The sequence below is a fragment of the Mastacembelus armatus genome, chromosome 5 (assembly GCF_900324485.2).
Source record: "Mastacembelus armatus chromosome 5, fMasArm1.2, whole genome shotgun sequence".
Taxonomy (NCBI): Eukaryota; Metazoa; Chordata; class Actinopteri; order Synbranchiformes; family Mastacembelidae; genus Mastacembelus; species Mastacembelus armatus.
Window position 1 is genome coordinate 27,270,454 of NC_046637.1, and position 140,369 is coordinate 27,410,822.

Here is a 140,369-nt window from a genome sequence, read left to right on the forward strand (position 1 = left end):
ACACACACAGACACACACAGACACACAGGGTTATGTAATGTAATTTTCGGCTTGTGATGTGTGATGGCTAATGTGTTTGTGCAAGAGTGACATACAGAAGTCCTGACACAAAAGAAATTGCCCAGAAATGAAAAAGGTCCATGAACTGTTTTGTCTGACAACATCCCATAATAATTGTGTTTAATATGACATCCAGAAGAAGGATTTTTTATAGCACGTTTCCACTGACTAACAAAACTGCATAATCCATTTTTGTTTACAAACTAAAGCCAGAAGTGAAGTGTCTGAGTCAAATGAAGTGTTATGTGTTATTTTTTGTACGTTGAATTGTCTACAAGGACTCGTGGAGTTGACTAATTATCTTGTTGAACCGAAAGCTGAAAACTAAACTTCCCATCATCCAGTTTAATATTTATAGTTGTGTGTTGTGTGTATTTCCATACTACTACACTCAGAGAGTACTGGACTCTTGTGTTCTGAACAGTGAAGCTTGTTTTTTTTTACACCTCACGCAGTTATGGAGCAGCATTAGCATTAATCGGAGCCTCTGTGCTGAGAACAGCTGCCGGTTGTGTCTAGAGGATGAGAGCATAGAGTTAAAGTTATTTCGTATGGGTTCATCACAGCAAAGACATTATTATTTCACATCATTAAAGCCACTTGATCCATTGTTAATATAAAAACATTGATTATAGCAGCTTTAAGTTTGCAGAAGCATTTCCATATTGCACTGCTTTCAAGTGTTTTTTCTGTATGATACTGAAAGTTTCACTCCAGAACAGTTATGAGTGTGTAGATCAAAGATTTCACAGTGCTTGGCTGCATATTTACATTTATATTTTTTAAGGCTGTTTTGTCTCCCTTTACACCTTTTATGGAGTCTAAACTCAGTCTCTCCTTAAAAAGATCATTCTGATGTTTTGTTATTGGCTGAACAATTTGCTAAAGTCAAAATCACTGCTGATAACACACCCCACCTGCCTCTTCTCTCTCCGCAGCTTGTCTCTGTACGGCCCCATGGCTGCGTATGTCAACCCCCATGGTTACGTCCACGAAACCCTGACTGTCTACAAAGCCAACAATCTCAACCTGATCGGCAGGCCATCCACACTGCACAGCTGGTTTCCAGGGTAACTCTGCCATATTCTCGACATTTAGCTCACACTCCCTTGTCTGAACAGTTAATAATACAACATGTAATACACGCAGTAAATTGACTGAACTTACCCCCTCACTTTCCCGTGCTTTGCTTTTTTTAGACGTCTTTGGGTTGTCAGTTTATCAAGTATTTTCTGAAGCCACTGTGCATCTGACACATTGAATCAAACAACCCTAGACATGCTTCAATACTATTTTTTTTCTATCTGTCATCTGTTTTGACTCTGGCCAGTACACTAAAGTAAATACCAGCATGAGATGCGAAGTATGGGTTGCATGCTAATATTTAAAATAGTTGCTTTCAAAGAATACTGCTCTGAAATCTCTGTTGTACTCATTAAAGTAAAGTGGCTCTGAAATGGTCTGAAGCAGCTGTAGTCATCCTGGATTCACAGGAGTCACAAAGCACTCAAGTGATGACTCAGAGTCAGAGCAAAATGAAAAAGCGTTGAAATGTCCCATAGAAACCATAATTGCCACATAATTCCCAAATCACAAATTATATCTCTGTCAAATCCAGGCAGGCTGCAGCTGCGATCTTCCGTGAAGGAGCAAGCGATAAAGCGTTCAGAAAGACTGTGGCCACGGGGACTATTGCACACAAAAGATTTTGTATTTAATTTCCTAAAAACTTCCATTTAAGTCCCGCTCTATAAGTTGAACACTTGTAATTCATGATTTTTTTTTAAGCATCACAACTAGTTAGAAAGCCAGTCGTGGTCCAAGAGACAGCTTGTCTGTGGACACTTGAAATCTCCAGCACTCATACACTCACAATGGATTTTTTATTGAAACAGGGGAGATAGTTTGTGCCAGGTATTTTGGAAATAAACATGATTTTGCATATTGATTTCAAGAGCAAATACCATGTTTATACATGTCTTTAAAAAATGTCTGAAGTGGACCGTGTCGTCTTTCTTTGCTCTCAGGTACGCCTGGACAATTGCTCAGTGCCGAACCTGCGGGTCTCACATGGGTTGGAAGTTCACATCCACCATGAAGGACTTGTCTCCCCCTCGTTTTTGGGGTCTGACCCGTTCAGCTATGCTCCCCCGTATCCCCCAGGTTGAGGGGGAGGAGGGGAGGGAGGGCTCTCGTGTCTTCTGCCTGTGACCGGCAACATGCAAACCCCCCCTGACACCTGGATCATCAGCCTCTCTCTGGCTGCAGTTACTTTTAATAATCAATGCATCACAAACCGCCTGTCACTCTTAGCAGCAAATCTATCATATTAGTGAAAAGGTCATTTGGCCTTTAAATGGCACTCTAAGAGCAAATTAGATGGATGGGGACAGTGATGGTTCTTAAAGGTTCTCATAGCGTGGAGGCAGTGGAGAGGCAGGCTGTGTAATGATGAAGTGAGAAAATTAAGTAAAACAGATTGAACAGATTAGTTCCATGACATGCAGTTTCATCCTAGCATGCAGCTCCGTGATCTGCCACAGTGTCCAGCTCTTCTCTGTCAAGCAAACACACACTAACACAAAACGCTCTGCTTAACGTGTAATTTCCCTGCTCCATAAGCTGGAGAGTCTGACTGCATGCAGGTGAGGTGGAGATACTGCAGGCTGATTTAGCCACTTCAATCTGTTGCAAAAACAACCAGTCAACGTTGAGTGAATTCACTTCACGTTCAGATCCTTTGTGGGTCTGATGTCGTTTCAGCCGCCATAGGTCGGTGGAGGACGTCGTTTCGATGAAAGTACACGCATGTATGTGTGGATCTGTCATGATAGGGAGTATTTTGAATCTTGGGATTGAATTGGATGTATTTCTGTATGCAAGAAGAATTGGAATTAATTTAACATACCTGTTCATGTGTGGAGAAATTGTACTTTTTTTTATTATCACACCAGCTTTTGTGTAATAAACAAAACTGATGTGACAATAATGTGTATGATGCTTGATATAATCAGTGTCTGTTTAGTATTCAGCTGAAGCTCATTGTCTTGTCAGACGATAGACGATGTGCTTCAGGGAACAGGCGTTATCTCGGGTTGCACAAGTGAAAATCAGAGATGTGTTGGTGCCTCATGGCAGACTGTTTTCTCTTCAGGTCAGTGCTAATTGAGAGAGTGAGAGGAGTGTTCACCCTTCTTCATTTGGTTTGTTTATGTTGTGTGGCATGTTCAGATTGTGTGCCTTTTGTCTTTTGATAAGTTGGATAAATCAGTGGACATGGAGGTGAATGGAAGATTGTAAGTGGTAGATGAAGACAAATTGATTTACTTGTTCAGGTTTTGCCGGGCTCTTTTTAGTTTTCAGGGTTTTACTTTTTGTGATTTTGGTGCGAGGTGCTGGCTCACATTTGTATAAATGGAATTGTACATAAGAGCTGGTCATAGCATTTGTTGTGTAATATAGCTGGTGTTCTACTGTTTGTAGAATCTGACCCTTATTTCTCCCACAGATTCTCTTCATGTCACTGAGGATGGCTAGAAAAAATATTGTCACCAGTGAGCAGAGTAATGGAAAGTGAAACTGTCTAAACTCTGAAGATGTTTGTCTGTCTGAAATGTTTTTGTTTTGTTGTTTTTGCCGGAGACTTGCTTATAGTCAGATTTGAGATCTGTGTGCTAAGCTAACTAGCTGTGTGCTGTTTGTTTAACATCTCCTCAGATGTTCAGCATTAAAGCAAACAATCAGAATTGGTCAAAATTGTTGAACTATTCCTTTAAAGGGCAACATCTTTTCATTTAGAAATTCTTCACAGTTATTCTTATGGCCAAAGCATCATATGGGTGTATGGTTTTAAGTTGTGTTGATATGCAATAAGAACCTGTCATTTCAGTTTGTCTGGAAGTAATTTTATCATTGAGCTGCATATTCTTTACTAGTCCCTTAAATGTTTTAAATCACATTTTAAACAGTCTGTCATTCTCAAGGTTGATATCACTGTGTGTTTTGTTACATGGAGAGGACAGTGTTTCGGGCATAAGAATAATGTAAAATCTAAACCCATCTGTTTTGGTTATGTTCTCTGTGATTCGAATGATTCTGCGTTCACCAGGCTCTCAGACTTTCATTCACCCCAAACAAAAAAATGGATGCTTCACTGGAGAAATCATCAGCCTGTTTCCGTGAGATTCAGTGTACCACAGAGGAAAATAAACATGCAGTTATCCTGTGACCGTCTTCTGATTCGCGTGTTTGTCACTAGAGATAGAGATTTCACTTCAACAAGACACTAGAGCCATTAAATTGTCACGTCCGTGTCAAGCTGGAGGCCCTGATGGGATTAATTGAGCTTCAACAAGCAGGTAAAAGGCTTCGTGTCTTCACAGAATTTGTAAATCTTCACATCTGCAGGGAAACTAACACGTGCCACCATGTTTGTGTGCTTCCATGTGTTTGTAGTGTATTAGTCTGTTGTGTAGACACAAGTGGATGGAGGATCATTTGTATGCGAGCACTGCGAGGCCCTAATGACTCTCCATGAGTGGGACAGGAGCCCGGTCGACCACCGTGCTTCACTGATGACTTGAACGTGAGGGTCCTTCAGAGAAGAATATTTATTTAAAGATGCAAACAGGGTCTTGGATGTGTCACACGTGATTTAATACAAGATCAGCTTGATGTCAGTAATCTTCATTTGATTTGTGGCTCCACCTATCTCTCTGTTGCTCTCTAGTAACATTTGCTGCTTTCTGAAACTATTTTATAACATGTTTTGCTTTTCTCTGTAGCACAGGCTCTTAAAATTGTGCTGTACCCTGAACTATTACTCAGTGGACGGTGTTTGTTCAGGACTTTTATTTGCTAAATGACAAAAACATCAGTTATCGTTGTTTGGGATTATGTTTCATGTAACCAGGGTGTGCGAAGATGCTCATCAGGGGCCACTGTCCTGCTTGTTGTACCTGGATCAGGTGTGTTCAGTCAATCAGAAGCTGGAAGATACCATTTCAGATAAGGGTGGACAGGGGGAAGACAAGGACATTTCCTGAATTGAAACCATTGCTCCAGACCTGCAGGGTCAGCTCCACACCACTTTTTTGCTGAGCAAGTTTTTCGTGAGTCTTCCTTGCATAGATTCCCTAAAATAAAGTTTAGGTTTAAGTTAACGGACTACTTTCTGTCTTCTTTACTTCACAGAGACCTTCCTGAGATGAGATAAATGTTCTTTCTGTCACTGTCCCTGGACTCTTTCTCCTCAGGTGCAAAAAGTAATTTTGACTTTTCAGATAAAACTCTACTCCAGACAAGTTGACTACAGCTACAGGATTCTGTAAGTGCTTCACTTTTCTGTGTCCAGGCTGTAGTGAAATTGAGAAAACTAGACTAACATAAATGTTTTAACTTGTAGTCGTCAGCCCGAACCAACACCGACTCAAACCAAGTATCAGACTTTGGGCAGCTCCATCTGGAGCCGCACAAGTCTTTATGTTTTTTTTAACATAGCAGTCTTCTCCAAGTCTCCAGACTTTGATGCGTTAAAATGGTGGCGTTGCCCTTTAACAGCTTATTCGTGACCTTGGAAACAGCAGGTGTCTCAGTTCAGAGTCGACCTGTTGAGATCATCAAATGTTACTCTGAGCACTTTGAGAGCTCAAGGTCGACTCGCCTCTTCTGGATCTTTCAGTCGTAATTACACATCTGGTTAATTTTTTTACCCAGGCTGGATGAGTAATGGAAACATGACAGCTGAGCAAACTCCATCTGTCCCATCTGGGTGACTGGACCTGAAGTGGAAATATTTTTGTCACTACTTTATACAGTATGTTGGCACAAGGCTTATTTATGTGATCCTTAGCTTTTGTTACTGTATTAGATGATGTGTGTGTTTAATTGATGCAGACACTGTTATCACTTAGAGTCAGTGAGGCACAGTCATTTTTGGTCTGTACTTGAATAATGCGTGGACATTTTTCAATGTCAATGACAATGATCCTGTCCGCTCTGTTCTCCACACCACACAGCAGTAGGAAGCAGCAGTAATCACACATTACACATCACTGGAGATGAGTTTGTATTATCATTGTTATTTCCTGTGGTGTGATGTAAATGGAATAAATGGATCCACTAAGACAAAATGTCGGTTGATTTAATCCAGAACAATAGTAGCTTTGCATATTAAACGGATGTTAGTCTGTTTAAATTGTTTCAGAATCAACAGATCATCATCTATTGAGCCATGATTTGGATTTTAATAGTTAGATAGTTAAATATAATTATGTTTAGAAAAACACCATAAATAAACTGAGAGAGACGATCTGAGCACATGGGTCTTGTGATGATACAGTGACACAACAGGCTGTTTATGGGCCGATCAGTGCTGCTGTCTGTCTGGTTAGGGTTCCATCCATCCATCATCTGTACCCCCTTATTTCCTAACCAGAGTCCCAGGGATCTGCTGGAGCCTATCCCAGCTCTCTCTTTGGGTGAAAGGCAGGGGTCCACCCTGGACAGGTCCCCAGTCCATCACAGGGCCACATAGAGACAAACAACCTCACACACTCACACTCACTCCTATGGGCAATTTAGAGTCACCAATCAACCTGACATACATGTTTTTGGACTGTGGGAGGAAACCAGAGTACCTGGAGAAAACCCACACAAGCACAGGGAGAACATGCAGACTCCACACAGAAAGGCCCCTGATGGGTTTCAGACCAGGAACCTTCTTCCTGTGAGGCAACAGGGCTAACCACTAACCCACCGTGCTGTCCAGTTATGACGACAGTGGATGTTTTCAAATGGCTCAATACAGAAGCTCATCATGTTCATTTCACTTTAAATTATTTTTTAAGTGAATCTTAAATTCATCGTTGTGCTTTACAAAATTATATTAAAAAAAAACAAAACTAAGCCTCAAAAATAAAAAACAAAGTAGAAAGCTCCATTTATCATTTATTAAAGTGAAAGTAGCAGAAAGTAAATAAAGCTGAGTGGAAATATTTCTGGGAATGTATCAAAGTTACAGTCTGTATGTTAGTCTATAGCCAATATAAGTATAGATATGATACTGTTACTCTTAGTGAAATTGTCACAGCTGATCTGTGGGTTTCAGTCAGGGCTCTGTGGAGGCCAGACCCTCTGCAGTCTTCTTGTCTCTGGGGTCCTTCTTCATGAGGTCTGGCTTGCTGTAGAACGAATGGGGGGGCCGATCAGACGCCTCCCCGGTGTGATGGATTTGAATGTGTCTGTATTTCTCAGCATCAGGGAAACCTCTAACCTGCACAGCTGACTGCTCAGCCTTTCAGCTCCCTTCAGTCTTCAGGTTACAGGCAAACATTTCAAACTCGGCCTCATCAGTCAGCCCAGAGCACCTGCTCCTGTTCGCACCGTCCCAGCTCTTGTGTTTTCGAGCATCGTCTTGGCTTTTTTTCATGCTCGGGCTCTGGCCCTTCAGCTCTCTTCTGTTAAGACCACATCTGGCCAGACTTCTCCGGACTGTGGACGGATGCACCAGGGTCCCGCTGGTTTCCGCCAGATGTGAGCTGATGGCGCTGCTGGACATGGTCCGGTCTCGAAGGGACGTCAGCTTGATGTGTCTTTCGTCCGCGCCGCTCAGTTTCCGGGGCCGACCGCTGCGTCTCTGGTCCTCAACCTTTCCGGTTTCCTTGTGTTTCTGCAGAAGCGCCTGGATGGCACATCTGGAAACACCTGTCTGCCGCGAGATCTCCACCTGTGACAGCCCTTGCTGGTGCAGGCTGACCACCTTGAGCCTCGTGGCTATGCTCACCTTTGCCATGGTGCGAGGTTTTTGGACGGCACCTCTACAGCATCCTCAGATTATAGACAAGCGGGACGGACTACGACCCCGACACCGGGGCGGAAGTGGTTCTTCCTCGCCTGTTTTGTCAAAGTACCGGAGGATGAAGATGAAGACAGCGCCAGAGATGAGTCTGATCTGCACTAAATGGATTATTGAAGAAAATAACTGGTTGGTTTCACCCTTACAGCACTTCTGTGAGGGAATAAGGAGTTTCCCTCTACAAACCTGGACCCGTCATAGTTTAACATTAGATTATTGTTCTACTTCAATAACTTACTGTGTCTCCATGATGAAGCCATAAGTGTTAATCTGATAATTATCTTATTTTTGTAGCTATTTTACTATTTTACAAATGACTACAAATGTTCTTTTTTTCAATTTATGTTACTCAGAGTCATAATAAGTCATGAATGTCTGTTTACTGTTGAGCACAAGGAATAAAAATACATCACCAGTGTGATGATGGTGAATCTGGTCTTGGGTGCTTCTGACCACTGGGAGCTAATAATCCATGTAAAGGTCATAAAAGTAATCATGCAAAGAATTTATAGCTGTGTTTTCCAGGTGACATCTGGAGTCCTGGAGACCCGTGAGGATCTTAGCCTCATGGCGTGAGGCTGAAAAAGCAGATGGGAGTCAGGCTGTTTGAAGAATAAAGCAAATGTTAGGATGACTTCAGGGACTTTTTTGTTTTACTCCACACAGAATAGAACAAAACTTACTAGTTAAATATTTTGCAGTTCTGCTGAGATGTGTTTTAAATTGTTCAATGCAGATTCATGATTATATGACTGCTTATTGAAATAGACCTAGAATGTCAATATTTGACCTAATAATTAGCAGGTCAAAGTGGTGCATGGAAAGATGTTTGACTACGCTGTGATTACTTGACAAACATAAACAGTCTCTCCTGCACCAAATAACAAATAACTGCTGGATTGTGTGTACATGCAGCACACACCAAAGACACCAGGGAGTCTCCAGAATGACAGCAGAAGAAAAATAATGGCCAAAGACTAATTTCATCTAAAGTCCTGGTTAGAGTCATTTCTCCTTGGTAAAAGCATTTTATCCTGTTTCTGTACTTACCTGGCTGTACTGTAGTTGAAAATAAATAGGTCACTTCCCTACATTTCTGTAAATTTACTCCCTAATAATATAATATATATTTCCATTACATACCATCAACTCTTACATCAATAGAAAGATTCTTTAGTGTGATCATTATTTAAATGAGAATTAATCTAAATGGGCTCATTGCAAACTACCTTTTGCTGACCATAACTGCACCGTGTCATTTATGGGTTTTCAAAAATATACATTTTTTATATTATTTGTTGAAACACAAGTAAAATGACAAAGTACATCGGAGAACATGACTTTATTTCACACTTTGATTATAACATAAACACTTTTCCACTAATAGCATACAGTCATTCATTGTGTAATTTTAAAACACTTTATGTTCCACAGATGTGAAGTGACCAATGGGCTTCACAGCCTTTACAGACAAATATGTTGAATTTCATGTTTTAAAAAACATTTCTTGTTGATTCATGAAAAGGTTGTTGTGTTTGCTTTCACTCTGTTGGTTTTCTCTAAAAAATATGACCCAGGATCTTCTACCTTTCTGTCTCTGAGCATTTACTTGGTATCTACTTGCATTTTCCTCACAATTCTGCTCATGCAAACAAACAAACAAACAAACAAAAAACAACAAAACTGTTGTGCCAATACATAAATATTTATACGACTAAATTCAATTCGTGAGTTTGTTTGAAAAGTCCAAATCCAACGAAAATGCCACAGGTAAGACAAAGTGCTTCCTTTACTTCCTCAGTGTGTTGGACAAATCAAAGCACCATTTGCATTTGTCATCGGTCAACGTCACCAATCAACAACATGGTGACCCATTTCTGTTTTGCTTTTGGTGACTGTTTCTATGACACATGACATTTTGTATGTCAAAGACCAAGATAGATACTGAACCCTAAAGCTTGTCTTCATATCTTCTGTTCAGAAGAAACACTCGGAGCTCGGGAGCAGCTCCTGGAGTCGCTACGTTTTCCCTTTTCCAGATTCATTATCTTCCTTTGGACTCAGACATTTTTGAAGCTCATGTACAAAGTGCTGACCATCGTGGCCTCTTCATGCATCGAGTCTTTACCGTCGAACGGTCGCCGGCACAGGAATCTCACCATCCTTTTGGGAAACTGGTCGCTGAACAGAAGATAAATGCAGGGATTGGCGCAGCTGTTCAGGCTGGCGAGCAACATCAGGATGGTGAAAGTTGCAGCTGGAACGACAAAAGAAGCGTAAAGCGTCACAGCGTTTCAAAGAACTGTAATTGGTGACGTTCATATGTTATGGTACTTGTGCGTAAATACGCATCTCATGGATTCCAACTTTATGTTAATAACGAGGCCTTATTTGAAAAAAAAAAGCAAAGCAAAGTATAAGAATAAACCCTATTAAACTGAGTAGCAACCAGTAATAATTAATGGCCTACTTTCTTTGGGCGCATCGGTGTCCCAGGCGGACCAAAGTTGGACAGTGAAGAAGGGAGCCCAGCAGACAATATAAGCCAACACGATAACCACTGTCATCTTCAGTGTCTTGACCCTGGCCTTGGACATGCCTGCCACGCCGCTGGCACGGGATGGCAGCGGGAAACCCACGCTGCCCTTCTGTTGGGTCTTCTGGTACAGGTTGATCTGGATGGCTCGGCAGATGCGCACTTGGCAAACAACAACTGTAATAACAGGTAAAACGAAAATGACCAGTGTGGTCCAGGTTACGTAGGTCTGCAGACCCCACGGCTGGATAAACGTAGCCCAGCAGTCAAACACCCCAGGTGCAACCTCGACCTGTGAGAAAATGAAAACCTGCGGCAGACTTCCCAGCAGAGAAACCCCCCAGGCGACACACACTGGGATGTTCAGTCTTGTGCGTGTCCGCTGAAACGTCACCATCGGGTTGCACACTGCTTGGTATCTGTCCACCGTCATCACCACGATCATGTAAGTCGATGAAAACATGCCGAGAACTTGTAGATATTTAACCAAGCGGCACACCAGGTCTGGTCCGATGAATCTGTCTGTGATGTCCCACATGAGCTGCGGGCACACCTGGAAGAAAGCGACCACCAGGTCCGACAGGCACAGGTGAAACACGAAGACGCGCATCCTGGACATCTGTTTGCGCTGCCTCCAGAGGACAATCAGCAGGGCAGTGTTGAGGATAGCTGCGCTAACAAAGATGGCACCGAGTAGTGCAATCTCCACTTTAGCCAAACTCTCGTCTCTCTCCACGTCCTCTGGATCCACAGAGTCACTGTCATTCAGAGAAGGCATTGGGTCGTGAAGGAAAGTGGCTGAAAAACAGGCTGTTCTGGAAAAAAGAATGAATTAGTCTCATTTTTACATCACATATTGAAAGTCAACATTTTTTTTAAAACAAAAATGATCCTGAAAATATTTGTATATTTAGCTCTACTGTATGTTTGGCAAAAACTGAAGACTTCTCATTCTGAAGTTTAAGGGCAACATTTTTCTCATATCGTTTTATTTGTGCCTACCTATAGTTTTTAGATTTCCGATGGCAAATTGAAGCGCTAGTGTTGGGGCTCAGTTTAGGTTGGGAACAATCTCTGCAGAGGAGGGTGGTCTTGCCACAGTGTTTTATGTGAGAATAAAACTGGGTGGAGCCTCCATTCATGCATGTTATGATTATCAGGCCTGGATTATTACAAAATAAAGCCTCCACCCGTGCTCATTCTTTCATTATGAGGCTTATTTCATTAGATATGATAAAGATATTTCATTATCTTTATTAATCCCAATAACATTTGTTTCATCATACCCAAAAAATAACAACTAGGAATATGCCAGAAATACACTAGAAATAAACCTTAAAGCTGCACATTATCTATAATATGCTGTTTTCATCCAACCAGCAAATTGAACTTCTCCCTGCAAGGAAATCAGCTCTGTGTTGGCCATAAAATCCCAATCAACTGGTGTCTGACAATTTACACTTTAATAAGTTCTCCTCTGTATCTTAAGGGTATCCCTTTCTGCTAATGTACCATTTATATAATTTGGCTTGGTTTATAAACTATAATTGATGCATTTTAAATGATCAAAACATCAATAATTAATCATTTATTGAAGATGTCTAAGTCATGACTAAGCACAACCTTTGGGCTACAAATTTGTGGCAAACTTTTAGTGAGCTTTATGGAGACCTCACTAATGTGCTGCTTTAATCCTGTTCCTGATTGGACCAAAAGTTCATTTATATTCATCTTTTTAACATTTGAAACTGCATTTATTTGGTTATTTTATTTATATTAACGATGACTGTTAAAAAAGTGAAAAACACGGTACCTTTTGTTAAATACGTATTAATGATAACTGTAGACTTGATGGCTCCCTATTACATTTATGTACAGATTGGCAGTTATTTATTTATTTGTTTGTTTGTTTGTTTATTAATCACTTAATTAAAGCTTTATAGCCTTTAGCTCTGATGAATTTGTATCCATGAACGTGCGTTTTCACGTCAGTCACGTATGAAACGTATCCAGGGTGACTCATGTGTCGTCACGTCTCTCTCAACCAATCACAGCACAGAAAAGCTTGATGCTCCATTTTCAACCGGAAGGGTGAATGTAAACAAAATAGTTCGAGAGGACGAATATTCGGTTTCCTCAGTAACTAGGTGTTATTATGAAGCAGCGTTAGTTAGTTAGCGTTAGCTGTGGGTTTGACCATGTAATGAAACTGAACTGAGTTTGTAGTAAGTTACACATCATTAGTGCGACGAACTCGACGGCAGCCAACATTTATGAGTGTGGTGTTAGCTGGCTGCTAGCTAACGTTAGCTAAACATCGTAGCGTTGAATAGCTTTCTAAACGGAGCAGCACCGATGCCTCAAGAGGGAGAGCAGCCTCTTCCCCTGGTTCGCTCAGTGAACAGTCGAGTACTCATCAATGCTGTGTTTTATAACCGCAGTCCCCGTGTCGTGCGACCGTTGTGGGTCGATTACCGCGGGGACCCTCATGCGTATGAAGACCTGCAGCCAGGGACGGGACGGAAAATGACGACGTTCGTTGGTAAAGTAGCTCCAGTGTCACTAAATACTTATGCAAAAGGCGTTAGAATAACTGTTCTTACTTTAAGGTTCCTTTGAGAAATTATCTTGGTTTTAAACGCAGATGCTATTCAGTGGTCTGACCACCGAAAAGTGTTATCAGAGAAGGTTTAGTTCAAGTCGTGATGTCTTGATTTGCAGTTTAGATGGGCAGTTTGTCATGTGATGTGCCGGTGGGCTGTGTAGTTTCTCATTTTAATGTTTTATGTGCATGTGCATGTGCTCCCCAGGTCACCCATGGATCTTCCGAGATGCAGAGACTGATGAGCCTCTGAGGGTCAACTGCAGAGAGCTGTTTCTTCCTAAACCAGCAGACTATGGAAATGTTACATATGCAATTATCACATTACCAGGTGTGATTAGCTATATGAATATATTTACAGTATTGTTCAGTGTGTAGCAAGTCAAGTTCAGTGTGAACAACATGTGTTGTTTGATTGAAAAGGCTCTTAAATGGTGCTGTGATCAATTTCCCATCAGATGTTTGAAATGACCAAATTACAGACATAGAATTAGTGGAAATATTAGCACCTGCCACACCAGTATTATCTGTTCATGCAAGTGATTTCATTTTATTTGGTTGGATTTTAGTCTTTTTTTATTTCAACCACACTGTCATAAGATGGAGGTGAATAGTATTTGTTGTGTCGTGTCAAAAACATCACAATACTTTTACAGAAGCACATGGTTAGACAGAAAAACCCACAATCCTGTCATGGGTGTCATCAATTTGTCAGCTTTCTATAGTTTTGCCTGCCACCAGGTGCAAGTGTTTCATTCAGGGCCTACACTGTTGATTCAGCTTTTTTAAAAATAGAAATATGAAAAATGATCTTTGTTTAACATTTTCCTAATACCTGAAAAACATTTTTCTGTCTGTACAGTTTATAGCCTCAAGGATCGTGCTCTTCAGGTTGTTCGCCGTCTTGTACGACCAGAAGACTACAGGACATTGGAAATAGCACGGAGTCTCCAAGAGGAGTTGGAAGATCAGCCCAGTGTTCTGAAAGATCTCCACCGCATGAACCAGCGAGTAGAGCAGCATTTACTGGAGAGGATCCAAGGCCAGGAGGAAGGAGACATGAAACTGGATGGACATTGATTATTTTTGGACAGCAATACTGTAATGCACATTATTAAAAATACAAGAGGCGAGTTTTATAAAATAAGACAAAACATTGAAGTTACTCTTGGAATAAGTCAGCAGTTCTTATAGAGACTTAAATTTGCTGCAAAGGAGACTTGGTTTGATCTGCAACCTGTTTGTCACATTTAATTACTGACTTTAGGAAATTATTTCCTCACCAGAAATAACTGTAAATACCTTTTTCCTGTAAGTAAGCCACATTTATATATAAGGTCTTGTTCAAAAAAGGCCACCAAAGAACTGTCGAGATTTTCAGCCTTTAATATGAGTCTTATCACATTTACAAAGTTCTGTAATTAATTAATTCCCTAAAAGGCATTTGAGCATTTAACAGACAGAAGAATATGTTGTCATGAAAACAGGGTTATAGCTGATTTTCTGTTAATATTAAAATTTGTAAAGAAAAAACCTTGGTTAAAAAGATCTTGTCACATTTAAAAGGAGTTTTATATGGTATTATAATTTTAGTATGGTATTATAATATTCCTATTGGGAATGCCAGAGATAAGGTTCTTTGAACTAATCTCCCCTCAAAAAACATCTTAGTTTTGTTATTATTCTTTATTTGTGTACTGAAGAAAGGAGAGATATGCTGTATGTCCTACAGGCTGAAAGGTAAAGGTGCTTTGAAGAGTATTTATTCTACTTATTTGCTCATCTTCCAAGTACAGCAAGTGAATGCTAACTATAGAACAATAAACATAAAAACTACAAGAAAATCTTGAAATTGTGATCTGATTTTTCATTGCATTGAAGGCCGTTCAGAAAATATTACTTGTTTTTGTGTAACATGTATCTTGAAAGTTGAGTGCAACAATCAAACCTTGACTTTCACTTTTTTACTTTTCATATCCAACAGTTTGTGTACCGACAACACACAATTATACCACTGTGTGTATCAACTTTTGTACAAGCTGAACAACTTACTTAAACATAATTAACACTTGCACAAGCCCAAATGTACAATTTCAAAGACAGACTGGATATAAATATCCATTCCAAGTGACGTTAAAATCATAACAATTATAAGCAGCTCCAGTTTACCGCAGCAGGGGTACTGTTGCTAAGCAGCAAAGTAACACAATCCATCTTTGCGTGTGTGAGACGAACCAGATCCAGTAAAATCAGGAACATGCAGGCAAGAGAGAAGAAAAGAACATTGGACTCGAGTCGTTTCAGGGGAGAGCAGTAAGTCCTCAGACATTGTCAAGAGCTTTCTTTATGCCTCACACACACGCACAGTTTTTGTTTTTAAATTCAGTGTTGTGCATGATGTTAGAAGGAAAAGGGTGCAACTATTATTATTCTCTTCTTTCATATTTTCACCAGTTTAACATTTTGGCCAAGGGATCATCCAGTGATGTTTCCACATCTCCAGACAGATCACTGGAGCAAAATGAAAACAATGGTAAGATGAGATGGAGCAAATTTGTCTTTTGTACTAATTTTAACAATAACTGAAGACAAAACATCAACCTCTCTGTATTCTTATCATGTGCTGTTATTCCCTCTTAGGTACCAGTTTGCCTTGTATCATTTCCAGCTTCCTTCTTAAAGAGCAAAGGTTTGTGAAAAGCACCCTGTTTACGAGATAATATATAACTGAGGGGACAAGGAGAGCACTTCATAAGCTACAGACAGGGCAAGTCTGTACATAGAGTAGCTAATATCAAGAAAGATACGGCTCTAAACTGTTTTTCTATGCCGTAGGGTGTGAATCACATGAAGGTGCTCTAATCCATACCATCACCACCAGCAGCAGTCTGTTACCTCCTCTGACTCAGGATGAAACTACCACTAATGATCCTCTTCACTCTATTGTGCAATCACACAGTAGGTCATACATTATCAATAGCTGTTTAAAAGATCACTGTTAAATTTACATCCCTGTTATTTCACTATTGCATGTTTTTCTTTAGGCATCCGTCATAGCACACCAAAAACCTCACCTCAGAACATGCCTCAGTACAGGAATGTGTTCAATGACCGTGCCAGGAGGGGCTTCTGCTACTGGCTAGTGGAAAAAAAGAGCACAGCATGTAAGTACTCACCCACTGCTGCAGCAAAGTGTCACCAATACAGTAAGCATCACCTTGGTCTAACATGTGTATGTGAACAGATAATATGTGCCTTCTGTATTTCAGAAAAGGAATGCACTTCTGTCACACAGTGTTTTTAAGAAGGGCTTGTATTTTAGAATTACAAATATTCCTTAAAATCTAGGTTTGTTTTTTCAGGGGCCATATGACATGTATTTTTATTTCTTCTTTTCAGGTAAGAGAAACAGTTTTGGTGCCTATAAGACCTCCCTGGGATTACCTAAAGTCTAATAAAGATTGGTTTTATTTGTTTAAATTACTTAAACCAACTTAATTATTTCTATTAATATTAATATATATATATTTTTTTTTTATTAGTGTTTGTTCACAGTTAAAAAGTCATTAAAAAAGACGACTTGCCTTGTTGTTAGTCTGAAGTGGTCAAGTTGGAATTGAAAAAAAAGTAGTTTGTGCAATAATTCTTATGTGAAATATAGCCTGTGGTATAACTAGTGCATGCAGAAGTAAAACAAGCTTTATGAACATCTCAACAGTTTCTCTTATATACAATATTTGACCCTACACTTTGAGTAAATAAAAAAGAGTCAATCAAGTGTCACTTCATTGTTACATTTGAAATATGTGCCTTGTTTGGACTGGGGGATCAGGACCACTATTTTAAGATGACGCATAATCTCTTGTAGGTTCTTGTTCTCACATTCATTTCAACTTTTAACATGGGCCCCACTTCTAACCACAATTCTTTGATATTTTCTGGTCATGTCCAATGTAAGAGCTACTAATCCAATTCTGGGTCACCATTAAGTAGTTGAAATGTGTCTCTCCATCATCCTCCATTTGGACCTGAAATGTAATCTGTGGGAGTTGGATGAGATGGAGAAATCAAAGAGGGCTACAAAAGTCCCAGTTTCAAACTAATTAGCAAAATCTCGTTGATAAAGTTGATATCGCGAGATGTCGCCTGCGTTCATCATGCGGCTCAATTAAAATGATCAACTTTCTTAATCAAAATCAAATGAAATAAGGTCAGTGAACATGGCAAATCTACATTTTCACAGTGTGTTGTATTTCAGAAGATTTCCTGGCAAGAAATCGTTTAGCCTGAGCTATAAAGTGAGAAGCGTTGAGCGGACAGTAAGTTAAATTATGTGTTAAATATAAGCTATAAATGTTACCTGGCTGACCACTGCAGTGTTAGTAGTGGAGCAGCTACACCTGGACCTGTTTTTGGTCACCTGCTGGTAACTCAGGACCAGCTCTACCAACATCCTAACAACTGAACACCTTTCTGAACATGCTAATGGCAATAAAAGCTCAATTTGAATAGCACTTTTTAAAAACATAGTTACAAACGAAAGACAGTAATAAAACTATGCAGGAAAAATGAAACCTGATCAACAAGATTAAATTAATATAAAATAGATCTAAAAATTTGAAGTTAAAACTCATTTTAAAAAGATGTCTAATGGTTAAAAGAAATGTGTATAGATTGTGAATGATAACACAAATAGGGCCGACTAATTGACAAACCACTGCATTTTTGAAGCTTTATTTTACTAGATGATCATACAGATCTGTTCATTGCTTTTCTAATTGGATAAATGTGTTTAGGGTATCAGACATGGACGCCAACAGAAGGAAATTGTCCTTCAAGTGGCTACAAACTAATCTCCAGAGGAGAGAACTGGCTTAGGCACACCGTGTCTGCATAGAGATTCTCACACTGTGACTCCCAGAGCCTCCCCAGGACCCGTGGGCCTTGGATCGCTTAGTCTGGACACTCCCAAGAGAAAAGCAGAGGTTCTCAGTCAAAATGTGCCCTCTTTGGGAAAAATGAAGCTGAGAAAGCTTTCCATGAAAAACAATGAGACTTTCAGAACTTCAAAAGTAAATCTTTACTGTAAATAAATAAACTGTTATGTAGTGTGTGTTCGTCCTTCTGCCCGAAGGTCGGTTGTCACAGCGCAGTCTGGGCACTAAAGGAATAGAGTATGATGTAAATGTTATTTCAGGCTTCACAGGCTTCAGGCTTCTTTACATGAACAGATATCCATTTGATCATATGCTTTTAATTTACAATCACATAAAAGTGGGCTCCAAAAATGGCTAAAAATACAGACCAACATTAAACGTCACAAAGAGGAAGCATTGTTGCCAGGCCTACCTGCTGTAGTTCATCCATTACATGCTTCTGACTCCTCATCAACACAGGCCCAGCCTTTGTCACAGAACAGGTGAGGAAGGAACTATCCAAACTAAAGACCAACAAAGCAAAAGGACCAGATCAGTCCTAGAGTACTTAAGGTGTGTGCTGGACAGCTTGCAGAGGTTCTTCAGCAACTCTTCAACCTCTCTCTGAGGATCAAAAAGGTGCCTAAGTTATGGGAAACTTCCTGTATCGTCCCGGAGGCCGTCCCTGTACGCTTAGTGACTTCAGACCAGTAGCGCTAACATCACATGTCATGAAAGTGTTTGAGAGACTGGTCCTGCAGCACCTGAGGTCTCAAGAGTCTGACTTTCTGGACCCCCTGCAGTTTGCATATCAGGAACACATCAGAGTGGAGGATGCCATCATCTTCTTCATGCACAGAGCATACTCCCATCTGGAGAGGCAGGGCAGCACTGTGAGAGTCATGTTCTTTGACTGTTCAACTGCTTTCAACACTATTCAGCCTCATCTGCTCAGTGTAAAGCTGAAGGAAATTGAAGTTCCTGCAGACATGGTGGAGTGGATCACAGACCACCTCACTGGGCGACCAGTTTGGTGTTCAAAAACTGTCCGGAGAGCGGTCTGTGTTCCCCCCACATTTGCCCAGGTTCCCGCAGAAACATGCACCTGTTGGTGTTTGAAGGGTCATGGGGAATCTCTAAACAGTGAAAGAGTAAAACAGCATAAGAGTGATCATACATAATAAGCATGGATGCATCAGTAATGACAACGATGAGGAGTACAGGCACCTGATAAAAAGCTTTTTGATTGGTGTCACAACAACTGCCTAAAGCTCAATATCAACAACACCAGAGAACTGGTGGTGGACCATCCTTGGAGAGGAAGTAGAGATTGTGGACTCCTACAAATACCTTGGAGTCCACATTAACAACAAACTGGGCTGGTCAAACAATACAGATGCACTCTTTGAGAAAGGACAGAGCAGACTGTTCTTTGGAGTCTGTTCCTTTGGTGTGTGCAACAAGCTGCTGAAGATGTTCTATCAGTCTGTAGTAGCGAGTGCACTGTTCTTTGCAGTTGTGTGCTGGGGAGGTGGCATCAAGGCTGGTGAGGCCAACAGACTAAAGAAGTTGATCAGGAAGGCAAAATCTGTTGTTGGACTGGAACTGGACAGTCTGGAGGCTGTGGCAGAGAGGAGGATGGTGGACAAAATCAACTCCATACTGGACGATCCTGCCCACCCACTTCATGAGGAACTGGGACCAATGGGAAGGTCATTCAGCCACAGACTAATTCCTCCTAAAGCCAAGACTGAGAGATTCAGGAAGTCTATTAGAAGACTATAATTCCATCATATAAACAATAACACACACGAACGTGGGAAACCTTCTTCTTCTTCTCTTATATTATTGGCAAGTTAGTGCATTAGCGCCACCATCAGTTACGGGTGTGTGGAGCGTATTATTTACTTAGCAAACAGAGACAGGGCAACTAGAATCGAGTTCAATTAATTAAACGTCTAGTTTATTTATATAAAGGGTATTTGTGTATAAAGTTGGGTATCATAGTGTTATGACGATTTTTCCTGTCCCGTCCCAATTACGTAATTAACTGTAATTGGAACGTAATTTTGTTTCTCATCTCGCGGGATTACCGTGGGATTCCCGTGACCCGCGGGAATCCCGAAAAATGTCAGCCTGTAACTCCTACCTGGACAGTCAGAGTGGCTTCATAGATGCACACTGCCACATAGACATGCTCTATGGGAAGCTGGGCTTCCGCGGTACGTTCGGCAGCTTCCAGAGTCTGTACGGCAGCACCTTCCCCCCCGAGTTTCAAGGCTGCATTGCTGACTTCTGCAACCCGGGGGTCATGGTGAAGGAGGCGCTGTGGGAAGGTTTGCTGGCTGAAGACAAGGTCTGGGGGGCATTTGGTTGCCACCCCCACTTTGCCAAAGACTACTCAAGCGTCCAAGAACAGAACATACTGATGGCCATGCAGCATCCAAAAGCTGTGGCATTTGGTGAGATGGGACTGGACTACTCTCACAAAAACTCCACTAAAATCTCCAGGCAGAAGGAGGTAAAGTCTCATATGATAAGTTGGACTTTGAATAAAACCTTATAGCCCAGTAGCTCTTTATCTTGCACTGGATAAGCATGTATGGTTTTGTTACAGTAAATAATAATAATAATTGCTGAAATGATGTGTTTCTCTGCTTTTGCTGTGAAGGTGTTTGAGCGTCAGCTGCGTCTGGCTGTGGCCCTTCAGAAGCCTCTAGTGATCCACTGCAGGGACGCAGATGACGACCTGCTGGCCATCATGAAGACGTGTGTCCCTAGGGAGTACAAAATCCACAGGTGTGTATGAGGGAACATTTCCTGTCCTCTATCAACATGAAAACGTGTTTTAAAGCTACTATACCTGTTTTTGGTTTAGAATCCTTAATTTAATATATTTACGTTCAGCAGTTGTTTTTGTTTATATGACCTTTCATTGCTGATTCCCACGCTGTCTTTAAACTGCCTACCTTTGTGCAGAAGGGACTGACAGGAAGTAATGCATCATGGAATTTGGTGCTTTTGTTTGCTTCACATTAAAAGACTTTACAAAACATTGGAAGGGGGACTTTATTGTGAAGCTGCCACAGGAAGTAATGTGTTTGTTTTTGTTATTGCTGACTGCTCTAGGCCATCAAATATATGTTTACAGCACACATGTTTAATCAGCTAAGACTCAAATCTCAGTGATTATAGCGTCAAAGACCTTGTTAGTAGCATATAAACTTGCTAAACATTTAGTCTATGAATTGTATTTTTTACTTCTGTTACTTTCAGGCACTGTTTCACCAACAGTTACCCAGTGATTGAGCCCTTCCTGACAGAGTTCCCCAACTTGTATGTTGGCTTCACAGCCCTGATCACCTACTCCAGTGCCACCGATGCTCGAGACGCCGTCCGCCAGATCCCCCTGAACCGCATCGTGTTAGAGACGGACGCCCCGTATTTCCTGCCAAGACAGGCACATTCAAACCACAAACACTGTTCTATTGTCTTTAATGAGTTTTCCCAGCTCTTTAAATTGTTAATAACAAGTTATTACATATTACTCACTGAACCAGGTAAATGTGAAGTGTGATTACTGCTGATAAACTCACTATGTTGAAGCAGAAGGCTTTTTTTCCCACTATTTTCTGGCATTTAAAGACCAAACAGTGAATGAATTAAATAATCATTAATTCCAGCCCTAATGGAAATTATGAAGAGCTGAAATATTTTCGGTTAGTCCAGCACTGGTTTTATACAAAATATTTAATATTTGACATTTATGTAATAAGCTTCTTTGCATATGTAGTAATGTCACAGAATAATTCTGCATTTTAAATGTTAGTTTTAAGGATAAACTCTCCTTGTGTTTGTCCTGCGATTAGACAAGTAGGGTAGAGGTTGACTACATTATAACACGAACTGCGTGTCTCACCCTCAACAGGTCAGTAAAGATATCTGTCAGTTTTCACATCCTGGACTGGGCATCCATACTCTGCAGGAGCTGAGCCTGCTGAAGGGTGAAGACATGGCCACCGTCCTCACCACCATCCGAAACAACACCACTCAGCTGTACGGCATTTGATCTCCAGAGATGGTAGATAAAGCTGGCAAGAGAGATACTGATATTGATCATATTCTGAGTATATATTACGTTGTTCATCATAGGAATGATCTCCTAAATTTGAGTTGTGGTTGTTTTCCTTATTTTTGCTGCATTACTAATTTGTTTGTTTGTCCTGTCTGGTCACTGTGTAGTGCAGTTTGGTTTGATACAGTGCAGACCTATTAAAAATAAACCTTTAATCTTGCTTCTTTATTCTTTATTCCTGGTTTGGCGAATTACTCTGTAATGCACATAAATGCTGATTGAAGAGAAATGCAGAGAGCAAAGTATGGACAGCAATACAGGGAAGCAAACACACGTGGCTCTTGCCTTAAGCTAAAAGGATTGCTTTATTGACGAGAGGTAGTGGCTGGTCCATGTCCTTGCTTTGAGACCCTGCTTTGATTTTCTTTCAGTACTTTTCATTTTGAGGTTGATTAGCTGCTTTATGGCATTTTCTACTAATTAAACTTGGGCTTGAGTTTTCTCTAAGACATTTCAAAGTTCTTGCTTTGGCATCTCGGCACCTAGAAGTTAAATTTGATATAATGCACAGTTTGTGGAGTCTGTGGATCTGCTTGATATGATATGTGGTTAGGGTATGAGGATTTGGTCAGAGTCCGAGGCTTGCATTAATACTAGATGGGCAGATGTTGTGTACTCCACCGGGTTTGATTGGAGAAATGCATTAAAGAAAAAAATCCATTTCTGTTTTTGCCAGGCTCTTTAATAAAAGCCTTGTTTCCCAGCATTTTAGATCCTTTTGAGAATGTAGGCCAGAGCACCCTGTTTCATGGGCATACGTCTGTGCTTACTAAAGGTTACAAGGTGGAACAGACGACAGGCACAAACACTGTGCTTTGCTGTGTTTGACCTAGTTCCTTACATGTGGACACAGTTCACTGTGTTCACAATTTCACTGTAATTTCACTGTGTTTGCATTTTATGTATTTTAAATGGAACTGTGTTTAGGCCTGAGCTTTCAGTTCAGTTGTAAAAGGAAGCAGGTAAACCAGAACTTGAGTTTCCACATGAAGGTGCAATTTGTATTCAGTCGCAGGCATAATGCAGAGGTAACTCACAACGTCTCAACCACACAGCCGATCTGAGTTGTCTAAACTAAATTATCTTCAGTGTTTGCTGCTCAAAAATGAAACAGACAACATGTTGATTGATATTTTATTTTTGCAGACACATGAGCAGAATAATGACGACTGGTTGTCCTGGAGGGGTTTAAATTTGTAATGAGTTTGACAGTTTTCTGAAATCTAATAGTATAGCCTAATTCTCTTAGCCACAGTCTAAGTAATGATGTTTTAAGCTAAAGACTACAATAAGCTTGGAAAACAGACTAGCATGTCTATAGGACACTGACACTTCATATTTAGTGATCACTCTGATGAAGTTCCTGTCCATGATTTTCAAAGTTGTGATGGTCTCTCTGCAACCGAGAAAAAAAGTGACATTAGAAACTGTAAGTTAGGTTGAAGCTGCAGGGAACAAAATGTTTTCTGTATAAAACAGAAATGGGGAAAACCTGCAGTGTCTGTGTTTCCCAGCAGATGTTGAATGATCTCCTGCAGCACGGCACTGTACTCTGCAAAATCCTCGTCTCTCATGGTGATGCCAATTTCAAAGGGGGCACTTATCTGCACAGGAGGGGGAGACCATAAAGTCACAGGGATGATTTCATGTATTGTAATGAGTGTGATTTTTACTCACTGTGATGTGGTTGTTCTCAGCTGGTAGACTAGGCTCCACGACTCGGCGGCCGACTCTGGAGAACTTGCCCTTGTTCTGTCATTGATGAAAAACAGAGAACAGAGAAACATCATGATTTTAATCAACTCAGATTTACATTTTAGCTTCAATTGCACTCAAAGAGCTTTTTATATACTCCTCAGGTCTTGGGTAAAGTGGAGTTGGTTGCACTAATCAAGGCCTCATTTCAAATCCCACCTGGTTATTTTAAAAATGTCCATGTTGCAATAAGAAAAAGTTCCTGCATGTGGAGAAAAAAGTTGAAGAAGTCAATCATATCCAACAAAGGATAGATTTATTTATATCCAAAAGGTGACAAACCAAGGCGAAGCGTTTAGTCACTATATTACGCTGCCATCACGGACGAGCTTCAATTTAGAAATTGAAGCTAAATGTGGGACTCACTGGGATAGCAGAACTTTAAATAAAACGCAAATATAAAATACTGGTATCAGTTTTCTTGGTGTACATTCCACTTTTATATTTTCATAAACACCTAAACCAGATGCTTTTTTAAATAAATACCAGACATATCACCTTACCTGTGGTTTTTGTGAAGGGCTGAGAAAACTGGAGCCTGCACTGGTCGACTTGCACCACAGGGTCAGAGAACACAACAGGAAAACCAGCAGACAGGTGTTTCTTTTCAAAAACATGGTGGAACAAAACTTTTTACCACAAGAAACTGTTAACCAGCCTACAATGGTAAAACTTTTGATTTGCTAATTTAAGTCTGATACCGACACAGACTCTTTAAATTCTCTTTAGTCTGAACTGGCCACCTCGGTTTATATAATGTCGACCTGCTTTCCTTTTGGTTTAAAGCTGCATTACACATGATGATAACAGGGACATGAGCTGTGATATCTTAGGAGAATTGGATTGTTCAAATGTTTGAGCTGATAACTAAGTAGGCATTTCTCTGTTGTGACTTAGTCATCTTATGTATTCAGTTGGGAGATGGAGATGATAGTATTGCAGTCACAGAGATGCTCATAAATGGGACTGATTCAGCCTATTGTACAAGTGTAGAGCAACATTACAAGATTAGACTATTAGTTAATAGATAAGAATACACATAAACATGAAGCTAGTCCCTAATAGTGTTTATTCAGACAGAGCACTGACTATATCAACAGTTATTGTATATCAGTACATTTATATTAAACACTAGATGTGCTACCATTTAAATTTCTATATTAGTTAAACCACAAAGCATTTTGAATAAACATTTCAGAGTTCTTGCTTTGCCATCCCAGCACCTAGAAGCTGGACTTGATGTAACGCACAGTTTGTGGAATCAGTGGCTCTGCTTGATATGTTATTTCCATGAGCCTGCGATGACTTTCTGACAGTCAGCTCACTGACTGGTTGGGAATGACATTCAGCTCATCAGTGAAATTGAGATTTCAAAACTTTGCAGTTTTGTAAAAAATCTTCTTACGATACTTTAATACAAAAAGTTCAAACATCTCGCATACTGTATTTGTATTTATTGTATATATGTATTTGTTAGTTGATCATCCTGTGCTATTATAAGACACAATACTAGTGTTACAATTTCCCCTGAGACATCAACAGTGTAGGTTTATAATGCAGAAGAGACAAAAGGCTGCCTGAATATTGACCTTGATCTAGTGCTGGGAACCATATTTCTGCCAGATGCAATCATTTCTGTGTTCCAGCTGACAAGGCCTACTGTACCAGAGAGCGTGTGCTGAGAGCTGCAGCCTAGAGAGTAGTAGAAGATGGAGAGACATTAACCTATGAAGAGTCTTACCCACACAAGGTCGTCCAGGAACATCCATCCATCCATCATCTATACCCCCATAGTCCTAACCACAGGGATCTGCTGGAGCCTATCCCAGCTCTCTCTGGGTGAAAGGCAGGGGTCCACCCTGGACAGGTCCCCAGTCCATCACAGGGCCACATAGAGACAAACAACCTCACACACTCACACTCACTCCTATGGGCAATTTAGAGTCACCAATCAACCTGACATACATGTTTTTGGACTGTGGGAGGAAACCAGAGTACCTGGAGAAAACCCACACAAGCACAGGGAGGACATGCAGACTCCACACAGAAAGGCCCCTGATGGGTTTCAGACCAGGAACCTTCTTGATGTGAGGCAACAGGGCTGACCACTGACTCACCGTGCTGCCCATCCAGGAACAAATACTTTCTACTATCTGCCCTGGCAGGTACATGTATTTTAATTAATCTACAAAATCTAATCTACTTTCACCGCCTTATCTTTAGAAGTATTCATTAGTACAGTTACTTCGCAGAGGTTGACTGTGACTGAAAATAAAGTCATTAGTGCAGAGCTGCGGAGGGCCTGAGGGTGGCGCTGTGGGTGCTGCAGAGCTGCGGAGGGCCTGAGGGTGGCGCTGTGGGTGCTGCAGAGCTGCGGAGGGCCTGAGGGTGGCGCTGTGGGTGCTGTAGAGCTGCAGTGCCGCCGCTAGATGGCGGTAAAAACCAGCGACAGGAACAGACGAAGAAGTCAGGCTCAGGGCAGGAAGGTGAAGGTGTCGAGAAGAGACACTGAAACATGGATAAAAAGAAGAAACCTTTCGATGTGACCGCTTCATCGGTGAGTTTTGTAGACAAGAAGCTATACGAACATTTTAGCGGCAGTCTGTGTGGCTCTGAAGATTAATTAGAAATGATAAGAGCTAACGTTAGCTGCTAACTCGCTGCTAAGCTGAACTAGTAAACACACACAATAACTAACATGTTATTCTGTTTCTTACAGTTAGTGGACCTTAAAGCTGAACTGTACAGGAAACAAGAACAGTTCAAGCAGGAGAAACTTGTCCAGGAAAGTGCTGGTGTTGGACTGAAATCAAAAGCCAAAGTCAAGGTGCGGTATCTGAGACTTTGGGCCTGGTTGTGTTTTATTACAGGCAGCAGCTCCTCACCGTGATGCCTTTATGTTCCTGTGTAGAAACCGAATCTGTGGAGCAAACAAAACGCTGGCGTTTCAGCGAGAGCTGAGAAAGATGCAGAGCAGCTGGACCAGGAGCAGACCAGCCTGGATACTGCAAGGTGAGCTAAGCTGCTTTCTCTTTGCTGTCATAACATCTCTCCTCTCTCCTCTCTGTTCCTCTCCTCTCCTCTCTCCCCGTTTCCTCTCCGCTCCTCCCCTCTCTTTTCCTCTCTTTTCCTCTCTCCTCTCCTCTCCTCTCCTCTCCTCTCCTACCTCCCCTCTCCTACCTCCCCTCTCCTCTTCTCTTTTCTCTCCTCTCCTCTCCTCTCCCCTCCTGTCCTGTCCTCCCCTCTCCTCTTCCATTCCTTTTATTTTATTGATATAGGGTCAAATCACCCGTATACCAATAAAATGAATTAAAATACATCAAACTCAAATTGAATAACATACAGCTGACCTGAACATCTGACTCCTCGCTTTTCTTTTCATAACAGACGTAAGTTGGAGGAAAAGGCCAAACTCTATGAACAAATGGTAAAAGGAGACTTTCCAGGTTGGTAGAGTGGGAATTGTATTCACATTAGAAGCATTAAATTATTTGTGCAGTATAAAAGGCATTAACTTTGTTTTAACCTGATCCCTTAATGTGTCAGATGAAGAGACTGAGGGATTGTTCCTGGTCGACTTCACGCAGAAGATCATTGACAAAAAGAGAGAAATACAGATGGAAGCAGAGAAAGATGATGAGGATGGAGACGATCTGTCAACTATACCTGCTCCTCAAAACCCAGATGAGGAATGGTAACATCTGATCATTTCTTTTAGTACAGATGTAAAATATAAAAATATATACATTACACATTTCTAATAACAGCAGAAGTAATTAAACAATTGTTAGTAAAGTGTTAACCTGCTGTGTTGGTTCACCTTAGGGTGGATTATGTGGATGCTTTGGGCCGATCTCGAAGATGCATGAAGAAGGACCTGCCAGACTTTAAGAAAATGGACCAAGACCTTAAAGGAGAAGGGTAATTACTTCAATCATACAAAGTCTTTTAAGAGGCAGAGTTTGGTTTCTTAAGACATGTGGTTGGATTTTGGTTCTGCTAAGACCTGCACTTGTTCTGTATATGATGTAATTCTTGTAGAAAAGCGTCATCTGGGAAGACTTTACTCTCAGAGGACATGCGTCGAGAGCTGCAGAGGCAGGAGTGGGAGAGGGAGGAAGAGGAGGCTATGAAGAGGCCTGTCGGACCGATCCACTACGAGGATATCAGGGGACAAGGTTACAGTCAAAGCATTCGCAACATTTTTTCTGCCCACTTTTGACCCTAAAGCGAGCGGTCTGTTTTAATTATTTTATTCTTCGTTGGTCTCAGAGGCTCGAGAGCTTGGTGTGGGCTACTTTGCGTTCTCTCAGGATGCAGAGCAGCGCATAAAGCAGAGAGAAACTCTGGACATGCTCAGAGACCAGGTATGAAAACACAAAAAGTCATTTTAACACAATAAAACACCTCATAGCTTTCCAGCTTCAGCACTTCTGCTAGTGTAGTTGTTAATTTTTATTAAGGATTCTGATTCTGCACAGCTGCTGCTTTCAGTTTTGCTCAAATCTTTTGTTTGTGTTTTACATCTGTGCTGTTCTTCAGACAACAGGTCAGCGCACCAAGAGGGAACGACTGAAGGAGAAGCGGCAGGCTATCCTCCAGGCCCGACTGGCCAAGGTGAGGCAGAGGAAGACGAAGAAGGCCAAGTTGGACGGCACTGAAGAAGAGGAGAAAGAGGAGGAGAACGAAGGTTAGAACCCGCACTATTTGTTAGTTTGGGGTAAAACCAGCATTTGGTTTGTGTAGCAAGTCACTGCTGCTTTTTAACGATCTGATGAGTGATTATGAGACATTGCTGTGAATTGTTTCTCCCAGAAGAGGAAAGGGAAGATGAATTAATCGGATCCCCACCCCCACCAGAGGACTGTCCGGCGGTCAGCACAGTGAGGCGGGTGGAAGTGGAGATCCAGGAGAGGAGGGACACTAAACCAGGAGTTCCTCATGTCAGAGAATGGGACAGAGGCAAAGGTACGCCTTATTATTTAATGGTGTTCAAATTTATCTTCCTGTGTCACGAGTGTGATGAAGTTATGTTGGAATTAGAGGAGGAAAAAACAAGTGTGTTTGCAATGGATCTGTATAGTATACATCGTTTGACCAAAAGCCTGCTTGTTGATGCTTGTGTTGGATCTGAAAGCACCATCTGAAAATGTGATCTTTATTTTGAATTTCAGAGTTCATGTTTAGTGAGTGGAAAACTCGGCGCCGTGAAGAGCGAGATTCAGAATTTGCACCTCCCTCTGCATATTTTAATGAAGAGAAGAGACAAAGACCAGGGAAGAATAAAACTCAGGATAATAAATCCAAAATGTCCTTCCAGTGGACAAAGGACCCAACAGAAATTTATGAGAGAAAAGAGGAACCACAAGCTCAGGCTAAAATTTCTCGTCCAACTCCTCCTCAGCAAAATCCTCCACCTCCCTCACAGCCTCCACCCTCAGACCCCCCTACTGTGTCAGCACCACTGTTTAATCCCCAGCATCCCCCTCCTCCATTTTATCCCCCATTTCCACCTCCACATCCTTCTCAGTTTGCAGGTCCATATCACCTGCCTCCTCACTTTCCCCCACTGTACTTTAACCAGTATCCACCCCAGTTCCCCCCCCAGTATCCACCTCAGAACCAGTCACAACCTCAGCAGCCCCCCCAGCCTGCAGACCACAGCCAGGCCCAGCAGTGCCCTCAGGGCTCTCAGAGTCTGGATGACATGCTGTCCTTCTACAGGAACTCTACCTAACCCCTAACCCCTAACCTGTAGTCGGTTTGTATTGTGAGTGTAAATACAAGTTTCTTTTCACAGAAACAACAAAACACAAAGTCTCAGCTCTTTGGAGTTTAACCTTTAATAAATATCAGGAATCTCATCTTATGTTCTGACTTTTTTTTGTCATTGTGAATTTTCAGCTCTTACATTAAAGCTTTATATACAGTATGAAGCCTCTGCTTCGTAACACGTTGGCTTGATGTCAAGAGGACAAATAAAGGAATTATCTGTTGACATTGAGTTGCAGTATAAAAATGCCCACCAGATGGTAGTGCACCCCTTCATACTGAGGATCTGTAGGTGCCTGTTTCCTTGTGCACTGAATTAATTGGATTAAAGCTGCAACTAACAATTATTTTCGTTACTGATTAGTCTTCTGATTGTTTTCTGTATTTTTCTTTTTTTGTCTAAATGGTCAGAAAATGTTCAGAGTCCAGAATTTACTGCTGATGAAACTTTTTAAATTTAGGCCTTTAGTCACGTAAAAGGCTCCCTGGTGCCTTAATGGACCCATCGTGAAATTCATCATCATCATCATCATCTGTCTCCTGATACAAACTCAGCATGAGGAGGAACTTCCAGTCCGTTCATATGGTGAGTTTCAAACAGTAATCATTTCATTTTCCAGCTCTGAAGAAGACAAGGAGCTTTGAATGCAAATGGAAGCATCTGAAATCCTTCTCATGTGCTCGTCAGTGGCACCCTGTGATATTTCCACCTTTAAGTAATGTTGGCGAGTTCATGCTATAGAGGCATAGATGTCTTCAGCTATGTGACCCTAACCTGTTTCCAGGATATTGTATTATCACGTTGAATGAGAGAATCATTTAAAAGACTGCTGTGAATCTGGAGAGGGAATTTATAACAGTAGAGGGTGATTTAATATTCTCTCCAACTCTTGGGCTGTCATCCATAACCTCACTGAACATCACGGGAGCGAGGCTGTTACGTTACAATGGGCAATATTTCTACCGTCAGACTACTTTGGCTTACAGATAAGACACAGACCCAGGCAATTGTCTGACTCTGACCTCCCGCACCACAGCACAGACCTGAAACACATCAGGGAACATGAGGGGAACTATTCAGGGGAGTTGATAGTTGCCACTGGTTTGATTAATAAGAGCTGGAACTGCAACTTGACCACAGATCAAAGACCAGATCACCCCATTACCCTTTTAATCTGATGCTTGGCTTGATTTCTGCCTCACTTGTTTCCACTGTCAGCCAGGAGAGTAGTTGGTTTGGCACTTTGTGCGTTTTGTGTGTCTCCTGTATGAAGAGGTGGTTCTCTTCCTGGTGTTGTGGATTGTTGACCCTGCTGTGACCTTAAACACAGTTTTTTTTTTTTTTTTTCCCTCTTTGTTCCTGCAGCCTCAAGTTAGACCAGTGCAAGCAGAATAGGAAACACACACAGCCCTAAGTGTGTGTGTGTGTTTGTCTACTCATTTATACACAATGTGGATTTAAGTGTGCGTGTAAAATGAGGTGTGTTTCTGTGCAGCGTTGAAGCCATTTTGCTCGAGGTGAGCTGATGTTGATACAGCAACAGGCCCTCACAGACTGATAGTGTACAGGGGGTTTAAAGACTCTTACATGCATAATGCAACAGAGGTCACGGTACTCAGAGCAGTAAAGAAACCGCCTGTTTAATGAAGTTCACACCAGAATCATTCAGCGCTAATAAGATCACACAAAGGCAAACACATTTTGTGCGTCACGCTAAACAGACTAATCTATATTGATGAACATGGTAAACATTATCCTACCTGCTAAACATCAGCATGTTGTTGTAGAAGCATTGCCCCATAGTTGTAATTGTAGACTCTTAGTCTAAAACAAATGTGTACTCACACACACACACACACACACACACACACACACACACTTAAGGCTGCTGTCATACGCAAGGACCCACTGACACACAACCAACATAGCAAGAAGACAATTTTACTGAATTAAGATGATGAGCATGGTAAACAATATACCTGCTGATCATCAGTTAGCCTTTTCATTGTGAGCATGTTAGTATCATGACTTTAAGATCATCTCAGGGCTGTGCAGAGCTGCAGCATGGCTGAACCTAGAACATGTAAAATGACTCTTCTTGGATGGATAGAGCAAACAGTAACTGGCCCTGTACTAATTGTCCAATCAGTGCTGCTAAATAAAAACTAGAACCAACCTCTGGTTGGTCTCTTGCGTAATAACCAACACAGGGCTGAGAAAAAGGTGCACATTCTCAGGTTGAGTTGACCTGCTGACTCACCACATTGATGAGTCAAATCACTTATTAGGAACAGTAAGGTGTGTCTCATTGACAGGTCTGCCTTCCCCTCGGGAGCCAGCTGCACTGAAAAATGATCTCTGCTCTTAGTTGTGTCAGTTTAATCCTGCTGTGGCTGAGGAAAATGGCAACCTGCTGTTTTCATAATAGAAAATAAATGACCTTCAGCGAGCGGAAGCTGCAGAGCTAATGCTAGTGGGACGTTTTTTGTTTGTTTTTTTTTAAGTGTAGTTTTCTCTAATGTTTTGTGAACAGCATTAGCTCATTGGACCAGTTGTCAGCTACATGCAGTTCAACTCTATACCTTAGGTGTTAGTTAAACTTTGATACCCCTATAAAGCTAATGGAGCCTTTATGATGTGGTTTATGAGTTGAGGATGGTGTTTGACACTTGTTCCTCAGTGATCCCATCTCATGTTCTCTAGACCTGAACAAGCAATCAATGTTGTCTTTATGGCACTGCAGGTCCCTGATCCAGAGAGGGTGGGAGGGGCAGGTTTGGTCCCTTAATGCGGTTACACTGGAATAAGAGGCAACTGGGACATGGCCAGGACAACAAGGTGCAATGTTTATGTTCTACTATCAAGACACAACTTGAAGTGGTAAGTCAATACACTGGAGATTTGTGTTTTTAGTGCAGAGCAAACACACTAAAAACTGTAATCTGTACAAACACTAAAGTGTAGGAAGGGCACTTCATTGTTTCGGATGGGGTTATGTACCTCATGTCACTTTGCTTGTACTGTATCATCACAGGTCTTTCTCAGATCTGCACAGTTTACTGCTGACGTAAGTCCAGCGAGGCCCAGATGTGGGACAAGCTCAGACAACACTCTGGTCTGTAGGTTTATGATGCAGAGTTTCAATGACGCAACTGGGGACTGAGCTCACAAACTGGGAACAGGAATCAAACTCATAAATTGTCAATCCCAGGACAGAAGCTGCAACAAAGTTCACTGAGCTGGATGAATCTTTGACATTGAAAGGTTTACTCAACAAAAGAGCAGTGCAATTTCTGACTGCAGCTAAAGAGACAAAAATAGTCTAAAGAGACAGGATTTTAAGCTTTTATGATCAGTTTAGGATTCTTCTTTAAATTGCCGACATTAACATAAAAATAAGTGGAGGGTATAAGGGAAATACTGCTGGCTTCATTAAAGATAATAGGTCATTAAGACGCGAACAGTAAATTCAAGCACATTGAGCCAACAAATTTAGAAAACTACCACGGGATAATGAGACATTCATAAAAAATGAGCTAATAATACAGTCTTGAAGGGAGGCTGCAGTTTTCAGGTGAAGATCACACATTCTTAAGTTTAAAAAAACATTTATGAGCCCAGATAACAAATACTATATTGCAGAAAACAGATCCAGGGTTCTTAAAATTGTGGTCTAATGTTTATGTGCACAAGATATAACTGAGGTAGTGCAAATAAACAGGCTCTAGTGTGCATATAGTCAGACTCAGTGAGGATTTGTTTGAGATAAAAGGGTTGAAGATGATTTCACAATTACATTTTAAACATAAAAAAACAAGAAACTTATTATAAATCAACACTGACAGAAAAAAAAAAAGTATCTTAGTGGTTTTCTGTGAGTAGTAAAGTAACTTTGAGTTTTTCAGTGGAGCCATAAAAACAATAGGGGGCCGTTTTGTGAGGTTCAGCAAGACCAAAAGAGAGACAAGTGGAAAATCTAACATTCATTAACGTTTATTACATTTCATTTCTGACACGTAAGCAAGTTTATCCATCTAAATTAATTTCACCTTCTGTACTGCACCACCTGAGATGTACACCTGGTTGGTTTCATTTTCGATCAACAGGATGCTGTGGGATGGGAAGTTGTTCTTCTGTGTGCTTATCTCAGCTGTGCAGCGCTGCAGGAGTTTAACTTGTTTTCTGTTGTCCAAGTCCTCATAGAAATGCCACATGATATAAACTACTTGAAAAGTAGGACACTAATCAGAAACATGGTCAAACCTGCGATCAGAGCAGGTAGCTTCCCTTTGTCTACTACTGTTATTGTTTCTACAGCCGTTATAAATATGGAGCTATAATTTGTTAGAAATTAGAAACACAAGTTGTCAAGTTGTCATAAGTTCATTCGTCATAATTTGAAGGCCAAATCAACATATAACAGAGAGAGAAGGATCCTGAAAGACCGAGACAAGAAAAAGTCTGACTTATTTGACCACATGCTCCCAAGTCAGAGCGATGTCCATGGGGCAGACAGTTAAAGAACATTACCGCCTCAGCATCCCACACTGCTCAGCTAGAGTGCTGCGTTAACGGTCCATCGGTGAAAAGTGTATCGCCACTACCAAACTGTGCTGTGCTTCAGATGGAGAGCCAGGTCCCTCTGTCAGCATCACCCCACAGTGAGCTGTAATGAGTCGGTGCGTGCGAAATGAAAGCAAATGCTGCCACAGCTATTGAGTCTCTCTTGCCACCAGGCCATAACGCTGCTCCTGCTGCGTTGTGTCAAACAGCCACATGTAAAACAGACTGGTGCCAGTGAGCTGATGGCAGTCCTGCTGCAGTGTCTCCCCAGCAGCAGATGGATCAGAGAAAGAGGGACAAAGACCCCGTGGAGTCTCTAATGACAGCGTTTGGCTGCAGTTCAGCTCACAGCACGGGGTGGCTGAATTAATGTTCTAACTGCTACCTTTGCCTTCAGTTTACTTCATATTGTTATAATTGAGAGTGCACGTCACCCACTGCAACACCTCAGGTTTGATGACGTGATGTTATTGAAAGACTCAGAAACATGTTTTCTGATACCCCTTTTTTTTTTTCATTTCACAAAAGAACTCAGCATTATTGAATATGAAAGGACAGGGCTGCCTATGTACTATAGTTACTGTCAAAATAAACCATTTCCACTACAGGTCTTGTCTGTACAGCGTAGTTAAAGCCTGATACATTTCTTATTCCTCTGCCACAGACCTCAGTTGTTGTCCAGAACTGTTAAAAAACCAGTCACACCACTGACAGGCAGCAGTTGGGGTGAGTGGATAGAGCAGAGAGAAAAGAACAGCAACAATAAACAGCAAATAGACACTGCAGGTTGGTGGGACCAGTAACTGCACATCAGCGATAAACAGCTCCAGGACCAGGGACACCTGCAGAAGGTACAGAGAGAACAGGGAGAGAGAGAGAGAGCACAAACTAGGGGAGAGAGAGAGCACAAGGTTAGTAACATTCAATGGTGGAATATACATGTGAGGTGGGAGGAGAGGGGAGGGGAAGGGGAGGGGAAGGGAAGGGGGGGGGGGGGTTAGTTTAGGGGAGCTCAGTGCACCGATGGTCCTCGGGCAGTCTAGGCCTATAGCAGCATAACTAACTAAGGGATGGTTCAGGGTTGCCTGAAGCCAGCCCTAACTATATGCTTTGTCAAAGAGGAAGGTTTTCAGTCTAGCCTTATAAGTACAGAGAGTGTCTGCCTCCTGAACCCAGGCTGAGAGCTGGTTCCACAGGAGAGGAGCTTGATAGCTAAAGGCTCTGCCTCCCATTCTGCTTTTGGAACCTCTGGGAACCACAAGTAGACCTGCACTCTGAGAGCGAAGTGGTCTATTGGGATATGAAGGGGGTATGAAGGAGCTTGATCATGAAGGGATTTGTATGTGAGAAGAAGGATTTTAAACTCTAATCTGTAGGCCCTGCTTATACGCTGTAGACGTGTGTCTGACGTTCCTTAGCAGACGATCTGTTCCACAACAAACAGGCTTGTGCTGACTCCACTGTTTAAATTGCTGCTACCTGTAAGAAGTCAGCGAGTGTGTGTGAGCTGGTGAGGGAGGCATGTTAAATGTCTTGTCGTGTGTACCGTGAGCCGGGAGGGCAGTTTGTTTCCTGAGCAGTTTGTGCCCCCACCCCCCCAGCCCCTCTCTCTTGTGCTGGATAAAGATATTAGCTGGGCACTGTTGACACTGCACGCACACTCGTAATGGCCTCATAAATTCTGCTCGTGTGAAAGGGAAAAGGGGAGTGAAAAGGAAAGAAAGGGGCCGTGGTCTCATTGGCAGTCCACTCTCACTCTGTGCCTGATCTAAACCACACAGCGTGCTCTCTACCTGCAGTTAACAGATGCAGCAAATAGCCCTGAAAGCAGCATCTGACATTTGTTTTCACACTTTGCTTCATTGTTCTGGGGCTGAAAAATAAATGAAACACCGCCTGCGTCATTGCCAACTAAGACGTTTCTCATCCGGCCTGGACAGTGTGTTAGTCCACATCACCTCTCACTGCAGAACGTTCTCCATGTTTTGGAGTTTGCCCACTTGTCTCGCCTCAGGACTGAGGAACCGTCAGGGAGACCTGGGTGTTCCCAACATCAAAATTACCCTCATTCTCTTCCCCCACAGGTCCTTCTCAAAAACACAACCCTCCAGATGCAGTTCCTCCACTTGACTTTTAGTGTGAAAGGCCTCTTCCGTTTTTTGTTCCAGCTACTGAATTTTTTATTTATTACCATCTCCACCTTCCGTGCAGGCCGTTGTGCTGTCAGGGGGATTTGTTGTCTGAGCTTTGTGGGTTTCATAAATATCACCTGCTCCTGTTGCAGCTTTTTGATAAGCTCTACAGGGCTTTCACCTCGCGCTCTCACTAGACTTGAGTCTGGCAGCACGTGTCTCTAGGTCCTCTTCGGTTCTCCACGGACTAGCATATAGCAAAACAAATGAACATAAAACACTAAAAACTTCACACACATAGTTTTCTTCTGTGTTTGTGGAACACGTTGTTTGCTAAGGAACGTCATACACACTGTGGTCTACAGCGTAAGCAGGGCCTCCAGACTCTGTTCTAAATTACAGCAATTCCAGGGAACATCCATAAGTTTGGTTTACACCTGACACATGGCTCCCTGACTACTCTATTTAGAATAACTTTATCAATTGATCAACTTTATTTGGGGGATTCTGTAGATTTGAGCGTTTTGAAACGAAATGGCAGCTGAATAAATAGTAAGAGTTTAAAATGTGCTCAGTGTTGTCAGGTCGTGTCGTTGAGGTGAATTTGATGGTGATAAGTGAATGTCAGAGATTTTTCCTAACGTAGACGCTATATATAAAAAAAAAAAAGCACATTTGTTTCGTGGCAGCAGCGATGTCCGTCTTGCTCACTCCAGTGTCACTGAGCCTGTATTGATTGTTGGATCCAGGGGCTGTTTAAGGGGCTACTTGCATCTCAATGTGTCCTTCAGTACAAGATTAATGACGTCTCTAAAAACAGACTCTATCCCTCCTGCATTTCTCTCCATTATTAATGAAACTTAAATGGGCAAAGTAAAGTAAACATCTGAACCAAATAAGACTGCAGCATGCCAACAGCACCAACATTAACATAACCACAAAGGTGTGATGCTGGTCGTAGACTGCGGATTTTGTTTGGGAACAAAAATGGCTTAAAAAAAATTCAGTGTTTACATATAGTTGTCAACATATAAAAGCATCTGTCTCATTGTCTTATAGTAACATTAGTAGAGATTTATCTCTATACTGTTTTATCTTATTATAGAGTATTTGTATTAATTATCCTAAAAAAGGGTGTTAAGAGTTCACCCTTTGTGTTAAGGACGCTCCCAAGGTTTGTTTGCATTCCCATGTTAAATTTACTGTATGTCCATCACACATCACACGGTTAAAGCCGACTTCTCCAGTGCATACAAATACACACACACACACACACACACACACACACACACACACACACACACACTAACCCCTAATAACAGAGGGTCAGTCCAGGTTAATCTAGTGTGGTTTTACAAAGCTGTATGATCAGTACTCACATAAACGCAGTAATTAGACTCACTGCTTCCCATGACAAGAGCCTGATGGACGTTTTGCTCAGTTTCAATTAAATCAGCAGTGATTAATCTGCTAAAAGTCAAAGCCAGTGAACACATCTCAGCATGAGTTTGCATTAGAATGCGCATTAAGCTCTTTTGTCCCAGTAGCACATGAAAAGCCTGAATGTGCATGTATGCATTTTAGCTTGGCCCCAGTGTAGTAAAAGAATATGAAGCACTGCAAATCAAGATAAAATCATAATACAGTCATTATTGCCTCGTATTTGGTTAAAATATGACCTCATCTCACAAATAGCTCGGTTCATGTTGTCCATTGTCTATTGTTTATTGTGCTGAGTCAAAGCTGTGAGTTTTTATTGGTTCCTGTGCAGGTAAATAGCCATAATACACAACTTTGGGTGTAGAAGAGAAACGCATTAAGACAAGAAAATACTCTCTCTACACATACTGGGCCTAATGAAGATATTTGCTTCTGTAATTCATAAATCTTATTTTACAGCTTTCCTCGGTAAAAGTCTTCCCATTGTAAACATGTCAGAACGTTCTCACAGGAGAACAAAAACAACGCTCCAGCTGTGTTTTCTTCCCCGTCAGGGTGTGAAGGGAAACTAAAATTAGACAGCTAGGGCGCAGGAGTTTGTTCCTGCATCCTATTGCTTCAAAAACACAAAAGTTTACAGTATTCAGTTTTGCACCGGCCAACAATGCTTTCCAAGGATACACAAATGTGTCTTTGTGTGTCTTTGTGAGTGGATGTGCACAGTAAAATAAGAATCCATTAAAAATATAGTACTATAGCAAAAGGTAATCAATTGGCTGTTAAATTAATGACTTATTTCTACTTGTTCTTAATTAAAAACAAAATATGTGCCGTACGTAATGGGTCATTTAGCTTTTGGCTGAGAAGTACTTGGAATATGTTTTATTGATGACAGGTGGGATCACGTGTTAAACTAAAGCTGCGAACATGTTTGAAGCCTGAGTGCGGTACACATCCCCATATTTCAAAAACACTTCACAGCTAATTTGAAATAATTTACATGATTAATTCAGGGAAAAAACTAAATGAATAAACACAGAGAATGGTAATAGAAAATGAATGGGTCCCTCTCATTCAGTAACAATCCAGGTAAAGTGATAAAGTGATTAAAAGGAGATTAAAAAAAATGAGACGAAATGAAATTGCTGTGCCTCTTGTCAACTGGAGACATATAAAGTGGCGGTTTTCCTAAACCTTATAAACTTGCAAAGTAGGACAATGAGGCCCAGGTTGAAAATAACTGGAATTATCCTTTAGGTTTGGTGGCTACGCCCTCTGTGCTCTAGTTTTGCTGAAAGACTTGAAAACAGTCGCAGGAAGGAGTATATCAAGATGGAGTTCCTTTTTTAAGCCCCAGTCTTATTGTTTCACCTCAGAGCAGGAGAGAGGAGGAGACGCACTCTTTCCTCGCCTGACGCAAACAGGAGCCGCACAGACAGGGACGGACCTCAGGGTTCAGACTGCACATGGCTTGAATTGTTTTTCTAATCTATTACCAAAAACATACGGACATTGTTCAACGCTGTTACTATACACAGACAATATATCATGGCTCTGTTGTAGTTCTGACCTGGGTTGCTTACATCCCAAACCACAAGTGAGCTCTGCACAGATAACGCACAATTTATAAATTAAAATCCTGCACATACACACAACCACGAGTCTTTGCACAGACGTGTGCTCAGAAACGCCACAATTAAAAGAGTTTCATCAGGACAGTAAACTCTATATTTTTAATGATAAGTCTAGACAGATTTTAGATTGTTGTTACTGTCAATAAATCCCTTTAACGTGACAGGGCTCCACCAAAAAATGATTTTTTTAAATCACAATTATTTAGCCAAATTCTTTCAATGGGAGAATGTTCCTTTGTTATTAATAAACATGGACACTGAGGTATTTTACTAATTAATCCCACATATAACATCCTGTGACTTTAATTCACAGTAGAGCAGCCACTGTGTATTAATCCGCGTATGAAAAATGTCCCCACTGCTTTTGTTTAGTAACATTTCCTAAGAATTAGTGGCCAGCTGTTTTAGGAAATTACTGAGGCTTTTCCCCCTCAGGTGGGTAGATTATGTAAAAAACTGTACTGCAATAAGAACAAGATCATGTTAAGTTAAGATTAAGTTATTACTTGAGTACCAATATTACATATCTACTGAAAAAAACACAGTTTGTGATGAAATCTTATATCACAGTCTTTTGGTTGAATGTGCATCAGAGCAAGTTTCCCCTTAGGGCAGAGGAATAGCATTAAAAATGAATTAATAAATAAGCAATACATAATGTAGTGCATCCAAATGTACCCAAGTAAATGAACTGATTGATTACCCCCAAAGTAAAAAAGAAACCAACTCATTTTCTCATGTTCCAGTCTCTACATTAGGATTTGGTGACAGAAACACATCACAAGCAGCAGTTTTCACTATGCACAAACATGTTTTCGTGTCGGTCAGATGATTTGTCTTCATTCCTCGTTACTGCAGAGCACAGAGCACGGCCCCCTCCCCTTTATTGACTCGATATGAAAAAACAATTATTGCACCAACGTAAAGGGGGTCAAAGGTGCAGCCACATAATGTTGTTCAAGGAGCTGAGCACTGTTAGTGTTTACATTCTCAGTGTGAACTACACATTTGTAATGCTTTTGCTTTAAGTCACTCTTTCGATCAAACGGTGAAAGTTGGATGTGCCTTTTCTTGCAGTGGTGTCATGTTTGTGTTGGACCCTCTGTACTGCAGCAACGTACTGAAGAGACCAGGATCAGGATCTCTAATGACAGTCTGTGAGGCACAAATCACATATATGGTTTATAGGCTGAAAAAAGGAACATTTGTGATACAGATGGCACCAAATCAACATAGATGTAGGTGTTGGTGCATGTCTGGTTTGAATGTTACTACTATTTTTTTATGACTTTTGATACAAAGCGCAGATATTTTTAGTGTGATAAATCTTCCCCAGCTGACCACAATTGAAGCGTAAAAATATCTTCCTGTGCTTCACTGCCAGTGAGTCAGAGTTGATGCATCGAGGGGTTAAATGTGAGCATGATGTCCATAAGCTGCTAAGGATGTGAAGTTGGGCTGTGCAGGAAACAGGGAGAGCAGTTTCCTGTTATGTAGAAAAGAGCCAGTTGTACACCAATCAGGCCGTCAGATGGGTGTGATAGCAAACAGGGCCGACTTATCAATGCAGGAGCCATCTGAGATCATAAAACCAGGACCATGATCAGTGATACTGGATAATATGACAATATAATAATATCACCCACATGGAACTGGAAACTGTAGAAGTGGTACTTAATGGCTCTATTGATAAGCAACACTAATACTAATGCTTTATAGATCAGTTATAATTTGATAATCGTTTTGGTTGGTGTTTATTTTCTATTTGCAGTAATACATATTGACAGTCCAATCATACTGTAAAGGCTTTTTATGATCTAATGATCTGGCAGCTCTAATGTCTGAACTATAAAGCATCAATACATGAGTTTATTGATAAATGAAGACCCATTTCCATAATGAGTGCCCATTATTAAAGCTTTGTTGTTGGTCTGAATGAGCAAGAAAAGCTCCTACTGACAGGCTTCATCATAAATACATGAGAATAACACGTATGTTTTTCTTTTCTTTTCAGCCATGTATCTGTGGATGTTAACATGGATGAGTGTTAGCATTTACAACACCTGACCCTGCTGCAGGAACCCTGTGGTGTGGTGCCACGGAGAGCGGAGCGAGCCTCACTCCATTTGGTTTCCAGTCGCGTCCTGCGCGCGTTAGGACGCACAGACGATCAGCTGAGCAGCGTTTCAGACCCGGAGGAAGAGGGACAGAGCTGTGTTCAGGCAGCCTCAGCCTCAGCTCGCACAGTTCAGCTGAGTTTGGCTGGTTGTCACACTGAAACACACGGTGTGTATCGCAGCTGCTCCTGTGGACGATATGTTGGAGACGGTCGCTTCGCCAAAATGAACACAGGTGAGATTCATTTACAAGCCCGTGTGTGCGCGATATTAAATATACAGCGTTTTCATATCAAACCGGGGAGGACAGAGAGTTTAGTTCAGCGTAGCAGTAAGATCAGATGTGAATCAGTGTTAACGCAGTATTTCTACAGAGTGGAGTGTGTTGCCTGTACATCATTGACTTAGAATTAAGATATTTGAAGGTTATTTTCTACGAACTGAGCTCATTTGGATGTAATAAACTTTTTGAGCTACTAGAACATTTTTGAATCCTCGCCCTTATGTTTTTTTTTCTTTACCAACATAGAGTAACTCAGGTCTTTTCTAGTCTTCGTGCTCACATCTTATGCCAAAATCTTGACTGCATTGTGACTGCTCCAAAAATCTTGAGGCAGTCATGCTCGGCTGCCTCATGTCAGGTCTCTGATCAAATGTTGTGCATCAGTTTTCCTTCTTAAATAAACGCTAATTAAACCAGCTGCTATTTTCACATCGCCCTTTGCTGCTTTTACAGTATTACCTTAAAAGTAGTGAAGGGAGCCGGAGAGGGCTTTCTCTCACTTGAATCGCAGGAAGTGAGTCAGGGAAATCCCTTCGATTTTTTTGTGTGTATTCTTAAAAAATGTACATTATTCAGTTTCTTTGTTTATTGTCCTTTAGGCAAACAATTAGAGTTTGAGTTTAGCTTTTAAATGTTAAATATAAGGAAAGGTTCTAGCAGCCTTGTGTTCTCTGTGTCGCCTGGATTAATTTTTTTAACAAATATTTTAGGAAGAAAATAGTCAAACTGCAACCACATAACACGGATCATCTGGAAATGTGACCCTTACAATTTGATTATGTCTGAAATTAGAGTCTTCGGTGCAGCTGTAGGTCACAGTGACACAATATAAATGACAAAGCTATTTTAAAGCACATAATCTTACAGTTTCCTTTTCCTGTTGTTCTTTTAGACTGCACCAAGCCATCTGTTGCTCCCAAGCCAAGATTTGTTTGTCACGCCAGCCTGAAGCTGCCCTCCCCTCTCATGTCCACAGCCAGGGGTCCCAAACCTTCTATCGCCCCAAAACCTAAAGTCACCCCAGGATTTAATGGCAAACAAACAGGATGCAGTAATGGCAGCTTACTGACTTCAGACAGTGAGGTTGAAGAAGAGGTGGAGAATGGTTTAAAGAAGGTGATTACAACACAGGAACAATTCAGATTGCCACAGAAATATTTACAGAGAGTGTCACAGGGAGCAGAGCATGAAGAGGCAACAGAAGAGGAACAGGAACAGGAAGAAAGCATCATTCAGAAGATGGATGAGGACTGGAGATTAACTGACAGTGCCCTAACAGGGGAGGCAGACTCCCTGGAAACACTGTGGGTCAGTGACGCTGTGCTCACAGCTGACTCCGAGGAGGCGGTGGAGATGATTGACACGGACATCACGGAGGACATGGATGCTGAGGGTTGTGATGCAGGCGAGGCGCTGGCCGACACAGATGGCCTCTCGGTGGGTAATATTTCTGTTAATAGCATTGATGAGGAGGCAGGCTGCAGCTCTGCCGAAAATCGAGATTCGAAGGGGAGGCAGAACCAACTCCATATCAAGGAAGATGAAACAGGTGATGATTTAACTGAGTCTCTCACAGATGAGCCTGGTATCCCCATCAGTGAAAATATAAAGGAGGCTGACGCACATCTTTATCTACCAGAGAGAGAGGACAAAGAGGAGGTACCTGCTCCTGGCTGTGGCATCACATGTAACATCCTCAAGTTAGGATGCGACAATAAAATTAAGGAAAAGGGCGAAACCCCTCAGAAGAGAAATTTCTATGACATTATCCCTAAAGACCAGAAACAGATCTGTGATACGACCAAGAGGCAGCTTGCCTTGGAGGACAATCTAACTCATGAGCCTTATTATATCTCCTCTGAGGACATTATTAACACAGAGATGATGCTACGGAATGAAAAAGCTCTTGGACTGCCACAGAGTCCACGAACAGCACAGAAGCTTTTGTCCCTAAACAGCAGTGGGGTATCAGCTGGAGAATATGAGGGAACAGCAGAAAATGGGCAAATAAAATGTGTGTCTTCAAAGGATTATGTGGGGATAGGGAACAGAGATCATTACGGCAGCGACAACGATAATGACAGCAAGGTGAAAACATGCCAGAAAAGGATGTCTTTCAAAGCCGGAGAGCATCGAGCCCATACAGCAGAGGCCTTGTTGAATCATTTAGACTGCCAGCCGAGGTTCAGGCTGGTGTCCATCTCAGTGCCAAGGGATGACGACACATCGATGACCTCTTCTCTCTCAGAAAGCCAGCTGCCTTCTCCGAATAACTCCGATGTTTTCAGAGATGAGGACGACCAGGACGGTCACATCGTGCCTTTTCTGGACAACACCACTGATACAGAGCAGAGCATTAGTGACGAGCATGTTTACGAGGAGCCAGGGCACATTTCAGAGAGTGAAAATGTTTTTCCTTTTGACAGGAAGGTCACAAAGATTCAGTCCCGCTCACTGTCAAACCACATTAATAATACCGTGGGTGAGATGGGAGTGCATTTTGTCCAGAGGACCTACATGAGCGGATTTGGACAACCTGCACTAAGCAGCAGCCCCATGTTAAGCTCAATGCGGCACAGGAGCTACTCCAAACCCCACTATTTGGCCTTGCACCCCCGCTCCCTCTCCGTGGAGGGGCGGGACACGCCTCTGTGTGTCTTCAGAGATAGGGAAGGATCTCCAAAACCGAGAGGTGCCATTTTCTCATCTGGAAGCTTCTCCAGGTCTTCACCTTTGTCTTCCAGTGGCCTGTCTACGCCAACATCTGTGGTGGATATCCCTCCTCCATTTGAGCTGGCCTGCATCACCAAGAAGCCCATCACAAAGAGTTCCCCCTCGGTTCTCATCGAGGGTGATTCCTCAGAGAAAAACAGGAAAAAGAAATCCTCCATTAAGCGCTTCCTGATGCTTAAGTTTAGGAGAAAAACAGAGAACAAGCTTGTGGTGGATGTAAACCCAACCTCCTTTAAGTCCTCAGCAGAGTCCAACCACCACACAGTCACCAGACAGCTGGATTTGGATAGACACAGTATAAGTAGCTCTCCACAGCTCAACTCACGCTTTGCTAGAAAGCCTCCAGGTTCATTGGAGCCGGCCTCCACTTTCTTGTTATACAAGGAAAGCAAAAGAAAAGGGAGCTCTGTGGCCTTCCTCAATCGCAGCGTCGTCCGAGTGGAGTCTTTTGAGGACCGCTCCCGTGTGCCTTTCACACCTCTTCCCCTGACCAAGCCTCGCTCCATTTCCTTCCCCAATGCAGATACCTCAGACTACGAGAATGTTCCTGCCATCAGCTCAGACTACGAAAACCTCCAGGTTCCTCAACGGAGGCCTCTTCCCCAGGGACCGTTCGCAGACTTCTTTGACCGCCCCAGTCGAGTGCTGTCGTCCGCCAATGATACCGATGGTTATGTGGACATGAGCAGCCTTCCTGGGTTTGAAAGTAAAACTCAGTCATCTGAACAGGAAACAGAAAGGTATGTAAATGAATGTAAGAGTCTACCAGTGGCTCTATGGGAAAAGCAGTGTTTGGAGTTGAATGCTACCATGGCCACACAAATGTTCCCACAGTGACAACATGCTGAGGTTTAGTAGATGCCAACATTAATTAATGCTAATTCCAAAGTACAGCTCAGATATCTGGTCATTAACCAAAATTCATAACATTTTCCTATTGATGCTAGGAAAATACCACTGTATCACTAAAGTCTAGAGATCATGGACGTCTGGGAGCAAGTGGTGGACACACTGACCGACCAACGTAGACCACTTGTGACCACTTGTGTGCAAGTGTGTGTTCAGGTAGACCGATGCAGTCGAGCATGGTGTTAATGAGCCTTTCCACCTTTTACACCAAGTGCTGCCCCTGGGTAGGAGGGTTTCTAACTATTATGTTGAGTGGCACTGGTGACCTGTGCAGGGTGGACCCCCTGCCTTTCACCCAATGAGAGCTGGGATAGGCTCCAGCAGATCCCTGTGACCCTGGTTAGGAATAATTGGGTTTAGATGATGGATGGATGTTGTGATCACAGCAGACATGGACGGCGTGATGACGGAAGTGCAGCACAGTAGCTTCCCTAGATAGAGACTAAACCCCAGCGGTGTTGTGTCTGGGTGCTGTTGGGGCATGTTGGCTGTTAGAGGAGGGAACACTGGTGGTGACGGCGGTCTCTTCAGATAACGTGAAGTCAGACTGGTTTTATACACATATAATCTGATCGGGTGACTCTCATCTTCCTGCCGTGCTGTTGTTTGTTGATATGATCAGCTATGCTGTACTGACATTAACCCCCCCCCCCCATATCATACAGACTGCTATGGATGATTAATAGTCACAGCATTTTAGAGTCATTGCTCTTCTCCAGCCAGCCAGGCTGAGATACAATCTTAGTGTGGTCTGTAGTCAGCAGTTGTTCACTGCAGTGCTTCTCTTTCATCACGCCCGCCATTTTGGTGCGTGTGCAAGGAAAAAAAAAGTACAACAAAGCTCTAAAATACCAGTTTTATTGGAATAAATGATCAAATGTGTGTATACGCACGGTGAACTCTCTCCCATTTGCTGCTCTTGCTGAATTGTTAAGTCCCAATAAAAATGATTTTGGATGACGCAAAAGTTATGATGCCATTATTTTTTCATCATTGTACTGGATGTCTTGTTTGTATTCCATATCACGTAATCTTGTTCAGGGGCTGGAGCCAATCCCAGCTGACACTGGGCAGGAGGTGGAGTACACCCTGGACAGATCACCAGTCAATCACAGGCCTGATATATAGAGACAGGCAACCAGTTGCATTCACATCTACAGACAGTTTAGTCACCAGTTAACCTAACCCCAATCTGAATGTGTTTGCACTGGAGGAAAACACGGTAAATTCTTTCTGCGAGGCATGACCCTGAACTTTTTACTTTATTTTATATCATTTCCTTTTCATCACAAACCCCACATGACTGTGTGTAAATAAAACAGCTTTTATACTATTAATAAACAAAGACATTAGTGTGATTGTGATTCTCTTCTCCCAGTGGCTACAGCAAGTGAAATCACAGCAGGACAGTATCTAGAAGGACAGCAGTGTCAGTGACTGAGACTGTTAGTTTTGTAATAGCCTGAAAGGGTAATTTTAGCAGATAGTTTGGCAGTCAGTGGCGCCTTTACCCCATCACTGCTATCACTGGAACAAATAGGCTCCTGAACCTGAGGCAAAAAGAAAATTAATATTTTATATCTCCTTTTTTAATTTATCTCCATAGATTTTGCCTTGAGCTGTCGTATGACACGGCAGGACTGTGACAAGTGACAGAGAGTTTCTGAGGGAGTGAAATAAAACCCCGATATAGGAAAACGTCCCCCCCACCCCCCACCCCTGCGTATCTCATCCAAAGTTTGATTCAGTGAACAGTAATGGGCCATTGCAGCTCTAATGTGTGCAATGCAGAGATCTGAACTGCTCACATATGCTGTTCATATGTAGCTAATTTGCATCTCAGTGGGGTTAAATCCATTGGTGCTTGGAGTGAAACATATCAGGAACATTGGCAAGGCAGTTGGTCACAAAGAGGACTATTGCATCACTACTGTAACTTTAAGACATGCTTTTATTTGCATAGCTTACACTCCCCACCGAGCAGCAGCCATTAGCACATTTATTGGGGCTCCCTGCAGAAGAGAATCTCGTAGCATAAAATACAGACATGCGTCCCCGGTTGGGTACAGTCGTCACTACAGGCCTTTCATGATCAGTTTATTGGTTCCTGTAGACGTGTAGTGTTTTATCTATCCATATTTGCTTCTGAGTCTGAGTAGACTACAGTATGTTTATTGTCATGATATTTCAATGTCACCATAAAGGACCATGAAGATGACTCGGTTGGTTAAGTTAAGGTTAATTCATCTGGTGAAGTTTCACATGAATGAAGACAGTTAACATTATAACATTGGTCAAATATGTGGTGCAGCTCATTGATTTATTAACATATTACAGCTCATGTACTAAAGCCAAGGTGTAAAAAACTAGTCGTGGTTTTCTGCACTGAAGGTTAAAACCTTCAAAATTCATATCGTATATCCTCTTCATTTACTGTTTTACATTAGTTTGTTGAGTCAGAATTCAGTTACTCTAAAAGATCAATAATTTTTCTGCATAACGCATGTTTTTTATTAGTCAGGCATCTTATGCAACTCAATTGTTGCTGCTCATCAGTTATAATTATACCTGTTTTCTTCATGTGTTAGAAATTTTATGCTTCATTTTACTGATGTGGTCCTCCCTTCTTTCTTCCCAGTGCCTACACAGAAGCCTACAACGTGTGTTCGGTGGCTGTCGGTCCACAGACTGGTTCAGTGGGTGATGGAGGAGAGATGGTGGGTGAGGAAGACCAAGGACGCACCTCTGAGGAAGAAGATGGAGGTGCAGACAGCAGTTATGACAGACAGGTTTGTGAAACCAAATATGTGTTGAGCTGACACGGAAAACATCATTTATGCAGGAGGTGAAAGTGTTTTGATGTGTGTATAAAGATGTAAATAATCCTGTGCAGAGTTCACATTTTCACTGAAGAAATACCTCAGCTTTTTCATCTTTTCTGCTCTTTTCACAAAGTAGCTACATTAGCCGCTCTCATTTGAAAGGTGATTTAATTTGTTCTCTATCATCGTTCTGTAACAGCAGTTATCCTCTTTTACCAAATGATAGAACTGAAAACATATTTGAAGAATAGATCATAACAAAATTCATCAAGGTGAATTGTTTCTCACCTTGGGCAAATGCTAAAATTGCTCTCACAAGCCAGGATTTTAATGTGGGTTAATGGAGGTTAATGGACTACAACCAGCCTGTCCTCATTATTTAGAATTTGATTGCCACTTTGAGACGATGTGGAAAGCCAGCTATATTTGTTGAACTGGTGCCAAAACGCATCCGCGCTTCCCTGGGTTTATTACAAGTAAATAATATGATTGTTTACAGTCTGATGGTCGATCCAGAGCCTTTTACATCGCGAAAGAACTGGTGGATACAGAGAGATTGTAAGTTACATGTAAACTCATTTATCATTTATTGTTAAATTATCAATGTTTATCTGTCAAAACGAGTCAGGGTCTTATTAAAATGTGGTTATGTACATTTCTCTGTCCACAGGCATGTGAAAGCTCTCAAGCTTCTCCAGGATGTGAGTGTATTCTTTTTAAATTTACTAACACAATCTATGTGTTCAGATCTTCTTCATGGAAGGAAATGATAGCAGTTTGTACAGTGGGTTATCAGAGCTCTGTAGAGCTGGAGTTGCGGTGTTACAGTCATGTTTTTGTGTAGATTTATTCTTCTTGTGTGGGGATTAAACCAGTGACCCAGACCTCCACTGCTCCAGTTTCTGAAGAGAAGATGAAATTTCTTGATAATAGCTCATGTACTGTCTTGTTTTACTGTTGCAGAGGGCGGGAAGGAAAAATGTTTATTAAGGTTTGAGCAGAGACTATTAAAAGCAATGACCATTCCAGCACATTCCCTCTTGTGTGCCAGGACTTTCGGGAAGCAGTGGGAGCAGCTGTCGGGGATGAGGGGGAACCTGTGTTGGAAGAAGAGAGGCTTCGAGAGATTCTCAATGAGCTGCCTGATGTTTACACCCTGCACCGCAGAATCCTCACCGAGCTGGAGAATCGAATCCGACACTGGTGAGTCATGTGCTAACTAACTAACTAAAAGGCATCCATCTTCTTCCATAGCTCCACAGAGTGCACAAATTAATGCAGCTCAGGAAGCATTAAATGTAACCTGAAGACCAGTGAATGCTGCTCTTCCTTCATCCTGTCACTTCTGTTTCTCCATTAAGGGAGGAGAGCCAGAGGATTGCAGATATCTTCCTGTCTAGAAAAGCAGAGTTCTTGGTTTTTACCACGTACATCGGCCATTACGACCGAAGTATGAGCCTCCTGGACGACAGCTGCCGAACTTCGCCTGGCTTTGCAGCCATTGTTCACCAGTTTGAGGTCAGATACTTTTTCAAAAATCTGACTTTGAATTAAACGTCCTGTGATGTGCTCAAGGAAAAACACACAACTTAGTACCACAAAGCCTCATGTTTTATGTACAGCACTGTTTGATGGGTTTGGCTTATAATTAACCGACTGTGCTCCACAAATACAAAAATAAAACACAGTTGGACACAACATGTATTTCCACATTACATGCAAAGCTTGTCTTTATATGCAGTCTCTACTCCTCCTTCCCTTCTCTTCTTCCCTCTGCAGTGTTGCAACTAATATGCAGAAATTGTGCAAAAACATTCATTCTAAATGATATTTTTGCACAATTTCTTTAGTTTTGGGTTCAGCAAATGTATAAAACAACTGCAGACTTGACAACATGACCACGTTTGGTCTTTCAGAGAAAACGCTTCAGTCACGATTGTGCAAAATTTCAGGGGTTTTGATTGTCAGTGAAACTTCAGTGCCCACCTCATATATTTCATAGTGATCGAGAGCCTCTTTTCTCCCTGCACATTATCTCTTTTATGTTGAGTTTAGTTTATGTGGAAAGGACACAGGTGAAGTGCTTAGTGTGGTGTTATAAGAGAGAAAGAGGAGAAGAAACTTAAAAGCAACAACTTCAGCAAAAGGCTGCGAGCTAAGTGAATAAAAGGACTGATTTGAGTTAAAGTGATGTCTACACTGTGTCCTTGGCTGATAAAAAAAAAGTGCCATGACATGCGAAGGAAAAATATAAACAGTATGGGTACAGGGTTAGGAACAGGTATGTGTGACACTAGGCACTCAGATCAGAAACTAAACACTAAGAATTTCTTTAGAAACAGCCCAGTGGTAACATGATTGCACATTGCATAGATTATGATGATATGTTTAAAAGTTCAACAGGGAAATTAGAGCATCTGTTCACTATCACCAGTTTTATTTACAATCAAATATCATCCAGCCAGCTGCTTAGTACAGAGCCTGGGATTTAGCCAGTGCTAGGATTTGTTTTTTCTTTTTTCTTTGTTTCCACCAGGACTGGTGGCACAGACTATTACACCCTTTTAAAATCTGGCTGAACTATAATGGAAACCCAGTGGCACTAAACACATGCATCTAATTTATGGACAAATGAGATTTCAATATTTCCCTCCACTTTATAGACCACAGAGGAGAGGAGTTGGCAGGAAGTCTTTGCAGAACTGGGCAGTTTGCTCTGTCTGATTTAAGGGCACCCATATTTAAAAGTCCTTAGATTCTCCTAAGCACTTTGTATTTTAATGTCTTCAGCTTTTTCTGTTTCTTCATCAATTTTCCACATTTTTTAATTATACCTGTTTGTCAACCCACACACACACACACACACGCACGCACGCACGCACGCACGCACACACACACACGCACACACACGCGCGCGCGCACACACACACACACACACACACACACACACACACACACACACACACAGAGTTATTGTTGTATTTGTTTCCTTTGTCTCAGCAGCAGAGTCCTGTTGGGGAAAAAGTGTCTCTGAAGCACCAGCTCCTGCAGGTCATTGTACGTGTGGCTCAGTATCGCATGCTCCTCACCGGTGAGTCGAGTGTAAAGAATGAAAGTCAGTTAAAAGTTCATTAATCAGGATTTCACCCTCTGTCTGGTAGATAAAGATGGGACAGGGTGTAGAGTCTGATACTACCACCCTCCGAGACAGTCCATTACTGCCTGGGCTGTCAAACTACAGTCAGTAAATCAGCCCCACCTGCAGCCTAACTAAAAGTGTGTTTGAACCATGAATAGTCTTTTCAAACAGCCAGGCCATAGATTAGTCAGAAACTAATTTTGTACAGTTTGTCTCAGCCAAACATCCGTAGTCCATGTTGTCGCTCGGACAGAGAGCGGGATGGGAGGGTCGCTAGTGAATCTCACTAGACCCTCTAGCAGCTGAAAAGAAATGAGATAAAAGACTTTTAAATAAGGACTGAGTATCGTCTCTGAATGAAAAATCTTTCTCCCGTTGTGGTTGCGTTCTTGACTCCCCGAGGCCTTACTTTTCTTTCTATCCTCTTACAGATTACCTGAACAATCTGTCCCCTGATTCGAAGGAATATGAAGACACCCAAGGTAGCGTAAACAAAAGCAGAGTTGCAGCGAACAGAAGCTGCTCATTCTTCTATCTGTTGCTCACAGGAGAGCCTTAGTGGCCTGTGTTTGTCGCTGCGTGTTTACAGGGAATCTTTCTGTGCTCATTTGGCATGTAGAGATGGCCATGAGAGAGCCAATTTAGATTTTTTTGTTTGTGGTGTTAACCCACCAGGCAGCCATTCCAGCTCTCTTCTGTGTGCAGACCGTAACATGTAATTCATGAGATGGCAAGTTGCTGCAGCGATATCTCTTACAGTATCATCGATAAGGGAGCCACACCAGTCCGGGCGTGTAGACATGTCCTGACTCCTGGCTCATTTTGACTTTTATGTTAGGTGACTTTCTGCATAGAGAAGAGGAATGCTGAAACATCTGATAATGAACATTCATGTACTGTCTCTGTCTCTGTTACCTGGCTTTGTCTTTTATAGCTGCAGTGGCAATAGTGTCAGACATTGCAGATCAAGTAAACGACAGCCTAAGACATGGGGTAAGTGTCACATGCTGGTATATCTAACTTTATCCAACAGACCTTTGCATCCACAGTTACATATCTTATACTGAGATATATACTGTTTTAATGTAACAGACATTAAACCATCTTTCTGCAAAATGTTCTCATTCTACTTCCTTAAAAATAATATAAACACACACACTATATATATATATATATATATATATATATATATATATTTGTGTGTATGTATGTGTATATGTGTGTATTTATATATGTGTATACATTATAAGGAATGTATTATTATTACTATTATTTTTAAGGAGCACCCATGGATCCCCTCCTTATATTTAATTCTGGCAGTGCAATTTCATCTAATCACATATTACTTTAGTCTGAAATGAAAATCTAAGAAACTAGTAACTTTATTCTCATCAGCACTAATTTGTTCTCTGTGCTTATTAGCAAATGCTGCTAAACATCAGTGTGTTATCATGATAATGTAGAGCTTAGCTTCAAGCACTGCTTTTAGCATAACGCTAGTTAGCGTCAAATAGCTTTTTCTGAAGAGAACAATCCGTGACATGTCTCCTAGATACTGGGGATAACTGCATCTAATAACAAAGGGAGTCATGGAAATAGCAAAGCAGAGCAGGCAGAGGTTTATAGGAACATGATGAGGAACACTCTTATTAGTTGTCTTTTCTGAAGCATTTCATCTTCTCTGTTTTTCATTTTTGTGTCTCAGGAAAACATATTGCGCCTGGTCAACATAGAGTACAGTGTTCGAGGCCAGCGGGACCTGCTGCAGCCTGGCAGGGTAGGACTCTGATAACAGCATTGTTTGTGTCTGAAGTTTGCCAGCCCACTCTGTCTGTCTGCCCCACCCCTGTGTTGCTCTTTATGCAATCATTCAGCTGGGAATCCCCAGTCAGCCTCGTTTTAAAACAACCTTAATTATTGCCAATGTCCTGTGTGTCCTGTGTGTGTGTGTGTGTGTGTGTGTGTGTGTGTTTGTGAGGTGTCCAGTATGACTTACTCTTGTGTTTTTATATGGTTTTTATAGGTGTTTGTGAAGGAGGGCACCCTGATGAAGGTCAGCAGAAAGAGTCACCAACCCCGCCATCTGTTTTTGGTAAATGCTGTTTCTTGTTCGTCGTGTGTTGTGGTGCATGTTTCATTGTGGAACTACAGTAGGATATTATAACATGCCTGTTGATTTCTCCTGAAGAGTTAAGCTTTTTCTGTCTGGTCTACATCTACGTCCAGACTATTAAGAGCAGGGTTTCCTGACAGGATGTTTCTGAATCTGGACTTCCTGGGCCAGTTTTTTACAGACAGGGAAGGTCAACAGCAGCTCCTTAAAAACTGTCTGAGAATGTCTGTACACCTGTGAATTTTCACAGCATTAAATTGTTTTTCAGCACTTTATAGACAGATAGGTGTAGAGGGAAGGTGGCTGGATCTCATTGTTAAAGCTGGAGGTATAATGATGATAAACTACACGTCAGTCTTCATCACCTGCCACAGCCAGGTCAACACGGTGTCATGCACTGCATATATGCACACATAAGCATTTAGCTTGTGAAATCATAACAGACAAACACAGCCCCAGGTAATGAGGAGAAGTTAGAAAAGTCGACACCTTCACAAATTACCCACAGAGTATCATCAAAACACATCACTTCCCTCCAGTGGTGTTTTTAATATTGTTGTGATCTGGGCTCTACACTAAAAAAAGCTCATAAACGTCTCTTCTGGAGGAATCTTAGTAGTCATCGCTGCACAACTTTTATCCTGCTGGTTTATCCTCCCAGGCGCTGATCGCTTGTTATTATCTATTATTAATGCTGGAGACAACATAATAAAGCAGGTCTATAAGAGTGGGCAGTTTTTTAAATAAGGTACTGAAACACACTGGGACAGCAGGTAAAATGAAATGACCTACTGGACAAATCATAGAGAGGCTAATGACTCAGTTTGGATATCAGATTTGATATTTATTGACTGAAGTATCTCACTCAGGTAAACTCAAGGTAGGAACTTTAACTTTTTAGACCCAGACCCATTTTTAGACAAATAACACGACACTCACAGAAACTTTCCCCCTTTACACAATCGAAAAGAAAAGACTTCTAGTTTCAAGCCAACAATAAATACATTTTTATATTAAAGTTTTGTGTTTACTGTTTGTGGTGTAAGTGAAATGGTAGAGATCTTTACTGTGGTGGTGGAGAGACTGGTTTTCTTTAGCTAGACTTAGTATGTGTGTGAGCAGGCAGACGTTACCGCCTGTTTTGGTTAAGTTTTGTGTATGGCTTTTTTGTTTTTCCAAAACATTCATCCTCCCAACATCTGGAGAATATGCATAGGGTATAGTGATATCCATCCATCCATCATCTAGACGCCCTTAGTCCTAACCAGGGTCCCAGGGACCTGCTGGAGCCTATCCCAGCTCTCTTTGGGTGAAAGGCAGGGGTCCACCCTGGACAGGTCCCCAGTCCATCAGAGGGCCACATAGAGACAAACAACCTCACACACTCACACTCACTCCTATGGGCAATTTAGAGTCACCAATCAACCTGACATACATGTTTTTGGACTGTGGGAGGAAACCAGAGTACCTGGAGAAAACCCACACAAGCACAGGGAGAACATGCAGACTCCACACAGAAAGGCCCCTGATGGGTTTCAAACCAGGAACCTTCTTGCTGTGAGGCAACACTGCTAACCACTAACCCACTGTGCTGCTCAGTATGGTGAAATGAACTGTGGGAAAGTCAATTTTTCTTTAGCTTAGAGTGCCACCTAGTGGGAAATTCCTGCACATGCACACATGATCACATCTTGACAACTGGTTAGTCATATAGTTTATCCGTTCCTTTTAGTATTTCTTGTTATTAGCATGTACTAAAGACTTGTCTTTTCTGCATATTCACCATGAAATATAAATGTTATTTCTGTTGTCAGATGAATGATGTGCTCCTCTACACATACCCTCAGCAGGATGGGAAATACAGACTGAAGAACACTCTGTCACTCACCGGGTTGAAGGTCTCACTTATCATCATTATGTCTCGTTTGAATGTGAAATGTCTCAATGCCGGTTGTGACTGTTCTGTTGTTTGATTTGTGACATTACTGATTAATCACCCAGGTCAGTAAACCCGTCATAGAAAATGTTCAAAATGCGCTGAAGATCGAAGGAACAGACGTCTCCATCACTTTGTCAGCAAGGTGGGTCACACTGTGCTGTGTCCTGTTTCAATGACTGATAACAACTCATCATGGCAGCGATGAGAAAACTTTAAAACCTAAAAGATGTAAAATGTTGATTGATGATATTTTATATATGTGATGGTGATTATTTGTGCGTGACCTGATAAATAATAGTGACACCCTCATTACAGTGTGGTGCAGTGAGTTTCTGTGTGTTTCTGCAGTTCCTTCATTGAAAGAGAGGACTGGTTTTACACCCTAAACCGCACGGTGACTGAGCACACAAGAGGACCATCTGCAGGATTCAGCAGCTGCTCAGGAGAGGTCAGGGGTCATTACTGCCTCTCAGTAATCATTTGTCCTTATCTCGACTTCATAGTATCAGACATGTTTTTCCTTACCAACAAGTGAGACCCCTGTTACATCTCACTGTCATCAGTCAGTGAGATGATAAAGGTCTTTTGTGTGCTCCAGGCCAGAGATCGTCTGCATCTGTCTCTCGGGGAAAAAGCTCCAGCGCTTGTTCCAGTCTCACAAGTGATGATGTGTATGAACTGCACCTCAGATTTCAGCCTCACACTTCGCAGACACCACTGCCATGGCTGTGGGAGAGTGAGTCACAGACAAATGAAATACAGCGCTCTGCGATACTTTAATGTTTGTTAGACAGCGTGTAACACAATGTGCCTTTGACCAGATCACTGACTAGTGTTTTCATCGCACCTCTGGTGTTTGCATGTTGTTTGGCACAGATTGTCTGTCGGAGCTGCTCCAGGAACAGATACCCACTCAAATACATGAAAGACCGCATGGCCAAAGTGTGTGATCACTGTTACAACGAGCTAAGGAAGAGAGGTGGGGAAGGTCTGCTTGAATACATGTTTTTATTTTTAAAGATGTGTAGTTTGACGTCCTTCTTCATATCAACACACGTATTTCAGCTTTGCTATGCTTCTTGTGACCAGTAGGGGCAATGTAGTTTTCCCTAACTGGTTAACTGCACAACTAATTGTCATGAGTCAGAAACCCAGCATCAGGTTGAGTTGAGTTCAGTGGCACTGCTCCAAATTATTGCAAGAAATTTATAATGATAATTGCACATCGATTAATTATATTACAGGAATTACTGATAGCAGAAGAAATGAGGAGCACAGACCACATATGCATCCAAAATTAAAGCCTTTATTAATTTAGTTGATCATTTATTTGTTTATTAGTTATCATTATCATTTATTTAGCATATTTTACCTGGTTGTCTATCATTGAAAAAAATGATTTGCAAGGGAATAAAATGTGATCTTTGTCCAGTAAAACTCCTGCAAAACTAAACTGTGCTATTTCAGTTTGTTACTGAATTATTATTGTCTCATTTCTGACTTTGCTGAAATGAATCAATTGTATCAATACAAATCAACTGTACTTCTCTGCAGGGGGAGATATGTCTGCAGCAGCAGGTAAAAACAGCCCCCGTCCAACCCGCTCGAGTCGTCCTCTCTCTGCCGTTTTCCAAAACATTCATCCTCCCAACATCTGGAGACATCGGAAAGGTACCGCCTCCTTCAACCAGGTACACCTGCAACACTAGACTTTCTGCCTTTGCACACGCAGCGATGTTCACTGTGCAGGGTAGATAAATGAATAGTTGCCTGTGTCGTGCAGGTGACCGTGTCAGAAGAAGGCTCCATTAGTGGCAGTCTCCAACGCAGCAAGAAGAGCAAGAGGAACTGGAAGAGACTGTGGTTCCTTATAAAAGACAAGGTGCTTTACACCTACCGAGCCCAAGAGGTGAGGGGAAACATGCACTCCCCTTTAACCTGAACACACTTAAACTGACTTTACACAGTGAGGAGGCAACAGATGGACTTTTGCACAACAACAAAAAAAAAAACAAACCAAAAAGGCAAAAAATCTCACAGTTACATCACTGTTTCTTATAATCCATTGCTTTTTCCCTAATGGACTTTCTGTCTGCAGGAGACTGTAGCATCAGAGAGTTTGCCTCTTTTGGGTTTTACAGTGAAGCTGCCTGACAGACAGGAGGGAGAGGAAGAAGCCCACGTCTTCCAGCTTTACCACAAAAACACTTTGTATTACTCCTTTAAAGCTGAAGACACATACACTGCCCAGAGGTGGGAAGCATGATTACTATACCTGTGCACTTTAAAACAATCAAGTTCAAATCTTACTGTGCTGCCACAATCTTGGCCAGTGTGAGGGACTCACTGTGGGCTGCTATTGATATGTTTTGCTAGCTGGAAAAGTTTATACCATTCACATTACTCAGTGGCTTCCAAAGGGTTTAATTAGCACAAGTTTGGACAGATTGCCTTCAACCATAAATGACTGTGTGCAGTCAATGTTGTGTTTCTTACAGATGGGTAAACGCCATGGAGGAAGCCACAGTTTTGTAGGATCAGCTACTCTGGTGGGTTTCCGAAAATAGATGGTCTGCTGCCTTTCTTCTGCTGGAACAGACTGTGCCACTGAAAAAGGGAATAGTTGATTATGTCTGCAAGTTGAAACTTTCCCAGCTGGACTGAAGATAAGAAGACACTGTGTTCTCTGAGAGGGGACGTGATCACCTACTTTGTCAACCTCCACTGTCCCCTGCCTGCATGCTGTTACAGCAGGTGTGACGCTGAAAGCCACGAGAGGCGTTGGCCCAGATACCTGCCGGAGCGGAACATTACAGTGATGTGACCTGTATTTCTCCCTGCAGCTAATCAGTGACATTCCTCTGAATCCGATTGTTGGAAAATTAAGACATATTAGTTTTTATTTCATCAACATACCAGAATGTTCCTGACAACATAAACCATTAACTAAACCAAAATATTCAGTGGGAGGCTGACAACATCGTAACAAAAAAAAAAGTAACCTCGTTCAGAAACTTCCAAATCTGGAATGGCCTCATATTCATTTGAAGCACAATTAGTTATAACTTCATTTCAACATGTTTTCTTCCGCTGGATTAAATGCAGTTAAGTGACTGATACTTTAAAACTCAGGCTGAATCAAAGAATGAGTTAAAGACAGAGAGTCTGCAGCTTTGCCAAGCACTGAATTCTTGGAGACAGTCCTAATAAATAGTTTCTATGCTTTTTTGCACTAATATCAAAGAATGACCATGACAAAGGGTAGAGGCTAAAAGCATCAGCTACTGTATGTTACTTACTGTATTTACCTTAATGCCTATAAAAAGTGGCATGTAAATTGACATGTGTAAAAAGGTTGTGTTGCTCTAGACTGATCCACTGAAACCACTGATTTCACTGATCTACATAAGTGTCAGCATCAGTGTCTTGGAATTTGTACTGTACTTAATGATTTATGAAGTTTTATTTCTAACCTTACGATTAAAGTCAAGTTAAGGAGGTTGCAGTGATGGAAGCATTCTGTGTCTGTGTTTTGGCTTTATCCTTCTCATTTCCTCTAGATGGCAGATAGACTAAACCCTGAGGTACAGTAAGCTGACACCGTGTCCTCGCCGATAGAGCTTGCAACGTGCGTTCTTAATATATGCACAATTTCACGGCGCTGCCAAGCTGTCTGCACTCCACGTGTAGCACCCTCTATATTGTGTCTGTGCCGACATGTGGACAGCGTGTGGCCTGTTCTGATCGAACACCAACACTCTTGACTTGCTCCAGAAGACAGCAGGGAGTGAGTGATCCTCAGACCGGTGTGCTGGGCGGCCAAAGAAAGGCCAAGCCTGCTCTGCTTCTTGTCTCCCCCTGAGGTTTCCTGACCCAGAATAATATCAGCCAGAAAGTTTGCTTTCTGGGGCTGCTGAAAAGTTGCAGGCACCTCGTCCTATATAGAGGAGAGATCATTCATCACTCTGTTCTCCCTCTTTAGCCCCAGCTCTGTTTTTTCCTCTTGTGTATGTAAAAACAGCGTTCATGTTTGTGTTTTTACCATACTTCTGCTTATGAATTGTCTGGTTTCAGCAAAGCAACAAGATAACAGGAAATCAAAGAGTTGCACCACTTGAAGTGTGAACAGGACTAAATATGGAATTTCCAGCTGCACTTTTAATGCTTCTCTCTGTGCTGTTTAATTGCTGTGGGATTGATGATGGAGAGATGGGCTTTTTTACAGTGGGGCAGCAACTGTGTCATAATCCAAGCTTGCTTCCATATCGCTGCAGGCAGCAGCAATGCAGAGGGAAGCAAATAATCAATCATACACACAGCCCACTCATTCAGCTCTGTTAACACGTGTTCAGCTTCAGGAATAACTAACAAAACTCTGTCAGTTTTTGAGCTAAACTTCCTAATTTAAGACTTTTTTACCCACAATGCTGTGACAGCAGGGTTTTGTGAACTTGTCTAACCGCAAACTCACACCGACACATTTTTCAGTCATTTTCAGTTTTAGTCTGAGAAGGCAATGCAGTGTTTGTGTTTTGATGTCGTGAGTTACACCAGCGTTGGCTTTTTGTCTTTCAAAGTGTTGTGTGGGCAGCAGATCCTCAGGGGGAAATGGAAAGATCTTATTACATAAGACCTGGCCATTTAGATAAAAAGCCTGAAGAGAAAGGGGGAAATAGTTGTGAGCGCTTGACATTGGCTTGACAGTTCTGGGTTTGCACCTTGTCTTGTGTTTCTTGCCCTCCAGAGATGGAGAGAGGACGAGGGAAAAAAATGACGTGGACAGGATGCAAGAATAGAGGGACGTTCTCTTATGTCCCACTTTGAAAACTCTTTGCAGCCCACACTGCCAAGTCCATGTTACACCTATTCCAAGCTTTAAATAGCCCGCTCTCCTTCAACACGACAGAGAGAAACACAGCCTGCAGCACACTGAACATTTATTACCTAAATGTTACCTAAACATGGAGACTGCATTGTGCTTTCCATTCTGTTGTGACCATTCTGTCATCACAGACTATCTGCAGAGAGAGAGGGAGCTATGAACACGTATCAGCAGGGCCAGCAGCTGAGCTAAAATCTGTCTGCAGCCTTTGAGCCAAGACACAGACTCACCAAGTGCTGTTTTATTCTTTACATATACAAGAACAGGGTCGAAGTCGAAGGGTCCCTGTCGAAGCTTAGATAGGAAGATTGCTACTACTGACATGTCTCTATAGCCAGCAGCTAGTTAATGTACTTAATGCAGAAATCACTGGGAAACAATTAATCTGGCTCTGTGCAAATGTAACAAAGTCCACCCACGGGCGCCTCTAGAGCCTGCTAATTAACACTGTATAGGGTTTTTGTGTGATCAGTGGAAAAAGTTAGTGCAGAAGTAAAAAATAACTTTTTACTCGGGTTTATGCGCTGAACTATTCCTTGTCTGGGAGCAGTTGCCAGGCAACCAGCAGAGAGTACTACAGAAAGTCACTGCACCAGTCCAAGAACCGGTCCGACACACAACACCAAGAAATGGAGTAGTTCTGGTTTTTACCCCTCAGTCTACAAACCTGTTATAACTAACAGACAGCCTGACACCCAGCTACTCCTTTAACGTAGCTACAGAAATAAGCTCGGTGCAAATCCTCTCACTGAAAAACACAGTGAGCTCATTTTCCAAAACACTGAACTAATTCTTCTTTCTCTCGCAGTCAGACACAAACACTGTATCACGTAAGGAAACATGAGTCAGTATTTGCTGTAATAGCATCTTTGCCAGAGATTAACCTGCCGCCAAGGGTGGTTCAGATTTTTACTCAGTTTGGAGAAAAAAAAAGTGGCTCCTAATACTTTGCACTTTTGAGTCCTCATACAATGAAGTAAAATCTGAAAAATGAAGTAAAATCTGAAAAAGCTCATCCTAATTTGAATGTTTCTCACTTTACTCCTTTAATCAACAACAATCAAAGCCTACTCACACATCAAACCAAGTCAAATCACACTTTATGGTCATTTTGCCATGCATACAGCAGCAGAGCAGCAAAATAAACAAAACTAGGATGTAAAATAAGAGGTAGCAAAGACTGCAATGAAATGAAACAACTTATTTGCAATTTTCTGTACCCCAGCAGGATCACACAGCCATAACGCAGCAACTTGGGGCGTTTCTATGTGCATCTTCTTCTTCAGAGCTTTGAGCTCTGTGTGCTAAATTTAACTTCCACCTGTTATACATCCCTAAACATCCTGACAGCGTGTATGTGTGGAAGTGTGTGTTGTGTTTTCTGGAAGAACAGAAGGAGGGTGTTCCTCGATCTTCGAATGTGCATCTGTCGAAGTCTGACAGAGGAGTCGTGAGCAATGAAGACTTCAGTGCGCACACACACCTTTTCCTCAGACTTCCCGTGTCCATGAATCACAATCTGTGTTACCTGTTACATAAGACCTCAGAGGAGAGAGGGGAGCACTGACACACCTGTGCCCTGTCCAGGTTTCACTCCACACACACTTTCAGCTTCTAAACTGCACCTAAACATTTAATTATGACTCATTCTGCCGCATTCTTGATTTAGGGTTTGTTCATTAGTGTCGTCAGGATGAGAATAGCTCAGTTGGCATAAATGAGTGTCAACCCTTGCTCATTTGTTCACACATACATATCTGTGTGTGTGTGTGTGTGTGTGTGTGTGTGTGAGGGGGTGAACACATGCATGCGCTAAATAAAGGATGTGAATAATTTAGAACAAGAAAAGATTCATTTGGATGCTCCCACCAAACTGCCACCTCCTCACCAAGAGCTCAACCATCAAAACGACCCCCGCAGCCTCCCAGACACGTGGCCCCACCCCCTGCCACACAAACCCGACGTGGAAAAACCAAAATAATAAGCAACACACACACAAAAACCACCCCACACACATAATAAGTTGTGCCCAGCAATGTAGGACACGATCAGCAGCAATGCAGATTTTCATTTCAGCCCAGGTGGTCAACAGGTCAACAGGTCTGCGGTGATGAACCCACACAATCACCCGGGGGCTTGTTTGGAAAATGACATGGGTGGCTGGAACAGGCGTGTGCGTGCGCGTGTGCGTGCGTGTAGAACAAAACCATGACCCAGCTCATGTGGAAAAACGCATTTTAACAACTTTCAGGACCTTTACTGAAAATAGGGCACCTGAATGGGCTGCAACTGCTGGGGCACACACACACGCACAAAGCCTGTGTGTGTGTGTGTGTGTGTGTGTGTGTGTGTGTGTGTGTGTGCCAGGTAAACGTCACAGCCTGCACAGAAAGCCTCTGTGCGCGGGCGCCACACTTCCTCAATCGTCGGAATCACTGAGCGAAAAAACGAGAGGAAGAGAAAGAGCAAGTTGTTTTCAGGCCGCGGTGAAAAAGACACATTCGCCCAGAGAGCGAGGCTGCAGGACGAGGTGAGACTTCTGCTCTTCTTGTTTTGGGCCGAGCCTTTTTCTTCTCATACTCAGTTCTTGGCTTTTGCGTTTGGAGTCGGTGGAAAGTTGCTCCAAGATTAAAAACGAAGCGTCTTTTTCCACCTTCTTCTTTTTCTTTGATCTACGAGGACACAAAGTCATTTTACCGTAACTGCTGGAGCTAACGACCCCGATATATTGTCAGAAAACAGACCCTGTCATAGTCGGACTGTGTCTGAGCATTAAAACCTTCCCTGTCTGTCCCAGCCGGCGCTAATGACCCAAAACAACTTTCCTGTGTAGTTTTGCTTCGTGTTAAACTGAACTTGCGATAATTTGTGAAAGACTAATCGGTTTATTAGTTAAATCAGGACTTTACTGTCCCTGTACTGACCATGAGCAGCTGTGAACATGCGCGACCCTTTGGAAACGCTGCGGGGTGAGCTGGTACACTGTGTGGATGGACTTCCACCGTGTAACGCAGCGTTAGGAGGAATGCGGGGCTGTGCGGGAAACAGACGGGCTGTGTTTTTAAAGGCTTTACAATACTGGTCCGGTTGCAGTCTGCTGCCTCAGCCAGCCGTGAGGTTACTGTTCACCAACTGCTTATCAACCACATCCTGGAGCGAGAAGAGCAGAAAGAAAACAAGATGCACTGATTGGTTGTCTAGGAATGACTGGGTGCTGTTAGATAGAGGACAGCTGCCCCGGGGTTGGCACTGTCTCTGTTTTCTGGAGTGTCTGAGCACACACACCTTCAGTTATGTGTAGTTTCATGTGTGGATTTAATGCTTGTGTTGAGAGTCTGGAGTCTGAAGTGGTTTCACAGCCATAAAAACAGATTCCTGCAGTAGCTTTGCCTCCTTTTCTGTGTTTTACTTGTCGTCTGGTGTGACCAAGGGGCCCCAGCCTTCTGTGTCCTTATTAACTCATTATTTCAGTAAAATGTCAGTGTGCAGTTCAGTCCCCAGCACGCAGGTTTCACTATTAACCTATTAACACCACTTCCATAATTGTATGTTACACTGTGCGTTCCATACATTTCATTGAAATGTTTATATGTTACATGATTTAGTCCATAGTGGTAGTTCTTGCTGCCCCTGCAAACACAAACAGATTTGTGTTCCTCTGTAAGATCAGAGGTATAAAAATGTATATTTAGGACATCATGTGATAGTTTGTTAGTTACAGCACACTGGTGTGTGAGACAGAACCACTGAATTCAGCAGACTGGTCAAATCGAAATTGCACATGAGCAATTTGCCGGGCAGTCAATCACTAGCACCCCCGATCACACAGTGTGCTTGTTATTGATTAACTCCAGAAACCCACAGCAACAGTGAATGTGTGCACTTTCCACTTTTAGTGCAAACTATTTTCCTGCCTGTGTTGTTTTTTTGTTTTTTTTCCTGTGTCATACTTTTCTGGTCTCAGTGTGGGTGGATTTAGGTTTAGGATTGTGAATTCCGGCTGGGCCTACTGCAGAGCTCTGCATGCTTGTACTTGGATTAGGGACGTGTTGAAACTCGCTCTGCAGCTGAAGTTCAGACAAAAATCTCCACAAACTTAAGTTCTTCACAAACTACAGGCTTACGAAAGCACAGGGGTTATGGAACCACATGAGAAGCACAAGTGTGAACAGAGTTTATGGTTTAACAGTGCCTTACATTTTGTAAACTGAGGTGTGGGACTGATAGAATAAGCACATATACAGCAGCCCGTGTGACTGACCAAGACATGTGGAGTCACTTCTTGCATTGCACATACAGAAACTGCTTGTGGCGTGTAAGATAACGCTGTGGTTCTGGGTGTTATGCATATAAGCTCACGCAGGCAGAAAATAATGCATACAAAATCTAATAGTATGAAAGTCTTATCAGCATGTAATTAATCTCTAATAATGCATCTGGTGCTGCGTATGTCCTCCCCGTAACAGTGGGAAGGCAGGTGTTTGTGTGTCCCTCTCCCATGTGGGTGGGTGAGTTGAAATGTTCAAAATGTTCAAATATTAAAGTGAAGTGCAAAGTCACGGTGCAGCCAGAGCCAGTTTATGGTGTTTGTGGGGAAATTCCACTGTAGAAAAACAGAGGTCTCTGTTGTGTGCAGGTGTCAGACAAAGGTTTTACAAGGTATTTTAAATATGTTTCTAAAGGAGCACTGTCTTCTCTCTGCTAATGATGGGCTTCACGCTGTGCATAGAGATGTAACACAGGCCACTTGATGCCGAAACGTGAGGCAGCCTTTTAGCTGGGTGTGTCCCAGCATCTCGTTATGGGTGAATGTCACCTGGGTGAGATTGTGTTTGTCCATCTCTGATCAGGTAAGAGGTGACCCTGGAACTTGTCGCCATGGCTCCTTTCCTGAGGATCACCTTTAACTCTTATGACCTGGGCATCCTGCCTCCCCTGTCGGATCCTCCCTTCTGTGCAATCAAGATGAAGGAGGCCCTGACAACTGGTGAGAAAATCTTTGACGGCCTATAATGGCATGTCTTTCACAGTTTGTCACCCTGCTCTTATCATGAGCTGCATAGTTTTTCTTTCTCTGTCATTCTGACTTTCTTTTCCTAGAACGAGGTAAGACCCTGGTTCAGCGGAAACCCACCATGTACCCAGCCTGGAAGGCCAGTTTTGATGCACACATCTATGAGGGTCGTGTGCTCGAGGTGCTGCTGATGAAGACAGCGGAGGAGCCGCTGGCTGAGGTCTCTGTTGGTGTGTCTGTGCTTGCTGAACGCTGCAAGAAAGCCAACGGGCACGCTGAATTCTGGGTAGGACTTTGCTGCAGAACTCTTGTCTTTAAACTGTGTGTGTGTGTGTCTAACTGTGTGTTTTCATGTTCAGGTGGATCTTCATCCATCTGGGAAAGTGATGATGGCAGTGCAGTATTTAATGGAGGGAGTGGATAGAGGTAAAAGGGAATCAAACACAAACGTTTGTCTCTTCTTGTCGTTTCTTGCATAGTTTCTTTCCTTCAGTCTCTCTGTCAGTGTTGTAGCACGTGGCTACGTGGTTTTCTCTGCTGTAATGCCATCCAGTCATTAGGCGTACTCACTCATGGTGAGAAGCTGAAAAAAAAAAACAGGAAAGTGGGTGATTATCCTGAAAATTGGGAAGAGTCATTGTTTCTCCTGTCTTAACCTTAGGAGTCACCACGTTAATGTTGGTAAAACGTAGCTCTACATCCCCATTTGTGTGATTCACACCATTATTTATACATAAACACCATTATTTATACATAAACATAGGCATTCAAATGAGCAGTTCCTGTGGTTTCCCATTAACTATCGAGCTGTGACGTATGCACAGCCTTTGCATATATCACAGGATTTGAGTTTCCATTTTAGTGGTGTGGGGTTGAATGATCTGTACTTCTGTCTCTTGAAGAGAGTAAGCAGGCCTCGAAGGAGGAAGAGGCTCCCACCCTGAACCGCAGACGAGGGGCCATTAAGCAGGCCAAGATCCACTTCATAAAGAACCATGAGTTCATCGCCACGTTCTTCCGACAGCCCACTTTCTGCTCTGTGTGCAGAGACTTTGTCTGGTCAGTCTGGCCTGCGCTTCAGCTGTATACACAAACATACAGGCAACCAGAGAAAGACTCTAAAAACTGGACAGAGCAACAAAGGAAGATTCAAAACAGGGTGTTTAGAAACTTCTTCTTATGTTGAAGCATAAAACACTTAGAGCTGGGTGATTTCATTCATAGTGAGTCAGACGTCCAGTTTGATTACAACATTTACTGATAAAACCAGTAAAATCAGCTTTCCCCAAGTTTTATATCCTGTAGTGATGATAATGTTTGTCATCCTCGGAGGCCCACAAATCCCCACTGATCTCTTGATCTCACTGGGAAGTAAGTTTGTACAAAAAAGAAACACTGATACACAAGTCAGCGCGGCTGTACTCTGGCTGTTTATCCTATCAAATGATTAATGTGTAAACCTTCCACATTCACATGATGAAGGAATTATAACAAATTCACCAAAGAGAAACACACATTGACTGTGTCATTTTGTCTCCTGCAGGGGACTCAACAAACAAGGCTATAAATGCAGACGTAAGTATATAATGATTTAAAACCTCCTGTGTTTTTTTTTTTTTTTTTTTTTTTTGCTATACTTCAAATAGCAGCATGAAAAATGTGCACCTGCAACCAAATACCTTTTCACAGATTTGTTACCATTGCCAGTTTACAAGATGTGCTCAGATACTGAATCAAAGTCTGCAAATCTCATTTTATTAGAATGCAACGCAGCCATCCACAAGAAATGCATAGACAAAATCATCGGCAGATGTACCGGTACTGCTGCCAACAGTCGGGATACTGTGGTACGTAACACATTTCTGCAGTACACCATGTACTCTCAGTATTCGCCATATGTCTCCAAATGTCAGTTTAGTGTGGGCTTTTCTCATGTTTCTCTTTTTGTCTAGTAACCTCCTTAATAGTACGAACAGTGTAGTTACTTCAGTGAGTTGATGTGTGTCTCTGAGTCAGAGTGTGATACAAAGACAGATGCCAGTTAGGGAGTAAAGCTCTCGTCATGTTTATCAATATTGGTGCATGAAGACGATCACAGAGCGACTGACCTGGATAGTAGTGACACACACAGGGTAACAGATGAGGTGTGGTCTGAGAGGGGCACTTTAAATCAGAGGGCAGACAGACCTGGGCAGACACAAACAGTGTGATCACTTCTGACAGTATAAACTCAGTGGGGGAAGCAGAGGATTGTGCAAAAAGAAAAGGAGATGAGTCAGGCCACTGATTGGGATTCTTTGGCTGCCAGTCATTCATGGAGATGATGAATCCTCTTTGTCCCCACAGTTCCAGAAGGAGCGCTTCAAAATTGACATGCCGCATCGTTTCAAGACCAACAACTACATGAGTCCCACCTTCTGTGACCACTGTGGAAGTCTCCTGTGGGGTCTGGTCAAACAAGGCCTCAAGTGTGAAGGTATAGTGTAGATGGCCCTGACTAATTGCTGGAGTCTAAGTGTTTTGTTTTTTTTTAAAACATACTTGTTTTATTCTGTTTGTAGATTGTGCCATGAATGTCCATCACAAGTGTCAGGATAAAGTCGCCAACCTTTGTGGTATCAACCAGAAACTGTTAGCTGAAGCCCTTACACAAGTCAGCCAGGTGAGTTTGTCAGAGTCAGATCAAGTGTTTGAGTCAGATTAAAGTCAAAGTTCAAAGAATTTGAATGGCAAGTCTGAAATATCCTACCACCTCATGTCCTTGGTGTTTTTAATCAATAATCAATCAGGTGTTTGATTATATTATTGTAAGCCTGGAGGCAAAGCTGAAGTGAGAAGGTAACACTTCACTTGCACGCTGCCCAAGTGCAAGGCTGTTTACTGAACCAAAATATGGCCAGAACATAACAGAACAATAGCAGTTTAGTGGTTTAATAGTTCAATTTATTGTGACAGTGCTTCAATCCTCATCCAGTGAATCTGTCGAGTATGAGTATTACACTCAGTTCATTGTTTACTGACACATTATAATCTATTAACAGTATGCTGATTACCCACAGACTATCCAAATAAAGTGTAACCATGACACTGGGTGTCCCCTGAATGAAATTCCCAGTCCCAAAGGTGCATTGACGAATTGTTCAGGCTGACATCTAATCTAGATGGGAACTTGAGCCTCCAGTCCTGGTGTGTTTAAGGACTGGCTTGATATTGAACTCTCTAATCTCTTACCTGTTTTTTTTTTCTGGGCTCTAGTCCAGAAAAATCAAATGTATGTAGTTTGTGGGATAGTCAGAGCAAACAAGGTTCAAAATAAGAATCTGACTAAATGTGCTTGTGTTGGATCAACCACACCCCTATGGGAAGCCATTGCTCTAAGACTCTTTGACTGTTTTATGCTTTTTAAAAATGTTTATTTTATTTTTCTTTCTCTGTTCCATCAGAAATCATCTAGCCGCCGTTCAGATCCAAACCTGCCTGCTCTGCCTGATATTGGGATATATGATGAGGTCAACAAGCTTGCTGGGCTGGATATCACCGGTCAGTCAGTGCATGTACTTACATGCAATATAGGCTTGGTGCTGACCAGAACACTTCAGGATAACATGCAAACATGTTCAGTGTTCAGGATTGAATAGTAACATCAATGTGTGGTGATTTGTTTGTCCGTTAGATGGATCTCCCTATGGCAGACTGTGGGAGGGCTCTAGCCAGCGTCCTCAGTCTCGTATTACCCATCTGACTAAAATCAACGTGGACAACTTCATCTTTCACAAGGTGTTGGGAAAAGGCAGCTTTGGGAAGGTAAATGCAACTACGGCAGATTGTTGTTTAAAACCACAACCCAGGGGCAAGAAGATAACCAACTGGTCAACACTTATCAAAACATGGAGTTCCATGCTCCCTGCTTGTAAGGCTGTAGTCACGTAAAGTGCCGATATTAATCCATCTCCTCTTCTTTCCACGCCCAGGTTCTTCTAGCCGAGCTGAAGGGCTGTGGAGAGTACTTCGCTGTGAAGGCTCTGAAGAAAGACGTCGTGCTGATGGACGACGATGTGGAGTGCACTATGGTAGAGAAGAGGGTCTTGGCTTTAGCCTGGGAAAACCCCTTCCTCACACACCTTTACTCTACCTTCCAGACCAAGGTAGCCCCTCTCCACCTCAGTAGTGTCTTTGTTCACATTTTTCTGTGCTCTACATCAGCGGTGGTGGACTCAGTACTGAAAGGGAAACTTGTGTGCAGGAGCATCTCTTCTTTGTGATGGAGTATCTGAATGGAGGAGACTTGATGTTTCACATTCAGGATAAAGGGCGCTTTGAGCTCTACAGGGCCATGTGAGTCACACCTGTCAAAACAACATACAACCTCAACGTGCCATTATTAGTCAGAACATGCATATTCATGTAGCTGCACAGAGAGTCAGAAAAAACACACACTGGGAAAGAAAAGCCTGTGTTTACTCTCTCTCTCTCTCTCTCTCCCTGTGTCACACTCTGTCTCTCACATATGTTTTTTTTTTGTACATAATATATTTAACCCTGTCCTGGGACTGGTGTCCATCAGCTGCAGATCACTAGGAAACCATCCTTGTAAGGATTGAGCAGCTCTTAGTGCATGTGTGCTGTTTATGAGGGGAGATATCAGTTGGATCACTGGAACCCCTCCAGAATAAACAATAGCACACTGGTAACAGAAAGTGTTATGAGTCCAGCCTGGTGGGGCTAAAGTTTTTAAATGCCTGACAAATAGAGATAAAAGATGAGCATTTCACAGCAGCTGCTGTCAGATCAAACTGCAAAGCAATACACAAATTGTTAACAACTGTGTTTTAAGTTGTCAAATGTATGGATGCATAAACAAGAATTCTGCTTGTGTGCTGCTGTTTTGGTTTTACAACAGCTGGTTGTTCAGGCACTCAGCAGTTTTATCTCCTGTAGTTAACCTGAATCCTGTGTCCTGGACCCACGGGATGACAGGAGTAATCTCTACATTGCAAGCACAGACACCTGATCTTGTGCTGGCATCTGCTGAACTCCTAACTCAGTGACTCAGGATTCAGAGCGGATGGATAATTTACCCTCAGCTAGCGAGACAGAGAGTGGGCTGTTTTCATCATCTCACGTTGCATTCATTTTTAACAAAGCATGTGTTTGCATGTTTGTTCAGATATATGTTTGTTTGTTGATTCACAAGCTGTCACAGTACAATGGATTTCATTATGCAATATTATCTAGTCATTGTCGTTGACTGAAGCAGAACCCAACATACTTATAACCTACATACACAATCAATACCCAGAATTCCTTTTATATCCTGTTTTGTGGTTGTGATATTGTTCTTAGAGCAGGTATTCATGTGTGCGCTTCCTAACGTCAGTGAGAGATGGGGAGTGTATAAAGGCTGACGGTCTGTAATAAGGACTGCCTTATTAGTTGTTTCTTTGTGAGCATCAAGCAGCTGCTCTGTCTCCTCTCGGTCAGAGACGGGCTAATCTTTCAGGCTGACAACAGCTCTCAGGTGTCACATTCTGACAGTGTTATTCACCTGTGTCCCACTCCTGACAAATGTCCTCCTCAATAATGCAGCTCTACACTGAAATGAGCCTGAAGTGACACCAGGGTTCAGCTGCCAGTTGAGTAGTGAGATACGGTGCAGGGCAGTTGATATGTCTGTCTGCCATCTTTGTGTTCCCAGGTTCTACTCGGCTGAGATCGTTTGTGGTCTTCAGTTTTTACATTCCAAAGGAATCATCTACAGGTGAGGGAACATGCTTATTGAGGCTGGATGAGTTGTACGTACATACACTTACAAGAACACACTGGTTGTATTTTCGCTCATATGTTTGAATACTTTATTTGTTACATCCTAGCTGACTATTTTGGATTACTTATCTTCCCCAGACCACAGTTTTCATTTCCCTTGCAAGTGCTATGTGAAATTGAGTTTGCAGAGATTCTAAATTTGCCTGGTTAGGTAATCCCACACATTTTGACACATTTTTTTCTGAAAGTTTCATTATCATTGTGTGGTAATGCAGCTGTGAGTGTGGACTGTTTAGTCTGTGGGTGCAGTCCAAAAAAAGTCAAACTTGAATAGTCACTTCGACAAATCAACAGAAGAGCTAAAAAAGTTCGAGTAAAATTCTGATAGAAAGTTCATGAGCAGGTGCTGAGGTTATTGATTGGTCACCTGTGTGATTTTGTTTGGACTGTTAACACAAGCGAAGACTTTTGAAGCTGTAACCTCTAAATGATCGGCAGATTCATCAAAGTAAAAGTACTTATCTCACAGTTTCACATCTCTACGAGATTTTCATCTTCAAATTATAGAAAAAAATGATCTGAAACCAGTGGCTGCCTGGAAATTATGAAACTTTAAAGTTTAAACCATGCTTTGAAAAAAAAAAAAAAAAAGGTTACCAATTTGACAGAATCAATGCAACTTTGTTCTTAAAACCATTATAAAGTTCCCTCTAGCTCGAGCGATGTTCAGTATTTTACAGCACAGGTGGCAAAACCTTTTGATTATGTGGTTGATGGACCCTGATAAACACAAAACAGTCAGGTCAAACTTATTATTGCAAGTTCACTGTCTATTTCCATTTTCAAAGCACTTGTTTATTTCTGATACTTATCTGCAGAGATCTGAAATTAGACAATGTGATGCTGGATCATGAAGGACACATAAAGATTGCGGACTTCGGCATGTGCAAGGAAAACGTGTTTGGAGAGAATCGTGCCACGACTTTCTGTGGTACTCCTGACTACATTGCTCCAGAGGTACAGTGTGGTGTTTCATGCTGAAATATTCGTGTCTTTATCATTCAGCAGCGTAGTAACTTGCATTTATAATATCATGTTTCATGCCAGATCCTGCTGGGACAGAAATATTCGTTCTCAGTTGACTGGTGGTCATTTGGGGTGTTGCTGTATGAGATGCTGGTCGGACAGTCGCCTTTCCATGGAGATGATGAGGATGAGTTGTTTGAGTCCATCCGCATGGATACTCCCCACTATCCTCGCTGGATCAACAAAGAAGCCAAGGACCTGCTGGAGCGGGTATGTACCATACCTCCTAATGAACTTACCTGTCAAATTGCCCAGGGGAATATGTGGTATTTCTGTGTTTGATGATTTTATGCTTGCAGTTTGCACTTGCAGACAAAACTCTACAGCTCTTGGGTTGATATTGGACAATTCTGCCCACCCACTTCATGAGGAACTGTGGCGAATGGGAAGTTCATTCAGCCAAAGACTAATTCCCCCTAAAACCAAGACTGAAAGAATCAGGAAGTCTTTTGTGTCCACGGCCATAAGACTCTATAATTCCTCAGCATAAACAATAACGCACACACACACACACACACAAACCCCCCCAAATAAATAATTAGTTAATTACTTTATTAATTACTATTAATCAATATAATTTAAATAATCTCAAATTTAATAACTGCTGTAACAATTGAATTTCCCCTTGGGGATTAATAAGGTACTTCTTCTTCTTCTTCTTCTTCTTCTTCTTGATGAATATATCCAGTGGGATGAAGTCAATACCGTGCTGTTGTTGAATTGAATAGTGCACATTTGTTTAACTACCCTTATTGTTTCCCTGCAGTTGTTTGAGAGAGACCCCAGTCGCAGGCTAGGAGTTGTGGGTAATATCCGTTTACATCCCTTCTTTAAGACTATTACCTGGCAGGCTTTGGAGAACAGGGAGGTTGAACCGCCCTTCAAACCCAAAGTGGTATGTCTCAGACACACAGATCAGTAAGGGTTAACCTGGGGCAAAATGTTAATTATGGGTTTTATTTTCATACATCTGCAATCTGTCATCGCCTGTTTTATCGTGTTGCTCAGATGTGTTTGTGGTCAATTACAGAAAGCACCAAATGATTGCAGCAACTTTGATCGGGAGTTCCTCAGTGAGAAGCCCCGTCTCTCCTACAGCGACAAGAACTTCATAGACTCCATGGACCAGTCAGCATTCGCTGGCTTTTCATTCATCAACCCCAAGATGGAGCACCTTTTAGAAAACTGACTGTTGTTATGACCCTGCTGTTTATGAAACAGTTCAGCTGTTCAACTGTTGCAGATGTGTAAGCTGTTCCACAGTCAGTATTTATGTGACCCTATTTTAAACATAACCTACTCCCCTTGGGTACGTTTCAAAATGATAAGAGTAGAAACACACTCCTGTATATATTGATGTTACTGTATTTGTGTGCACGCTTATTTGTTTTGGTTGTGCAGGCCTGTAATTAAAATTATCTGTCTTTGACTTCTTGCCTTTGACTTGGTACATTATGTCTAGTGGACAAAGAAGTTGTGGTGGTATGTTGACTAAACAGTGCCATGTAAAGAGAGCAACAGCTGGTTGGTGTCGTATTGGGTTCAGCACGTGAGTGGACAGTCCCTGAAATGCTGTATGTAAAGAATGCATATGTATATTGTTGTAACATTATTGCTTTCCTAAGGATGTACTTTTTTCTACCATCTCCATCTTTTACATCTGATTAAAAAAAAAAACCCCATTAACTTCCACGTCTGATGTTCTCCTTTTACAACCTTTGCAGTTTGTTATATTTGTTTCATGTAAGATTAAGTTCTCAAAAAGAAGAGGGGCTTTTTGAAGTCAGAGTTGATTTATTAGTTTGTTTTTTTTATTAATGTTGTGATATGAATAACCATGTGATGTTTAGTTTGTACTCATGTAATTTAGATTAAAACATTTTTATTGTGTAATGTTATGTTTTATATTTTATGTACATTTTTTGTCGTTACTGACTTTTAATTCTTTGAATCCTGGGAAAATGTTGGAAACAAGTGTTGATTGTATTTTGCAGATCCATTAATAAACTAAATCGATCAATATCAATAGACCTAGAACAGTTTGCACTGAAAACATTCAGATAGGATACATTTTGGCTTAATGTTGATACCTTTCTGTCTAGTCTGTCCGTTCTGTTTCATTAAAAATGCATTTGTCTGTCAGGGAACAACAGTATGGCGGGATCATTTCTGTAATCATACATTATGAAACTGAAAAGAAGAAGAAGAAGAGTAATTTATTAATCCCCAAGGGGAAATTCAATTGTTACAGCAGTTATTCTAATTTAAAGTGATTAAATTTCATATTATTTAGATTATATTAATTAATAAAGTAATTAATTTGTATGGAGAAAAGTAATAAAGTAATTATTTATATTTATAACCTAAAAAGAAAGAAAAAGAGCACTTAACAAATTAATAATAAAATTTAAAACAGAACTCGGTTATTTTATCATCTGGAAAATGAAAGTTATCTGTGATAAAGTGTTTGTGTAGATTTTTATTTCTCACATTTACCTTAAAGTTTCAGTGTGGGCTGTTTAAGGTTGCGCCCTCTAGCGGCAGGACGTTGCGCCTTGACGTCAGCGCGTAACGTGTCTCTGCACAATGTAAACGGAAGTGTAACCGCTGCTGCTTTTACCCTGTAGCTCCTGGTGTCCCCTCGTGTTTGGCTGTTTCTTTACCGGGATGTGGACAAGACTGTAGCTCTGTAATGACTTTTCTCTGTAGAAATAGGATTGTTTCATCTTTAACTGACGCTTGACCAAAGTTTCTCCACAATGAGCTCCCGGGACGTGCTGCAGAGCGCCTCCACCTTAGCGTCGTATAATGTGCTGCTGCAGGTACATGAGCACACACAGCTGAACCACAGCAGCCCAGGACTTTCCAGTTCCCCCAGCTCATGTGTCGGTGTCTGTGTGTGTTTCAGGTGATGTTCCGTGTGCTCACTTTCTTGCTGAATGCGTTCACACTGAGGTTTGTGTCCAAAGAGCTGATCGGGGTTGTCAATGTCAGGTAGGTGCTGTTATGGGATGGCAGTGCAGAGAGAGCACAGCTGTAAGGAACAGCTGCCGTAAGAAGCCTTGTCTTGTCTTGATGTGTGCAGGCTTACGCTGCTGTACTCCACCTTGGTGTTTCTGTCCAGAGAGGCTTTCCGCAGAGCCTGTCTGAGTGGGGGGTCAGGCACAAGCCACAGCTGGAGACAAGTCATCAATCTGCTGTGGCTGACGTGAGTTGATTTAAGGGCAGAGTTTATGTTTGTGTACTCAGCTTGGATGCTCACCTGTCTCACCTGTCCTCACCTCTCAGGTTGCCCCTGGGTGTCCTGTGGGCGACCCTGCTGGTCTGTGTGTGGCTGTGGTTTCTGCAGGTCCCAGATCCCCAGACTGTCCCTTACTACAGTCCTGCTGTGGTGTTGTTTGCATTGGCAGGGGTGCAGGAGCTCCTGGCCGAGCCCCTCTGGGTCCTGGCGCAGGCTCACATGTTTGTCCGCCTGAAGGTGGTTGCTGAGAGCTTAGCAATGATCGCTAAGTGCAGTATAACTGTGGTGCTGGTGGTCTCTGCCCGGGACTGGGGCCTTTACATCTTCTCTGCTGCTCACGTAAGAAACCATCTGACGTATTCTGCTTTATTTCTGTAATCATGTATGAAATCATTTTAATCCGTGAACTCTGCCTAGTTGGTGTATACAGGATTCCTGGTGCTGTGTTATGTCGTTTACTTCATTCGTTTCTTGGGCTCTGAAGAGGCAACCAAGAAGAGTTTTCCTCTGCGCTGTGTTGGAGATCTGCTTCCCTGCAAAACTGATGGACAGGTAAAAGGACTGGCCAGTAAATAATGAATTAATAATGACTGTCTAATATTTTGACGTTGGCCATCTGTGACTAATACTCCTCATCTTCTGTTGGTTGTAGCCACTAGTTGATTGGACTCTAGCCCAGCTCACATGGAGCTTCTTCAAGCAGTCCTTCCTGAAGCAGATCCTGACAGAGGGTGAGCGTTATGTCATGACCTTCTTGAACGTTCTCAGTTTTGGAGACCAGGGAGTTTACGATATTGTCAATAACCTGGGGTCCATGGTGGCACGGTTCATCTTCTTGCCCATCGAGGAAAGCTTCTACATCTTTTTTGCCAAAGTGCTGGAGAGAGGCCGTGATGTCAAAAGTCAGAAACGGGTCAGAACTGCCGACTTTAACACAAACATGTCTCTTCATGTCTCTTCATGTCTCTATACAAGGCTATTCAGGATGGTTTTATCTCAAGCTGTGGGGTTTGTCTATAGGAAGAAGTTGCCATTGCGGCAGAGGTTCTGGAGTGTCTGCTGAAACTGGTGGTCGTGATTGGTATGATTATCACGGTGTTTGGCTATGCCTACTCCCATTTGGCTTTGGATATTTATGGTGGCTCTCTACTAAGCAGTGGTGCAGGTAAATGAGCTGTGACCCAGTCACAATAAAGCATACAGCATTCTCTTTTGTCTGGTGTTCTTAGTCATATTGTCCTAACGTTTTGTTGAAGGACCCACGCTGCTCCGATGCTACAGCTGCTATGTCCTCTTGCTCGCTGTAAACGGGGTGACTGAGTGTTTTGTATTTGCTGCCATGAGCCAAGCAGAGGTTGACAAGTAAGAATGTGGACATAGACACATACAGGTGGTACACAGCACCTATCTCATCAGGTAACTTGGTCTTTGTGTTTTGTCCTCAGGTATAACCTGGTGATGCTGGCTCTGTCAGTGTCGTTCCTCTTCTTGTCCTACATACTGACATGGTGGGCAGGAGGTGTTGGTTTCATACTGGCCAATTGCCTTAACATGGGTCTCCGCATTTTACACAGCGTGCGTTACATAAACCACTACTTCCAGTTCAGTCAGTGGAAACCTCTGAGAGGCCTGTTGCCCTCCCCGCTCCTGCTGCTCACACTGGCCGTCAGTGCAGGTGTCACAGCACTTTCCGAGGTACAAGAGAGTCACTTTTCTCTAAATATCAACTAATACAGTAGAGTGTTGTTCAACACAATCTACGTTAAGACAAATAAGTGGCCCGAACTACCTGTTTTTTCTGTTTTTAGAGTGTGTTCTGCTGTGACAGTGGCTGGTTTCTGCGGCTGGTTCACATCGGTGTAGGAGCAGTGTGTCTCCTTGGTGTTCTTGCAGCTGTTCTTCTCACAGAGACTCACCTTGTTCAGTTTGTGAGGACTCAGCTCTTGCCCCGGTACAGGAAGAAACACACTTAAATTAGACTGAAAATGGTTGTACCAGACTGGAAGAAGACACACCTGACACTAAAGAGTGTGAGTGGCTGTGTGTGTGTGTGTGTGTGGTCTTGTCACTGTATCATTCCACATATGAACAAGTATGAACAAACATACCAAACATGTGTTTTAAGAAAATTGTTTAAGAAAATATTGTCCCACACAATAAAACAACAAAACAAATATATTCATACTTGTGATGAGATAATTACTTTTAAAAAACACATTTCAAAGGTGAATGTACGATTGTAGTTTGAAATCACATAACATGGCATTAGCATTGAATGAGTAATACTATTTCCAATCACAACAGTGTAAATCATGGGAACTTGCTTGAGGCATATCTGATTAGATTTGATGACTGTACAGTTGACTTGTTAAGACCATGAAAGACTTAAGTTGCAGTTTTTTTAAAACCAAAACCAGTTTGGAGTTACACAACGCTAGGTGGTATGTGTGCTTTATCTTTGTTCTTATATATTTTTTAGTAATTTAATAATAATTTAGTTTTGACAAGGTAAAGATGCTTGGATCAAGTCTGTTTCCTACATCACAAACAAACTGATGGGTTAAAGGTTTCCTAACTGTATTTTCTAAGTTGAATTTTTGGTACCAATGCTGCAAATGTATATTTTGAAAATATTTTATGTTGGTGAATATAGGTTTGCACACTATGTCTGTGCCTTTGTTATGCTTTTTTTGCCACTAACTGTTTATTTAAAGAGAGCTGACTGAAGTTTCTGGGAAACACTTTTCAGTTATTTGTTGGTTTTTCCTCTGTTCTAATTGGTGCTGAATTTAGGATCCCTAAGGGCTGAATAATGATGTGATTATGGAAAATGAGCAGGAAGTGGTGGAAACAGCATTCTTTTAGTGGAGCAATGCTTATTCTTCTCTGTTTATTTTGCTTTTTATGTGTATTTGTATGAGTGTCAAAAGTTTGATGTCTTAAGACTCAAGTATTGCTGTGATAGATTTGGAGTCCAGTTTGCCTGGCTTGCTTGTTGCTAGTGTTGTTAGAAAGTGGTTTGATTGCAGTAGGATACACGGGCAGATGTTTGTTATAGTCTTGTATCTCTGGGATTTATTTGAGGAAATGTAAAACCACATGTTGCAGCAGTGATCTCATCATTTGCTAATGAAGCAGCAGAGACGACAACAGAGAAAAACCAGAGGCAGAGAGATGGAATAAAGGAGGAGCCTGCACACTCACTGCATCACTTAGGAAGAAATTTATTGTCTCCTTGGGAATCAGTGTGTGTGTGTTGAGCTGGACTTACAGGAGAAAAAGAGACAGCCAGCAGAAGAAGAGTTTCTTCCCAGATACATTCAACTACTCAGCCATCATGTCTCAAGTAAGACCACTGTTTGAGGATATCATGTCTTATTGTTGACAGGAAATGTTGCAGAAATCTAATCTGTTGAACTTCTTCAGCCTTGTGAAGAAGATGCAGAAGTGCAGCGTCCTGAAGTGAGAGAAGAGGACCTGGCCGAAGCAAAGAACAAACTGGGTACTGGTGGGCCAGCAAAGAGCAAGACATTTGAAGTAATGGAGGAGTGTGGTGAGGACACACACAAGGACATATAATTTGACACTACTCTTACAGATTTAAGAGAAGGGAAACAGCCTTTTGCTGTCAGTGTCTGGTTAAACTAGGATCATGTTTTGGCAGTGACTTTGTGTACGGGGTGTTTCTCATGATCCTTGAGTTTCCACTCCTTATACAGAGAGGGAAGGAGGGTTGTAATGGTGGGAGATTCCTGTCAAACAGTTTTCTGTCTCAGTGGGAAGATAAATGAAGTGTGTGTATTTATAAAGAGCATATTTACAGTCTTATGTAACCCTCCTCTCTGCCTCATTACCAGTGAAATATTCTGATTTGTTTATTCCCTCAGAGAAAATTGGTAAAGTTGCTCCTTCTGTCTTCAGTGGAGTGAGGTCAGGGGCAGAGACTGCTTTCAACGTGCGCTCAGCTCGACCAGTCAGGAAGTAGCAGGGGGCTGCCTGACCATGATTGGACAACATATGTTCCAGGTTAGAGTTTTGGGAATCTGCCATTTTCCAGCTGGACTTGGGACCGTGAAGAGTTTTGCTTAAAGTGCCTTTTTTGGTCACTTCATGTTCTGTGTAAAATTCATACTGCTGATTTGTTATTGCACTTATATGAAACTATAAAGAATTAATGTTAACCCGTTATATCAGTTTCAATTGGTCACATCTTCATTAGGCAATAGATGCAATGAACAACTGAACATACAAAAGTAATGTATTGGAGGGTAAATGCCAGATGTGACAATTTGCTAAAGGTCAAACATTTATACAAAATCAGAAATAAACTAATTCTGTCTTCACCATCCTGTTTCATAGTAAGAGATGCAAGGATTATATTCAATGTCAGTAAAGATGCAATACAACAACCCAGAAACATTAAAGGAAAACTGAGTCAATTTGTGTTTTTCCTCTTTATTCAATAAGTGTTTTCAACAGAAGGAAATACACTTAAAATTTATTAGAACAAAACTAGTACAGTAAATTAGTAAGTTGCAGATAGCAAAGATGGAAAAATGGAAAGAAACAAAACATGGAACAAGGAGTTAAAAAGCAAACCTTGCAACAACGTGCTGAAAATCCCAGCCTTGCGTTGTTTTAAGAAACATCAGAACACCAGTTTTATTTCATAAACTTGTGATGTTGGTCTTGGAGGATTTTGGCGGAGGACTTGGCGTCGTAGAAGAGCTCGTTGATTTCCTCTATCTGCTCTCTCTCCACGGTCTCTTTTCCCTGAACGCGGCCCAGCAGACTGGCTGGGGTCAGCAGCTGTACAGCGTACCTGAGAGAAACCAGGACTCAGTATGCTCACACATACACAGCACACATTACTTTACTAGATTCTTATCTAACGATGTAGGTTCATGTTATCAAATGTTTCCCCCTCTTTTGGTTGCACCACAGCTGCTGAATTGTTCAAAATTGATCATATAAATAAACCAAATATGAATTGATCCAACTCACCTCACTATTTGTGACGCAGGGAACAAAATTTAAAGGTCTCTGACTTAATGTTTGTCGTCATGAGTCATGACCCTCACTTGTTGGCAGTTTTTACTTTATTGCCAGGGAACCACATTTTCTTCAGGTGATTTTTATCTAAAGACTTTCAACCTGGTCCACTGTGGACACTGTAAGGCCGTTCATTTTTCACTCTATTTGGTTAGAAGTGTATGTGTTTACCTGAGGGTTGTCTTGTTGCCAATCTCTGCAAGGTGTGTAAGTGCTTCCTCGCTGATATTGATCCCTTCAGTCTGAGCACGGATCTTGATGATCTACAAAGAACAGTCTCATCAGTAAACACTGCTCAGATGATGAGTGATGATGTAACGCACACATGCAGAGGCTGTGTGAATCTCAGACTCACCTGCTTCATCTCCTGTGGTGTGTACAACATGGTGCGGATTATCATGACTCTGTCCAGCAAGTCCAGAGGAATGCCGTGTGGGGAGGTGATGTCCTCTGTCCCTCTGGGAACAATAGACGATTGTTAATATTATAACTGTCACGTTTTAGCAAAAGGATTTGTCTGTCCTGTTCAATTTGAAAGATTGTTTTTCTTTCTATACAACACACTTTAGAGCCGGCACCTGACTAAACAGTTTCCCCTGTTTGAGGCAAACACAACGATGGGGGCGATGGTGCTCTCCAGTGCTCGATGGAGATACGTGAAGCATTCGATGTCCAACATGTGCACCTCGTCCACAAACAGCACACCAGGTACAAGCTCAGCTACACCCTGGTCAATGTACCGGTTCACCACCTTGTTGATCTCTGCCCGCAGCTTATCTGGAATGGTAAAAAAGGGCATTGATGAACAGCCACAGTCAACTGCTGTCCCTGTTTTGATTAAGGCAGCTGTACTTTTTACCCTACCTGTGATTTCTGTCTTTTTTGGCTTCATCAGTTGTCCCATCATGGAAAGAATGTCCTGGCCTCCCTAACATCAAATAATGCAGTTTTGTTAAACATATGGGTGCAAAGTCTTAACGTGAACGGCTGCATTGATGTTAACTTTAAGTTACGCGATATTTGCAGTTTTGCACCTGGGGTCTGGCATTTGCAATATCCAGGTCATGTAGTGTGACATCTTGGACTATCTCCTTCTTTTTGTGAACGTCACCTTTGGGCAGTGGCACATACTCCTCTGCTTCCAGATCAAACTCTGTTGCAAAGGTGTCACAACGACCTTGTCTCTGCAAAGAAAACCATAATGAAGAGTGTTAATAACCTCAAAAAACGAATCACTAATTAAAGTGAAAGCCTGATGTTTCTCTGGACAACAGAGAACAAAGACAGCACATGGAGAAAAAGGAGAGCAGGTGTGTGAATGAACCCGGTGCTGGCCCATCACAGAGAAGAGCGAGCCATGTGGCTCAAGGATGAAAGGGTTTGTGAAGGCAGGTCATGAGATGGCTGTCAACAGTAACAAATGTGTCACCCAGCTCTCCTCCTCTGGCCTCAACCCAGAGCTGGCTCGTGCCCCGGCCCACCTGCACCGATTAAAGGAACCATCATCGCAGCCTGTCAACACGGGCTACAATCCCTGCTGCTGGAGAAGAGGCATTGTGGGAGATGGAGTGATAGAGGAAGCATGAAAAGTTACAGGAATGAGAGGTTCATTCCAGAGTACAGTGGAAATGCAGCAGAGCTTTCATGCAGCACAGAAATGAAAGAACACTGCCGCCATGAAGAATGGAAGAAGACGGAACAATTTAGGTCTAAGCTTTGAAATATCTCATTTTTTAGCTTAAGACTAAACATGTTCCAGGTTTTTCTGTGATCAGCTGATCAGAGAGTTATGAGGAAAAGTAACATAATACCTTGACAGCTCCACTGTTGGCTTCAATATAGATGACATCTCCCACTTCCACGCGCTCTTTCTGAAGACTCTCATAAATACTGGGATCCAGCTTAGGAAGCAAGACAAAAGATTTTAAGTAAACTACAGGTCCTCACCTAGTTCAGTCTTATTATGAAACAGTACAGTTGAAATCTGAGTAGAAGCAATAATGTGATTATTAAAACCACCACCAGAAATGGTTAGTGACACTTTAACAACACATCATCCAAAAAATAGAAATAGTCAATCAACTGTGCTGGCACACTCATTGCATGTTAATCCAACATGTGTTATTTGAAGCAGCAGTAAGCTTTAAAGGCTGACCTTGAGCTGCTTCGTGCCTTTGCCCGTCTTTAGACCGATGATAACGTGGCTGATGGTTTTTCCGTAGCCACCCATGGGATTCTCCGTTTCACAAGGGGTCAGTTCTGTCACTTCCCCTTCATACACCTCCTTTGTCTCTTTGATACGCAGGCCTGAATGCAGGCGACATTACAGTTGCATACACAGACACACACACAGAGTACAGAGTGAGAACTCAATTGGTCCTTTATATTCCTATAATCAACCAAGGCACCACATCCCTCAGTCTACCGAATAACGCATTTTATTACAGGGAGAGAACACGTGTGCCCATGTCCAAGGAATGTCTGGCCATCGTCCTGTGTAACCTGATCGTGCTCTTGTTTCTCTTTCATGCATCCTGAGGTCCTGAATGTGAGCAGCACACAGGTGGCTGATCCCCTGTGCTCAGGGTCAGAGAGCAATGCTTAAGGCAGGGACTCTGTCGGGCGCTCTTATCGACAGGGTGATGAAAACCTTCAAATGAAACCCACTCCCCCTGCAGATCTGGTTCTAGTGGAGGAGTGAAGTGTTGATGACCACCTCTCCCTCTACCTATACTCCATTTCCTCCACTGCGACAGGTACTATCAGCAGCCAGCCTAAACCCTTCCCCCTCTCAGGCCTTCTTCCATCATTCTCATAAGTCCTCTGCAAAGTGTTCTGTTTCACCTCCTAAAAACACTGTAGGACACTTTTCTCTTCCCTTGTCACTGCGACTTTGTCTGGGGGCCAAAATTTGACCTATGGTAACTGCTTAAGTGACACTCACCAATGGCCCTTCTGAAATTTTCCATCAGCACTTCTGTTTTTTTAATCTCAGATGAGTAGACCTCACTGCCAACCATAGGACAGAAAGGCACCTTGTTTCCCAACTCCTGTGCTATAGCCAAGGCCAGTGCAGTCTGACGGGAGTAGAAGGAGAGAAGAGATTTAAGAGTGAAAAACTAACGACAGAAATCACACTGAATAAAGTTTTACACTGCATACTTACCTTTCCTGTACCAGGCGGCCCTGCCAGTAACACTGCTCTTCCTGCCATCTTTTTCGATCGAATCAGCTCAACAATGATGCCACAGGCCTGGAGAGTCACAAAACATACAGAGCCATGATACACCGACATACATACTTTGCAGTATTCTACAGCACACAAATCAACACTTTTGCTAGAAATAGAGTCCTGCCCTGGCTGCCCACAGCAGTCAGTCAGTTCAAGGCAGTGACAAGTTTGGATTTTCACATCATCGATTAAGGTTCTAATTAACAATTACTGTCATTATTGCTTAAACTGGTCGAGTTACTGATTAATCAGTGTGTTGCTCCTGTTACTGACAACATATCATATGATCACATATGGCCATGATCGCACTTTTTAAGATGGTTTTTGTATTTAGGTGGGACTTTCCCTTTAGTTGACCTCCGACCTTAGTATGAAACAGTGACACTACAGTGCTAACGGAACTGCGCTAGCTTGTTGCTAACGCCAGGAATTAGTAAAATCTCATTGGTAAAAAACATCAGCTCTGCAAGGCGTGAATCCAAACAGCACAAACACACGGTGGGTGGAGTAAAAGATAGATTACCTCTCTCGCAGACTCTTGGCCGACTAGCCCACATGCTGTCTGTTTAGCATTCCCGGCCTCGTCTAAGCCGAGTCCTTTGACGTGACTGTGTGAGGCGATCCGCTGAGTTTTTGTGGTGCTTTTTACCTCCTCGATCTTCATAGTTGTGTTACTTACACAGATCAGTGACGTAAAAACTTCAGGACCGCTTTAACGCGAATAAAACGTCTCCTTTGTACCCGATTATGTCCCACCGCCGCAATCGGCGCCGAAACTCAAAACACAGAGAGATCGGTTTCCATGTGGGTTACTAGGGAAATCAGCGGAAATGATACCCTGAAGTCCCGCCTACCCGGTCTAACTAGTAAAACGATTGGATTATGTTGACTGACAGAACACTTTTATTGGCTGCGTAACACGTCGATCACGTTTAGCAGTCCAAGTCCCGCCCATGACAGGTATTATTTCCGGTTGTTCTTAAGCTCTTCCGTTGTAGTGGAAACTGCTAAACAGTTGAAAAATACTGGGGAGGTGACCGTGAAAATAAGAACGCAGCGTTTCTTGATCACATATTTGACATTTTATAATTACGTTTTAATCATATGGTCAATGCGGCATGTCGATTTTTCTCTTTTCACTTTTTGTTATGTGCTGAAAATCGTTCCGTTTAGCATGTTTCCCGGAGGATGGCGAGCACTGAGAACAGGAAAGACGCGAGAGTTTTCATGTCAGCACAAAACCCTATTCTTAGTAATATTTTGCAATAATTAAAGTGACTTGTTGCTAAAAATGCCTCGCCTTTAATTAACGAATGTCAACGAAGGAAAAGTTTGTGGACAGCGAGCAACACCAACTCTTTCCGTCGGAGCTGAGTTCAAGGTCCAAGACAGACCAGACTTGTCAACATGTCCGAGTCCGCTGACAGTCGCACTAACACGTTAAATTTCAACGTCGGGGTCCTCGGCCATGTGGACAGCGGGAAGACGTCGCTTGCCCGGGCGCTGAGCAGCACCGCGTCCACGGCTGCTTTCGACAAGAACCCGCAGTCTCGGGAAAGAGGCATCACGCTGGATCTCGGCTTCTCCTCCTTCACGGTGGATCTTCCGGATCACCTGCGGGGCAGCGGAGGGCAGCAGCGGCATGACAGCCTGCAGTTCACCCTGGTGGATTGTCCGGGACACGCCTCTCTGATCCGGACTATCATCGGGGGTGAGCTCTCTGAATGTTCTGCAGCATGACAGGAGAAACTGATACAGGCACAACATGCAGACCATTGTGTCGATGACAAGGGCCAGTAATCAAGCTGTGTTTGTCATTGTTTCGTCCATGAGCAGCCTGAAGGTCATAAACACCTCTCATTATACTGCAGATTATAACCTTCATAAAGCTAGGATTGACTGCAGGGCTGTTGTATGAGACTACATTAGTTTTTGCTGGATGTACCTCCATAATCTAATAAGTCCACACACAACTGAAAATGAAAACATGCCTCTTAATTAGGACTTATTCTCTCTTTAAGAAATAGTGTTGCCAACAAAATGAATATTGGCTCTGTAACCGTAGGACAGTGAACCAGGATGCTCCATACCAGGATCCTGAAGCCGAGCCACATGCTGTCTTATCATTAACATTTAGGCATACACTGTCATCCAAATGTGAAGGAGCCACTCACTAAAAACTAAACTGAACAGAAAAGCAGAAAGAACTGAAGATTTTTTTAAATCTGAAGATCCAGACTCAAGAGATTTTTTTCTGTGTGAGACAAAACAGGAAAAACATAACCTGGAAGTCCCTTCAGCCTGTGCAGGCTGTGTTTAGTAGAAAAGCCTAAAACCAAATAACTTTTTTTTAAAAAACTGAAGATATATATATATATTAGACTCAGACTGATCCAGTATTGATCATTTTTAATTCTGATATGCTGATATATTGGCTAATATTATTTTTTCCCCCAGAACCATATGACATAAACCCTAACCTTTCCTCACCAAGACAACGTGACATAATGCAGTTTGAAATTAAAGGTGTTTTATTGATATTGAACAGTATTTGAGCAGCACTTCAATGAAACTGAACTATGACATTGAAGGATTTGTCTTCCATCATTTTTTATTACCTTTCATCAGCTCTAAATAATGGCGAGGATTTATCTGCAGTTAGCTCATATTGTCCAGTTATATCGGCAACACAACACTGAAACTGCTTGTTTACCGTTTTGTATGTCACAGCTGAAGAAGATGAGGTTATGCATTATGACATGTCCCACCCAGTGTTCCTCACAATTGAGTCTAAATGCTGAAGTCATTTCCAGAGTAGGATGCTGCTTGGACTTCATCCTCCCATTTATTGCACAAACTTTAAGACCTGTCCAGCAGAGGGCGCTTTCTCTCTACAGCAGCTCTTGACCTTGTCATACTGACTTGAATAGTTGGGAGAATGAGGGGAAATAACTACTGTGGAGTGTCTGTCCAGAGCAGGTAATGAGGAAACTATTACCTGCTCTCTGATTTAGCTCATTTTGTTCGTCGTACACTTGAACAACCTCAGTCCCACTCTTTTTTTTAAACTTAAAACACGGCAGACTCTGGCAGAAGTAACGGTCCTGGTATTAAAGCAGATCATAGCCCCTGAATTGTGCTGTGTTGTGTAACCCACAAACTGAATGAAACATGGTGAGCCAGTGGGGTGGCACATGCTGTAGATTAGAGAGGAAGGGAAGTGTGGGGATTGGGGTATGTATTAAACTTCCCCTCCTGTCCCAAGTGGGGAGAGCACAGGAAAGAGACGGAGCCAAATAGAAGGAGAGAAAAGAGGGGAGTACAGGAAAGCGAGACTGCCAAAGTCAGGGAAAGGAAAGACGACCAAGTGAGCTGCAGCTCTGATTTCAACCCTCTAGCCTTTTACTCTCTTTTTGGCTCTTTGCACCCCTCCCCTAATTTCTTATTCTACTGTTATTCTTGGGTGTCTGTGTCTGTTCCTGTTTGTATTGCTGTTGTTGGCTTCATAGTCTGTCCATGGTTTCTATTCAAGAGTTTATGCATCTTTTTATTCAACCCAACAGGAAAGCTGGAATGTCTTCCACATCATATTACTCATATTCTTAACCTCACTGCTTTTTGCTCATGTCAGTAATATTATTGTTTGTGCCTTCTGGCTCCTGTAGGTGCCCAGATCATTGACCTGATGATGCTGGTGGTGGATGTGGTGAAAGGGGTGCAGACTCAGACTGCAGAGTGTCTGCTCATAGGAGAGCTGACCTGCCCTCGCATGGTGGTCGTCCTGAACAAGGTTGACCTACTGCCACGCAACAAGAGACAGAGTGCCATTGAAAAGATGACCAAGAGACTGCACAAAACACTGGAGAGCACCAGGTCAGTAAAAGAATGTATCTGGGTAAATGAGCAGGTAGTTACTGTGCAACGTGGTGTAGCGGCATCCCGTGTATCCCAGAGGCCCAGGATTGAATCTGTTGTTAAACTTCATTCATTCCCCATTTTCTTTCCCTCTCTGCATTCCAGCTGTCTGTCTGTCAGACCCACTTGTTTATTTTGGTTTTAAAGGTTTTTTTTTTTTTTAAGTTGAAAAAAACTAAATAATTACTTCAGCATCAAAGAATGAAGTAATTGCAGCATGACTTTTTTCTGTTGGCCAGATTTAAGGAATGTCCAGTGATTGCAGTGGCAGCAAAGCCTGGGGGCCCCGAGGCTCCTGACACAGAGGAGCCACAGGGAGTGCCAGAGTTAATTGAGGTAAAGTCTGGAAACACAATGGTGCCCCTTCATTGAAACTAATTTCATTCAAAACACCACGAGTTCTCACTTAACAAGTGTTGACATTTGTAGAAAACAGTATGGTTAGTCATCAACTGTGTGTACTTAAATACTGCCCAGTCAACAAGTATACAAATAATACAGAACACACTGCACCTGAAAATGACTGCTAGTGCTGTTAGTTATAAATTACTGTGTATTGCTAATTTGATGGGCAACACGTTCACTGTGTGTTTATCACATGACAGGCAGTGGTTGAAATGATTATGAGTATTTGCTGAAAAGAAAATCAAAGAAGTAAACATTGTTCACTTTTGTCTATAACCCAACCAGTATTGGATTGTTGTGGCTGACGTTGATAGTTAAACTCTTCTAGACTACAGTAACACTACGTCTGCTGATTAACTCCTCTCACATAAACACCTGACATGCACATTTACAGTTGTAAAATAAACTTGTCAGTTTTCTTTGGCAATTGCATCATGTAGCACACTCCGGGTCTAAATGACCTTGTATATGCTCTATATCTGTGGACAATCTGGACTGCATTTTCTTCTTAATTATTGGACTACAAATTAGCCTGTATTTATGTCTTTGCAATGAACTAATGTCCTCCTCGCTGATTTACCAGTCATGCTGCTCCCTTTTTAAGTTTCTATAAAATCAACAAATTCAAAACAGAATGAAAACATGAAGTGGAGTTACCTTACACTTAAAAACAGTATGATACAATAACAGTTATTAGTTTTTCTGGTGTGTGAAAAATAGAATGACATCCACTTTAGGCTCAGATTCATCACAGGACACAGTGTGTATCAGGCAGTGTTTGTTAAGCTACCACAAAGGCGGACTTGGTCCTAGCTAGATATGGATTTACTTGGTCCCCGTCCCGCTCTTGTCGGGTTTCATGCTTGTGTATGTGTGACTATTCAATATTAGGCCAACAGTTATCGTTTGTAAATGAATCTGTTTTTTCTTCTTGCTCTTTTAAATGTTCGTGTCAGCTTTTGAAGAAACAGACATACCTTCCTCAGAGAGACCCTGGAGGTGAGCTTCTCATGGCCGTAGACCACTGCTTCTCCATCCGTGGTCAAGGAACAGTCATGACTGGGACCATCCTGCAGGGGTCGCTGGCTGTCAATGACACTGTGGAAATCCCAGCCCTGAAGGTACGCTCCAAGAGACGAGCAGGAGTTTTAAATCTCTGATATTTACAGTCAGGTCAGATTCCTGAGTGCTCAAAATGCTTTTGTGCAATACGGAGCTTTGGAAGTTTAGAAGCTGACTGGAAATGGGAAGACAGGGAGAGATGACCTGTGTGGGTTCAGGAGATGCATCAGATTAATGCGACTGATGGGACCAATGGGCAGACATCACAGGGGTTGGATAATCTAGAACAGATGCAAACTTTTACCCAGTTTGTCACTAGTTATCATGTTCACCTCTTGGTGGCAGCAGATGGCTAAATTAACATTCATTTGCTAAGGATCTTTGATCTGTTGACTACTGTTGATATAGTGTGTGTGTGTGTGTGTGTGTGTGTGTGTGTGTGTGCGCGCAGAAGCATTCATAGACAAATAGGCAGATACAATAGTTTCTGAGGCTTTTTGATATTGATTATAAAGAAGTGATAAAGAAATGTGTTGGCCATCAGTGGGATAAACACAGTATTTGGACAAATGACTCTTATCTACCGAAGAGAGAAGCATCTTAAACTGCAGGTTGTGCAAGTTTAAGAATTACTTACTTTCATATGTGCATATTTCATTGAGGGGAAAAAACTTTAGGACCTATTGTCTCAAACAATAACTATAAATAATAGTTGCATTCCTTAGTTATAAATCTCCTGATGTTTTCCCTGATTTTATACATTATACTATTTTCAGTTGCCTGGTTTTAAATATAAATCAAACTGGGACCTAAAGAAAAGAATATTAAAAAAATATTTAAACACACATGGATGTTAAAAACCACCTATATTTCATATATTGTGAAAACATATCATTATGGGCTATTAACTTTAAGCAGCAGATTCCTGCTATACTGTGTGTTTGTGTATTTTTTGCTTTCTCCTGTATCTGGGAATTATATTGGTTTCACAGTCTGTTGTGTTAAATTTAGAAATCGGTGTTGTGTGTTTTGAAATGTGTTTTATTTGTACTTTTGTTCCGTGTGACATCAGGTGACCAAGAAGATAAAGTCAGTGCAGATGTTTCGGAAGCCGGTGTCGGGGGCCATGCAGGGGGATCGTGTGGGCGTGTGTGTGACACAGTTTGACCCGAAGCAGTTAGAACGGGGTCTGGTGTGTACCCCAGGGACCCTGCGCACCCTCTACGCAGCCGTCATCTCCATCAGGAAGATAGGCTACTTCAAGGGTTCTCTTGCCACCCGTGCCAAATTCCATATCACTGTGGGACATGAAACAGTCATGGCAAGGGTGACCTTCTTTGGGCTGCCACCTGTGGGTGCCTCAGAGCCCCTCTCTGACAGTAAACCACTTCCATCACAGCCCTGCTGCCTGGAAACTCCATTCACCCTCGACAGGGAGTACTTCTACCAGGATGAATATCTTACCCGTCAGGGAGAGCCAAGTTCAGGACCTGACCCAGAGCAATGGGCCTTGTTGGAGTTCGAGCGGCCCGTCACGTGTCCTTCACTCTGCCTCGTGATCGGGTCCAAGCTGGACGCAGACATCCACGCCAATGCGTGTCGGTTAGCTTTCCAAGGTCGTCTGTTACAGGGGTTTGAAGATAAAAGCTATACTGAAACTGCACTGCCTCACCTGCGTATCTACAAGACCAAACAGAAAGAAGGACAGGTGGAGAGGGTGAGTGGATGCTCATTTCTTTGTCTGATATGTAAAATGGCCTTTTCATGACCATGACCCTTTCCTCTTACCCTCGAGTGTTGCCCTTGCCCTCCTTACAACCCTGTACTTCTTCTGGCTCTCGGTCTTTGGATATTTTTCATTGCTGGTGGCACTGGAGCATGCCTCCCAGACAGAGCCCCTATTGTATTTTCATAAACAGACACGTACACACAAACAAGCATGCATATGTAGCCCTGCTAAGCAGCGTCTGAGCCACGGGTGGGTACACATGCCTTAGCGTGTGCTGCGACACAGAGTCGTGCGTGGGTGGCCGCCTGACGCCACTGGCCCCGTCTAGCTGTCAGAGGCTGGCGCTGTTTGGACACACCTGAGTGGCACAGGAATACCCACATGATTGTGTGTGCGGCTTAGCATCCTTCCTGCTTGGTTCCTCTTTATTCTCTTCCTCTCTCGTACACTTTACATTCGGCCTTAAATCCCAAGCTCCAGTTCACACTGATCCATATCTCATCTTATCTAATTCTATTGTTTTTATGTTGACTCCAACATCCAATTTGACAAAAAACTCAGCGCCCTCCCCGACTTGTTGCAGTTGGTGTTTTCATGCGTGTGCACACTACAGACATTATGACTCTTGTTATTCTTCGTGGTACAGCTAAGCTTCTTTTTGTGTGCCGTCCTCGTGCAGGGTCAGAGTCAGGTCAGGCGTCAAGTGTGTGAACTAGTTTCCTGCAGTTAGCACCTCAGGCTGTTGACAGCTCCTGTCAGTGACTCAGGAGTAGAGCAGTGTGTGCGAGACATCAGACCATGGTCATACGACGTTACATTTTGTCATTTGTCTGTCTCTCAGAAAGAGACAGTTATGTTCCAAGACTTCCCCTTCCTAGAAGAACATTTCTTACATTGTTGAACTATTATGGCCCCATGCAGTCACAGTTCATACGGTCTGCCAGATATGTACAGCAAGTGTATTATTTTTTTGAAATCAGCGCATCAGTCACGCTTGAGGGACGCCAGGGTCAAACGTTCAAGAATGAATGAGGGTTAGGCAGAAGAGAGAGGAAGAGTCGGTGGTGGGGAGTTGGAGTTGGAGACAGAGTGGTGCCCTCCTCTTATCAGATAACTAGCGGGTTAGATCGACTTAGTGATGGATGATAAGCAAGAAATATAAACAAATATAGCATAAAATATGCAGGAGGATGAAAGAGAGAGTGTTAGACAGATGGGTGGTGTGCCTCGAAGAATGTGCCTGACGGCAAGCAGCTCAGTTGATAGGGGCACAAGACCGAGAATCAGATCTTCCTCATCCTGCTGTGATGGCGGAGTGAAATCATCGCAACCCACAAGATCTAAACATCAGAGGAAGGAACCAGGAAACTAAACTCAAACTCCATCTTGCTGTATTTAAGATCCCACGCTTGCACAGTATTAAAGTGTTTCTAATCGTTCACCACATTTTGAGCTTTCATGGTATTTGTCGTGCCACAGCGTCATTTACAGGTTTCATTTTCTAATTTCTCTGCTCAGGTGACCGATGATTACACTGTGATTGGTCGCAACCTGTTCAAGAAGGAGACCAATCTGCAGCTTTTTGTGGGCTTGAAGGTCGCCCTTTCGACGGGCGAGACTGGCGTCATCGAGGGTGGGTTTGGACAGAGCGGGAAGTTCAAGATTCGTATACAAGGTAAGGATTTCCAGAAGCCATAACTTTCTGTTTTTATCCCGTATTGCTGTAGAAGGGAAAACTACAGGTGCTGCAATTATCAAAATAACTTCACTAATATCTGCTTTGACATTGGACGGCATAGATACAGAACGTTCCCCTCTTCTTTAAGTACACACATTCAGAGAACTTTTCCAACCTTTTGTTGGATTTAGGGGTTCAGCAGACAGTTTTCAGGATGTGGTATAAGCGGTAGGCTTGACATCCCAAGCCACATTCCCAGGATTCCTCTGGGGATTGCCTGTGTTCCGGGGGAAGTCTGATCTCTGTTTATTTTACCTTCTGTTGCTCCAAACCCATGGGTCCACACCGGGAGGGAAGAAAAAACAAAAACATTTAGAAAGGGAACCTCACCTACATCCTCTTCATTGCCTCACACTGAAAACACACATCATCTTCACAGATGAACAAAATACAGACATTCAGCTGTGTCCGTCTGTGACAACCCCCCCCCCCCCCCCCCCCCCCGAGGCATTAGGGCAAAGATGGCACTGTTGTGCTGATGATGGGGCAAACGATTTGATCCTTGAGGTTGTTTGTTTCCCAGAAATAAGAGAAAATTCTGTGAAAATGAAAAGTGCTTCTGATGTCTTCAGTGTCGGTGCAGCTACTGCTGTTTAATCGTCTACTGTTTCATAGACTTTCTCTTCCCATTTCCTTCCTGTCCTTTTTTTTAAGGACACATATGTGTAGAAGAGTGAGTCTGCTCTCTAGCACTCTTTATGTATTTTATTTAATGCACTTCTCAGCTGCTCATACATGCCTCTTTCCCAGCACTAAAACGTACACACATATCATTATCATTTAATCTGCCTGTTACTTTCACCCATGTTGGATTAATAGTTCGATCGATAAAATAGTGAGAAATGCCCATCAGACGTTCTAAAGCCCAGTGTGATACACCATGTGTGTGTTGTTTTGCTCAACCAAAAGTCCAAAATCCTAATATATTTGTTTTACTGTCACATGAGAGAAAGCAACACATGGAAACTGGCTTTAACAATCAATTATCAAGTAGTTGCTGATTCATTTTCTGTCTGTCCACTGATCTACACGTGTCAAACCTCAGTCCTCAAGGCCCACTGCCCTGCTTGTTCCAGCTGTCCCCGCCCTACCCACTGCTGATTACCTGGACCAGGTGTGTTCAGAAGCAGGACAGTGGCCTTGAGGACTGAGGTTTGACACATATGCTACACCATAGTAGCTGTAACTTTTATGACCGTGACTGATATTAAACTCTAAGGGAGCTCTGCACCACATCAGCCAGTCACTGACCTCATCATTCATATTTAATTCATGCATATTCAATGTGTTACAGTTTCTTATTGGCCACAGGGCACATCATCATTATCATTCCCACATGCTCTTATCTGTCCTAAGCACAGTGGCTCAAACTTGGTGTTGTGTTTCACTTCCAGCAATAAATGTGTTGCAAAGATGGCTGCTGATCACAGTGTATCTGTCCTCCAAAGCTGTTTTTATACCCATTTGTTTTTGGACGTTACACAATGAGCAGGCTCCTAGTCAAATCCATAATGCTTCATGTGCAGTTATCTTGAATTTCAGGCTTTAGTTCTGTGCAGTAGTTTTATTATATGTTGTATGTCGTCGAAGTCTCGTGTCTTTTCAGCCAATACCCAAAAATGCATTTTAAAGAGTAATGTAAAAGTGCAGTTCTTTTTGTGTCTCTTGCATGTGAACACAAAATTCGTTTAGGTTTGGGTGTATTTGTGTGCTTTGTGGTGGTAAATAGATGTCTTAAGCTGATCTTAGATAACACAGAGAGTGTTCTGGCTGCGCTGCAACCATAACAACCCTCACAGTGGCATAAAGATAACAAGAAGAATGCTGGCGCCGTCGTACGTGAGGTCAGACAGCCGGCATGTAAAGCATTGAACCTGGAACATTTCTTACCTTCCATGTGCAAAACAGCAAACAAGCAGCCAGATTCTGTCCTCAAGACACACACGCAGAAACACAAGAGGGCAGATATATGTTGGCTCAGAAGATTTTCTGGTGCGTGCGTGCATGAGGGGCACTGTACAGCGGCTCCACATTCACAGGAAACAGCTCAGCGTGGCTGTGACACCTCAACACTAGGGTGTAAGTGTCAGGACAATACAGACTAATGCACTGACCATATGGCAGAGCCTCAAGGAACGACTGAGACATTTTCATCAGTTACATCAGGAGGATGAAGGCATCAGTTGATCTTGAGGTCAGCATACTGAACAGGTTACAGCACTGATACAGCACCTACTGTACACATAGCATGGAGGAAAAGATCTCTATCGTGCATCAGATTTACCCACACTAAGATAATTAAGTTCATGTAAGCACATAGTGTATGACAGTATGCTCTAGATGGATTACACAAGGGGGATCAAGGTATATAAATCTTTCTTGATTGTTTTTTTTTTTTTAATAATTGATTATCAGCCTGTTGCTGACCCTGTTTGTCTTTTTCCAGAGGGTCTTCGTCCAGAGACCAAGCAGCTGTTAATCTCCTCTAAGAAGAAGGGGAAAGGTGGAAGCAAAGGCAGCCCAGCAAATGAAGAGGAGCCCAAAGCAGAGTCTCAGCCTGTTAGCATTCACTTGCATTTCAAACGGTACGTCTTTGATCCCCATAAAAAGATGGTTCAGTCTTGACCTTTGCTTCACACACTTCAGCCTGTCACTGTCACAGTGCTGGAGAGAAGGAGAGGGCAGCTTTAAAGGTCCTCTAGGTTTGCGGGTAATAGTAGCCTCTTATTCTGGGGATGGAGACAGCCTGCTGAAATGCAATGATTGTGGAATGCTCAACATGTGATGGAAGGAAAGTTCTTCCTTTATGGAGCTGGGCTTAATCCAGTTTGCTCCTTCACAAGGATGCAGGCTGCTCCTCTCTGCTCCTGATGGATTTCATTTGTTTTATGAAATCACTTTTTTCCCTCTTTGTTGATAAAGTCTAAAGCGGTTCCTTTGACTACTAGCAAACTTTTCTATGTATGTTTCTAATTCAGCTAAGCCTTAATTGACATAAATGCATTTGCTAGCATTACAGAGATGCTGAACTCAGCTCCACAGGGTTGGTCAGATCTCTGTACTCTCCCTGTGTCTCGCTCTTTCGCTGGGATAGGGGCCATATTATAACTTGCCTTGTGATTTACAACAATTTGACCACGTTTGTCCACATTTTCGTTTTTCATTTTGTTTCCTTTAATGGCACTTTGTCAGGAGTTGCTTGAGTTGAACTAAACACTGATCTGACGTATAAAGACGAACGAATGCTGAACCTCCATTTCTGGACTTTGAAGGCAGCAGTGAATGTACTTGTCACAATGAATCTAGTTGACCAGACTAGTCAGAAAATGATTCAGCAACTGATATTTGATTATCAATTAATTAAAATTTTAAGAAAAAAACAAACATTCTCTTGTTTGAGTGATGTGATCTGTGATCTACACAGATGTGATGGGCATTTGGCTGTTTTTGCCTGAACAAACATTTTTATTATATGTTATATATATAAACATAATATGAAGAACGCTTCGTGCTAGCTTTAGTTTGAACATATTGTATATGTTGCTGTTTAATGGCGGAGGAAGATGCCGTATCCACATATTTCATTACAGTTCCTAAGCATCTTACACAGTGAACCGTGTGCATGTCTAATCTGCTGTTCTCTGTGGTTGGTTTGTTCTGCTGTCATCCGTACCGTACAGGGCACAGTTTACCTTATAATTTCCTAAACAAGTTTTCCTGATGTCACGCTCTGTCCAGAATTTATACATATACAATCCCAGCCGGAACTAATGTCCATAAGAAGCGTACCTACTACTGTAGCGTGCAGAAACTGCCCACTGACTTGTTTTACTCTGTGCTGCAAAAGCATAATCAATATCGGGTTTAAGTTGCAGAAATTGTTTTTATGACTTCATTGACTTTGGACTTAGATAAACAGAGAATTAATTTGCGCTACGGTAAACAACAATAAACAAATCACAGTGGAGCATATAGAGGTGGACACCTGTGCATGGAGCTGTGCTACAGCCTGTGTTCTTTAAACCCTACATTATGATTTTACTCAGCATATGTTTCTTTCTCTTGAATGTAATATTTTCCCATTTCAAGAATATGCCATAGAAAAAGAAGCAGGGACTCATAGTAAAAGTCTCTCTAACTGTCCATGCTGTTGATGAGGATGGAGTATTGATGGGCAAAGTTACCTGTAGGGGACCTGTGCAGGGTGGACATGGTCACGTCTTTGTGTGTTGTGTTTGTATATGTGTGCATTGTGTCACAGAAGTCTTGTGGGCCTGTGCAGTGAGGGTGCAGGACGCTCAGTATGTAGCGGATGATGTCAGCAAACTGTCCCCGTGAACGACGACTCTATCTCAGAAAGAATCTGTGGAAATTGGAGAGAGGAAGGGAGGAGCGAGGAGCAGCACGAGTAGGACGGGACACTGGAGGGATTGTTTCTCTGAGTGACAGTCCTTTTAGTCTTATCTCCTCTCGTTCCTCTTATAGAAAACCAGACAGGAAAAAAAAAAAATCTCTGTCGCTTTTTAGTTCTGTCTCTCTAATTTCTCCTTTTCTCTGCACCCCAGCTTTCATTCTTCATCCATTCTAGTTTTCATTGAAAACCTTTTTCTTTGGCCATTATTGCTCTCATGTCTCATCATGAGACCTAAATGTCTCCTGCAATGTCATCATTGCATAAACAGTTCATGCAGATATTTGTGTCATTGCTTCAATACTCCAATGAGTTAGAGATGCGTGAATTTTTTTTAAATCTAAAAAATGATTCTTGTTAGATTCACGTCATTAGTGATCTACATTTTTATCTGCATATAACTTTTAAACATTAAATAGCCCCTAATATATAAATATAAATGAGCTGAAACACACTGTTGTCTTGCATTAAAACGTGTAATTTGTTTTACCTATCTTGGGTTTTTGTTAGAACGTGATTATTTTCATCCTCGTCTTGGTGACAATCCTCTTGCATCTCATTAGTACGGACACGGGAGTGTTGGTGCGCTGTGGTTCCCCTGCTCTGTTTTAACATGCATGCTAATCCTGTTGTGTGTTTGTGTGCGTTGGAGAGAGCCACACACTCTTCGGTCCCTTCTGAGCTTAGGTGAGGAGGTTTGGACGGACTCAATAATCCGCTGTTAAGGCCGTAGCTGATTGGCAGCCAGCAGGAGACAAACGGACGGGGAGGCTATGGGACTGCAGCTGTGAGTGGGTTTACGTCTCAGCTCATCTCACACACACAGTCACACAGTCACAAAGAGGAAGTTCCCTGACATGGGAAAGTGATCACACCTATGGTTCTCCCGAAGACAATCTGATTACAACATTTCAGCTTGGCAATGGGGCCTGGTGCTCCTACTTTTGACTGCAATTTCCCATAAGGGTCCACAGAATTTTGCCTCTTCCTCCATAGAGATAAGACGCAACCATGATAATTTCCCTTCAGTACCTTTGTCCTTTTTATTTGTGACCTCCAGGTCAGGCAGGAGCCGAGGGTCAGCATCTGAGCTCCTGAATGTGCAAAACAGTCAGTGATGAAGAGAGATAACAGGCAGCCGTGTAAAAGAAAGAACCAGAGGAGAAGGAGTGTGATGGCTGAGTTATTGACGAGGTAAAGGAGGGGGGAAAGAAACGAGTTGAAGATGTGGTTCAAGGCTCGGATGGAAGAGACTAATTAGCAGCTGTTTGACTGATAAATGGGTGCAGCATTAATTAACAGTTTAACCAGAGGGAAAGTGTTAGGCTTTGCTCTCTTCTGAGCAAATATATTCCTAGTTTGCATCAGACTGTTCCTTCTTAGTTGTTTTTCCTTGTTTGAAAGCAGCTCTAGAAGTATATTTTCCATGTTTCTCTGTTGATACCTGAGGAACTCCCTGCAGGTTGTTGGCCTTTACTCTGCAATCACAGTTTTAATAGTATCCACCGTCCCCAGATAGTGATGATGTTTATTGCTTTGATAGCAGAACCTGTTATGTTACCACGACACAGCTCCACCATACTGAGCACAGACAGAATCAGCCCCCTCACTCCTCTCAACCCTCGGCTGCACGTATAATTACCTGTGATTAAAAAGGCCATGTTCAGTTAATATCACCTCAGCCTTTTTTTGTTATTTTGATTTATGCCACTGTAAATTGTAAACATAAGTGAGCCTGCCTATGTACTGTAAAGGTGTATGGTTAGAATTTTACTTTCACTGTTCCTAAAATAGTTTGACCTTTGGCATTATTAGAATATTCAAATCATATGAGAGTAAAATATTCTACTGTGTGATGTTGGTCTATTGGGAATTTTCCTGAAGCGAAAAGTACAAAAGTACATGCAGTAAAATGAAATGCATCATATAAATGAGCTTAACGTATGGTTTGTGTGAAAAATCCTTATCAGAAAAAAACAATTCAGCCTTGAAATAATTTTCAGTAGAAGTTCATTTCATAATACTCAAGCTAATATATGAATATCTCTAAATGACATGGCATTTCTTGTGTTTTTGGCAAAATAACAATGACCCGATCAAAGAAGTTGTTCAGTTGATCAGCCTGCTGTAAAAGTAAAAAGGAAAGAACAGGTATTGATTTTATATTTAGCTTTTGTGTTGCAGCATTTAATGCAAATAGATATAATGTCCTTCATGACCTTCAATCACTTTAACCAAATAAGACTGAAAACAAGCAAAATAATTGACCTGTGAACAGAAAAGGATCCCAGAACTCAGTGTGTCAGCTTCCTTATGCGTCGCTCTGCACAGTGTTGCACCTCATGCTGTGTTGTTCCCTTATGTTCACCTCCAGTCCGTCAGTCTGAGCTGGAGACTTGAGCTTCTGACCGTGACACAAGAGAAGCATTTAAAAAAATAATAAGAGGAGATCAGCGAGCATTTCTTTGTCTCATTTAGAGCTCAAGCTGTTGTGTTCTAGAGTGGCTCTAATCAATATTCTTTGAATTCACATAAAGTAGACATTACTACGACACAGACTCTATGTTTTTTATTATTATGTGTATCTGTATTTTTAAAGTCTGCCAGTCAGTAAGAAAAGAGATAAGGAATCGTCAGCTGTAGAAGTTTTTTTCTTTTGCTAATTAAAGAGGATCTTTTGCTGATCTGTCCACAAAATTGTTGCAAGGTGTAAGCAGTACACCCTGATGAAACAAAAGCCTTTAAGGTCACCATTGTTCTCCCATCAGCACTGAGTTATTTGCATAGCTATTCCTGTCTCATTTATGCAGTCAGAAAAGAAAACATGCAAAGCAGTGCTGGCACCTCAATAAAGCAACTTATTGATATACTGTTTCCATACCCTGACGCACAAATACACAAACAATCAGGTCTCTGTTTTCCTGCCGCCGTCACCCTCTCATCTCCCATCCTGTCACCTCACGACGAGGACACGGTCGGTGAAAGGGTGACGGTCAAAGAAAAACAGTCAGTCATTACGGCTGAGCTCAGCACAGCCCGGTTGTGCGGGTCAGAGGTCACCTGCAGTATCACCTTGAAAAATTCTCTGTTGTTGTTCACCTTCGCACCCAGAGGAGAGAGGGAGGGACAGATACATATAAACACGTCTGACCTGCAGGAAGCACTCAGTCTGAGAGGATGACATTTAGTTTAGCTTCCCTTCATTATTCCTCTTTCCACACTTTCTTAAATCCCATTACTCGTCTCTATATTTTCATCAGAAGCAAAAAACTACAAACTGCTGCTGCACTTGAACAAAGACATCATTTCTTGTCCTCAGAGGATATAAATTTAAATAAGACATTATATCTGTGTATTTTGTCTGCAATAGTATCATTGTATACATTATAGTATCAGTAAATCTACAGTACAGACATGCCAAAGATATAGAAGCAGTGTCTTTATTTACATCAGTAATAAATAAGTTTATTTTTTCAACAATAGAGCAATACGTTTGTTTTGGAAAAACATTACAAAAATTAAGATGTTGGTTTGTTCAGGGTTTGTATTTATGTTTACAAATTAATGTTGGTACTGGTGTGTTTTATATAAAACACAGTCAATTTGCAAAAGTCGATAGGATGGAAAGTATTTTCTTAAATCTGAGAAAGGAAAGAAAACAAGAAGATTACGCCCCTGATGATGTATATTAGATGTATAACACTTAAAGTCAGTAGGATTGATCTTACTTTCATGAGAAATCATGCTCTCCGCTGTTGCCGTCGGCTCAGTATAGACTTGAGGGTTTTTAAAACTACGGGATTTTGGTTTGAGATCCTGTGTGGGCACAGAAATGTTCTCTCAATAATTACATTAAAACAACATCACAATCGATTTGAAGGAAAGGCCTGAAGCTTTTCCCTTTCAAGTGTTGTGTTACTGCTGAGGAGACTTCTGGCTGCAGGCATGAGGGTTTAAAAGTGAGCTTCAAGTTAAACTAAAATTGCTGCTGGTGGGGTCATGTGATGTGCAGGGTCATGTGAAAAGTCACTTCACTATGGATAACCTTGTAAAGGATGTCAAAGAAATGTCAACTATTCTTGGATTTTTATGCTTGTCTTACAATCTAATGAAATGTCTTCAGGGAGCCTTTCCCTGCTGCAACCCGGAGGAAGATGTTATGTTTAAATTATTCACCAAACATGATAGTCCTAAACACAGAAACCAGCCCTAACTCGCTCCTTATGTGTCTCACAGCCTGTGTCCTTCGATTTCCGAATCCACTGAGCCTGAAATGTTTTACAAATTATTTGATTCATTAGAGTAGTGCAAACAGTATCATGTTCATATCAAAAGATCCAACGTAAAATTGTCAATTATCGCGGAAAAAAAGCAAAGGAGTGATGAACAACAGCAAGTGAAAGATCCTTTCATTGGTAAAGGCCTGAGAAAAACAATCAGACATTTATTACAGTGTCTGTTGAATTCAAGTTAAATGTTATTAGTTGTACAGTGGTAGAGGAGATATTCTATTTCCTAAAAGTATCATTAGTACTATAAATAAAAGTACATGTACAAGTATTAACAAAATAATACCTAATGCACTGTGTTGAAATATTCCCAGTCACTTTATTGCTAATGTTTCCTGAGCTGAGCTTGTACTGCAGTAGTGTCCTGTGAATGTATTCGATTTATTTTATTTAGTTGTTTCGTTTAGAACAAACTAAACATTAAAGTAAAGCAGAATAATGAACTGAAAAATGCTGATAACTGATAACTCGTGGACGTGGACTCATCACTGTGAGTGACCCCCTTTCAGAATATAGACATATTGATTTTACTTAAAAAAAAAAACAAACAAAACAACACAACTGATTTAAAGCAGCTGCCTTATGTCAGCTACCACTATAGTTGATATACACACACTAATACACTGCTCTGTGCTCTCTACAGTGTTTAACAGCAGTAGATGTTTGCAACATAATGTTTATAGAGAAAACAGGCAAAGCTGCTGCAGACATGCTTCACCAGCAGCTGTGATCTCCCTGCTGGACTACTATGGTTAAATGTATTTGAAAGGGGCTACTGCTGCCCCACGATGAGGAGAGTTTGGTGTCAAAGGAAAGACAAAGCCCACTTTAGAACCTCGGCTTTACTAAACCGCAAATGTTTCTGAGTCTGTCCGTGTAAAACAGCTTATGGATCTGGAGCTTCTTCATAGAGTAATATGAAGAAGTAACTTTCCTTTTAGGCAAAAACAAGGTTATGAGATATTTTATGTGCCATGAGGTCTATGCTGTGTGTAATGTAATGGGCCAATGTGTATACAGACTTAATCCTGGACTAACAGTGGGATTCTGATGGGTCGGGGGGCTCCGGTTCTGCCTGGGACCTGTCTGAAACCCACCCACACTGTCAGGTTAGCCCAAACACTGTCTGGTGGTGCTTTTAGAAGAGCGGAGTGAGTGACGGAGGTTTAAGGGAGATCTGACACTGCAGCCTGTAGTGCTGCTGTTTATGTATGTATGCTAACCCTCCAAAAACTGTGTTTATGAAAACAGTGGCCCGATGCCCATCAGATAGGAGCTGTGGGGATGGGACAGGCAGAGCTTCTCCGAGAGAATGAAAAGGAGATAGAAAGACAAAGACCCAGAGAAAATGACAGCAAGATAAACTGAAAACAGGGCACGTTAGGTCATTATGAAAAACATGCAAATTTAGCTTCGTCTTAGGTTTACCATCCCACTTTGTCTTGTCCTCTTACTTTCTGAATGTTTGCTGCAGACTCTAGCAAAAGTAGAAAGTACTTTGCCTTCTCCACTAATCCCTCCTCTTTAATTTGATTTCTTTCCTGTTTTGCCCCTTCGGTTGTGTTCCTCCTTAATTAGCTCATATCCCTCTGGTTTGCCAGATTGAGGTTGTTGACATGCACACAGCAGAGCCCCAAATCAAATATGTACAGATCCCTCCCAACCACTAACACCTAACTTCTTACCGCTTCTTTCAAGGAGCTTAAATTGGGTTTTGGTGCTCGCCCACTGGCTGCTGTAACTATCTGTTGTTTTTTTTGGTTTGAAGAGGCAGATGCAGAGTGGAGAATCTCACAACTTTTGTTAATTATACTGTCACTGGAAATGATGTTATTTCTTACATTTGACATTTTCTTTAGCACTGTGTGTTTTCATTTTCCGATGTTTATGTTGCTGCTGCTGCACTGCAGTCACATCATCCACGTTGTGCGGCAAGTTTGTTTCACTTGTCCTTGATGATTTTAATGTTCACATTTCAAACATTTTAAGTGTTTTATGCAGCTTTCATTTATTTTCTAATAATCCCTTGAGGCGGCAGGAAGACTGTTTACTGTCTTTGATTTGCAGTCCTGTAGCTTTCACTCCAAGCATTAATTAACCTTCAAATGGAGAAATTATAGCAGGCACACAAGTGTATGTGCACATATTACAACTACACACACACACACACACACACACACACTCCAAGAATAAATGAGGGATGAGGGTTTTCTTTCAGTTCTCCCTTCTCTCACACATACATGTGCCAGAGTTACAACATGCAAGTCGACATTTATTCTCCCTCTTTCTCCTCCTGGTTCCTTTTGTGCACCAAAGTCTAACTCAATCTCGGCCTCCGGATTCTTTGAACTTCTGTCAGCGCGGAAATAACATTACAGGTTCAAAGACAACAGATATCTGTTTTCTGCTCAGGACCAGTTAATCTCCCTGCCTTTCACTCACTTTGCCTCTGTCTTCTGCTCTTTTTTTTTTTCCTATATGTCATCGTCATGTTTTTTTTTTTTTTTTTTTTTTTGTTCACTTCTTCCAACCATTCTATTATTTTGATATAGGCTCTCATTAGCTGTCCAGTTTAATTAAAACAGCTCATTCATATGAAAATGGATGGCTGATAATGATTTCCCTCCCTAGCAACAATCAGCAGCCTCGCACAGCAACTCTTAATTAGAAATCAGCTTGATTGGCACTGAACAGACACTATACACACTTAGACAAATATGCATGCACAAGCATTCTGTAAAATGATATAATGCACATTTGACTTGTGTAATATTAGTGAGGAATCGCCCAGCATCTGAATTAATACAGGAAATTTTTAGAGAAACGAATAACCCTGGAAATATACAAAGTCTGAAAAGGTATATTGCTCCTGCTCCTGCTTTATAGACAGTATATTATCTCTGTAGTGTACTCCTCTCACCCTCTATTCATTTGTGTTCTGTTCACGCCTCTTGTTGTCAGAGGTCTGAGGTTAATTCATGCAGTGTTTACTGCCCCGAAAAGATTCCCATCAGGCCTTTCTCTGCTCTGTGTTTCTTCTGTCCTTCGCTGCTCCTTTTATTGCTTCACTGCTGCATATTAATCATCAGGTGTGTGTACATAACAATATTGCGAGGAGGCGCAGAGGAGCGCGGGGAGACGACGGAGGAGCGGAGACTATTTAAAGGGTGACGCGCTGAACGGCAGATACAGTGACTGATGAACAACACATCCCATTCTCTTTTTTTCTGATCTGATTTCACATCTGCAGCATCTAATGGCCTGTTTTATTAAGTTACCAGCTCTGTATAGGGCGGATCAACACTGTTCAGCTGAGATAGAGCTGAGGGTAAAATATTAATGTTGAAAATGGCTCGACAACAAACTCTGAACCCAGGGTCTACTTCCTTCTAACTTCTACACTTTGTAGCTTTCATTAGTGGATGGTGTTATAACAGATGGAGCTGTGCTAATGACTTGGCCAGAGTAACGTTATCTTTTTTCAGCTTTGTTGTTATTGCTGTGTCTCTCACCTGAAAAATAACAAGATATCACAGTAAAGAAAAGTAGGTTTAAATTCATTTAGAAAGTTTTCCTGTCAGATAGTTCGTCCACCAGAGAACATCGATGAACTCGTTGGTAAAATGTCTCTTGGACTGAAAAAACATCATGTGCAGTTTTTATTAACATTGTTTATCACGACATATACTGTTATGTGAAAAATACATAGTTTAGGGATTTATTAACTAATATCTTTTAAAATATTTTAATAAATACAATTATATTATTCTAAACTTTATTTATTGTTGTTCTATATAAGTATGTTATGTTGTTTACTTTTGCCTTTATTGATAAATAACATTTTTGATCAGCTAACAAGCAAAATATTTTCCAAACTTTTTAATTATAGGTCAGATTGATGTTTGAGTCTTTTGCTAATGTACCATCACTGTTATTTCCTATCTGTTGTGTTTGTGTGTGTGTGTGAAGACATTCAGTGTGTTTACTCTAACAGTTAATTTGACCTGCTACACAAACAAACAGACATGAGTCTGCATATAAAACACTAATGTTTGGGCCGGTAGTTTCACCTGCCCTGCCACCAGCAGGCTCGACGGCCTGTTTTCTCTGTGGAGAGGAGAAGCAAACTGAAAAATCTGATTAGACATACTCTTGACTCTTATTCCTACGTTTAATGGAGGAATGGGGGTTGAGGGGTTGACTCTGCTGATGTCAGGCCTAAGGCTTAAGGGTAGTGTCCCACGGAAATGAGCCATTAAAATTGAGGATTTATTTATTTTTCTCCTTCTCCTTTTCCTTCTTTGCATTTGGCATGGGGTGCAGAAGTCATGTCGACTGCTTGGGAATAATTTGGGGGGACAGGACAGACAGCCCCCGTGGTAGCCTTCGTCTGTGGGTTAGATTTCAAAAATGGAAACGTTGCTTCCATTATCACGGCTGTATTATTTAATCAGCGATATCTGGGAGGGGGTTGGGTGTCTTCAGTGCTGCCTATTTGCCAACCCAGTAGCTCAAATGTGTAACTGGATCTCTTCTGGTCACAGACAGTCATTGCAGTAAAGTTAAGTGTGCACACGTACGGGCCACCTCCTTTCCTCTGTTCCTGTCCACCTTGCAGCACTTTCATGCAGCTTTGTCTTTTTTGTCTTGAAAATAAGCCCCAGTCGTACATGTACGGGCTGGTTTCAAACAGATATAGGATGATAACGCAGCAGGGAGGGATGTGGTAAGTTATGGATGAAGTGTTGCTTTATCAGCCAGCATGAGCCCAGGATTGGTAGGCGAAGCAGACCTTTTGATGTGAGTTGAAATCCAGACAGCGAGGAGGTGAGTTATCGCACAGTGACGATGAGGGGTGATGAAGAGAGGAGACCTTGTTTAGATGCAGATGAGAAACACCAGAACAAGCTCAAACCAAAACAAGGAAGTCCTCCACACCTCCGAACTACAGGAAGTCTCAGAAGAACGAACATTTTCTTATAATGGTTTGATTTGTTGTTCTGCTTTCTTTCCTGCTGCACATACTACACGTGCACATACTACACGTGCACATACTACACGTGCACACACAACGTTTGAGGCTGGTTAAATAACAGAAGACGTTTACAATGTGGATAACAAGCAAGACGTTATAGACGTTATATCCACTTGCAGGTTCTCGAATTAATCTTTGTCTTTGGGTTTTCAGTTTCTGGTCAGGAAGAACAAGCACATTGACGAAATCACTTCGGGCTGTGGGAAACTGTGATGAGGATTTTAAGTATTAATTTAAAAAAATGTATCTCAAAACACAATTGACAGGTTTAGTTATTAACTGTTTTCTGTAATAACAATGTAAATCCTAAAGTGTAAAATCATCCATTTATAATAACCGTGATGGTCACTCTCTATCTGCTGCCCTCTCTTTGTATTAATCTCCATAATTCCAGTGTTTGTTTAATAAAATGTGTGGTTGATTTGAAGCCTCAGTGAACTCCGAGGGCAGAGGAGACAGAATAGACTGTTTCATATGGAAAGGTTTAGCGGACTGCCTCTCTCATCTGGATGTAGTTTTGACTTATGGAAGTCACATCTTGGTTCACTCTTTCATTTTCTTCCTTTTGCTGATCCCTTTTTTCCTCTTCATCCTTAATGAACTAAAACTGTTTTCAAACATGAACACAGTTGCTCTGGGTCTTTATCTCTGCATCCTCCTCTTCTCCTGTTTTCCCTGGCACGGTCGTAACACTTTCTTCGTACAGTCCAGTTTTGATTCTTAACTATCAGATGATGAAACACTGATATCGAATAACATTGCACTAAACTGTTTGTTGCATTTCTTTACACTGGGACAGTTTCTCAGCAAAACCAGCCAATTCAGTGGCTGTTACCATCATCATTGCACCAGTAAATATTCATCCTGCACCTCCTAGTATTATTGGATGTGGGTGGGATGAATGTCATAAAATACTGGACATTCCCAATAGGAGAGTGGTGTACGAGCCCAGTGTGTGTGTGTGTGTGTGTGTGTTTTTAATCTTTGACCATTTAAACCCAAACCACAATCGTTTCCTTAAACTGACCTTGTAGTTTTTGTGGATAAAGCAGGTATGCTCCATGTTTGTTATTGTGACCATGACAAAGAAGTGGTATGAAAATGACCTATTTGCAAAATAATGACCTATTTGGGGTCCCTGCAAAATACACACATATATATATATGTATACACACACACACTCCTGCCATGCTGGCACTTACAACTGTCAATTATGAATATGATTTGGGTGTGATAAGTTATCAGACTGCTGGCAGCACAGTGGGTTAGTGGTTAGCTCTGTTGCCTCACATCAAGAAGGTTCCTGGTCTGAAACCCATCAGGGGCCTTTCTGTGTGGAGTCTGCATGTTCTCCCTGTGCTTGTGTGGGTTTTCTCCAGGTACTCTGGTTTCCTCCCACAGTCCAAAAACATGTATGTCAGGTTGATTGGTGACTCTAAATTGCCCATAGGAGTGAGTGTGAGTGTGTGAGGTTGTTGGTCTCTATGTGGCCCTGTGATGGACTGGGGACCTGTCCAGGGTGGACCCCTGCCTTTCACCTAGAGACAGCTGGGATAGGCTCCAGCAGGTCCCTGGGACCCTGGTTAGGACTAAGGGGGTCTAGATGATGGATGGATGTTGTCAGACCAGTCTCTTCCAGTCTGAGTTATTTGGTGCTGACAATCAGAAAATAAAGATAAAATAAGATAAGATTTATAAAGATTCTGATTTAAAGTCTTCAGATCTAAATGTAATCGATGCCAGTTGTTCTAATAAATATGTTTTGGAGACGTGTTCAATATTTGACAGCAGCGTCTGATGATATCACTTGTGTGCTGTCCAGGGACAGACATACTGGTAAATGAGCAGCTTTACCTGAGGTCAGTTTACAAAGTTCCCCTGTAGTTTTTCTTCAGTTTACGGTCTTCAGTGTAAATTGCACTGGATATAGTGGAAGCTTAATGTTGGGATCCATGCTTGTTTTGATATTAGGGCACCTCACAATTGGTATATGGGATTATCAGGGTCGTCTGCTGCCAGTTCCTGCTGTTACTGACCAGCCACCTAGTGCGTTGGTTGGTGTATTTACTGAGTCATCAGGTTTATGCACCTTCTTTACTGTCAAAAACATAAAAAGTCTATGCAAATTGGTGGAAACAACCTCTCTGGGTTGTACGTCGCTGCCCCTTTCATCCTCACTCTAGCTTTAGTCTCTGGCTGTGGTGCTGTGGCCTGATTCTTGGTTCACTGTTGTCCTGCTGCATTCAGTTACTGCATAGTGCATGAGGATTTCCCCTGGAGGTTTTTACATTTCTTTTCTTTTGTATAAATATAAATGAAGTCCTGCAGTTCAGCCGTGTGTAGTTTCATTCATTAAGACTGGCAGTTTTGCTCAGTTCTGATGCTTGTGAAAACACTGCAGGGAAGGTCTGAAGCATAAGTATGAGCATAAGTGACTGTACACACATAAACAGGGTATGCTCATAATTGCTAACACAGGAGGAATGGGCACATGTAGACATTTACAATCAGGTTTTCCTACTTTGATCCATTGGTCCAGGCCTCTGAGCTTTGAAAGTCTTTCAGTATCTCGGTCTGAGCTCAGACCATATGGGTGCCGTGGTTAGTCTGAGTGTACTACCGAGGCTTAATGACAAAACTCCCACCTGAGAAGCAGACTTTGAACAGCCATTATTAAGCTTGCAACAGAGATAAGGCAGCCATTAGCCCAACTTGATCATTTCATGGCTTCTGCAACAATAACACTGACAGCTCTTTAATGTTAACTGCACCCAGTGAGATGCACTGCTTTCTTTTTCTTAGGCACGTCTGGAGGGATGTGGTGAAGGGTATTGTGTGTGGGTCAAGGGCTATTTTAACTAAGCAATAAATGTTAAATCTGCCTGACATCTTCAGTATCCATTACGACAAAGAGCATGGTGGGGAGCAGACAGAGACGAAAAAGCGGGAGAGAAACTGGTAGATGGAGGAGATGAGATCAATAGAGGCAGAATGGAGGATTGATTCAGGCTCTTAGATCTTTCAGATTAGCGGCTCGATTAGAGACAAATATGGAGGCTTATTCATGTGACCTTAGCATTGACAGACCGAACTAAGTGCTCATAGAGTAATTACATTCTATCCCACAGATGCAGGAGATTTGGAGATGATTGCTGTGCTGGATTTTTGTAGAATCTTACAGGACGAAAAATGTTTGTATGGCCCAGTTTCTGGCTGGCCAAGGCTGGTGTCACTAATGTTGCACTGGAGATTTAACACTCTGGCCAAGTTTGATCGTTCACTGGTCAGTGAGACTGCGTGATGATCTCTTACATTGGTGTTATCCTGTGGGGGGTGGGGTGGGTGAGAACTGCTCTGCAACACAGACCTGAGGTATTTAATGCTTCAGTTATGAACAATGGATGTTTTATTTGGTCTGTATGTTCCAGTAAAGATAGGAATGCAAATATAAGCAAATGTGCCATGTGTTGAAGTCAGTCTGTTATCTGGTGCCTTTTGTCTGCAATCAGAACTGGTCTGACTGGTGGAGCTGCATCTTAGCTCCAAATGAACCAGCACACTCTCCTGAACCATAGGAACTGTGTCTCGTGGGTTTACAGTGCCATTTAAGGTGTTGAACATTTGAGGCAAAGGTCAAATTACATGGTTTTTCTTTATTAAACTAGACTATGAAGGGACTGGAATTTTAATACTTCCCTAGAAAAAATAAACTATTCTGTGTAGATTTTCCCATTAAAACCATTTAATGGTTTAGGTGGCAGCACCAAAACTGTGGAATGAAATGCCTCTCCGCATTAGACAGGCGTCCTCATTATTGACTTTTAAATCGCTTCTTAAAACTCACTTGTTTTCAGTGGCGTTTGACACAGTCTGAGTTGTTGGCATTATTTGTCATCTATTTTCTTATTTATTTTGAAGAATGTGTTTTTGTGGTTTTGGTGCTTGGCGTTTACTCCTGTTTTTGTTTTGTAAAGCACTTTGGTCGACTTCAGTTGTTTTTAAAGTGCTACAGAAATAAAGTTACAGTCACAGTTACAATTAAAACAGTTTTGACCATCAGTATCTAAGAGGTGTTTCCATGGCGGCGGATGACAAACGTCTGAGGATGACTGTTGCTAGGAGACCTGGTCTCATCTTCGTGATAGTTCTGTAGCTACATATATTGATAAAGTGACACCGACAGTCCACATGATGTCTTCTATCGGCCACTGGGGATTTAAGCTTTCTGCTCTTCACAGCAGTTAACGTTTCGAATTAATGTTAATGTTGATTATTCCAACTGGAAAGTGGTAATTACCAAATTACCAAGCTACTAAGCCTGGTTTGCTAATATTTACACTGATTCCTACAAGATGTTCCTTTTCATGGATGTTATTCCAACCCCTGCTGAGTGCTTCTGTAGAGCTCCTACTCTCTCAGCGTTGTATTTATTCTACATTTGTATTTATTTATTCTAACAGATGGAATTAATATGCAAGTGCAATAAAGTGCAATATTTCAGTAACACACATTCATTTTTACCAAAACATGCTTCCTGGAAAACACTAATGTTTAATTACTGTCACCGGAGAGAGCAAGCAAGATTTTTTTATTTTTTTAATCAAGCATCATTTTTATTTTGTAGTGGTATTTGCATACAAGTGCACTGTATTTTGTGTTGACGTGGATGATGTGAAATTATCATAGCTGACGGGTTGTTTGTGATTGACAGGTGACGCTTCTGTCACGCACACTGGTACGAGTGTGAACAACACTTACAGCAAGACTTAGCATAAGGAAACCCCTTTTTACCCTGTACAATACTTCTGTGCGGATGGCCATTTTAAATTAGATGAATAAATTTGGAAGCCTAATTATATTTGGTGCTTTAAGCTATTATTCTCCTCTATGGAGAAGGAAAAAGATGAGACAAGAGAAAGGGAAGGGATGATGATCCCTAGAAGACAAATGCAGACATATTTGCTCAAAATCTCTCATTTCTCCCACAACTTCTGTCTCTCTCCTTCAACCCCCAACAGGCATAACTTTATTTCTCTCACCCATCATTAGATTGGCTCCAAACAAAACAAACTCAATTAACCTCATTTCTCCTCCCTAACTCTCTATTTCTACAACACTGCATCCAAGACACACACACACACCCATATGTGTAACTGGGTCGTATAATGGAGCTCTAAGCGTAATAGCATATAGCATAAGTGTTGAAAAAGCAGTCATAACAAGAGTCTTAATTACTGTATAGATGTGTTATTAACCGCAGCCTGACGGTCTCTTCTTTCAGCCCCACACATGGTGTTTTTGGCCAAATGTAATTCAATCAATTCACACTAACTCTGTCCTCCTCCCCTCTTTTCCTGCTGAACTTGCCAGGTCATGTTCCGTGGCTCATGTGTTTGATTGAGGCCTCCCTCTCGTGTCTGGGAGAGAGGGGAGGTGGGCTCCGCGGGGAGAATCGGCCCGGTCGCATCGGGACTGAACTTCCCTGAGCTGGGAAACAATTACAACTCACCCTCCTCCTCCTGTTCCTTTCTCCTCTGTCCGTCCACTGCTATTCTTTTCTTTCTCTCTCTCTCTTTCTTGCTTTAGCACTCTGTCTCTTCCATCCCAGTCCTGGGGCACTATATACCCCTTTATTTATTTATGTATCAGGAGAAGGAAATGGTCTCCCACCCAGGGAAGAGGGGTGAGAGGGAGGTGAATTGTGAGTGTGTGTGTGCACATAGATGTGCTTGTGTGTGTTCACATGCAGGCGTACAGTATATAAATGACGTGTTGTGATAATGTGAGATCCAGTATTTGAAGCTAAAGATTTTTGATGTTTTGTTTTGTCATAGATGAAAGTCAAGATGCACATGTGGCTGATGTGTTTTCACTCAGTGATGCTGACTGACTGCAGTTTTAGTAACATGCAAAAGAAAGTGAAGAAGAATCATAGTTTGCATGTAAACATGGATGCAAAAACTGAAGGATTGAAGTGTTTTGTTCTTTAAGAACTGGCTTTTATGGGGAAGGAAATACATTAAGCACACACATAAAACCTCAAGGATTCACTGAAAATAAACATAACCCGTCACATTTGGTGGAAAACTCCACAGAATGCTTTTTAATTCGTGTCTGTTGTTGTGCTATGGCAGCAAAGCAGACTGCCACCCTCCTCTCATCCCATTGATCTTTGCTTTATATTGTTTTTACACCCACATGTTCATAGCTCCTCCAATGTGAAGAACCCATTTTCTAGTTTTAAATTGTTAAAGAAATTCAGCTTTTCTTGCAATAGCTAATTGTTACTGAGCTCCACTTTGCATGCACTGTGCATTTTAAAGCAAGCCAGATGTCGTCCTCATATTCTAAAGTTTTCTTTTAAAAGGGGTGACTTACTGTGCAGCACATGCCTGCATGAAAAAACCTCTGCCAAAAAATCTCAACCACAAAAAAAAAACAGAAAAATCAGCTAAAATGGAAAAGACAAAAAAGTACACAAAGATTTAAGCAGGCTTTCTATTAGATGAGAAGTTCTGATTGCACTGTGCACTTTCCAGTCCCTTCCTGTATGTGACCTTTCTCTGACCTGTGGGAGACCCCTTTGAAAGGAGTCAAGGACTTCTGCTCGGCTGCTTTAGGCTCGAAGTGGAGGAAGACGGGGTGAGCTGAGGTTCAGGGTGCTAGCTTTCTGTTTGCCTCAGAGCACACCTTATCACCTCCATCGCTGCAACACGCTGTTGTAATTGCAGCCTGTGATCTCTTTTTGGCTGAGCTTTCATTTTCCTCAGAGGAGACTTTTGAAGGTCTTTCAAATGTGCTCCTCTCCCCTGGTGTCACCCCTCAACCCTTTCACTTCACGTACTTGAAAAGAAGCCTGACAGAACCCTGACCGAACATCGTCAGGTCTGTGTTTGAACTACACGTATTAATTCATTGTAAACATCACACGTAATACGCAGCCACCCTGTTGGACTCTGGTTGACATTTCTTTATTCTTCCAACTTTGCCTTTGTCAAAGTTTTAAAAGCAGTGGATAGGAGGAGGGTTGCTGGGATTGAGATACTTTCATCACATTAAGTCTAACAGCTTTCCAGAGAAAACAGGCTTTGCTGTACGTTTGTACTGACATGAGGTAGTGACAAGCAAAATGTTTGAGATACTGTATGTCACAAAGTTTTGGTTTTAAGTGTGAGCTTGCCAACAAGTTCAGAAGCTTCTGCCAAATCTTATTTCAAGGTGAAAATAAGTGTTTTAATTCTTGGAAATCTTGTTTCACAAATGTTTGAGGTTAAAGGCACCAAAACTTCACTTGGTACCTTTAATCAGATTTTATAGGAGGATGATGGTGTAAATGATTCTTTCCACTAGATCAGTGTATTAATGTTGTGGGTGAAGTTCAATTGTGATCCAAGTCAGTATAGTTGTTACTGTGGTGAACATTTTACCACATTAATGCCAATTTCACTTTTATATTTTTATTAAAAGGATAGATTTAAATTCCAACCTCATCTGTAGCATATGCACAGTAGCAACACGTATGAAAAAACCACTCATTCATTATTGGAGTGTGTGTGCGTGTGTGTGTGTGTGTGTGTGTGTGTGTGTGTGTGTGTGTGTGTATTTGCATGTGGTTTGCGTGGTGCTGAGGCTGCAGCTCCTCACCTGCGGGGCCAGGTCTGCTTTCTTATCACTTTGTACCTCACCGATTGGCTTTTATCAGCCCTCTGAGCTCTGATTGGTCTTTATCTCTGAGCCTAGCTCTGATTGGGAGGTCATAAAGCCTTACTGCAATGAAGCATAAATAGCCTGATAAGGCACTGATACCAGAGTTCAGCCCCAACACACCGATAATACCCAACATTATATCCTGACCCTCATCCCGTTATCACCAGCTCCTCGCCCTCTCCATCCATCCAGAGTCCCACCTGGTTTTTAATGCTGTGTACAGTGTAAAATAATTAGTGACAGTGGTGGATAGTTTTCTCATGTGAATTATATATTTTTCTTCTGTGGTACTGCACATACTGAAACAGTTACTTTTGGGTGCTGTGATATTTTTATATCTTGATTTTCAGCTATTAGACTAAATTCAATTAATTGCTTCATTGTAACAGCTCACATTTCCAGTTATCATTTTTAATTCCTATAATTTACTGTTTTCTTAGCCTTATTATATTAAAGCCAAACTAAAAACAGATTTGTGACTGTAGACACACCAAACTTAAAACGTTTCTGTTCTGAAGCTGTTGTTTTAAGTATCCACATGTTGTTATGTAGTCATTCTCCGAGGTATTTTTACATTCAGTGTAAGTGTGTGTATATATATATATATATATATATATATATATATACATATCTGAAGGGTGGTAGTGATCAAGAATAGTTTTTCCCAGTTGTTGTTTTTTTATGAGTGTGTGGTTGTTTGGCAAAGACACTCAGGTGAATGTATATTTTTAATATCCTGTGATCTGTTGAAAAGATGGAAGTGGGGGAAAGAGACCAGTTAAAATATTTCAGAGGATCTCATGCGCTCACTCACAATGTAATTCTCCAAACATCTCACTAAAAATCTTAATTTTAATTTTTTTCAATGATTTTGTTTGCTATAATCACACATCCGGTTTACTGGTCATTTATTTTTGTAATTGTTTAGTGTGGACACTTAAAGTACATTATGTCTAATAGCAAAAGTTCATATCTGTGAAATGTAAATACACGTAAGCAAAACATTTCTCCCTATGCTGTATTGGCTGCTAGTAGAGCTACAACACCCATCATTGCTGTAGAGTCATTATTCTCATTGCATGACAGACTAGGCACTTCTGTTTTGTGTTTTGCAATTAAACATATTTTTGGAGATCTTCCTTTTCATAAAATACTGCAAAACTAAATTGTCTTCCATGTAACAGAGCAGCAAATGATGAGCAGAGTTATGCCCAGCAGTATGACAGATTATTTAAAATACTTATGAGGTTTCCTACAGTGGAAAATTCCCTTTTCCCTGAACTTGACTATTCTGTCCCCCAGTAACCAGCTCAGACCTTTAGTTTAATGGTGTATATCAAACACATCCAGATCTCAATTATCATTCTTAATGAGGGAACGGCTCTAGAGGAATCCCTTTTCCATCTGCAACCTTCAAAGGTCCTTAAAAGAACATCTGAGGGCCTTTATCGGACAAAGTTTCTCCTTCATTTGAATAATTCTCTAAATCGGCCAGAGGGAGATATGAGAGTGAAGAGTAAGGTCCTAAAGTCCTGTAACTGAAATGAGATCTGAGTATCGCAGAAAGGGAAACGTAGTAGCCTGTGATATGGATTAGAGTTTAAGGATCTGTATCATTTTCTCCCCCCCTTTTTTCACTTCTCCTCTGGTGTTTGCAGTTTAGTCCTCACAAGTGTGTACGGCTGTGTATACACTCACCAACACATTAATATTCACAAGTGTTTAGAGGTAAAAGAAGGGTCAGGAGGTGTTGGAAGGCAAGAGAAAATGTCTAAGATGTGTGTGTTCAGACGGCCTGTATCTCATTACATAGGAGTGTGATAGTCATCAGAGTCAGAATAATATTTAGCACATGCTGCCTGCTAATGAAGCGGTAATGTCCACGGACTGGAAATAAGAACCAGAGATGACTGTCTTTTTTTATCCCCTCATCTTTACAGCCTTCTCTTTTCATCCCTGCTTTGTGTCCAGTATCGACCATCAAATAACTCAATGCTACCTGTTATTTATTGTACATGCATCTGTCTTTCTTTCTGTTTAAAGGTTTAATGTGTAATATTTGGAGCGATACATTAGCAGAAATGGAAAAAAGTATTCATGAATATGTTTTCTTTAGTGTGGAATCACCAGATCAATAACAGCTGTTTCATTTTCTTCATTCGAGAATGAGTCTTTTAAATCTACATAGGGAGCGGGTCTCCTTTCATGGAGGCGGTCATGTTGTGTCGCCATGTTTCTGCAGTAGCCCAGAACAGACAAACCAAACACTGGCTCTAGACAGGAAATCATGTTTTGTTTTAAAGGTGAAGGCCACCGCAACCCCCCCCCCCCCACATGGATGGGGTGTAGGTGGGTGGTGGGGGTGATTGGTAAGGGGTGCCCAGAAAGCTGCATTCAGCAGTCTTACCACTAGATGTCGCTGAATCTTTCACATTTTACTCATTGCAACTTTAAGTCTCAAAAAGGCAGAAATACCACAAAAATAATCTGAAAAGTAAAAGAGGGCAGGACATAATTTTTAATTTGTGATGATTAGTAATGAAGCAGTTTCAAGTTGAATCACTATCTGTCTTTTTTAACATTCACTATATAAAAAAATATCAGTTGTTTAAATGACCAGACGCAGACTGAACTTCTTGGCCTTTGCTACTTGTTCGTGTTAAAGTTTGTTGGTTTTATATCGTGAAGAGAACTGATAAAAACCTGGACCATAATTTAGGTCTTTTTAAATCAATGTTCTTTAAATTAAAACAGTTTATTTTATATTGAAATGCCTTTGAAGTGTTTTGCATTGGTCGGTTTATGTGCACAGAGCTGAGATGATGTGAAAGAGTCAGAATGATGTGATAATTAATAATAATTTGTCAATGACTGCACATCCGTTATAGACAAATCAGCTATGGGAACTAAAGCCTGTAGGTTTTTTTTTTTTTTACAGTAAATTGTAAGAATGTGTAATTACAGCAATAATGCCAGAGGTCGTTCGTTCATTTACTCTGAGTTAACAACCTAACAGACAATGAATCTGTTTGTTTTAAGAAAGACTTTTTGTTTTCGTCTGGATGGAATTACCTTTTTTGTAAACCAGATTTCAGCACTACCCATAAACTGATGTTTGATAGCAACAGTGCACAGAAAGACACTTTAAATAAAAGTGTCAGTAAAGACTGTTAAATGCACTTTGAAGACTCTTGGACCACACTCATGGCTGTGATGGTGGATTAGATTTAAAGTCAAAAAATAAATTAGGTTTTGTAGCTCCACAATAAAACATGCTGTGCTGATTTGATTTAGTTTTTGATTGTAAAAAGGTCTTTGTTCCAATTTATGGGTTCATGCAACGTTTTTATGATGATGGCATTAACTACAGCCTTGTTTTTATCAAACACTTGTTATCTATCAAATATTATAGTAAATGCAAATGTTACCAAGCTAAGGTGACGTTTGTGCAGTATGATGCGACATTATACGGGTATGTTCATTTAATGGGTACTTGGTAATTTTTCGCATATAAAACATGCAAAATAAACCTTTAAATACTTTTCTGAATTAAAATAAGTCCATAAAGTTTTCATCTCACACACACACACACACACACACACACACACCGTAGCCGCTAAAGGGCAAATGCAAATCATCCCAAAGTTAAAGCAGAGGAGAAAGACGATCTGAACTCAGCTTATTTGGTTAATGCCATGAAGTCTGCCTGACATTCAGCCTCCACACAACGCATCTTTTCTCTCTCTCTCTCTCTCTCTCTCTCTTTAACATACACGTGCACACACAAAAACACCTGCACAAAAGAAAAAGTGATTGTTTCAACTTTCACCCGAGCCCCCTCTTTTCTCTCTCCTCCATGTCAAAAAGATTTACATGCTCTTTTTTTTTTTTTTTTTTTTTTTTTTTTTTTTTTTGTGGCTCTTTATTGCCGACACCGTCGTCCTCTGTAAACCCCCTTCCCTCCACCCAGTCGCTACACAAACACAGCTGACAGGAGGTGGAGGCGCTGCCATGACACAGTCGCGTGCCACCCAACTAAATCCCTCTCAATCCGCCGTCCAGAAGGACCAGATTGGGCTTGTGTGTGTCTTTGAAACTGTCCTCAGTTTTGGAGTGTGTGTATCCATGTATCTCATGAGCTTCTGCGTTTGTGTGTGTGTGAGGTCTGTGTGTCATGACATTTGGATGATCATTTTAATGCTGTTTGACCTCTGGATTACGATGAGGGATCAATTGATTACAGCTTTTAAAAAGAGAACCCATTGATTGATTGATTGATTGATTTAGAGGACTAGTCAGTGTATTGGACATCAGATACAAGTTTGTTTTGAGGCAGCTTGTTGCATTCATCAATCCTCTCTCTGATCAGTTTGTCACTCTTCATTAACCAATACGTCTGTTTAGTGCAACAGTAGAATTCATCTTCTGGATCTGACCATGTCACTTTGTTGGCATTAATGTAAGATATTTAAACTTTACACAGTTGTTTTCAACAATAATAAAACCACATTATGTTTTTCTGAGAGACACATACGTTAAAAAAGAAATTCTTTTTCCTCAGGTCTTTTCATGCATGACCTTTGCCCTGTCACACTGTGTCTTTTCTGTTGTTAGGACGTTATAAAACCATGCTGACGGTCTATTGTCATGTAAATACACACTGCTGGTGTCTATGCTGAAATTCAAATTCTAGACAGAGGTTGTGTTTCCCTCTGCGTGTTCATGTTCATGCATGTTTACCTAAACATGTGAAGGATCAGAAATGTGCATATGTCCCCACAGACCCGACTGTTTGTTTTGGTTGCTGGTTGTACATTAGATATTTCAACGTGTTTACATTGTGTGTGTGTGTGTGTGTGTGTGTGTGTGTGTGTGTGTGTGTGTGTGTGTGTGTGTGTGTGTCCTCTTCAGACATTACGACTCAAGTGATGCAGTCAGTGATGGATGGATGTGCTTTGCTGTGTGGCATTTTAACCAGGTCTTTAGAAACAACTCTGCAGCTGCCTCCTGCTACATGGCACTGTGGGTTAAGCACACACATGCGCACACACACACCGACACACACACACACACACACACACACACTGCAGCCCTCCAGCTCTCCTCAGTCCAGGGGGCAGTAAAGTGGTTATCTCTCTCTTTCAGATCATAATCTGACAGCAGCTCCTGCCTGTTGCCAGGTTACCCCTGGGGCGTCAATCTCCATTTAAATCCTCGCTGCCTCCCCGCCCACCCATCAACACCAGCCCAGCACACCCACCACCCTCCACTGCTGTCCTCCACTTTTCTTTTCTCGCTCCACAGCCCTGAGGGTCCGCTTTCCTCCCTCACCCCTCCACCAACCCCCGGTCTGACTGCGACGGTGGCATCAGGCTGAATTCACACAGGGCAGCAGGTGACACATGGATGTTTTGGAATCAGCTGCTGTTCAAGAAAAAGATGGACTGTGTGTTTTTATGACACAAGGGTACACGGTAAAGTTCAACATGCTCCATGCTGCAGACCGTATCCTGTGTACTTTGGCACAGGTTCACCCCCATTGTACAAACTGGCTTTGTAGAGGGGGGGGGGTGGTCTGAGTAGGTTTGTTTGAGAGAAGGATGGCAGTCAGGGGTAGTTGTAAGGAGGATTTGGGCAGAGTCTGTGCGGCCTGCTATGCCCAGACAAATGAGGGGAAATGATGAAGAGATAGAACGACAGGGAGTCTGATGTCTAAGGGAACGTTCTTCTTCTCCTCCTTCTCTCTGTCCTCCCCCGGCTGGTGAAAGGAAGTCCATTGTGACTGAAGGAAGGGACGGCTTGCATGTTGACCCTCACCCACAGGTCAGAGGGTGAGCTTGTTGGATGGAAGAGAAAGCTCATAATTGCAGCTCAAACACAAAGACGAACCCACTGAGAGGCCCTGCTGCTGTGCCAGCTCAACCTCAAAGACGCTGCCAGTCCGAGCTGAACAGACTGCTGGTGAACAGGACATGCAGCAGTTTGTCTGTCTAGTCAGTCATATGTTATATTTTAACACATACCCTGCTGCTCAGTAGGTAGGTAGATAGTCCAACACACCTGCCCTAAATTTCTTATGTTGCTTGTCAGATTCTGTACTGACGACATCGCAGGTCCTCTGGAGTTTGTCTTTTAGTTCGACTGTTTTGCTGGTGGAGCTTCAAGCCTCATCTGTGTACCAAATAATGTCCAAACTGGACGAGTCATCACTGCCCTAAGTTGGAACCTACTGTACGTTTAGTGCCAACACAGGAAGTAGAGAGCTGCAAGAAATGTTTGCATTTTTCTTAAGTTTGACCTCAACTGTTCACTAACCTTTACTAAATGTTTTAGAAACACAGGCCTTGTTTGTTCAACCATAACATGATCTTCATCTGCCTTTAACAATACTGTCATTGCAATGCAAAGATATTTTAGAGTGAGAATTATTATTGCCTGGTGTTAGTGTTGCAAAGAACATGATACAAGAGATGAGGGTGAGACTTGTGCGCATGTGTCTCGCTGTGGAGCAGCCAGCGGTCCAGCTTTGGCCCCTACAGGCTGGTGCTGGGTGCCAGGATCCCAGAGGACCAGAGGTTTGGAGAGTGACAGTCTCTCTCTTCTGGTTCTGTGTGCCCTCAGTCCAGTTGGCTCACCCCTGGTCAGTGTGTCAGTCAGTCGGTCTGTCGTGTGAGAAGCTGTGCTTGGAACATCTGAAACCTCTGGGCCGGCGGCCGGCGGGCATGGCTCAGCCACCGGTGCTCCACCTGGCTGATTGATTGGCCGGTTTGAAGTCCTCTCCTGGAGAATGAGCTCCATTCATACGCTGCTGCACCCTCCACACTTCCAGCCCCACCTCTCACTGCTGTCCCTCCACTCTGTTAACAGCTGAAATGCTACACTGCTCAGAGCTCATAGTGTTATGAAACTGTGGTGGACAGACAGCGATATGATAGATCGCCTCACGGTATTCTCCATCTGTGTGGAGCTCCAGCAGGTTGTGGCTTTAGTTTCCTACTGTTCTGACTTTAATATACTGCACCGTGTGTGAAGTGGTGGCCATTCCTAACTCTGGTCACTGTTGACATTTCCCACTGGATCACTTATCTAACAGTATTATAAGTAACTGTCAATATATTAGAGCTGCAGCTTTCTTTTATCTTCTGCTGATTACATTCATAATTCATCTATTATTGTTTGGTTTATAAAACAACAGAAAATAATTCAAAAGGCCCATCACAGTTTTCCTGAGCCTCAGATTGTGCCTTCAAATTACCTTTGTTGTCTGACCAGCACTGAGATGCAGAGACTGATAACACTTTCATTTCTGTAAAGTAAATATGAAGCTGGAGCCAGCAGTCGGTTAGTTTGATTTTGCATAAATACTGGAGGGAAAATGGAAACAGCTAGTCTGACAGAATCCTCCTATCAGCATCCCTGAGGCTCATCAACATTAACATATAGCTGGAGCTTCAAATGTGTCACAAAACCAAAAATGATATGTTGTATATTTTAAGACTAGCTGTCAACCCTTTTTTTCCAGTCTTTATGCTAAGATACCTGGCAGCTAACATTATATCTTGTACGGACATGAGAGTAGTATCAATCCTTTCAACCTTGCTCTCAAAAATAACAAAAAAAAATGTCAAACTATTCTAACCACATGATTGGTTTCCAAAAAACTGAAATCAAAATTGCCCTTTTTTTGTATGCGGGCTGGTGTGTGTCTTGCTGTGCTGTGCTCTGGTGTGTGCACCTTGTGTCGATCCTGCACATGTGACTATGGATCCCTCGCAGTTTCTATCAGAGAGATCTGTTGTTGACAGGTACAGCCAAGGTCAGTTCCTGGCTCTCTCACCACGTTTTGTCTGTGGGATCCCAGGAATGTGCAGGAATGTGACAGGTGGAGGGATCCACTCAGGGACAGACACCCCAGCTCAACCCCAGACCTCCTTCTTTCCTCTCATTCTCTCGCTCTACTAGTCTGTCTGCCTCCACACTTCACTGGGCCTCTTTCAAGTTTTCCATCGCTCTGTGTCTGAAGTATGAATGTCAGGAAACGGCTCTACTCTTTTCTCCTGCACATGGTGAGCAGAGGAGAATGGGAGGTAGACAAACTAAAAAGAAAAAGGTGATTTAACATGAGAACAAGAGTCCAGGCATTTCCTTTTATTTATTTCTTTACTTTTTTTTTTCTTTTGGCGATCGTCGTCCTCCGACTGATCGATTGGGTTTGGACACTGTTGTCACCACATATAGAGAAATATTAACCAGTTATCTGTGGACGGACTTTCAGGATGTTTCAAGAAAAGAAATGTGCTTGTTATTCCATGTGTTGCTACCTCAGCAAGAAGTACTTTTCTAGGTTAAACCGGAAAAATAACCAGCTTCAAGTGGAGCTGAACACAAAAAAAAAAAAAAAAAAACCTCTTCCACTGTCAGCTTCCCTCTTCCCTCTTCCCCCATCCACAACCAGCACTCAGATTGTTATCATGAGTTAGATTATTGCTTCCTGGAACTGCCTCTGCTCTCAGATGTATGTTCCTCATATTCCTGAATGTAACGTATTCATCCAAATTATTTCCATCCACACACAACAAACCTGGCAAAACCTCCAGTTTACACGTTAGAATAGGAAGCTAAATATTTTAGCAGAAAGTTGTTGTATGTGTGATGTATCTTAAATTTGCACTGAGTTGCCAGGTCATTAGGAAACACCTTGCTAACACGCAGCAGCATCTTAACATGATATGGACGACAAACAGCTTATTCTGAACAATCAAACAGTGTAGGAATGAAATCAACCAAACGTCACCTATAAAGGTTTTCACTCGTCTTGTTCTCTTGTTGTATTGTTTTATAACATTGAATCAGGGATTTGTTTTCATTTCGACATTAAATGGTCTTTTTTATTAAACCGTAGAGGAAATCCTGATATTCATTAGCTGATTGTTTATGGAGAAGATATGAATCGGAACAAATTCATGACGGTTCAGTGTCAAATTTATGAACAAATTGCTGCACTACAGTTTAATTATTCCAAAATTCACCATTATCCAAAAGTAAAATAAATATTGAATTAATCATAATGCTGATGCTCAAACCACATGAGATTCACACCTAACCTCACTGTTCCAGCTGTGTGTCCTGTAACAAAAATATAGTGGGACTTTCACTTCAGGATTAGCTAATATCTGAGATATGGCTGACAGACCTTACACCATCCTTTGAGCATGTTTGCACTGTGATTTTCATTTCTATACACTTAAACGCATTATCTAAATATCCCACGTCTACATCCTCCTCTCTTTCCCTACCCTGACCTACAGTACAGTGCCCCACTGGTCAGCCTGTCAGTCCCATTACTGGATCACTTCTGGGGTAACCAGAGCTATCCAGGCCCCTCTGACACCCACTTCTACACTCTGTCCTGTAAGACTTTTGTGACCTCTGATTAGATTTGACTCCTCAAATTGAATCTCCCCTGAAACAAAGACCCATTTGTGCACACAAACAGACATAAACTGGATATTGAAACCCTACTTTGTTGGTTGTTTACACAGTGACTCTTATTCTCAGTGAAAGCTGCTAATAGGAGCAAATTACTGCCAACAACTTGTAAATATCAAGTGCCTGCCTGTGTAGCTGTAATGGAATTAACTGCTGACCAATCGAATTACGGGCCTGTGAGGGGCTCGCTGGAGCCTGGGGAGGGACGGCTGGGATGGAGAGAGGGGTGTGTTGGCCTCGGGGGACAGGGGAGTGGAGGGTACCTGGCTCCTTGGCCGCTTACTGTCACTGTTTGGATCTAATTGGATTTGGAGTGGACCATGGGGTTGAGTTGCCCCTGCCAGCCAGGCTCGAGCAGGTGATGCGATCTGATCAGTTTTTATTAGCAAGCATAAAACAGCTCAGGGCTGAGCAGCATCTCATATTCCCTGTCCTCCTCAAAATTAGTCTTCCCACGTCTCATTTAGCCACTTAATCTTCCAATAGCACTTACCGAGCAACACCGCATGAAGGACTCCAGTATTTCCTTTTAAGAACCAGAGAAGGTTTTCTTGAACTCCAAATGCTTAAGATGATGGAAGGTTTTATTGAGCCCTCCTAAGGTTAAAGACATGTAACACCCCTTTGAGTCCGAGCAGTTCCAGCCGTGGCGGGCCGCTGTGTGTTTGTTTTTGTTCTGCTTTGTGAGCGACATTCGGCTGGTAGTGACCCTGGGGGTCAGTGAGAACACAGCTCTCAGCTCGCTGGGTCAACTTCGTTTGACGTCTGGAAATGTTAGAGCAGTAACTCAAACCAGGCCTGTTAATCAAAGCTAATGCATGTTTGATGCAGCTGTATTTCTCCCTCTATCTCCATTTCATTTAACTTCCATTACCTCGGCCTCGCTTCCTCATTCCACGTCCCTGTCCCCCCACCTCTCCCCACTTCTGTCTCCCTGTGGTGCTCTTTTCAAATGGCTCCATTACTGGGACTCCCCCCCCGTCCAACTCTCCAACCCGCTCCCCTCAGGCATCCCAAACCTCATTTACACAGATATGTTTAGCCAGCACAGGAAGCAACCCGTGCCCTTAACAAAATTACAGTCCAGCCAGCGAATGAGCCGCGGGGCTGGTCTGCAGGGACCAATCATTGAGAGCCTCGGCTTTACCACTTCCTCCTCTGAAAGAAATGGTAATTCCAAAACGTTTTTTTGTATTTCCTTTCTCTGAGATACAACTTTGGACCCGTCCAAGAGCTCACCTCTCACGATGTGAACTAATGTACTCCATTACAGCTTTTATATGGGCTCCATTTGTAACTTTAAATGATTTTAAGATAAGGATGGTAATGATGGTGATGTAAATGCACTGAGTGCTGCGTTAACAGACCCTGGGTGCATGGCTGTGCTCTGATCACTATCACTGCGGCGCCTTAGTAATTTGGCTCTGAAGTTTGCTCTATTAATGGGACTGCTTTTCCTTTTTCCTGTCATATCCTTTAATTCTTCCCGTCTCTGCATTCCTCTTTGAGTCTGGAGAACCTCTCTTGTTCTTCCAGGCACCGTCTTTGCAAGATCACACTGTTTTATTTAGCTAAATATGGCCATAACAAATGTGTCAGGAATATTTTGGATATTTCCAGGTATAAAATAAAATCTATTCAAGTGCATATATTTTGTGTTAGTGCCTCACAGCAAGCCTTAACAACCTTTACTTAAAACATTCCTTCATGCTTTTTATGGCTGCAGGGCCATGGTACTGTGGGAGATAGCCTAAGGACGAGTGTCTCCCTTTGATTCCTGTTTAATATTCCAATGTTGTCTGTGGTCTTGGAGGGACCGTGATGCCACTTAAACAACCCCTCTTCCCACTCCTCCTCCTTTCATTATGCATCAGGGATTCTGGAGGGTAGCCATGTGAGATATCTCTCTCTCCCTCATTCCAATCACCTCTCTCTCCATGCCCTGTGCTCAGGTAATTAACTTCTCCCTCCCATCACGATCCCCTCCACGCCCAGCCTCTCTCTGCTCCTTATCTCCGGCTTCTTTCAGACTGTTAAAACTATCAGCCTTCTTCCCTGCTCCCCTGTCTAATTCCTCTGGCTGAAGGTGGGAAATAGGTAGAAACTAATCCACACCAGCCCTCCTCTCCTCTGCACCACCCTGACCTCTCCTCTCCCACCATGTCACTCCCCACATCCACTCACCTCCTCTCACTAGCTGAATCGCTCTCACTACCTGTTTTGTCCCACTTTTTAAAGAAGATAGGCTTTTCAGAGATTCATCTCTTCTCTCTCAGCTCATCCTCAGTTTGAATGGAGATTCAAAGAGATTGGATTAATTAGACATGTTATCCTGATCAGTGAAAGAGAGACCCGATCCCTGTTCGCTATATCCTGATTAGGACCAACACACACACAAACACACAGAGGTGAGCAAAGACTTAAATCTTTGACTTTTGGAACCGCCAGGGATTAAAAGGAGATTGTAATTGGTTTCTCCCCCTTCTCTCAGTTCATTTGTATTGACAACTTGTTACTCCTCTGTCACACAGCGGAGAGCAGCGAGGTCACGGCTCCGCGAATAGAGTTGGGATGACGTTTGACAAAGACAGAGCATGAATGAGAGGAAAGAAAGAATAGGAAGAGCTTTCATCTCTCCTCTAGTTAGGCGTCTTAGGCACTAATGCCAATTTATCATCTGGTCAGACTGTCTGCAAAAAGTAATGTGCGTGTGCAGCTGGCACATGTGAATGGAGAATACAAAGAAATATGTGATCTTTGGCAGATTATCACTGTCACAATTATCATAGTGTGACAATAGAGAGAGAGAGAGCGCTGATTGAATGTGAAAAGAATTTGTTGGAGGGACATGCACACTATTCTCTTCTTTCTTTCTTGCCTCTCACTATTTATATCCTTCTCTAATAGCCTGCGACTCGCAGTGTGCGGTACTGCTCGCTGAGTAAGAGGTCAAGTGTTAAGTGTTGTGTGTGCGGTGAGGATTTGTTCCAGATCGTGTGTGGTTAACCAAGACGAGGTGAAGTGCACTGTTAAAAACGAGCTGAGCTCACGAGCACAAATTACCCAGCTGAAGTCGAACATGTAGTGTTGTTAAAGTCCGTGTTAGAAAACTGTGAGTAACGTTTGAAGGAGAGGGAGAGCTAGAGAAATAAACTGTGGGATCTGTTTTGTCTTTGATTTCTCATTTCAGTAGAAATTAAGTGTCAGGTTGACCGATTTATCTTATCCATTACTTTACTGTCAATAAATCAAACAAAACAACAAACAGAATGTGTGAATTTAGTTTAAGGTCGATGGATTTGTGTTTAAGCATTAAACTGATAATATAAAATATTTACACTGTAATTTGCAGGTCGTAATCTAAAGCGATACCATATGTGCTTCTACTTATTACCTCATGTTTTCCTTCTACCTTTTTGCATTTTCAATGAAATGTGAAACAATTATTTTTTTGACTTATATATTTAAATATTTACACAACTGATTTGACTGTTGTGTTGATGTCACTGTCAGGAGGAACCAGGCCTTAAAATTTAAAATGATTCTTCTGAAAAAATTTTTTTTTAGAGTGTGAAAGCGCCTCAGTCAGTTGTCTCTGGTGGGCATTCATGAAGGGGGAACTTCAGACCTCCACCTGGGCTTTTACCATCAGTTGATCAGAGGTCCTCTGTTGATAAACACAAAACCAGTGTCTACAGTTTCAGCCACTGCTTTGTCCCTTTGCTTCCACTTAAACAGCCTCAAAAACAATCACTGATAGTTTCAAATGAAATCATTTCTGTCATGAAATCCTCCGTCACGGCCCGGGCACATACATACTAGACGGTATAAATTTCTGAATTGAGACCTCTTTCTTTTTTGCTCCACCGGCTGTATCGTGTTGCCAGGACAAAGCCACGCAGGTCCCTCCTCCTTTTACACCTCTGTTTATAGCCAGGGACAAAGACCTGATTCACACACCCCCTATACACTCTTTTCTCTCTTTGAGTGTTTATTCTTTACTCCTCTACACCCAGTGGCACAACCAAGGCCGGCCTCCGACTCAGGCATCTTGGACCAGGTAGTGTGGCGGCAGAAAGCTGGCAGGTTGAAAGGTGGTGGAGGTGAAGCTGTGCCTGTCACTGGGGGACCAAATGAAAGGAGTAAGAGGAAGATGGAGATAAAAGTAGAAAAGTAGAGATGGAGAGCTGAAAATGATTGGTTACAAGAGGAGAAAGGAAAGCAGGAGATTACTCAGAGTGCTTATCTCAAAGTGAAGGAAGGTTATAGTGAAGAGGGGAGGGACGGAGGGAGAGTGGTCTAGTGTTTTGGGCAGGTTGGTTAACACTCGGACGATGAGGATGATGACTGCAGCTCCATATCAGCACTGGACCTCTGCTGGTGGCTGATCTCCCTGTGTAGTGACGCTGCATGAAGATGAAATCTAAGTGTCGTTTATCTCTCCTGCGTCACTTCGTCACCATCAGAGAGAGGACGCTGTTAGTGGCAACTGAGCACAGTATGAAGGCTCAGGTTTGACCCGCTAAAGCATCATTGCCTTAGTGCCGTAAGACCTTTTTCACTCAGGTCATTCTGACATCAGCACATGGTGTAATTCATCTAATCACAGGTGATTGAATTCAATTTAAATCTGGGTGTGACAGTGAAGGTTCAGAGCGACTCCTTGCATTCATCCCTCATCTATGCTGCATTATTATTGTAGGTTCACAGCATGTTATTGAATCATATGTCTGAAAGGCTGAGTGTCCTTTGAAGACTTTAAGGCAGAAATAGCTTTATGAGGAAAACTGGAAATACACATCTGACACTTTGTTTTATGATTGTTAGGTCCACAAAGAGCAGAGCAAGCACTCAAACGATGAATTATGGAGTTGCATGAAGTTAAACTCCAAATCCCAGCATACATTACAAGAGAGGCAGTCATCTAATGCATCCACTATATTCTGGGCATGCTGTTTATTTTCTTATTTCTTTGTCTTTACTTCTTCACTGTATCTTTTCTCTCCCCATCCACCACCACCTTCATACCTTCATACTGCAGCTTCATTTCTATAGTACGTGTAATGGAAAAATGACTTTCAGTGATTGATTATTGTTACAGATTATGATTTTTATTGTTTCTTACTGTATTCTTGGTTTTTAGGTTTCACGGGGTTTCATTTACAGGTTGATTCATAGAGTTCACCAAGACTCATGTGTTTTTCATAATCATATCTGATGTTTAAGTTCTTCCTGACCCAGTATAGTCTGACACTAAGGGACACAGTGTTCTCAAGGATGTTAGTGAGGAGGATCTGGGAGAAAGGTTCCTTAGGACACCAGGTGTGAGGAAGGGATAAGTATAACTGTCCAATGAGAATATAGAGTTTTAGAATACAGCCTTATTAGGGAATCACTTCATAGAACAACTGGGAAGTACAGACTTAATTATCTGATTATGTGAATGATTATTTGCATTTACTTTGCGTGTCTGTATAAGTAGCGGCCTCAGCCTAATAGGAGCTGAGCAACTGGGGAACAACTGGGGAACAACTGGGGAAGACTGATCGATTGTGTTCTATTCTGTTTTGCTTCTTTCTTGCAAGAAATACATTCTGGAAAAGACAGACCGTCTGCACTCTCTTTATTGCTCATCCAACGGGTTTTGCCACAACACACGTTAGGTAGATGAGTTATGTATCATCTGGGACGGTTTGCCACTTTCTCATCTATACATATTTGTGCTGTAAATCAGTAGATTGTTACCCAAGCTTCCCTCGTTACTATTTATTGTAAAAATGAAGCTTAATTTTAGGGACTTTTTGTGGTCCTCAGTAATTTAAATGCAGCCTCCGTCACTCATTCAGTATGTGCCAGATGCTATAAAGCACCGTTACAAGCGGCTCCCAGGGGAGCAAACAGATAAGAGTGCAGGATTCAGCAGAAAGGGGGAGTAATGGGATGCACAGGGTCAGTGCAAGATATGATTTCTTTGGCAATCAACTGCAAGCTGTGCAGAAAAGATGACTTGTTGGCTGACACAATCATGTTTTGAACATTATAACACCCACTTAGCAGCTACATTGATAACTATGAAAACTTTGATGATAGGACAAGGGCCATCGTAGTACTGTGTTTTGGAGGGGTCCTCTGCTGTACCCTCCTGGGTCTGTTTCTGTCGTGCCTAAGTGGATTAGGATGGACAGATAGAGATGGAACCAGGAGGAAAATAATGGCATTAGTACCTGCAGACTGAGCACTACTGATCCCTCGTCAATCCAAACTCATTCGGCCACGGTTGCCAGATGAATGATAAAGACCTTAAAATGAAGATGTGATAACGACTTTAAAATGAAGAGCACTTTGCCCTCCACGTGATAACCGTACATTTTAGGATGGGGCATGAGTTAACTTACAGTCTAACGGAAGGAGTGCACTTTGCATGTATTAGCATTGCCTGTCCATCATTGTAAACCAATCAGATGAAATCTCATTGTAAACCAGCTTTCCATTGAGCATCTTTGCTCTGTGCAGCACAATAAGAAGTGACTGAGCGACTGGAATGTGTTCAGAGAGGTGCATGCTTTGTAGCTTTTTTTCCCAGAACAATCTGCGATGGCGGCTGTTTCCTATAAGACAGCCAGAAAATCCCCCTGTAAAAGCAGAAATACCACAGACAAGAAAAGATAGCAGAATGTAACGGTAATAGTGAATTTGTGAGGCGCAATCTCCTGCGATCTCCATTAAGTAGCAGTGAGCAGAGAGCCAGTCTGATAACCTTGCTGTCTGGGAGCCTGCACTATCTGTTAAAAGACGACATCATTGGATTAAGCATAGCCTCCCACAACCCAAAACATCTGATCTCTAACTGATACATGTCATTATTAATTACTTAGTGCAATTACAGCTGGACAGATGGCAAAACGGTGATTACACTTAAGCCCTGGTGAAACCTTACCGTAACCTGCACTTGTATAATTCTTTGTAACTGTACTATACCCATGTTCTAAGAGATTATTTTGCAAGATTAGGCTGCGAGATTAGATCAGTAGTGGTTTGTCAGCAGTACAGTAGTATAAAACTACTACAGTTCTGAGGCAGGAAAAGAGAAGAAAGACAAAAAGGAAACAGAATACATACAGAAAAAATTGAATGGATAACTATTTATAAATGACAAAATAAGCATCTACAGTGGTGCAACATGGCTGCCTCCATGAAAGGAGACCCACTCCCTATGTAGATTTTAAAGGCTCATTCTGAGATTAAGAAAGTACAACACTCGTTATTTTCTGGTGATTACACCCTAAATACAACATATTTATGAATATTATATTCAATTTCTGCTAATTGATCACTTGTACACACTGGAACTTTAATTAATCACTTGGGAGATCTGAGTGTTTGTACTATATTTGATGGGAATATTTGTCAGTATTTTAAAGGCATTTCTTTCTTGTGATGTTCAAAATTACTTGGCATTTAGTTTAGTTGATTACCGGGATAATTTAAATAAAGGTCTAAAATAAGTTACACCCAGTCACTTTACAAGTCTTAACCACACAATGATGCAGCCTAAGATAAACTGCGTTTCACATATCCATTTGAAAGAAAACACAAAGGAATTTCATGCAGCTGAAAACTACAGATAAGCATGTAATTCAACCAATATGCACCATAAACATCAATATTTGTCTATAGATTAATGATGGTATCATGCATGGCATTTAAAATTCATTAAAAAACTGAAATTAAGGATTTGCCTTTGTCAGAAATCCCAGTGTGTGTATTGACGTCTGCTTATCTACTGAATATTCTCCTGTTTTAGCTTTAAAACTAAAATAATTATAAGCAGATATTACTACTACAGCTTCTTCATTTCGCTTATAGCAGACAAATTGAATACAGCTTTCTTGGAAATACCAGCCAATTTATAGAAAATATGCAGTTTAACAGTTTTTATAACAGTTTCCAGGAAATTTAGCTGGAAAACTAGAAACTAAAGCGTCACTCACAGCAAGATTGCTCTTTCGCTTTTATACTGTCACTGATTTGTACTTATACTGAACAAAAACATTAAGATATTTGGTGAGTGCCAGATGCAAAACTGCAGGACTGGAGATGCGCAGCAACAAGGAACGACAGCAGAAGATGAATGGTCAAAATAAAAGGAGGCTAAAAAAAAAAAAAGAGACAAAGTTCAAACCACCATGACAGCTGACTTAAAAATGTATGACTAATCTTTCATTGAGGTGCCTGAAAGAAGTTTTACAAATTATTACACCATGTCTATTGAATAACAAATATGATTGGGCAGACTTGTTTTTTTTTTTGTTGTTTTTTTTATCCTAATATGTTTTAGAAATTTGATTGATATTAGTATAAGTGAGATACCGTGCCGCTGCTATCAAAGCTGTGGCTTCAGTGTTGTTTGAAAGGATGCGTGCTGGCATGAATGAAGATGTTTGAATGCATGCTGGGAGAAAGCGAGCATTAACACAGTGGAAGTGGTGCTGTTCATTTGTCAGGAGATGGATTGCAGCCATTGAGAGGAAAAGCTTTTAATTTGGCTCTGGTGTGGTAATTAGGTTTCAATTCGCTGCGCTCACTAAGAGGAATGGGGAGGGTAATGAAGTTAGTCATCTTACTGTGTCTGTTTAGAAAGAGAAAGAGAGGAGGAGGGGGGTTAAGTATGCACGGTCTACATTTTTCAGTGGCCCTCTCTGCCTCTCATACTCTAATTCATTGTGTAATGCTGTTTATTGTGGGTATCGCAGTGCTTTTATGCATTAGTTAAGTGGCCCCGGCACATTACTGTAATGGGAAGAGAACATGAAAACACACTGAAACCTGATCCACTGCCTCTCTGCTGTTCTCTCCTCTCTATCTTAATAATGTCTCTCTTCACGCTGTAGAAAATATTTTCCCCTCTCTGGCTCGTGGTCCATCATTTCCCCGATGTCTCCTTTCCCTGATCTCCCTGTGCCTATGTCTGAACTGAGTTGATGTCACTAATGGTCGGCATTATATGCAGAAAGGGCAGAACATGTGAATCTCCGGTTACGTGACCTAGGAAAAAGAGGAGAGAAGAGAGAATGACGTATTAGTAGTAGTAGTAGTAGTAAAAGTAGAAATGGACAAGAGAAAATGAAGTGTATGTGTCGAGAGGAAGAGGAACGATGAAAATCATCAAAAAAAGACTAGTGGAGCAAGTAAAGTGAATACATGTGATGATAATAAAGGAACATGTCTTATAAATAAATGAGAGATTTTTGGGTGATGTGAAAATTAGCCCTGTTGTATTTGTGTCCATGTGTTCTTGTTGACTGTTAATGCACTGTATGTGCGTTTGTGTCTATGTGCACACTTACGCTGTGTGCGTGCACGTGTGTGTGTGTGTGTGTGCTTATATATTCGGCAGTGGGCACAGCGGCCACATGACGACCCCTTCGTGACCCCTGAGAAGCGTGTAGGCGCCGGGTTCAGTCTGACTCTTGTCACATGATCCCCTGCTGCCCTCCCTCTCCATTCACAATGGAGTATTAATCTGAACAACACAGACACACACAGACACACATAGACACACATGCATCTCAAAAACGGTCACAAATACTTTGCAAAAAGACAAAAACAAACACCACAGTCATAAATAAACGCTTTGTCTCCAGTTGCAGTGTTTTATGAATATAAAACATGGCTATAATCAATATGTTTTCTAATATCATTGCACCCTCTTTGTTTAGTGGTTGCTCCAAAGCCTGATCTGGTTCTGGTCTTGCAGGTCGAGGCAGGTGTCCTGTTACGTTATTGCCACGCATAAAACCGTCCAGTCTTTATCCATGAATCTCCCATAAATCTCCCATAAATCTCACATCACTGGATGGGCGTTTATAAGTTTCCTGTCCCCGTTGACTTCTCTCCTTCTTCCCTCTCCTGTCCCGACTCTCGTGGTCACTGGTTTGTCATTAAGGGATTAGCAGCGTGAGAGACAGATGAGGTGACCTGAGGTGGAGCTGGGTTTTGTGTAAATAGAGGACGTGTGCCTTCTGTCAGTGATGTCAGTCCCTCTTTTCACTCAATTTGGATCCAAGCCCTCTGCGCTGTTTTAGTACTGAAACAGTTATTCCCCTGCTTTGGCCAATATAATTTAATGTACTGTTAGTGAAGCAAGCTGAAACTGACTTCCTCTTACCTCTCCTGTCTCTCCCACGGTTGGGGCCCAGGGCCTCCAGCGTCCAACCATCTTTGGTGTATGGGCTGACTCCAGCTTGGCTTCCTGTTATAGAAATTTGCGGAACCACGTTCTGCGCACACACAGACTCACACGCACACACACACCCCACACCCACCCACCCTTTGACAGCCCTGCAGCCATCTGTAGGTGAGTGTGTGTGTGTGTGTGTGTGATATACTGTATGTGTGCTGTTCGCTCACACAATGGAGTCCACACAAGAAAGAATGAGATCAGCTAAAATGCAGACTGAAAGGTGGCGGGGTGGTGTAATGTCACGACACATATCGGTAGTCACGTGTTCTCAAAAACATTCTTGGTTCTCAAAAATCCCAATGAAAATTCCTTAAAGAAACAATATAATGATGTGACATGCCAACGTTTTTAAAAAGACTCCTGGTTCATGAAGAAACTGTGAATTTTAAAGGCTGTTTATCTTTGTGATGACTCTGGGATGTAATGACAAATAATGGGTGCATACTGCCGCTTCCCCCAATTCACCACTTTCCCTTCCCTCTACTGAGAGTTTTAGTGTCTTTTAGCTGATTGTTTTGGTTTTATACTCTGCAACATCACTGTTTTGGTTCTTTCTCACCATGTTCCACCTTCATATAGTTGTTTTCAAAAATGTCAGACGGTTGTTTTCACCAGAAATACTCTCATTAACCCTCTGTACATCTGCTCAGCTCCAAATACCAAATAGACTAACTGTTGAATGAGCAGTTACATGGCAGATGTAGCAGCTAAAGAGCCAGGAGTTCACCATGTGGTCAGAAAGAAGACTCCAAAAGAATAACTTCACTTCTGGATGTGTCGATAGAGTAGCCATGATTTTTTTCACTTCTGATAAAAGTTGTATGAAATGATAACATCTGCATTTTATATGTGTCAGCCATTATACTAAATGCAACTCTGGTCCCCCACCCCCCATTCCAAAGACAATCCATTTGGGGTTAAGTTAATTGGTGACTTTTTGGTATGTGTAAATGTAAATGTATATCCAGGGTCCAGGGTGTACCCCACCTCTCACCCAGGGTCGGCTGGGATTGGCTCCTGCCCCCTTGCAGCCCTAGAAGGCTAAGCAGTAGAATATGAGGGGATGTATGTACTATGTGCAGATGTTATAAATCCTTACGTTTTCATAAAAGCAGTAAATTTGTTGTCACGCTAAGGCACAGTACCAGTGGACCACAGGGTACCTGAGGTAGTCATAGTCATGCATGTGTAACAGGAGTACAGCACAGTAGCAGGTGAAATTTATAGGCGGAGTGAAGGGGAGCAGGGTGAGGTTTCAGAACATGGACTAATAACCTCCCTGCGTCACTCAATCCTGCTCGATTGTGCTGGAGCTCCTTGGCTGTGTTGTTACAGCAATCTGAGTGGTATTGTCTTCATATGTGGCCCAGGGCAGTGGTTCATAAAGGAAGTATTTTGTTAAATGACAATAAAAAGCACAATAAGAGGGTGTAAATGAGCAGTTTGATCATGTTTATTTCACAAAGGATCCAGTTTTGAGGAGACAGGTAGATTTCTTACACTGTGTGCACGTGACTCAGGGCAGGTTGAGGGTGTGAGCATCTCAGAATGAATATTTATGTTTCTTCACTTTCCCTTCGGGGATTAATAAAGTTTATCTATCTATCTATCTATCTATCTATCTATCTATCTATCTATCTATCTATCTATCTGTCTGTCTGTCTGTCTGTCTGTCTGTCTGTCTGTCTGTCTGTCTGTCTGTCTGTCTGTCTGTCTGTCTATCCTATCTATGAATGAATGAATGAATGAATGAATGATAGATGTTTGACTGTAAGTCACACTAGTGCTGGTGTTTTTGTGTAAAATCTCTTTCTTATGTATATCTGCGTTTGCCATTGGATTTTATGCATATGATTATCTATGACCATAAAGGTCAGGTTGTCCTGGTTCAGACTGATGTAACAGGCCAAGCTCGGGCCCACATTGACACCAGGACCCTCACAATGGCTGAGATCGTCCAGCTACACAGTAAAAACATTGTACTAAAACCAGTCTGCTAACCCCCGCCTGTCTCTGCTCGTGGTGTGGCGGCACAGTGCGGAGGAAGGCCACTCGGATGCTATCTGTTCATCAGCAGGCCAGGAGAACAAGCCAGAAGAAGGACTTTGATGGAGAGGAATGTGAAAAGGCTTCATTTATTTGTAAAGACAGCTCAATAGTGCAAGAAATACAAAATATATGTTTTTCAGTAGTTGAGGTTCTCTGTATTTAGCTACTGCTGCCTGTGGAAGAGGTTTCCATATCTATTACAATTTCTGACTTTGACTTAATATCAAAATTTTCAATAATATCTTAGAGTAACTAAACCTGCAAAGTTTGCCGTAACCCTCCGTCTCAGCATATTTAAGCCTCTTAGCCTTGTAGTGGTGGTGGGAGAAGTTATCTGCAACACACCTTTAAATCCAAGCAGGCACCTACAATTATTGCAGATGGTTTGTTGGGACAAGAGGAGAAAGGCTGCACCTGCTCGAGGCAGAAAAACTGGTTTCATTTGTACAAGAATTAACATCATTTATCTGGATAAATTCATGAAGAAGTCCTCAGTTGCTGCTCTCATTTATCAGTGTTCGTCTTCAAGGCGTGTGTGTGGAAAACCCCCATGGTTGCAAATTGTGGGCAAACAACAATAGACATGGTAATGAAAGCAGATGGTACAGACTAGACTCTAGGTGGGGCTGATTATCATTATTTGTTTATTTACTGTTGTCTTCAATAGTTGGCAGAGTCACTATGTATTTTAAGGAAAAGAGCATTTTTACAGCACAACTTTAAAAGCTGTTTGAAGAAAAACTTGACCAAGCTCCTTGGTGCCAACCAGCCGTGGGTACCTGCTTGTAACTGCACATTTAATTATGCGTGTTCACAAACATAAATTCACTTTAGCAGGAAAAAACTACAGTTGCTTCTTGCTGCTTTGAGTGTTTGAGATTCATGCAAATGATAATTGTCTAAACACACCTGCAGATTCCTGTTGGGTTCATTCTTAAAGCCTATCACCTAGCACCTCTCAAGGTTTAGCAGGTGGCTAATTGTAATTATTGTAGCTTATTGATAGGTGGTTAGATAGTTTTTAACATTATATACTGGGCTCTTTTTACTTTTGCTCTTGTGGATTTATAGCATATATATATATAGACTAAAGTCTAGAGGATGTCACAGAAATTGTTTTCTGTTAGCATTGCAGTCCTCACTCACCTCTGTTTGTCAGTAGCCAATAGCAAACACACATATATATGTGGACAATCTTTTCTCTGCCCTAAATATCCCATTGAAATACAAATATTATTTTACATTCTTAGTGCTTATTGAGTTATTATTGAATTTATGTAACAGACATAGAAGTTAATTGATAATATGGAGATTATTTGCAGTGTCATGATTATCCATCTCTTATATTCTCACATGGTCTCATTAGATCTTAAACACGTGAGTGTGTGTAGCTGCCTGTGTGTGTTTGTGTGGGCCTTAATGGGGTTAAACACATTATCTACAGGCTCATTGAGCTCTAGCAGCTGCAAATGCCTGAAGTGATTTCTGTCTGTGTTGCAGGTGACAAAACAGCCTCATTATAGCAGGGCTGTATAAAGCACAATGCAACAGGGTGTTGTGGCCTCTGCAACAATAGCAGTGAAATTAAAGATGTGAAGAAGCTGGTGGAAAGGCTGTGTGGAAATGGTTACAGACGACTGTGGTGGAAGAGTGCAGTCAGCGAGGAGTGGGTGTCTGCTGTGTTTAGATTTGGCACCCAAGCTGCAGGAGAGACCTATAGGTGAGGCAGGTCCATGTCTGTCGCTCTCTATTCTTTTTTTCCACTGGCTCTTTTTCTCACTCATGTCTCCAGTTTCTCTTGGCCTGATTTCCATCCCTTGCCCCACCTAAATGTGTCAAAGTTGTTGTGGGCCATATGGGAAAGTTTGTTTGTTGCTAAAGGTGAAATTGTGAAAGAAGTGGGATGTTGTATATCACAATTATTTATGAAGGAGTAAATATTAAGTAGGATAAATGAGGTGATCGATGTCAAGGGTTAAATTCTAAAAAAAAGAGAGAAAAGCAATAAAAAAAAAGGAGCGGAAATGAAAAGCAGGTTGATGGTGAGAGATGATAAGAGCTGCACTCGTCAAAAAGGCGATCAGCTAAAGTTAAAGCAGTGAGATGTGAGGAAACAAAAAAGATAGTGACACATGTCACATCTGGACAGCAAAGTGATCAAAGTGTTACGAAGAAGGATTCAAAGCTTTATGTGTCTGTGTGTGTGATGCTGTGTATACGTGTGGGTGCATACATGTCTGGTTTTGCATATTTAGCTCATTATCATCTCTGAGTGCAGTCATTTCCAGCACATTGTCTGGGGGAGGTGAGTGCTGCAAAAATTGCTGGAGTTGCATCATATGAGCTGTATGCTGTGTCTGGGTTCAACACTGAACCTCTAATGCTTTTCAGCTCTGCTCAAGAAAACCTGATCACTTAAATCAACAAACATGAGCCCCAACACACTCTTCCCTCTCTTACAAACTCGCTTATTTCTCCTTTCACGGCCTCCCTCGCTCGTCTTTCACCACATTTTCCCGTTTCTGTTTTGTTATTTTGCACTGCAACGGTTCTCCTTGTGCTATGTGGTTCTCTTTTCGTCTTGTTCTGTCATTCTGTGTTTGTTCATCTCCAGCATTTGGTCTGCAGCCAAAGGGGCGTCTGCTCGGAGCAATATGCTGTGCAGGTCACTGGAAGGTCGGCCGAGATGCAACATTAGCAGCACAGACACTTGGCCTCCAGCATAAACCCCTAGAAATAATTATCTTCGCTCTCTCTGGCACCCCAGCCTGTGGCCAACACAGGACATTTGGATTTGTCTGAGGTATAAAACACAAGTTAGTGTTGACAGCAATAAAAAGTAAAAACCTGGAGAAAAGGTAAAAGATAACTACGTGTAAATCGCTCATTACTTTACTTACTAATTACAGATTTAAAAATAAGTCCTTACTTTACTAATCACACAACAAAAGTAATCGATTACATTTTATTATTCACCTATCGCCTTCATTAAAAATGACTTTAATCCACATCCTGCATCTTCTCTATTAAACTGCACTGACATATGAAGCTGAGCCCTGTTGTTGGAAAGTGAAACTACAATGTGAGCTGTGGTGGAAATAGTCTCTCTCTCTCTCTCTCTTTGAGTGTTGCCATTCAAATTGGATTCCATCACTGTATATTCCTGAGGTACATACCATAATTATCATTTCTCTTTGTGGACATGGGTAACATCTCCTCCATGACATACCCAGCGAGAAAGTTCTTCAAATCTCTTACACTTTATGTCAAACGTCAAAGAAATGAATTCAGACTAATAACAGTTAGTGAAAACAAACCTCTCACCCTCGTGCTCGGTGCTTCATTTAGCGCTTCAGCTGACGTCACATGGTCAGATGGCCTAACTAGGACAAAAATCACATCAGTCAATCAGTAACTGATTGTACCCGAGTGTCGCATTGTTGTCTGTTTGGTTCCTCACGCACACAAACCACAATGTGAGATTATCAAAGAATGCAGTAACTGGTTTTTTGATCTGTGTGTGTGTGTGTGTGTGTGTGTGTGTGTGTGTGTGTGTGTGTGTGTGTGTGTGTGTGTGTGTGTGTGTGTGTATGTGTGTGTGTGTGTGTGTGTGTGTGTGCGCGCGTGTGTGTGTGTGTGCGCACAGCAGTGCAGTGATTCCTCTGTGCTGAAGTGTCCTTGAGCAGAAAACTGAATGCCTGCCAGCTGGGCTGCTTATCGTAGCTGATCCTTAACTCTGACCTCAGAGACAACCTGCAGCAGTGACTGGATTGTCACTTTACTCTTCATCTACTATATATTGAGGGACGGATGACTTTTTTCTGTCTCCTCTTTTAAGACTAATCAATAACACATGTGTTAATTAGTCTGAAATAGTTTGAAACATCTCTCCGCACATCTTTCTAACTCCAGATGTGTCTCGGTTGTGTCCAACAACTTTTGGAACTTTCTGAAATCGACGAACTGACAAGTGTTTTCACTTCAAACAGTGATCGTATTGACTTTGATGATGCTTTTTTTCCTTCTGTGCCACCATAGGTCGACATTTTGGGTTCCAGTGAAAAGTCTCAGCAACCATTGGATAGAAAAGCAATGGCATTCCCATCAACTCCAGCAGTGCTTTTGTTCATTAGCAATTATCAGCTTCTTGTGATGTTAAACAAAGATGATGATAAACCTAATAAATATGAGCGGCTCAGTCTGTGTCAAGGTCAAAAGTAAAAACTGAGGCAGACTAAAACGTCACATCCTTGTGGAACAATGAAAAGACTCACTCTTTAAATTTTACATTCTCATGGTGCCCTCTTCTTCTGTGGTGGTTCAATCACAGCCTGGGTGTTTATCTTCTTTTTTTTTATAGTAGTGTAGGATGAATTCACATGAATTTGCATTTTCATGTCTTGATTTATTTTGAAGATTCTGCTTGAATTTGTGCTACAGTTAGATGGAAACCTGAGTTATGAAAGCAGACTTTTAGCTCCACCTTCCATCTTGTCTCTTTGGAAAACATACTCAGACTTTTGCCTTCCCACACGATTGAATGGCATGCTGTCTGAGCTAGGTAATTTCAA

The 140,369-nt window shown here is 41.9% G+C and overlaps 12 protein-coding genes across 16 annotated transcripts in view; 9 read left to right on the top strand and 3 right to left on the bottom strand.

The window, feature by feature from the left end:
• crbn (cereblon) overlaps positions 1-4,288 on the top strand; it is a 9,972-nt gene extending 5,684 nt beyond the window's left edge. For both annotated transcript variants that reach the window (XM_026307657.1, XM_026307658.1), the window contains 2 exons: positions 999-1,130; positions 2,088-4,288. In XM_026307657.1, coding sequence (XP_026163442.1) covers positions 999-1,130; positions 2,088-2,271 — 316 coding nt within the window. In that variant the 3' untranslated portion in view covers positions 2,272-4,288. The remainder of the gene's footprint in view (positions 1-998; positions 1,131-2,087) is intronic.
• Positions 4,289-9,975: 5,687 nt separating this feature from the next.
• LOC113130472 (oxytocin receptor-like) lies at positions 9,976-11,229 on the bottom strand. The gene is made up of 2 exons (XM_026307153.1): positions 10,386-11,229; positions 9,976-10,172 (listed from the first exon to the last, which is right to left on the bottom strand). Exons 1-2 carry the CDS (start codon positions 11,227-11,229, stop codon positions 9,976-9,978), a joined length of 1,041 nt encoding a protein of 346 aa, XP_026162938.1.
• Positions 11,230-12,527: 1,298 nt separating this feature from the next.
• Positions 12,528-14,618, top strand: vhl (von Hippel-Lindau tumor suppressor). Its single transcript, XM_026307101.1, has 3 exons — positions 12,528-12,993; positions 13,262-13,384; positions 13,916-14,618. Exons 1-3 carry the CDS (start codon positions 12,807-12,809, stop codon positions 14,131-14,133), a joined length of 528 nt encoding a protein of 175 aa, XP_026162886.1. The 5' UTR covers positions 12,528-12,806; the 3' UTR covers positions 14,134-14,618.
• A 5,476-nt stretch (positions 14,619-20,094) lies between these two features.
• Positions 20,095-22,104, top strand: tatdn2 (TatD DNase domain containing 2). Its single transcript, XM_026307528.1, has 4 exons — positions 20,095-20,490; positions 20,641-20,768; positions 21,246-21,429; positions 21,898-22,104. Exons 1-4 carry the CDS (start codon positions 20,098-20,100, stop codon positions 22,036-22,038), a joined length of 846 nt encoding a protein of 281 aa, XP_026163313.1. The 5' UTR covers positions 20,095-20,097; the 3' UTR covers positions 22,039-22,104.
• Positions 22,105-23,480: 1,376 nt separating this feature from the next.
• On the bottom strand, positions 23,481-24,488 carry ghrl (ghrelin/obestatin prepropeptide). The gene is made up of 4 exons (XM_026307452.1): positions 24,363-24,488; positions 23,782-23,856; positions 23,597-23,708; positions 23,481-23,500 (listed from the first exon to the last, which is right to left on the bottom strand). Exons 1-4 carry the CDS (start codon positions 24,474-24,476, stop codon positions 23,481-23,483), a joined length of 321 nt encoding a protein of 106 aa, XP_026163237.1. The 5' UTR covers positions 24,477-24,488.
• A 1,810-nt stretch (positions 24,489-26,298) lies between these two features.
• ccdc174 (coiled-coil domain containing 174) lies at positions 26,299-29,728 on the top strand. The gene is made up of 11 exons (XM_026307216.2): positions 26,299-26,416; positions 26,579-26,686; positions 26,771-26,871; positions 27,247-27,305; positions 27,406-27,553; positions 27,685-27,780; positions 27,901-28,037; positions 28,132-28,226; positions 28,402-28,549; positions 28,675-28,827; positions 29,034-29,728. The coding sequence occupies exons 1-11, from the start codon at positions 26,375-26,377 to the stop codon at positions 29,594-29,596; spliced, it is 1,650 nt and encodes a 549-aa protein (XP_026163001.1). The 5' UTR covers positions 26,299-26,374; the 3' UTR covers positions 29,597-29,728.
• Positions 29,729-40,943: 11,215 nt separating this feature from the next.
• Positions 40,944-58,965, top strand: fgd5b (FYVE, RhoGEF and PH domain containing 5b). 4 transcript variants are annotated; one of them, XM_026307745.1, is made up of 22 exons: positions 40,944-41,071; positions 41,416-41,753; positions 42,694-45,274; positions 48,082-48,232; positions 48,765-48,823; positions 48,936-48,966; positions 49,317-49,468; positions 49,627-49,783; positions 51,266-51,356; positions 51,836-51,886; positions 52,339-52,397; positions 53,110-53,181; positions 53,428-53,496; positions 55,332-55,415; positions 55,519-55,598; positions 55,805-55,904; positions 56,055-56,192; positions 56,333-56,444; positions 57,011-57,147; positions 57,240-57,365; positions 57,555-57,709; positions 57,955-58,965. In XM_026307745.1, exons 2-22 carry the CDS (start codon positions 41,744-41,746, stop codon positions 57,989-57,991), a joined length of 4,452 nt encoding a protein of 1,483 aa, XP_026163530.1. In that variant the 5' UTR covers positions 40,944-41,071; positions 41,416-41,743; the 3' UTR covers positions 57,992-58,965. The 4 variants fall into 4 exon arrangements, with proteins under 4 accessions (XP_026163530.1, XP_026163534.1, XP_026163533.1 ...); XM_026307749.1 differs by having other exon boundaries at positions 57,240-57,338; XM_026307748.1 differs by having other exon boundaries at positions 56,333-56,435.
• A 3,762-nt stretch (positions 58,966-62,727) lies between these two features.
• prkcda (protein kinase C, delta a) lies at positions 62,728-74,099 on the top strand. Its single transcript, XM_026307219.1, has 18 exons — positions 62,728-62,868; positions 65,189-65,325; positions 65,439-65,638; positions 65,712-65,778; positions 66,255-66,411; positions 66,896-66,927; positions 67,114-67,199; positions 67,699-67,828; positions 67,914-68,014; positions 68,796-68,892; positions 69,026-69,156; positions 69,324-69,497; positions 69,596-69,687; positions 71,048-71,110; positions 71,994-72,132; positions 72,223-72,411; positions 72,968-73,096; positions 73,232-74,099. The coding sequence occupies exons 2-18, from the start codon at positions 65,217-65,219 to the stop codon at positions 73,388-73,390; spliced, it is 2,055 nt and encodes a 684-aa protein (XP_026163004.1). The 5' UTR covers positions 62,728-62,868; positions 65,189-65,216; the 3' UTR covers positions 73,391-74,099.
• Positions 74,100-74,800: 701 nt separating this feature from the next.
• rft1 (RFT1 homolog) lies at positions 74,801-78,186 on the top strand. The gene is made up of 10 exons (XM_026306206.1): positions 74,801-75,023; positions 75,110-75,195; positions 75,287-75,409; positions 75,490-75,781; positions 75,860-75,994; positions 76,095-76,355; positions 76,463-76,607; positions 76,699-76,804; positions 76,888-77,137; positions 77,251-78,186. Exons 1-10 carry the CDS (start codon positions 74,961-74,963, stop codon positions 77,413-77,415), a joined length of 1,626 nt encoding a protein of 541 aa, XP_026161991.1. The 5' UTR covers positions 74,801-74,960; the 3' UTR covers positions 77,416-78,186.
• Positions 78,187-78,333: 147 nt separating this feature from the next.
• Positions 78,334-79,881, top strand: mustn1a (musculoskeletal, embryonic nuclear protein 1a). Its single transcript, XM_026306208.2, has 3 exons — positions 78,334-78,788; positions 78,869-78,995; positions 79,330-79,881. Exons 1-3 carry the CDS (start codon positions 78,780-78,782, stop codon positions 79,425-79,427), a joined length of 234 nt encoding a protein of 77 aa, XP_026161993.1. The 5' UTR covers positions 78,334-78,779; the 3' UTR covers positions 79,428-79,881.
• Positions 79,882-80,028: 147 nt separating this feature from the next.
• ruvbl1 (RuvB-like AAA ATPase 1) lies at positions 80,029-84,390 on the bottom strand. Its single transcript, XM_026306207.1, has 12 exons — positions 84,250-84,390; positions 83,661-83,747; positions 83,439-83,571; positions 82,650-82,801; positions 82,306-82,395; positions 81,529-81,678; positions 81,359-81,422; positions 81,073-81,271; positions 80,850-80,952; positions 80,666-80,757; positions 80,100-80,264; positions 80,029-80,055 (listed from the first exon to the last, which is right to left on the bottom strand). The coding sequence occupies exons 1-11, from the start codon at positions 84,388-84,390 to the stop codon at positions 80,105-80,107; spliced, it is 1,371 nt and encodes a 456-aa protein (XP_026161992.1). The 3' UTR covers positions 80,029-80,055; positions 80,100-80,104.
• Positions 84,391-84,709: 319 nt separating this feature from the next.
• Positions 84,710-96,021, top strand: eefsec (eukaryotic elongation factor, selenocysteine-tRNA-specific). The gene is made up of 7 exons (XM_026306205.2): positions 84,710-85,437; positions 87,392-87,599; positions 87,881-87,977; positions 89,003-89,167; positions 90,181-90,825; positions 92,356-92,512; positions 95,022-96,021. Exons 1-7 carry the CDS (start codon positions 85,134-85,136, stop codon positions 95,198-95,200), a joined length of 1,755 nt encoding a protein of 584 aa, XP_026161990.1. The 5' UTR covers positions 84,710-85,133; the 3' UTR covers positions 95,201-96,021.
• Positions 96,022-140,369: the final 44,348 nt, after the last annotated feature.

Bases quoted from the DNA above. Each gene is read 5' to 3' on its own strand.
- LOC113130472 (XM_026307153.1), bottom strand. From the start codon at position 11,229: ATGCCTTCTCTGAATGACAGTGACTCTGTGGATCCAGAGGACGTGGAG. The intron at 10,173-10,385 runs GTAGGCCATTAA...TTGTCGTTCCAG, and splicing joins CACCGATGCGCCCAAAGAAA to CTGCAACTTTCACCATCCTG.
- vhl (XM_026307101.1), top strand. From the start codon at position 12,807: ATGCCTCAAGAGGGAGAGCAGCCTCTTCCCCTGGTTCGCTCAGTGAAC. The intron at 12,994-13,261 runs GTAAAGTAGCTC...TGTGCTCCCCAG, and splicing joins GAAAATGACGACGTTCGTTG to GTCACCCATGGATCTTCCGA. The intron at 13,385-13,915 runs GTGTGATTAGCT...CTGTCTGTACAG, and splicing joins TGCAATTATCACATTACCAG to TTTATAGCCTCAAGGATCGT.
- tatdn2 (XM_026307528.1), top strand. From the start codon at position 20,098: ATGTCAGCCTGTAACTCCTACCTGGACAGTCAGAGTGGCTTCATAGAT. The intron at 20,491-20,640 runs GTAAAGTCTCAT...TTTGCTGTGAAG, and splicing joins AAATCTCCAGGCAGAAGGAG to GTGTTTGAGCGTCAGCTGCG. The intron at 20,769-21,245 runs GTGTGTATGAGG...TGTTACTTTCAG, and splicing joins AGGGAGTACAAAATCCACAG to GCACTGTTTCACCAACAGTT.
- ghrl (XM_026307452.1), bottom strand. From the start codon at position 24,476: ATGTTTTTGAAAAGAAACACCTGTCTGCTGGTTTTCCTGTTGTGTTCT. The intron at 23,857-24,362 runs GTAAGGTGATAT...CATCAATGACAG, and splicing joins GCCCTTCACAAAAACCACAG to AACAAGGGCAAGTTCTCCAG. The intron at 23,501-23,596 runs GTTTTCCCCATT...TCTCGGTTGCAG, and splicing joins GGGAAACACAGACACTGCAG to AGAGACCATCACAACTTTGA.
- ccdc174 (XM_026307216.2), top strand. From the start codon at position 26,375: ATGGATAAAAAGAAGAAACCTTTCGATGTGACCGCTTCATCG. The intron at 26,417-26,578 runs GTGAGTTTTGTA...TGTTTCTTACAG, and splicing joins TCGATGTGACCGCTTCATCG to TTAGTGGACCTTAAAGCTGA. The intron at 26,872-27,246 runs GTGAGCTAAGCT...TTTTCATAACAG, and splicing joins ACCAGCCTGGATACTGCAAG to ACGTAAGTTGGAGGAAAAGG.
- fgd5b (XM_026307745.1), top strand. The intron at 51,887-52,338 runs GTAGCGTAAACA...TGTCTTTTATAG, and splicing joins GGAATATGAAGACACCCAAG to CTGCAGTGGCAATAGTGTCA. The intron at 56,193-56,332 runs GTGAGTCACAGA...TGTTTGGCACAG, and splicing joins ACTGCCATGGCTGTGGGAGA to ATTGTCTGTCGGAGCTGCTC.
- prkcda (XM_026307219.1), top strand. From the start codon at position 65,217: ATGGCTCCTTTCCTGAGGATCACCTTTAACTCTTATGACCTGGGCATC. The intron at 66,412-66,895 runs GTCAGTCTGGCC...TGTCTCCTGCAG, and splicing joins GTGTGCAGAGACTTTGTCTG to GGGACTCAACAAACAAGGCT. The intron at 67,829-67,913 runs GTATAGTGTAGA...TTCTGTTTGTAG, and splicing joins ACAAGGCCTCAAGTGTGAAG to ATTGTGCCATGAATGTCCAT.
- rft1 (XM_026306206.1), top strand. From the start codon at position 74,961: ATGAGCTCCCGGGACGTGCTGCAGAGCGCCTCCACCTTAGCGTCGTAT. The intron at 75,410-75,489 runs GTGAGTTGATTT...CTCACCTCTCAG, and splicing joins ATCAATCTGCTGTGGCTGAC to GTTGCCCCTGGGTGTCCTGT. The intron at 76,356-76,462 runs GTCAGAACTGCC...GTTTGTCTATAG, and splicing joins ATGTCAAAAGTCAGAAACGG to GAAGAAGTTGCCATTGCGGC.
- mustn1a (XM_026306208.2), top strand. The intron at 78,996-79,329 runs GTGAGGACACAC...TTATTCCCTCAG, and splicing joins TGAAGTAATGGAGGAGTGTG to AGAAAATTGGTAAAGTTGCT.
- ruvbl1 (XM_026306207.1), bottom strand. From the start codon at position 84,390: ATGAAGATCGAGGAGGTAAAAAGCACCACAAAAACTCAGCGGATCGCC. The intron at 81,423-81,528 runs GTGCAAAACTGC...ATTTGATGTTAG, and splicing joins TTGCAAATGCCAGACCCCAG to GGAGGCCAGGACATTCTTTC. The intron at 80,953-81,072 runs GTGCCGGCTCTA...TATTGTTCCCAG, and splicing joins AGGGGAAACTGTTTAGTCAG to AGGGACAGAGGACATCACCT.
- eefsec (XM_026306205.2), top strand. From the start codon at position 85,134: ATGTCCGAGTCCGCTGACAGTCGCACTAACACGTTAAATTTCAACGTC. The intron at 89,168-90,180 runs GTACGCTCCAAG...GTGTGACATCAG, and splicing joins TGGAAATCCCAGCCCTGAAG to GTGACCAAGAAGATAAAGTC. The intron at 92,513-95,021 runs GTAAGGATTTCC...GTCTTTTTCCAG, and splicing joins GTTCAAGATTCGTATACAAG to AGGGTCTTCGTCCAGAGACC.